This window comes from Chiroxiphia lanceolata, chromosome 2, assembly GCF_009829145.1.
Source record: "Chiroxiphia lanceolata isolate bChiLan1 chromosome 2, bChiLan1.pri, whole genome shotgun sequence".
Classification (NCBI taxonomy): domain Eukaryota; kingdom Metazoa; phylum Chordata; class Aves; order Passeriformes; family Pipridae; genus Chiroxiphia; species Chiroxiphia lanceolata.
In genome coordinates this window covers 42132585-42252962 of record NC_045638.1, presented here as the reverse complement: position 1 = coordinate 42252962, position 120378 = coordinate 42132585, and the positions used below count along the sequence as shown (strand labels likewise).

The window sequence follows — 120378 nt, the reverse complement described above, 5'->3', positions numbered from 1 at the left end:
CCACAATCCTGCCACGCTGCTAACAATGTCATCTGTGCTGGTGGCTTTTCTCCCTGCCGTTCTCAACAGAGGAAAACGGAAAGTAAAAAACTTTAGTGAACTCTGTTCATTTTCCTACCAGGTAACCTTTACAACAGAGTTTAAGAGGATTGGATAAATCACTGTCTTCATACTTTAAAGCTGAGCTCATTTGGAGATTGACTATCCTTTTCATTCTTTAATTGTCCAGCACTGACACAGAGCTTCTACTTCAGGAGCAGAATTCCCAGGAGCTACATTATCACAGAAAAGAATAAGAGTAGTCTGCCAGCTTTTGTTGGACACATTAAACAATGACCCTTTGAATGAGTCATTTAACCTGCCAAATTTTTTAAAGTGTTTTCCTTTAGTAATTTTAGAAGAATGATATTTCCTTATAGGAAGGTCATTCTTTGAAGGAAGAAGGCCCACCCAGGGTAAGACAGCCATGGCATTAGTAATTTCTACATTGGAACATTTGTGAATAGGTGAACTGGGTAAGAGCTCTCCACTCTCTCCTGCAGAGTTTTTGTTCAGCAGGAGTGACTCAGTACACCCAGCTGTTTTCTTGGACATGTCTGCACATAAATTAGACTGACAGTGCCCAAATAGGTAAATAGGAGTAAATAGGACTTTTGGAAATCAAAACAAAACAAGCATCCTACTGAACTCCATGTGGGCTCCAAAGCCTCAGGTAAGTCCAAATATGAGATACGTCCCTAAGCATCCCTGCAGCTTTTCCTTATTCAAAAAGATTTAAGCTGCTGGAAGTCCAGAGATATAAAGTGGTAGATGTTGTCCCTTCTGTGTGAAATAGGTGACATTCTATGTGAATTAGGTGACATTTCAGATAATGTACTTTTCTCTGAAGTTGTGGCAACATAACAAAAGAAACATGGAAGTGAAAACAAGGTTACTCTTTTGGCAGTTAGACAGATGGATGAACCTATGTGAATGATACTTTTTTAATTATTATTTGAGGATAATTTCAGGGTGAAGAAAGCTTTTTATTCAGGCTGAGAGTCTTAACACTTTACGTTTTTTATCTTAAAAGAAATCTAGACTGAACAAGTGATTTCAAATAGAAGAAACAAAACATTTTATTTAACACGAATATTTTTCTTGGCTTTTGCTGTTATTCTCAATTTGGATTTTGTTGGACATGATTCTGTGAATCTAGAACAAATTGTCTTGCCAGAATTACTTTTTTTTCCATAAAAGACTACTGAACATTTTGCATCATAAATCAAGAAACGCTGATCTGAAGAACCTTCAGAATTTTTTTCTTTTTTTACTTTTTCTATTTGTCATTTCTGCATAGCCCCTTTCTTGTCTTTCTTTTCATGCTGACTTGGCAACAGAGATAGTGCTAGTCTAGCTATCCCCTCTAAAAAATTAAGTTTAGAACTTGTTAGACACAAAATTTTTAATTTAGATTTTATTTGGCCTGAAAAAAACCTCTCACTGCATTTTACTTTTCTGGGCCCACATTTAAATTTATTGTCTCTGGATCCACATTTAAATTATCATGAGTTGGCTTTTTATCAACATTCCCTTTCCATGACTACCAGGTATTGGTCTCAGCTACATGTTCGTGTGTTCTTCTTAAACTGACTCCAAACTAGTGTTTCTAAAATTTGTGGAACATGGTGCACATGAGGATTTTGAATTAAAATTGAATGGTGCATGGCAGATATTCCTGCCCTGCCCTGCTGGGCCTGTGACACAGCGGTCCTGCCCCTCAGCTCCGGGTGCCACAAGCTCTTGCCAGGTTCACACCTCTTCTCACGCAAAATGTTCTGCAAGATACTGCCCTAACTAGGACCACAAGCAAACTAGAGCAAACATGAGAAAACAGAAAGTAAAATGTTGAACAGGATGTAATACTTTTTTACTGGGTTAAGGCATGTCTGATTTAAAAGTTTCTATGCTTTTAATCCTATAAAAGAGCATTTTTATCTTCTAGTATCTGTGCATTCATAGGCTGAGGATGCAAGTAGTGAAGACAACTGAAGTAATATATAATGTAACTCAGCCCTCCTGATGTCATTTATGCATCTTATTTGTTGCTGGGATGTGAAGCTTTGATATTTTACAAAGGGTACTCAGAATAGAATTTTTATAATGACTGTGATAGTGACAAGATTGTTTTCATAGTTTTTAATACTTCCTTTTTTTACTCTGCATTCTCAAACTTTTAATTTTTCTTTCCCTTAAGGGTTTCTCTTTTTAAAATTTGGCGCATTAATGGGCTTTTTCCTTTCTTTTGTCTCTTTGAAAGTCAGAGGTCTGCTGTTCATGTTCTTTCACGTAAAAGACATTATCAATAACATCTGCACAGGCACTAGAATAATTAACTTTTTCATTTTTATTATAAAAAAATGTTTATGATTACACAGATGCATTTCTATATTAGACAGAGGATGCAGTCAGGATCAAAAACATACACTGCACATATTCTTACACAGACAGACAGAGCCAGTTCCCTAAATAGCTACAAACAACTATCTCCATCCAGTTGGTCTCCTCTCCTGCCCTGAAACAGATCTGACATGAAATATCACAGGAGGAGACAAAAAAAAAAAAAAAAGGGCAAAACCCAAAAATATTTCTTGCACTTCATGCACAAGTGCTTCAACCATAGTAGGAGAGATGAGCAGCACCAATAACATCTCCAACAATGGTTTCTAAAAATGAAACACTACTCAGTTAAGCAGTTTTCCCAGGGAGAGCACTGTGTGTGATGTAGAGTTCTCACAGGGATGGGGCCCAAAGGTGGAGCATCATACCTGTACCACACTCCCCATCTCTCCCACACAGTACCTGTACCTCATGCTCCCCCTGTGCTCCTTATGCACCCGCTGACCATGTCACGTTACTGCCTCGTGGAGTTATCCATTAGGGGCTAATAGCAAAATAGTAAAAAACAAGAACCAACCCTCCAGGCTAACATCCTTCCGCATTGTCCCCCAAGTGTTTTCTTGGGATATACCTGGCAGCCCTGTTTGGTTCTCTGACCTGAACCCATTCCTGCAGGCCCAGCCTGCCCAAATGCTGCTGTGGGGTAAGACCTTTCTGCTTCCCCATTCTATCCCACAGTGAACCATGTGCCTCCATCCATCCCTGACTTTTGTTAGAATGCCTGGATGCCCCCCTCCTTTTGGTTGCTCCAGATTCAGAAGAGCTCATACTACATGAGAGCTCAGGGCACATCTTTGTTGGGTAATATAGGCAAAGCCAGGAGAAGGGAGTACTTGGGGCAGTATGACCATCTGAAACAAGACATATTTACAACCCAACAACAGCCAGTTACCATTGCTCATATCCAGGATCAGTAATTTTCATTCTGCTCACAAAGACCATGGGCAAATGTAGAACCTTACAACCAGCACTCAAAGAATGGTAATTCCAGGGTCCCTATGGACTTCATAAAGCAGTTGTAACATGTGGACTGTAGCTCTCAGACCTCCATACAAAACTCAGAAATTTGGCATTGGATAGTTGGCCTTGACTGCCAGGAGTCTGAAAGGCTCTACAACCTCAGATGAAACTTTCTTGGCTATACCTTTCTCAGAAGAGTCCTAAATTAAATGTGCATTTTGCCTATAGCTTTTAGCTCCAGCCAGAGCTGGTGATGTGGAACAGCATCATCTCTGACAGAAAACAAACTACTGTCCCCTGTCTGAGAAAAAAATCTTCATGGGTTTCTCCTGGAAGAATACCAGAGCCTGGTTTTGGCAGGGGACTGCACTTGCAGTAGACTGTGAGATTCTTCTGCAGGGAGGGTGAAAAACAGGAATGGGCCTTGAAGCTCTACAGAGAGCCTAGATAACTTGTTTTATCCTTAGGGCTTTCTCATTATATAGTTGTGTGTTGTTCTAATCGTATTAGCTGGCTGAGCTGCCTGGACTAAGTTGGCTGTGTGCATTTCTAAATGTCCTGGAAAGTATTTTTCCCTCCTCCAGAGCAAGCAGGCTAGACTGTGGGGGTGGCTGCATCTCTGCAGAGGAGAAGGAGTATGTCCAGCCAACACTGAAAGCCTTGTTTGCTAAGGCTGTTCTCCTCGGGATGCCTTTGACAGGGCAACACCACTTCTGTACTAGTAAACTGAACACTGTCAGGGGCACAATTTTAGCCTATTTAGGTGACACAGAGTACACTGAATGATGTTTCTTTCTTGTGCGTCCAGTCTAGCCAGAAAGTAGGTAGGAGGAAGACAGATAGTGAGTGGGTCATTTTGTGCCATCTTGTCTCTCTGAAGTGTGTTATCTTGATTATTTGGAGAAGATGAGTGCAGAGTCATGCTTTGAGGCCTCTGAGATGCAGGCTGGTTAGGGGTGGATGGGAAGAGATAGAAAAGATCCATGAAGTATGAGTAATGTTTGACTTTTCTCACTCGTGTTTCTGTGTAACAGCTTTGGAGAATTCTGGTGCCTACTGTGGTACCTCTGCTGAGCCACTTGCTACTGGCTGAAGAAATATGGGAAGGGAGACCATGTCTAGGCAAACACATACCTGGGAATGTAGTTTAGTTGTTGCATTAAAGTGACATCAGCCCAACAGCATCAGCTAATGCGTACCAACTAGGTGGTGAGCAGCATGAGGTCATTGCTCAGCTCTGCTTCATGAATGTGATAATTTTGTTTTGTATTTTATCTGCTATTGTTTTTGACATTAATATGTTTATAATAAGCTTAACTCTTCCTGCTGCATTAGTTTGTACAGGACCTTGGCCTTGAAGACATTCCCAGAAGTGCTGTAATAGAACAGCGGTCCCTGGATTTGAGACTGACAGGGATATGTAGGTGCCTGGGCTCTACATTAATTTGGGTGATGTAATATAAATATCTTCGTTTCTAAGTCTGTGGGCAAGTCTGCAAACATGGTCAATGATACTTGCACATTAAGGCAAGCTACTTGGTATAACAGCAAAACAATTTCAAAAAAATCAATTTGGATTTTAGGATTAGCATTTTAATACCTATCCTTGTGAGTGACTACAGGACACTTTATGAGATGCAATAAACATCTTAAGTGCATTATGTTGCCCTCCACAGGCCCAATCTGTGGCACATTTGTAGCATGCCTGAATTGAGTCTATTAGAGATTTTTCAACAAAATCACCATAACAAAGTTTAAAAGAATAACTGGGCTTTTTAAAGGCATTGTTTTCTTTGCATTTTAAATAGAGAGTGGTACTACTGCCTGTCAGTTTAAAGCATTCTGTCCTTTCGAAGCTGCATGGAAAGCATGAGATAGAGATTTTAAAGTAGACATCATCAACTTTTGAACACCAAGCCTGAGTTTCCAAATACAGGTCAGGTCAAACATCTCAGAAAATATGTTGGGTTTGCTCCATCTGAACCCTGAGGTAATCAAAAGATTTAAGTCTGTCTCCTGAGGAAGGTAAAAGCTCTGCTCTCATTCAAACTATTCAAGAAAAAAGGGGACTGGTAGGCCTGCTGTTCCCTTTTTGCTGCAAAGAATGGAACTTCTGTTACTTTGAAACAGTTGGAATTTAGATTAAAAGATTTTGCAGATGATCATCAGTCATTAGAGATGCAGGAATTTTTAATTTGTAAAACTGACCTAATAACAATGACTCCCTCAAGACCTTGGTAAAAAGAAGCAGTACCAGCATTATGGTCACAGTGCAGGCACCTTTTGGAAGCTGGAGGATACAGAGGCAGTGAAGCATTGCAACAAGAGAAAGAGCCCAAATCTGCATCCAGAAAGTGAAACCTGCACAGATTGCTTCTGCAGGGTATAACAGGAGGTATTGATTCCTCACTCATGTAGAAATTATAAGGATGTTGTGTCATTTCTGCTTTAACATCACCCTGAAGAATCTCAAAAAGTTTTGCACGCTGCAGAAGGAGTGTCCCACCAAGTGCTGATATCAATAATGAGGGGAGAAGAAACCAGACAGAAGCTTTTCTGCTTACTGATTTTGAACAGTAAAGATAATACAAGCATAGACTCTCTATATCAGCCTGTATTTAGATGGTTCCTTACACCAAAATTATTTCAGCTTTTTATCATGTTACGCTGGATAATATAAAATATACAAGAACTGAAAGATGAGATGATGTTAGGTGTATCCCTATCCAAGTCCTTTACTTGCTAGGCCTCAGGGTCAGGTCTGATGTCTTTTCTCAAGTCATAAATTTTGCATTAGCAGCTGTGTGGCTGCCTAGGGCAGAGACTGAAGAGTTTCTCCATCCCACTTGCTCCATAATCCACTGGTCACATAGTCTGCAGGATTTACCTAGGAACTGGAGGTTTGGATTTACGCAAGTCAAGGAACGGGTGTTCCACTTCTTTGCCAACTGCTTTAGTTAATATATTATTCTTCAGAACTGATTGTTGCCTTTTTCCATACATTCCTCTTTACTCAGGAAGCCATGAGCTTCCCAATAATAAGGAAGCCATGTATCCCAATATATGGTGCTTGTACTAAGCACAGAACTGATCCAGGCCTCACTGGGGTACTTCCTGTAGCTCTTAATAGAGTGCTTAAATCCAGGACACAGACAGCATTTTAGACCACCCTTTGGTACTCTCTGTTAAGTCTCACAGATCCCTTAAGTCTACAGCCTTCTGGTGCTACAAATCCCTATCGCTACAAATCCCAATCGTAGTGCTTACATCTCCACAGTCAATGCATAACAAACAACTGCAAGGGCACTCTTGACTGGGTGATGACTATCGCACAATCCACATCTCCTATTGGATCCAGCCCTTCATTTTGGGTTCATACCAGCATAGCATTTATAGGTACCTCCTTTCCATACAAGTTCCATATTCCACATTTTCTTTCTTTGTCCTCTCTGACTTTTGCACATCTCAAGACCTTTTGTTGTTTACTTTGAAATTCACTGTGAGTTTTGAGTCATTTTGATTTTTGGCATTCCTAATGTTGTCTCACTGCATTCTGAACTACAGAGAAGTAGTACATTTCCAATATATATCTGGAAAGTTTGTAAGCACAAGGAGTAGTAAAGCCGCTCAGATAGCTAACATTTTGTGATTACAGCCACCTATGTCTGTCAAAGTTTTACATTTACAGAATGGATATATGGTAAAGGACTGGTCAAGAAACAGGAACAGCTGGCACAACAGGATCAACAAAGAACAGACAGAAAGCAAAAGAAGCTAATCAAGTACAGATAGAAACCACAAAGGAATTTGTTGCCAAAGCACCATGTCCTTTTTGGATTCTGCCACAGTGATTCCAAATTATCAGTGTTATTTGTGTTATTATCTTTTAAATACAATTGCCAACGTTTGTGTTCCTCTGCAAAATTGAGTTAGGTGGGTTTTACCAGCATAAAAATGTCCAAGCAGGACAACTTTTAAGGCACTTGAACCTAGATGGTTTCTTGTCTAGCCACATTTCCTTCCTTATTTTTTTCAATTTTATCACATTAGTGATATGTGAATCACATTAACAATACATCTATCACATTAGTGATATGAACTGCCTTAATAATTTCTTTTTCTAAAGCAGCATATGTACCCTCAAATGAGTATTTCACTTTTAGTTTCTGTTTCATTGCTCATATGTGAAGTCACACCTGTATCTTAGTTTCATCAGAGGAAAGTACTCAATGGCAAAGATGCAAATTCCATGCCTTCATTTAAAGAAGCTAAAAGACACATTTTGTGAGCATGACTTTAAAACATTATCTGTTAAGCTATGTTTAAGAAGGAGTGGTAGTAATCAATCATCTGATGTGGATAGAAAATATGAAAGGAAAATAAAGCACATGAGTAAAATCAGCTTTGTGTAAGGTGTTACCATGAAGGGCAGTTCCACAGCCCTCAGTGCAGCTATGGCCAAATGGGACTGCTCTTGGAGCTGGGATGGAGATTTGTGAAATATGTGCGTATTGCAGCTGTGCATGGTGGGTAGACAAAGAATTCTACACTTTAAAATGTGTTTTGTCTCTCTTCTCTGAATGAGGTTTTGTAAATTTCCAGAGGTGAGGAAATGGCAATTCTGTAGTTTTTCCTCTCTTGTGACTGCCATTCTCAGCAAATATAACACTATCATTTCCATCAAATCCCAGATAGACCACTGATTTAAAGAGATTTTGAATCCTCAACCAGGAGTCAGAAGATGCGTACTACCTGTCGAGAAATGCATTTTCTTGTAAGAATCAGCATGATGGATTTTATCGCATTGGAACAAGAATGAATATGAGGACAGAATGGTAATTCAAAATTTATTTTTTCTTGCAAAGAGCATGTTTTTCACCACTACTGACTGTATTGCTATTCATAGGAAACAAGAGATTATACGAACATCTGATCCAGTGGTCTGAACGAATTCCCTACTTTTTGAGCCCAATGTTGAAAGGCAATAGGGTGAACACTGGAACATTTGGAATATGTGTGTAACATGATAGAGGCTTTGGTATTGTGTCATTCAGAGAACTGTAAATATCTGCTGCAGAAGGTGTTTCCATCAGTCCCTTCCACATCTCTGAGAACCATTTTACTTTTTGAATTTGCCAATTTCAAAGAGCAAATTGATAGCTAAGAAGTTTGGCAGGGTCGGGAGATACAGAACTTTCAGAAAGATTTGTAGTTGCCAGCCCAAATGAAAAATGTTATTTTTTGTTTTATGCTCCCTAAAGTCAATGTGAACAGTCGTATTTGCCTTACATCTGTATTAGTCTTTTTCAGACACTCTTTTAGAGTCCTTCCTGAAAAGTGAAAAAGCTCCAGATTGAATTATCACTTGCTGTGAATAAAGAACTCATATTAAACAGAGACGAAAAGACAATTTATGCATGTAATATGAAAGATGATTGAGACAAGGAGGTGATGTTGACTCAGACAATATGAATATTTACAAAGCCTTCCCCCTGACACTGCTCCATCAGACTCAAAGCTGTAGCACCAATCAGCTAAGTCACCCAGGGTGAGGGATCAAGGAACAGTAAATGAAGCAGTAGGCTTTTGGAACATAACAGAGAAGTTCTTATTCCTTCTATGGTTAAGCATGAGCTTCAGCCCAGACATTGTCCCACTGAGCACATCCATATTCAGGAATGGATCAGTGCTACTCATTGACCATGACTGATTGCAGAGTCATCCCTTCCTCTATCCTCCTCTCTCCTTCCCTCCCTTCCCTTTTCCTTTCCCTTCCCTCTGCTCTTGACCTGTCATCAGCTTATGTTTCAGGAGGAAGGGAACTGGGGAGGGGAAGAGGAAAAGGAAAATTCCCTCAGCCCAGGGCAAAGGACCAAATGGGAGAGAGGCACAGCTCTCACTTCTGCTCTGCTTCTGGACCCCTGAGAAGCCAGCTTCACACAGGAGTATGAAGTGTTCATTCCTGCCAAAATTCAGCCTCTGAACGACAGAACTATCGGTACTCATCTACTCTAGCAAAAACTTCCTGGTAATATTTTTCCCCTTTCCTATCCCATCCTCCCTTCCCAAGCCAAATGAAATAATAACATAATTACAAACATTAGCACAGTGTGTAATCACATATAAATACTGTCACCCTGCTAATGAATTCCTTTAGTCATGAACCTGCAAACCCCACGCTGCTATAAGAAACGGCAGAGTTTTTCTCAGACATCATTGCTTTTGTAACGAAATTGCAGGAGTAATTGCCTTAAGCTTTGTCCTCAAGTATTCCAGATTTTGGCTTTTCAGTCTGAGAACTTCTCAGGCAAATATGCAAGCATTGCTAGGACACAATTAAATACAGATAGAGAGGCATAAAACCCACTGTTTACAAGAATGTACTTATTTTTCTTTGGTTGCCCAAGTAGATAGCACCACAAAACTGAAGTGGGTCAGTCATGTCTTTCCCATCATAATCCCTACCACCATAACAATGGTTTGCCTTCCAGGCACCATGCAACACATTTGGCTACATATGTGGAATTAAGCAGAGCACAGAATGGAAAGATATGTTCAGTAAATCTAAAATGGTACCTCTAGTGTGATTCCATATTTTAAAATCTTTAGGAAGAATATGTTTTAATGTTGAAAGGTCATTGAATTACTTGTTTTCCAGCTAAACTGATTTTAATCTGCCAAAGCAGTTGTTCATGTGCAAGAGCTACTTGTCTAAGATGACTTCATTTCTTAATTTCCAAAGACTATTACTTTTATCAAGACTTTTTTATTATTTTAAAATATTTTATTATTATTTTTTATTTACTACAGTAAATGAGCAACCCTTTCTTTGACACAGGTGGCATCAATTGTTATTTTCTTTTAGCAAAGTAATCTGTAAAATAGCATATGGAGATTACTCAATTCCGAGTTCTGGAAAATAATGCTTTTAGAAAGTGCTCAAAAGTCATAACTGAATATGATTTTCCAATGCTACTGTGGAAAATAAAGTTAATCAGATTATTTTGAATAAAATAATAAATAGGATTGGCACTGAAACAGGCAATACCAGACTATAACTTTCCTTTTTGGTGCCCATAACTTGACAAGAATGTTGAAACATGCAGAAAAAAAAGCCCCAGAAAACAAGAAAGTTCAAGAAAATATTCAGTACAAGAGACTGAAAGAGATTAATGTGTTTAAATTATGAAAACCATAATTTAGGGTCAGTTATACACTGACTCCAGTATAACATTATTTCATAGAACACCCCAGGCTGGAAGGGACCTCAAAAGATCATCTCATCCAGCCTGGTCCGTATTAAATAACTGTTTAATGAAACAAAAGAAGAGACACTGAATGATGAAGACACATTGAAGATATTGAGCAAACTGCCCTTGGAGCAAACTGCTGGGTAACATATTCCTGTCTACACCTTCACCCATTAAATCAGAAGAGAATGCCTTCTCCAACGATAGACTTTAGTCAGACTAAAGTCTAGCCTCACTGAAAAGGGGAAAATGTTGAAATCTAATCCGTCGTGATATACAGAAAGATGGAAACATTTTAAGGGTTCCTTCTTTCCTTAAGGTGTTGCAAAATCAAGACCTAGTAATCCATATGAGAGGCAGATAGTAAGTGATGAACAAGATGCAGTGTTACAATTCCCCTCCTCTTCAATGCTTGCCCTCCTATGGAGAGATGAGAAGTGCTTAAATCCTACTGAACAGCTACCTGGCTACTGTCAAGCTGCATTCTTCTGCTAGTTTTTACAAGACAGATGAAGCTGGGCTCAGCCTACGGAGGGCTGTGATCATGCTTTACCAACTTCTGATAATTTTGGAAGACATTTTTGTGGTTAGTAATTCTCAGGTGTGTGAGTCATGGCTGATGGACTGCTTGGGTGTGTTTTTAATTAGCAGCAATGGTGGATTTAAGAAAAGGGCTGCAGCTGCTGGGCCTAAGTCCAGTTGGGTGGTAAACTAGGAACACCCTAACAAACAAAGAGCTGTACCACACCTTAACTCTTCACATATGCTTTCCACCTGGTCCGTTTGGAGGACAGATCCACGTAGTCACCTCGCTGCTCCTGGCAAGCATCATGGTGTTGGCTTAGTTGGCTAAAGCATTCACAAGGCTATCGGGACATTACTGGCTTTCTCCAGTTTTACAGACTTGGGCTCTCTTTCACTTTTGCATGACGATGAGTTGACACGCTGTCAGTTGCCCTCAATCGCACCTTGGTCTAATCGATTGGTACCCGAAAACTGAAGAGGTGAAGGATTTCTTGAACATTTCAGTAAGTTTCCCTTTGAAAGAAAGGGTAGAAACCAGACAGACCTGAAAGCTAATCCATATGTGTTGTATGAAACACTAGGTTTGGGCTTTCTGGAAGGGTAAGCAGCACTGTTAAGACTCAAAAAGTAAAAGTAGAATATAGAGTCCTTTGCTGCTCTAGAGGAAATTATCTGAGGCAAACACAGTTAGAGCAAGAATGGAGAACCTTACACTGCTCCCAGAAGCAATACAAAGAATTTGCAGGAAGAACTTACCCAAATCCTGGTGTTAGACCTTGGTTAAAGTGATGAAGAGGTGTGTCTGGCATGCCATGGATTTGGGATGTCAGAGGTGACAAGCAAATGTGTTAATGGCTGTATTGAAGATGATTTCTCTGTAACATAAAAATGCTGAAGTCTACCAAATTCTGCTTTCAGGATCATATGAACAGCTCACAGGAGTTGAGGCCTGGATGCATAGACATAGTTCTGTGTTTTGTGCATCAGCTTTAGGGGAGATCACCTAGCCTTTGTTGGTAGACAGGCTGGTACTAAAGAGTTTGTGTGAGGAGGAGAGGTTGTCACTGCACAAAGGAACTTTCATATCATATTCAGTATCCCAGTTGTTTAAGGCAGAAGGAGTACATATGTTTGCTTATGAGCAGATGCATTTCTACTGCCTTTGTGGAAAGAATGATCAGCAGCATAGCAAAAGTCATGAGAGCTGCACATGGGTAGATGCCCAACAAATGTAATAATTAAGCGGAGGGGTCTCTTCCCCACCACGCCAGAATGAGAAGTGGGCTGGGTGAAGGCATCCTCGTGAAGGAGGTGGGGAGGTGAATCAGTGCAGGAGAGAAGCAACACTTTTTCCTTCTTGCCTAAATCCCATGGTGAAGTGATAGCATCCTAGATGGCAGGCTGCTAGAGGCCAAGAGAGATGTGTCTGCCACAGTCCTTAAGGGAGGTTGTAGTCAGGTGGGAGGCAACCTCTTCTCCCAGGCAAGAGGACTTAGCCTCAAGCTGCATCAGGGGAGGTTCAGGCTGGACATCAGAAAGAATTTCTTCACTAAAAGGGTGATCAGGCATTGGAGCAGGCTGCATATAGAAGCAGAGGAGTCACTGTCCCTGGTGGTGTTCAAGGAATAACTAGATGCAACAGTGTCATGGTCTACTTGACAAATGGGATGATCAATCAAAGGTTGGACTCCATGATCTTGGAAGTTGTTTCCAGCCTTTCTGATTCTATGATTATATGACACTCTTATTGAGGGGTTCATGACCAGGGCTCACCCCATCCCATGGAAGCTGCTTGAAGCTGAAACTTTGGTGCTGGATCCTTAGAAGAGGCTCAGGTATTGCTGCAGTGCAGCTCAGCCTGCACCTGGCTGTGGACTCTGCTGATACTCACCCAGACCTTCACCCAGCTTAAAAGCAGATCCCACAGAGCAGAGAGGTCCCTGCTGTGGCACCATGCTGGCTGGGAGTCTCTTCCCAGATCTCCAACAGGAAGGGGCCACCCTCAGCTGCATCGTTTGTAAGAGGGCCCTGAGTCCCAGCAGCCAAACCGCTGGGAAAGGTGGATGTGGATACACTCAGGACACTTACACAGGTTTTCTTCAGGTTGAGTTCACTTGGATGGCAGAATAATGCTTTTTTCAGCATTGTGATGTATTTCTTCAGTGTTTGCCTGTAGCACTTACATCACAATATTTCTGTTACTTCCCTCTTTCCCAGCCTTCTTGCTTCTTAATCTGTGTTGCAATCTTTTCGCTTTGCCTCCCTCATCTTTCAAAGCATTAAACTGTTTTATCCACAGCACCCTGGTGCTTCTTCATGTCTAACACTACAGCTTTAGTAATGCTATCAGTATACTGCAGCATAGGCTAATGCTGATGGTGGCTGGGTTTGATGAATATGTTCTATAAAACACATGATCTCTTCATTGAGCCCATCACTTCATCTGTATCTGTCCACAGGTTCTCAGCAAAGCACAATGACCTTGAATTTCACCCTGGCTTTCAGCATTGGTCAAACATATGATTTGTCCTTCCATTTCAACTTCACTGGGTTTTTGTGTTTTGCATTTCACATTTTTATGTAGATGAAGCCATTTCGGCTTTTTGCCACTTACTGCAAGTCTAGGTTGAGTATGCAGCCGATAACAATACACTTGGAGACAGCAAATGTCTTTAATCCGAATAAGTTTGCTAGTGCCTAATGTCAACAGAGTAACGTAAGGAGCATAATGCTATATCATCCTAAAGTAGCATTTTCAAATCCACATCTTATCTTTAATGTCCAGGTAAGGAACATGATGAGAAAAACAAAGTTAATCCTGTGCATTTTTATTCTCACACCAAACACTGATTTGAATCAGTTGTTCGAAATGCTATCCCTTCTTAGGCAAATATTAAAGAAGTACTCATGTGAATAATGCACAAGTGAGCAGTTTGCCCTTTAAACAACTAACATAAAATTCTTTAAAATGTAATAAAGTATAGTTCATATATATATAGATAGATATTGAATACATGGATATCTATCAGTATATAGTCAAGTATTTTCTTAAACACACAGCTTGTATAAAGTGAGTGTAAATCCTGAACTGGGTTACCATCAGCATCCATATATTATCAAAGCAGTTCTCCTAGTGATGAGTATACAAAGCATCTCTTTCTCTTCTACAGCAATATCAGAGAATCATATAATACTTTGAGTTTGAAGGGTCCTTTTAAAGGTTATCTAATCTAAACCCCTTGCAATGAGCTGGGACATATTCAACTAGAGCAGGTTGCTCAGAGCCCCATTCAACTTGACCTTAAATATTTACAGAGATGGGAATATAAAAAATGTACTATTAATAATAGGATTATATTATAGTGTCTAATATAATATAATACAATAATTGTATTATTGTATTGTGACTGCAATGCTCAACAAAAAGCAATAAATTTGGAATGAGCATAAGACTCATGTCTCCTTCTCTCTTTATGTCACTCAGCACTTCATGACTAACAAGGTGAACAGCAAACACCTTAAACCTCAACTGCTTCATACCACTATAATCTGATGCCCTTTTGCTATAGCAAACTGTGAAATTGTCTTTTCCCTCAACTTTATCAATTCCAATGATTTCATTGCTCCTTAAAATTCCTCTCTAGGTGGTGCTTCAGCCTATTCGTGCTACCCTGTTTACTCAGTTTCTCAGTTGCATGCATCTGGCAGAGACAGCAGCACTTGGCACTCATCTGGAATGCACCCTTCCTTCTTTCAACACCACATCAGACTTTACTGCCAGCTCTCAGTAACTCTTTTTGTGTTTGTGTAATTGGACCATCATATTACCATACAGCATAGCCCTTGCTTGTCTGACTTGAGTAGTGATGCCTCCAGGCATTTGATTTCTTCACCACTTTACACAATGTTTTTACTTCTTTGACTTCTCCAGAAGTTTTGAGTTACTTAACTCTGTCTCTGTAACTTCTGGTTTTGTTGCTTGTCCAACTTCTCCACTGTTGTTTAGGCCTCCCATAACTTCCTGGCAGTGCTCAGAATCAATTTGTATGGTCCACCTACTCTGCAGAGGGATTTCTTTGGCATAACTAATTATTTGTCTCACACTTTGCTGCCTCCATGCTCCCTTAGGTACCTTTGCAGAGCTCTCCTTTCTCTTAGCCAGATAAAATCAGGACTGATTTGCACTTAGATTTTGGTTGTTTTTTTTTTTTAATTTTACCCTAACTTTCCCCACAACTAATTCAGTTCAGCTAAGTGTGTTTGTCTTCATGAGGGAAACATATTGTCCACTGTCAGATATGTATCAGGCTTGGGAACTCATTCAGCTAGTAGGTTACAAGAACAACATAGGCTGAAGTCAAATTCACAATCTGAAAACTACAGTTTACCTTTGTAAACATTCTTGCCCTGCTGCAAAAGTGTCAACTGTGTTTAAAAACTGGCATTGGACCGATTTAAAAAAACAATATTAGTAGCAAAAGAAATATTACATGTTATTGACACAGCGTTCAATTAAACACAGAGAGCAGTATATCATGTGATCAGCTAGTCCATTTGTGACATTTGGGGAAAATGGTTCAACAAAGGCCTATAGCAAAATGTTTTCCCTTTTCCAGACCTGTATTTAAACAGTTCTTATGCTCATGGCTGTTTTCCAGCTTTTGTCTGCTCAGTAACAGAGAAAAGAAGTTTTGAAATAATGGAAAATGCCTTTAACAGGTTAATTTTAAACTTTACCTTGAACTTCTTAAATGACTGATTAACTTATTTCCTGACCGTTTATAGAAGAAATGAGGGTTGTAAACAGGACTGCTTACTTCTTTCTTATCACTTAAGTATCTGTTTAATTTATTCATCACTCACACACTAACTACCTAGAAACAACACAGGGTGAAGTGCTTTTGACCAGGAATTCCACAGAATTCATGCACTAGAAAAGAATCAGGATAAAGGCCAAGAAACCACTAAGTCCTACTTAAACTATGGAAGTGTAGTCTGTGGTTCAAGTGGTGACCACAGGCACTTTCCAGTAAAGTTAATGGCTTTCAGTGTCCCACCAGCATGACATTCAAGACTGAGTGTGTACTGGACGGGACCTTGGTAGACAATCATCTAAGAATGACAAGGCAAAATGACTTAGGAATTTGTATTGCAGTTTATCTAGAAACAGAAATGTGAAAACCCTTCCTAGTATGATCGCAGTTTAAAAGAGCAAGGTCTTACTGAGGACACATCTCTGCCTTAGGGCAAAGTCACTAAGGAGCAGACAAATAGCCCAATCCTGCTGAGCCCAGGTAGCTCCTCACAGGCTATGTTGATAAGGCACACTGCTGTGTATAGCAAAAAAGAAGAGTACGGAGGGATGGGATAATGTTGGCATCCAGTCTTCTTTGCTTTTCCAGTCCAAATAAGCAGCTTCTCAGTTTTAGGGAGATTTTTGGTGGTTTGCTTTGGTTTTCATGGGATTGTTTTGTTTTGGTTTTGGTTTTTATATCAGTGAGAACACTCAAGGAAAGTCCAGAACAAGGCCTGAATTTAGCATCATATATAAAACATGTCTTTGAGCTACTCTGAGCACTCAGCCAACATCATTGTCACTGAGCTGGTTCAAAAAAGTAAAAACGTACCTAATGACGTCTTCTCAGTCTTTCTGTGAGCTAACACAGTCTTTGACAAACAAACAAAAAAACCCGCTCAAAACCCACACCATTTTGTATCACAGATGTAGAAAAAAGAATAATCTTACCTCTCAGAAATCTGCTTCAAAGCAGGACCCATTTCTGTATTCTCCTCTATACCCTTTTCAATTTCATGAAGAAATACATGAAAAATTACATGAAGTTTGACCCTTAGCATAGGAAAAATATGTGACAGGATTATTTGACAGCAATGCAAAATTGCTTCCTGCCTATGTATTATCATCCTCAACATTAAAACAGCCTGCTATATTATAGTGTTGCTCTGTAGCAAAACCGCTTTTCATGTCTTTTAAGCTGGCTGTGTTAATAAAAAATTTTCTGTTCACTCTAGATGTGTGGGATGTGAACATACTAATTACTCTGAAAAGAAATTCATTCCTGTAGTGTAATTCTCTGGTCTGTACAGTCATCCTTTTGGGTCCTTCTTCTCAGTGCTGAGCCAAAGGCTCATTAAAGTAGAAGTATCAGGTGGTGGTTCAACAGGATAGTCTCAGTGAAATTCCTCTTGCTGTTTATGTGGAATGTCAATGATTTTTCAGCATCCTTGATTAACCCTTCCTTGAGCTGTGAAAAGTCCACAGAAAAACTTCAATGCCTAAGTTCAGTGTGGCGTTTATCACAGCTGTAACAGGGACAATCAACACTGGAAGAACCCAAAGGTTAAAAAAAAATAGACCACTTTTACTGTCAAAAGTGATGGGGTACGCTCAGTATTCAGGGTGATCTCATGTCACCAAATGACATATAATAGCACCAAAGAGAAAAGACGTGTTCTTCTTCAGAGAGGAGGACAAAAGGACCATAAAATGAGGAGAGGTTTAAGTACAGCTAGAAGCTGCCATCTTAAAAGAGTGAAGGCCACACACGTTGCAAAACTGTATGTAGGTCCCACACCAGTATTGGATAGTATACTCAGGAACTGGAAGTAGAATGGCTGTTTCACTGTGGTGGTGTCTACTACAAAGATTACATTTTTTTTTAATCAGTTACATTCCTTGAGGATTCTTCATGGCATGAGTTTGCAGAAGTTCAGTCAGTGGTAGGACAGATATTGCTGCGCTACGTACTTCATGCAGAGCGTAAGAAGCAGTAAGTTTTCTACACTGACTAAAGGAAAAGTCTCAGTGGGGGCTGAGACTCAATGAGGTTCATTCTGCTGACTGCTGCAGCTGCATCACCACTCAGGGACCACTTGCTCTTTCTGTTGTTGCTCTAGATTTGCTGTTCTACAAATACACCCACAGACAGTACCTCCAACAGGCTACTGTTTTAGAGCTGCTTGTATGGTGACTAGTTATGCCTGAATTAATTTCACATTTCAATGAGTTATTTTTCAAGTGTTGTGTGATCCTTCTAAAATGTTATGGTAATCCGTTAAATAGCTCTGTACAGTTTGGACTCTGAACCTATTTTGCTAGTTGCAATGGTTGTAAGTTTCCAATTAACTAAAAATTAAGCATTAACTGGAATACCTTAATTGAAAAAAACATGAAAACAACTAATTTTTAGAATTAGAAATTAGCAAGTAAGTACTAGTAATTAGCTCCGATAAAGTTGTACTATGACTCTCTTTCTAAACATTTGTAATGCCTAGGGCCTTTCTTAAATCAGTGAAGCATGACAATTTCTTTCAGCCACATTAACTTTCTGCAGTAAGTGGTACTGAACTTGTTCAAGTATAATTTGCTTATGTTATGCCTTTTTGCTTACTCACATGACTACAGTACTTTTCTCTCTACACAGTGGCATTACTAAGTCCCTGAGTTACAGAGAAACATGCTAGGAATACAGATTATAGCTTTCATATTTTGTTTCTGTGGGCTGGGAGCTGCTATTGCTGCTACTGCATCAAATGAGTGGAAAGTCACTAGTCGAGCATCATCTGTTATCACTGCAACCTGGGTTTTCCAGGGTCTTTGGATGAACTGTGCTGGCAATGCGCTGGGTGCTTTTCACTGCAGACCTCACCTTACTATCTTCAAAGTAGAAGGTAAGTAAGCATAATTTAACTGGAACATATGGAAAGCCATGTGTATTGCAAGATGTGAGCCTGAGGAGAAAAAGATTATTTTGGCTTGTGCAAGAGATTATGTTTAAAGCATTGTGATGAATATAAATAAAGGATCTTGCAGGCAGAAAATCAGAAACAACTTTTTAGGAATGATACGTATACCAAGAAAGACAGTAAGCTCTACTCTCTGGTTGGTAATATGCGATAAATACACTGGACATAGTTTCAGGAATACACTATCAGTATCAAACCACTGTTAGCAGAGAAATGGACTAAACTATCTTGCAGCTCTAATTTCCGTGCAAAAATAAGCATCCTGCTTGCTGGATGGCATGAGGGGGAAAGATAGCAAGGTTTGTGGACAGGTATTGATGCACTTTTTAGTTATCTGCACAAATTAGATAGCACGTCACCGCAGCCATAAATACTATGCAATATTCATATGCTGGGAAATTAGTGTGTGTGTATATACTTGCTGTATTCACAGGCTAGTAATTTAACAGCTTTTCTCAGAGACAGAGACTAACTAAAAGTGTACTATGCAATGTGTTTTTGCTCGTATAAAGCAGTAAATTGAGAGTTTTGTTTCTATTTGCCCTTAAGCCTTAAGACACCTAGGCAAGATGTTTTTTTCAGTGAAACTGTATAAGCACTCATGAGGGCATGGGCAGAGGGACTCGTCTTTCCTGGATGTGGGCAGCACACTAGCAAGATGGAGTCAGACCAGAGTAGAGAAAATGCATTAAGACACTGGTATTTTAGGGAACCAGAAAAGAAATCCAGTCTAGACAGAACCAGTCCTCCAAAGCTTTTGTGAGACCAGAAAAAAGCACAATTCTAAGATATTAACAGCCAGTGGTTGAACGAGATATAAAATGTGTTGTTGCATGGTTGTTACCATATTACAAAGACAGGGTCATAGACTTGCATACATATAGAAGCATTGGAGTTATTACAGATCCTTACTTTTTTTTTGCCTCTCATGCCCCTGACACATCAGACTACATGCTGGAACATACAGATCTACCCTTACGCATACAGACCGGATACTGAGATAAAACCCGGTCTCATTTTGTACACAGTTTACTTCAAACCATCACAAATCACACGAGGGATGGATTGGATAAGAAGAGTTTGTACTTCTTTTAAAGAATGCCATTTATCAAAATTACTTAAAAGGCGTAGAAACTCACACATACTTTTGTAAATGAATATTGTATCCTTGCAAATAACATTTATGAATTATTTCCGTCCAGATTTAAGAAAAAAAAATCCAGCTCTTCTTCTCAGGCATTGTTTTAAAGCAATGTAAGTAACTGAAACTACCATTATTGCTATATAATAGTAGTACAAAAGCTACTTCAGAATAATCAGCTATCAGTAACTATTTGCACTTTGTATTGTTGCTATTATTTTGATCACTTGTTGATTGAAACTTGAATAAACAAAATATGCCTGTTATGTGTGCATCCTTTAAATTATACTTAAGCATCTGAGTAAGATTTTGCTTATTTGTTGTTGAGAGTAACACAGACAAGAAATTCACAATAAATAAAAGTAGCATACTCTTGTTAAGTAAGAGAGTAACAAGCTGCTGTAATGACATTTAGAAAGTCTAATTTAACCTTGCCAGTGCAGGCACCAGGAAAGGTAATGTTACATGTAGCATAAACACTACTGGTAAAGGAGTGAGGTATTTAGTTTGGAAAACCTGCTAAACATAAACTCCTGATAATCCGAGGAAAACAAGACTTCCACAGTGAAAGAGCTTTGCACTCTCACTCTGTCCTACGTTGTAAAACAATAAAATGCTCATATAAGAAGTAATGAACTCTCATCTCTGTCCTTCAGAGCTTCAATGTACCATCATAATTGACATACTGACACCAGGAAGGGCTGGCAATATAACTTTTTCTTCCTGTGCATTTCATCTTTTTATGGAATCTATTTGCAATTTTCCTATAGCCAAAGATAACTTACACAAGTTCCTCATTCCATTCCTATCTATCGGGGTTACCTACAGAAAGTATTATCAGTAACAGTAACATTAGCATTATATTGTATATATATGTTATATCATAAGTCACTTCTTCTCCAAAGCAGATTCATTCACATCATTAAAGGTTGATTGCAATTTTTGTGAGGATTTTGCAGGAGAGGTTTCTGCATAAGCTCTATGAAGCTTTAGATATTTTTTTCTAGTTTTTCACATCAAGCAAACAAACAGGATCCAGAGGTCTTTCTTTGAGCAGTGTTGCCCCATGGTCATAGGCAGTATGTAGGTATTTACCAGAACTGACTTTCTGCTAAAAGACTAGTTGTGCTGATAGGAGCACAGCCAAGGCAATAAGAGCTCAGCTTCTGCAACCCAGCTCACATACAGATCTCGAGGGGTTCGTGTTTCTGGAAATCTATGTTAGCACAGTGTCCAAAGCTATCTGGGCTGTTGCCAAATGTACATGCACATTCACATGGTACAGCCACAGTGTGCTCTGCTGCAGTGACTGAAACATTCCACTGAAAGATCCTGGAGGGAGATCCTGAATAGTAATAGCTTTGTAGTTACTTTTATTTAAGGCACTGTTTGTGGGAAGAAGCAATATCTTTTATTAAATCAACTGCTTTGGGAGAAATATGTAACAAAGTCATTCATCAAATCTGACACAAATACAACAAGCTTCAAGCTAAATATTATCTGGGAACATTGTCTTTTCAGTTAAGTTGGTTATGATTATCAGTGCATCAGAAACACTCATGGAAATTATATGATCAAAACCAAGGGACCATTACTCACAGACATAAACTCACACAGTCAATAAATACCACAAATTAAAATTAGCAGTGAGACAATATTGTTTAACAAAACCAGTAACTTTTGATTCACTGCTCAGTCCTTATCAGTAAGAGACGTCTACAAAGACCCTTCAGGGAGTGAGGCTGGGAACTAAAGCTCTGGATTTGTGGATTCCAAAAAGATACTGAATTTTTATGCCAGAGTTGCCACCCACCCTGCCTCCTGCTAACACCTCAGAACTCCACAGACAGTAGTTAACCTCTCTTCTCATTCCTCTCAATGTGTATAATCCTGAATTCTTACAATCACAGAATTAACCAGATTTAACAAGAACTATCTTTTAGCTGTCTAGCACTGCTTAGATACTTCAGTTATTTTGATTTTGATGATGCTACAGAGAGCTGTTTCATTCACATAAAATACAGAATTGTAACTAGCAAACCGAGTTGTGTCCACATCCCTTTCCTATGACACTTCCTTAGTCTGTCAGGGCTGCTACTAGGCTTCTTTGAACAATTAGTTTGGCATTTGATATGATTTGCCTGTGGCACTGTTTCATGCGCATTCTGGTTTTCCATGCCATGAGTTCAGGGAGGTGTACAAGAAAGCAGAATAAATGTGCTTCCTTGAACCTTTGCTTTTTGAGCCTCAGATCTTCTGCTGACATCTTGTCAGTGCCATCTTTTGATGGTTCCTCATGGGTCAAGTAGTGCTACTGTGATGGTAGCCAACACGGAAAGGACAATGCCCAGGTGTTCTGGGTCCACATCGGCAAGGAGATTCAGAGAGCCTTTTCATGATGTTGATGCTGCAATGAACCTAAAGAGTGGAAGGAAGCTGAAACAAGACAGCTGCTATTGCAGCACCTGTACCCAGAACAGTCTTCTGTAGTCAAACATCATTTGTGTTCATCAGGGTGGGGAGAGCAATTCCAGTCGTGCTTCAGGGTGACACTAGCAGCTTTCCCAGAGAACTCAACCTAGAGCAGGAAAGGACCGGCATGGGAGTGTCCCTTACTAGACAGAAACTTGCGGCCAGGGAAAACACACTATCTGTTTTATTGCTACCAGTCGACGAGCCAGATATATGCACGGCAGCCAAGCCCAGGCTTCTCCTGAGCCTAAGGGGTGAGCACTTGGTGCTAGATCCCGCAGCGGCCAACACCACGGCTTTATACACATCCTAAATCAGGTTGCAGGGGGTCAGGCTGCGTGAGGGTTGTCCTGCTGCTCCTCGTTGCTTGACAGAATCCCACGCCCGTTGTTTCCTGCCCGCTCGCTCCCCTGCTCCCCACTCCCTGCCCTCCGCTGGTGCCGGCGGGCGCGCTCCTCTCTCCATGGTGCTGCATCAGCGGCCCCGGGGAAGCGCCGACCGTGCCCAGGGGTGGTGCAGCCCCGCCCGGGTGGGGACAAGTAGCTCCCTTCCTCATCTCCCTGGAAAGGCGGCGCGCCTCGGTCCCGGCTTCCCCCGGGTGAGAAGCCACAGGAGAGGAGCAGAGCCAAGGCAAAGCAGGAGCTGTGTGCGCTTTTGGGAGGTCACAAGGGGAGAGGGCTGGGCCGTCAGAAAGGGCTGAGTGGCTGCGGCTATCATCAGGGAGGGAGAAATCCACTCGAGAGGCTTTCTTCTGGCTGATGGCCAACGCAGAGGACTCTGCCGAGGGATGCTCCAGGTAGTCACAGGGACAGAGTCACGGAGTCTCGTAGTTTAACCCCAGCTGGTAACCATGCAGCTGCTCACTCACTCCAAACGCCCCCCCGTGGGACAGCAAGGAGAATCAGGAAAAGGTAAAATCCGTAGGTTGAGATAAGAACAATTTAATAATTTTTAAAAATAAAATGTAATAATAATAATAGTAATAGCAGTAACAACAACGATAATAGAAAAGAGAGACAGAGGAATAAAACCCAAGCAAAACAGGTGATGTGCAGTATAATTGCTCACCACCCACTGACTGACCAATGCCCAGCTCATACCTGAGCAGCAATCAGTCCCTTCCAGCCAGCACCCCCCAGTTTACATATTGAACATGATGTTCTGTGGTATGGAATATCCCTTTGGCTATTTTGGATGAGCTGCGCTTCCTCCCAGCTTCTTGTACACCTCCTGACTTGTAGAGCTTGGGAAACTGAAAAGTCCTTGACTTAGGACAAGCACTATTTAGCCACAACCAAAACATCAGTGTGTTATCAACATTATTCTCACACTGAATCCAAAACACAGCACTGTAGCAGCTACTAGGAGGAAAATTAACTCTGTCCCAGCCAAAACCAGGACATGGGGATCCAATGTTAAGGTTAGAGGATAACCATGTCAAAGAATTTCCCTACAGCAAGCAAATCCTTCTAGGAAAAGTGCTAACTGAACGGAGGTATGATTGATTTGTGTCCATTAGGCTGAGCCACCCCTCCAGTAAGTACCTTCCAATGAGTACAGCATCTGTTTGGCAATTTAGAAAATCAAAGTCAACACAGCATTGTCAAAAGGAAATCAATACACTAGAGTCAATAGCTCATATTTGGGAAAGGTAACCGTGAAACACAGAAGGAATTCCTCTTAGATTTTTTTTTTAATGGCTTAATTACAATGTATTCTCCATTCCTCAGCAAGCAGAAAGGTCACCTTTTGGACTGATTGAAACGCTGATTTCAGCATAGGGTCTTTTGTATATGCATGTGTATATGTATAGGATATCAAATCTTGGTAATGAAAGTTTCTTCACTCTCACAGTTTGCCTCTCCATTGTAGCAAGTTTCTTTCCAAGCTCATGGCCTCTGTTTTGGCATCAGATGACTGAGTCTGCACTCTGCTCAAACAAGATAGCCTGATACGTGTTTGGTTCCCAGAGGAGGTTGGTAATGCACTAGAGGTCATGAAAAGTCATGACTATATACAGCAAATATTTTTGAAATCTGTTATATTGCATATCAGTGCCCACTCTCTTCTCCCCCTCACCCCCAAAAATTAAGGAATAAAGTAAATTAAACAGTCAGCCTAGGCAGTAGTTAGTCAGAGAAATAACATGTCTTATTAGACTGGTTTCCAGTAAGAAAAGGAATTGATTCACAAGCAGCAGAGCCATTCACAGAGGAAGAGAGACATGTTTGACTTAGCAGCCCCTGGCAGAACAGATATGAACTGAAGGAGAGGGCTAATTCCCATGTATTCAAGAGATTTTTTTCCCCCAGGGAGCTCCAGCAGCAGCTTTGCAGTAGATACAGAGCAAAATCCAGGGCTTCCATGTCTTGGTCAATTCCAGAGGAAACATCCAGAGCCCTGGAACCCCCCAAGAGGCAGGACAACTCTTGGATCTCATTGCTGACATATAGATTAAAGATTTTGAAGTGGTTCTAAGGGTTCCTGCTGCCAAATTTTGTTTTCTCTTTGAATTCTTTGATTCCAAGATTTTAATCTACATGCTCTGAAAATCCATTAATCTAAACCACAATGAATCACTATTTATTCCTGTTTACTAAGAAGACTGTCTGGCTCTGGCCAATTACTTTAATCAGAATAGTCCAGAGCTGTGGGCAGACTGGAAAGAGATGTGCCTACTGGGAGATCTGCAGCCAGAAAGATACACAGAGGGAGTCCAAGAACTGCAGGACCAGGCTGCACAGGGCCTGATGGAAAATGCCGAGGGTGGAGGCTTTCACAGACCACTGCCAGTTCTGGAGAAATTGATGGCAAAGGACAAACTCTGGCCCTGCTTTAAATCTTCAGGGTTACAGGAAAACACAGGATCTTACAGACCAGTCCTCCTTTTTTGCACATTCCCACCTGGCAGTTTGACAGCATCTCTGCAATCCTCTTTTTGTGCTATGAGTCTTCTGCCTTCTCACCGCACAAGGACAGAGGTTACAGTGCTGAGATTTTTTTCACTTTTGTCTAGACTTGGACAAGAGTAATGTGGCTTGTGTTTCCCTTCAGTCGTCCTTATAGATTTTCTCTACTCAGAGTTGCCTTCATTTCAAGAAAATCACTGAGGAAACCTGAAAGGTGGAAAGTGCTGCTATTTGCTAGTGTGGTTCCTATGCAGCTGGTGCAAGGACAGGAATGCAAAGCTTGTTATTGAGGCATGAATAACAAGCTCTTTCATCTTCTAATACTCACGCCAGGATAGATTGTTATCTCTGCTTTGCTTTTAGCTTTCTTTGATTACTACTACATAGCAGCAGAGAGTGTACTGCAAAATGAATAGGACTCAGCAATAACTGGTATGCAGCCAGTGTCTTAAAATACCTCTGTTCAAACAGGTTTTGTACCCTGGTCTGCTTTGTGAGCACTGAGGTGGGTGTGGGGAGCTTTCCTCTGGCATACCTTGAGCAGCTGACAGCCAATGTACCTCTTCTAATATTTTTAGCAGTCATGCTACAACCAGAGCTTCATTCAAAGATACAATCCACTTCATTTGTACAAGTCCCCATGGAAGGAGAGGAAAAGAGACCTGGCACAACCAGCTGTGATAGGTGGATGGGTAAGAGAAGGAGACTGAAGTACTGAATTTGTGAATCATTAAAGCTGATGATTTTGAAATTCAAACTGCTGAGATTTAAGATTTTAAATCTTTAGTTTTCCATCATGGAGTGAGGCAAGGGGGAGGAGAGAGGCTTAGCAGCAAATACCTTGGGAGTGAGTATAGGGGAATGTAGAGAAAAAATATATGTACATAAAAATCTCTCCTGTGGTTACCACATGGAGTTGGCTAGGCAAGTATGAGTCACAGGCCCACTGGTAGAGAAAACTAATCACTACACAGTCAACAGGGGTATTAAATCCCTGTTAATCCCTTGTTATTCTATCTATCAAAATACTTACATATAGTTTTGCAATGTAAAGCAAGATGCCAGATGAGTGCAGCCATTTTATTAAAGCTGCGCACATGGGATTCCTCTCCATATCCCACAAGTCCTACAGTATCTGATTATCCTTATAAGCCTTCTCTGGAGTAGGTGCCATGGGACTCTTTGGTGTTTTAGAGACTGGTCAATGTATACTCTTTGGTGTTTCATTGACTCAAATTAAATAAAATGCCTGGAGCAGAGGTGTTACCAGGGGTAACTTGGGACTTCAGATCCCAGCTTTTCCAGGGTACTTATTATTTGACTCAGTCCGGGTGCCAGTACTGTGAGGGACCTCTGGCTGTGCTCAGCTGATACCTGCAATATACTCAGTCTTCTCTCTACAGATGACATTGAAGCCTGGGTCTTCTGTACGGCTTTCCTCTTCAGGGATTAATTTCCTAAAACAGGAGATGGCTGTGCCTTACAGGAGGACATTGTTAAGTACCAGAGCACTTTTCAACTGCTGAATTGAAAACATTTATATTTTCAGTTAGGCAAAGTACATGCTGAAATTCAGGTACATGCAAAGTCTCTTAAGAACATATCATTCATTTGGCCCTTTAAATACCTTGTGCTGGTCACCCGGACATGTGCCATTTACATTTCTCAAAAAGAACCTGAAACAGTTAAAAAAACAGAGGCACTGAAGACTTCTAAAGACCATACCCAACAGTCTACTGATGTGTTCATTTAATAGTTATGTTTCTTTTTTGTATAGTTATGTTAACTTTTCTAAAAAAATCGTGTGTTAGTCCAGAGGTGATTACCAAGCTCTAGTAAAATACCTCCTGAGGATTAACCTGCTTAAAGACGGAATTTTTAAACTCCACATCTGAGCTAAGATTTATGTTGTACTTTTGAACAGCTTTCCATAAATCAAGATTTCCATTTTAGATTTTAAAACCATACACCATCAACTGAATATGTCATCAATCTTATTTTATTCTAGTCCCCTGAAAGTTAATTACACAGACTCTATTGGTATTTGAAAGAATACAATTGGATAACCTGACAGTCAAAATGAGAAGCAAAACTGTGTACTTAAAGATTCTCATGAATTTGCTTTCATAATAATACATACTGATTTTCTGCCAGGTCCACTCTACCAATTTTTATAGTTGCTGTTATTTTTGTATCCAGCTAAGATGTGAGGCTACTCTTCTGCAGATACCAGTCAGACATAAAGATGTGTCTAGGGCTTATATTCAGGGCAATGCACGCTGATTCATATTTCCAAAGGAAACAAGAGCTCAGAAGTTCTAAATTTCCACTGCAGATGGAAATCTGCCAAAATCTTGTTATTTGGAGACTGCCTTTTCCTTCTTCACAAATGAATTTCTAAACAATAACACAGAATGTCACATAAAAGCCTTTCTATTGATATTTCATCCTGTAAGCCACAAAAGCAGAAACCAAACCCTAGCCAGGAAGAAACAGTGAAAGTGACTCACTAACCATATCTCAATACGGTGTTTATTGGGTGACCAGGAGAACAGGACTCTCTGCAGGTACAAACAGTTTCTCCACTGCAAGTTTACCATGCACCCAAGCTGCTGCCCCAGGCTGGTATCCCATCCCAGCAAACATCACACCACATACTGGGTGCTGAGTCAGCCACCTTTTGTTAATAACACAAGTAGTTATCTCACAAATTGGGAACAGAGGTACTTTAAGTAAGTAACCATCATTAACGGCATCTAGCTTTTCCATAGCATATCTTTGATGGAAATGTTCCACCTTACAAAACAGATGATACAATTATATTCAAGCAAAACTAATGCAATAGACAATTTTTCTTTAATTTACACCACCTTTCAACATCTTCATGCCACATGTAGTTTTGATTTAGTCAGTGGCTACTACAAAACCTTCAATATCATATTTACTTAATATTGTCCCTAGAAACTCAGTTCTTCACAGAAATTCAGCATTTTCAAGTGTCAGTGACTCTTGTACCTCAAAGCTCAGGCTTCCTTTGAGCAGATCCATTTGCCTGGCTTGGTGCAGGGCTGGCACCCAACAGGGATATCGACCTTCATGAGTGCACCCTGTTCAGATCACAGCTCCCTGCGAAGATGACCTTTCAGTGCAGAAGCCAAAGCTTCTTCAACTTCCCTGATGAGCTGTGTATCATCTTGCTAGGCTACAAACTCTCCACATTGGATGTACCCAGGGGTGGTATTTATTTTCCTTCCTACCAGGATTTTGTGTCAATTCCTGCTAAGTCAGAAAGACTCCCTGCCATCCCACACAGTTGGTGGCAGCCAGGGTTTCTCATCCCACAGTCCCAGAAGCTGAGAAGCACCACAAGCTGTCAATGCTTAGCTCTGCTAAGAAGGTCACTGCCTGCAGCACTGTGAACATGGCATGGTGATCCTACAGATGCCTTGCCAACCCCACGGCCTTCATCTTCTTTTGCTTTTCTCCATCAGCCCTTTTCTGCCAAGGGCATCTCCAGCTGAGACCACCACAGGGCTCTGCTTGTGTTTCTGGCTGACCCCAGAGTCTGAGAGCAGAGCTGCAGAGGGACCATCACATTACCGCTGCGTCTGTGTAGGCATTTGAGATGGGTGCATCCTTCCAGGAGGCACAGGGAGCTGAGCTGGGGCAGAAGGTGGGATAATCAAAAGCAAAGAAATAATCTACAGTTGGAAACGTGTGTCCCTGGGGGAACAGGAGGCCCCATACAGTAAAGTCACCTTCCCCTAAAGCAGATGAGGTTCAGTGCAGGGTTACAGCAGGAAATACAGAGGTTGTGCTTCTTCAGCAGGAACAAAAAGCTTGTGCCTCTTCCATTCTGTGTGTCTTGGGCATTTTCCAGCCTGTGGTCCAGGGCTCCCTCTCAGAGGATCTCTGTTGGGTCTCCGTGGCTAGGACATCCTGTACTGCCATAGCCATACTTTGGCCTGGGCTTCATTGGGGCTGCAGGCATCCCCATCCCATGGCTCAGATAATTTCCTTCTGAGTAGTAAAGCTCCCCTGCCCTGGCTGATGGTGGTGGTCCCTCTCAAGGGGCTGTGTTTGGCAGACTAGGTAGAAAGGCAGGAGGACAGATGGGTAGCTGAAGCCAGCAGGACAGATGGGTAGCTGAAGCCAGCATCCCTCCCTGCAGGCACCAGTTACTGTCTGTGGGCAAACTCCTGCCCAGACATGTCTTAGGAGTGCAGTGAGGGGAATGGCTGCATGGGGTGGTGAGTTCTTCCCCTCTCTCCTCTCGGCATGCATGGAACAGAATACTCTGTGTGTTAACAGGAACAAGCATAAACATTTCCAGCCAAGGTACTTAACACAAGTCTTTTTGCCAAGTGGCTTCACTACCTTCTTTGGTTAAGGTTAAGAGAAATGTTGTTGCTCAAAGGAGAAAACAAGTGGAGGTGTTTTTCCCCCTCACCCTTCCTGTCTGCAAATCCAGGCATCTCTGGTCTGCAGTTCCTTATAAACAAATGAAGGACCTTTTGTGAAGCCTGTTGATAAGAGGTACTCCACACCACCCCACATCCCACTGATTTTTATTATTATTTTTATGTATGCAGTAATATGCAAATGTTCAAGTGCTTCCTAAGGTCACTCACTAGTTGTGCTGCAGGGCAGTGATTGCTCTGGTTACTGCAGAGACCTAAGGGCAAGCCCAGGGCAGAGTAGGACATGACACGTTGTCAGGGCCAGCTGATAAGATTTTCACTTGATCAGCAAGATCTATGCATGCGAGACTCAGATATAACCCAGTGAAAGGAGAGTCAGGAAGATAGGAATGATTTTCTCCTGCCCTCCTCTTTCCTGGGAACAGTTTGGAAGGAGATAAAACACCTGCAGAGAGGAAAGCGAGTCTGGTGTACAACAGCTGGGTCAAGGGGGAGGAAGAGAGCTGAAAAAATACAGGAGGCTGCAGCCATTCAAAATACATAAGATCATTAGGAAAGGAGAAAATGATCTTGAGAGGTGCAAGGCTCTGCCTTGACCTGATGGTGACAATTTGGCCACACTGTCTGTACAAGGGGGACCGGATCCAAGTTCTCCTCAATCTCAGCAAAGGCTAACTGTTCAACTGGGAGAAATTAGATAATTTCCAAAAACTTCCAGCATTTTAATCAAAAGGATGAGTGGGAGCTCTTATCTAAGGACTCTGAGTGATTTCAATCACCCATTCTGTACAATTTTACCACCCTGGATAATCTCAAATAAAAATCTGTGTCTAGCAACAGAGCTTCATGTAGTGCCTGCTTGCTCACACAGCCTCACAGCAGATAGTTATAGTTCTTAATACTGAAGGGAAAGCACTGCTGAACAAGGGACAGGAACTAGGAAGCAAAGAAATGTATTTTAGATAGGCAAGGCTCCTGAGTAGCTCTTTAAAAGAAGAAGGAATGATGAAGAAAAGTCTGTTCCCAAAGAAGACTTGTTTCTCTTATGCATGAGTCATAAAAAGTGATTTTTGGAGCCAGAGATTTTTTCACTGGCATTGCTCACTTTTCTCAGTAAGTAAAAGAGATAACATTACTTCAGGGTCTGAAGTTCACTGGGTTACATCTGCTTTCACTCCATTCTACCAACAGCAATCTTTTATAAATGTATTTATTTCTTTTTATTTTCCTTTTCTCTCAATATCTTTGCAGCCTTACTGTCTCCTTCATGCCACTAACAGAGACAGGATCGTAAATTAGGTCAGTGCTGTGTCTGACCTGGTAGTTGCTCTGGTAATGTTAAGTTTTTATAAGCTATCCTCTCCCTTGCCTCAAAATATCTGCCTTCTCCTTTCTAAATAACTTACTGGAAACTCAACAGAAAAAAAATTCCCTCAAGCTTCTGGTCAGCTATGGGGGCTGTGTGGATGGACCAGCAGAGATCAATCCAATATCCAGGATCCTCTCAGTTGGAATTAGACAGTGCATCACATATAGATTGTAGTATGTTGCAAAATAATAATAAAAAAACCCAAACAACATGTTTGTAAAAAATCGGTTTTCTGTAAGGTATGAGGCAGCTTCTGCTTGGCCCAAGCAAAGCCTCTGCTGCAGTAGTGTGTTCAGTTTGGGTACTACACTTGAAGCAAGATGCTGAACACTTGGAAAGAGCACACAGATAAAAGCAACTAGAATCCCTCAAATTTATGAAACATGACCTATGAGGAAAGACTGGAAGAGTTAAGATTGTTTAGTCTAAAGAAGAGTAGACTAACTACAGGTACAAAATAGCCTTTGAGTACGTAATAAGTGGCTGCAAACAGGAAGAGCATAATCAGTTCCCTATGTCCATGGCTAATACCACAGGAAGTGGTGAGCCTGGAGGACCACAAAGCAGTTTTAGCATTCTGCCCTGAAAGCAACTGCCCTTTTTCATCTGTCTGTGGGTAGCTTACCTCTAACTCTTAGCTTACTTTCGTTACTCTGTGGTTGTTTTACTCTGTGGTTACCTGAATCAGCTCAGCCTTATACTCCGTGGTCAGTTCTAGCTGCCAGAAGTGAAATGTGCCCTCTGAGGTCCTCAACTCTTCTGTCTCCAGGATTTTCCCTTGCAGCCTGTTTAGGTGGAAAGACATAATTGAGAAAATATAATTTATGAAGTATGTAGCCTTTGGTCTACAAACGTCTTTTAGTGGATTTTTGGTCTGCAAAGGTCAGTTGGTATTAAATCCTCTTGTGCTTTTTAATACATATTTCCTACTTGTCTGAATTTGGAGTGGGCGTTTTGCTCTGTGATTGCTGAGCACTGAGCTCTGTGCAACACATTGGATGCCCAGGATTTGGCCTAGATATTGCTGAGAAATCTACAGCCCTAAGCAAAGGCAGCATACTCACATTCATCCTATTTCACTTCTCTGTGCTATTTTTACTGTCAAACAATATTCTCCTAACATATCTGAATCAGCCCAAAATGGAAGGGGTTAGGGAGTGGGTGGGGGGCAGACAATATAGGCCAAAATCCTTGAAGTATTCAACCTTCCTTCTATCACATATACACATTTCGGAAGGTGTGGGCCCCATAGTTCTCCTTTCTTCCTACATAGGAAATGCTGTCCTGCCTCATCAGGTACCTGAAGATGGATACAGATGAGGTGCTAAAATTGCTTCACTGGATCTTAAGCAGAAGTTTAGGATTTATCTCAGACCACTTTAGACATCAGTGGTGTAAAATGCTGTGTGTAAGCGAATCACCCTGCAATCACCTTATGGTCAACAGGAACAGGGAATCCTGTCCCCTTTTAGGACAAGTTCCATCTTATCCCTTGGAAATACCCATATCAGGTCAGAGGAGCAGTCTAGACATGTCAATTGACAGTAAAGCAGATGGATGATTAGTGAAGGTATGGACACACTAGGCAGGATTCAACTGAATCCTAGTCTGACTCAGCAGATACCTGTGGGTGGATCCTACCCTACCTCAGATCAGTTGGATGTAATTCATGTCTAGAACTTTCAATCCAAACAAGAGTTTGTGCTTTTTGCACATGGTAAGTAATTTCCTTCTCTCCTTCTGTGTCCTAGTTAGAGCCCAGCACATTCTGCAACTAATTTTCCTGTATTTCACACCTTTCCTCTCTCCCAGTCTGTGCCAGAAGGAAGCAACACTTTCACCAAAAGCTGTTGCAGGGGACAAAACACTGCAGCCTTTAAAATGTCACTTCAGATCGAGGAGCCCCTCTCCATGCCACATCATTCAGTCTTCATTGATTAGACCTTTATCTGACCAGGACTCACACTGTCCCTGATGTGCAAAGCCTTGTCCCCATCTCTCTCCACACAGCCTAGGTGCCCCAATGAAAGCCATGTTCTTCTTTAGCCATAGAGTGGTGATGGGCATGAAAACAGGTCTCTGATAGGCATTTGCTGAGAGCTGGGATCTCGCACAACAGGTAACACCAACTATTTCAAAACCAGCCTGCTATATATTCCTTTGATCAAGCTCTTACATAAAACAGACTCAATGTGCACACATGTCCGCACAAAGTCAAGCTGTTCCTCATTTTCCTTGTGAAAGATGCTTCATTTCTTGAAAGACGCTCCACTAAGCCCAGACTGGTGGATAGTTACAGTGGGCAAAAAGGCTAATCAAGGGGAAGGGCTGTTTAAGCTCAGTTGTTTAAGGCTTTGTCATTACCGGGCAGCTTTTAGGAATCAATGGACATTTTCATGAAGTGTTTAATAGTTAGAGTTCACTGAGACTATATAAACCCTTTCCAAAGGAGCCCTTTGTTGAGATGTTGGCAATATATCTCTGGCTGCAGTCAAATAAATTAGTCATCAGATAAATCAGTCATGCCAGCTATGAGAGTGATACCAAAATAAACACAATGTTTTAGTCAAATCCATGAAACAAAAGGAACAGCAAATCTTATTTAAAATTCCCCCATGTAATTGATGCATAATTATACTTCTAAACATGAATGCAAGTATGCTGATCCAGAGTATGTGAGTATGAAGATTATATCTTTGAAAGTAAACGGGGATCTCCGGATGCAATTAAAAGTAATTTTTGAGTTGCTGTTTCCAAGTTCCTACTGGCAAAATCCAAGAATTTCAAAGCCTGAGTAATTCCTAAATTACTGCAATTTTGATGCCAGGGAAACTCCACAGATTTTGGTGGAGTTACATCAGATTCAGACTGCATCAGGACAACAGAACTTCTTCCTTTTAAAAATGGATTGTTAAATATTTGAAAAAGAAAATGTCAGAAAAAGTTTATAGAAATCACATTCTACAGGTACAACAACCAAATTTGGGGGAACATCAGTTGGGATAAGGCAACATGAGTGCCTTATCCCAAATGCATTGCCTTAAGTAGTCTACCTTACTAGGTCTCAAATACAATCAGTCTGAACTCTTTTAAATTTTTCTTGTCCTAAAATACAGACAAAGTAATAACAGTGATATCCTTACAATTAGTCTAGTTATCCTTATGTTTGGCTCATATATTAATCATTATTGTCATATAAAATATTTTTAAAAACCTACTTCTTTTACCAGTGTCCTTACACCACTCCTTGGCATGCCTGGTAATCTGGCAAAGGACCCAAGTTCTGGAAGGGAAGAAGCAGGGCATGTGAAAAACAAGCAGTGCAACCAGGCAGCAGCCTGTAGGAGGGAAGAAGCACTGCTTCTGATTGGATTGAGGAAGTTAAAAATGTTGTGAGGAAGCTTTTCTTATCTAGTTAGTCTTTGTTTCCTAATAGCTTCTATCTCAGCCCAAAATATTACACTTTGGGTGCCTACTGTCAGATAAGTAAGCGGATTAACTGGCCTTGTGCATAGAGGGTGCAGTTGTCACGGGCTTTGGTTGCCTGAGCCTCTAAAATCAAGCCTGGAAGGGCTCAGGGGCAGCAGATACACTTAGTTTTGCAGCTTTGACATGAGTCTCCCACTGTCCTTCCATCCTATGCTTCCCTGAGCCAGTGCTGGCATTTGCCTCCTGCATAGCTGTGGCCACCTCTGTTCGATTCCAATCCTCCCCAGGCAAAGGGCAGCTGATGATCATGTCCTTCAGGAAGGAGACCTGCAAAGAAGGGAATGGCTAGTGTAGGCATGACTTGTACCCAAATACTGAAGCAATTAATCCATTTCGGCTCAGGTTGATGATGGGATGCCTAACAGAAGCAGTACAGAGAAGTCTCTCAGAGGTAGGATTTCCACTCCTTTCCATTACTGAGCATTTGTTTCCATGAGATACCACTTGCAAAAGCTAAAAACACTCTTTACTCACCAAATCCCTCAGTAGAACATATCCTAAAATTAACAGCCTTTGTCACATTTATTCACTAATGTTGTATCCAATAAGCGTAAATGAGAAAGGACAGGCCATCACTCCCATGCAAACTCACAAAATTCCACTGAAAAGAGACTAGGAAACAAGCTTCAGAGGTATAGTCTTTGATGGAATATCCTCAAAGCAGAGAAATTTCACGTATCTTCATGGAAGTGTAGTAGCCTTGTTGAGATTTGTCAATGTGGCCAATAGCAGTTCTAAAGTTTGACTTACTTCTCTTTTACAGTTATTTGTATACTATTGAATTCTATATCTATGTGCTAATTCTAGCAATAATGCTGTGTTCTTTCTCTTGAAGGATAAAATTGTATTTGCATTGCAAAGTCTGTGCCACTTTCATTAGCACCATAAACCACACAAATTTTAGAACTAACAAGGACTAGAAGGAAAATATAGCCCCATAGGGTGCTTAGGCCATTTGTGAATCTGATTCTGCTTCCTGCGATATTTTCACTGCTTTGCTGATGGTCAGATATATTCATGTATTTGGGAGAATACATGTCTCTCATGCAATGCTCCACAAAGGAACCAAACACAGGCATTGTGCTCTGTTTGCACTTATCAGGAACCACCGAAACCTGAACAAAAGCTTATGACCTATAATTGGCTTCTAGGAGTACGTTTTGTAATTGGCACTGTGCAAACACAGAACACAAAGCACCTGTGTCCCAGAGTATTTACAATCAGGGAGCAAATTTTAAAGGAAGTGGGTAGGTTTATGCCATAAAGGAGGAGGAAGAAGGACGTGGAAGATCAGGTATTTTTGATCATACTGCTACACAAAAGGCAAAAGAAAAAAATCTTTTGGATTGATGGGGTTTGTAGGGTCTTCGTAAGGCTGTTCCTCCAGAGCACTGGGAGTTACTCACAGAATCACAGAATATGCCAAGTTGGAAAGGACTCACAAGGATCATCAAGTCCAACTCCTGGCCCTGCACAGGATCACCCCCCCAAGAGTCACACCATGTTTCTGCGAGTATCATCCAAATGCTTCTTGAACTCTGTCAGGTTTGGTGCTGGAACCACTTCCCTGGGGAGCCTCTTCCAGCAGCCAACCACCCTCTGAGTGAAGAACCTCTTTCTAATATCCAACCTAAATCTCCCCTGACACAACTTCAGGCCATTCCCTTGGGTCCTGTCACTGGTCACCTCAGAGAAGAGATCAGTGCCTGCCCCTCCTCTTCCACTCACAAGGAAGTTGTAACTGCAATGAGCTCTCCCCTCAGTCTCCTCCAGGCTGAACAGATCAAGTGACCTCAGCCACTCATCACACGGCTTCTCCTCAAGGCCCTTCCCCATCTTCATTGCCCTCCTTTGGACACTCTCTAATAGCTTAATGTCTTTCTTAGGTCATTGCAGTGCCCAAAACTGCACACAATATTCAAGGTGAGGCCATCCCAGTGCAGAGCAGAGTGGGACAATCCCCTCCCTTGTCTGGCTGGCGATGCTTTGCCTGATGCTCCCCAGGACACGGTTGGCCCTCCTGGCTGCCAGGGCACTGCTGACTCAGATTCAACTTGCCATTGACCATGACCCCCAGATCCCTTTCTGAGGCATTGCTCTCCAGCATCTCATTTCCCAGTCTGTACGAACATCCAGGGTTGTCCCATCCCAGGTGCAGAACCTGTCACTTTTCCTTGTTGAACTTCATATGGTTGGTGATTGCCCAGTCCTCTAATTCATTGAGGTCTCTCTGCAGGGCCTCCCTGCCTTCAAGGGAGTCAACAGCTCCTCCCAGTTTTGTGTCATCTGCAAATTTGCTTAGTATCCCTTCCACCAGCCACTGCTGTGTTTCTCAGCTTGGAATAATTTCTGTCAAAATCGAGATGGTACAGTGCCCCGGCTCTCCTCTTGAAATGTTTTATAGCTTATTGTTCTTTGGCATCTTGAAGAAAAAGATGAAAATGTCCAGTCAGACTGCATCCAGGAACGAGACAGAAGTCAGAACTCTTTGTCGCAGCCTGACCACAGGACAAGAAATCACATTCGCGATGGCAGCAACTGGGGGTTCAGTAGACCCATCCGCTCTCCAGTGCCTGCAGGACTTGTCAGTGTATTGTAGTGAGTCCAGAGGAGGACCACTAATTTGATCAGAGGGTTGGAGCACCTATCCTATGAAGACAGGCTGAGAGAGTTGTGGTTGTTCAGCCTAGGGAAGAAAAGGCTCCAGGGGACCTTACAGCAACCTTCCAGTACCTGAAGGGGGCCTATGGGAAAGCTGGAGATGGACTTTTTACAAGGGCATGTAGGGATAGGACAAAGAGCAATGGCTTCAAGCTGAAATGTTGATGTAATCATCTGGGATAAACATCTCTAGAAATTTGATTTGGGGATCCACAAATTACTGTCCACACAGAAAAACAAATCTTTCTCATCTGTGAACAAAAAGGAGAGGGAAGTGTCACTTTACCCAGGCACAGGTGTTTCTTCTTTCTCCTGTTCCTCTCTCTGTTTATGCTGGCATGATCAACTGGACTTTACTTGGAAAGAGAAGAGGTTTTACAGTGGATAATCCTTTTTGTCCTTGAAATGCCTGAGAATGTGAACCTTGTTGTTTATATGTGAGGTTTTTTCTATGGATTTAATTCCTATTTGTAGAGATTCAAAAGTTCATTGGTAAAATCCTAAAATCGTTTTGTTAGGATGTTCAGTCCAATTATCACTAATTCAAGGAAGAGTATACAAACTCAGTAAGGTTTGTAAAATAATGTAAAGTAATGTAAAATATTATCAAATGTTCTTTACACGTTTCATTTGAAATTCTGTCTTGCATAACCCTTGGATGTTAACGTATGTGATTGAACTTTAAACTTACACTCAGCACTTGTTAATCTGCTTATAGCTTCCTGCAGCAATATCAGTGAAAAGGTATACACAAAACCTGATGTAATTAACCTGGGTTTATGTAACTCTGGGAGCTGCATCTTCTGCTGTAAGCCTGGGAACTCTAGAGAGGCTTTAGCTGGGAGCACCATGACCCATGTCACCTGGGGCAGCATCTGCTCTCAGAGAAGGCAGACAGGGACTGCAAAGGCACTAGGTACAAGTCTAAAAATAATCTTACAAATAATGTGATGGAATTTGGAATACTTTAATTTACATGCACATGGTTTCAATAGCTCATGCTGTAGTTCTGCCAGCAATAACAGGGTTCCTATTTGCTAGATGTGCTAACGAAGGACTGAAAATCAGCAGGTTCGGCACAGATCCCTGCAGACTCCTTCTGAGGGCATCATGGCAGGGAAACTACTGATCATTCAGCAAGTGTTTGGTGTCCTGCTTTAGGGTGATTTCAACAAACCTCATATTGGTTTTATTGAGCGTGAAAACTCAAGTTATACAACATTTAAGTGCACCTTCCTACTCAGAGGGCCTTCTACTCTATCAGGAAAGTAAATAGATTGATTTGACATGGCTAATCTGTACTAGATGGTACACATCTCTTTATTGTTTTATAGGTATTTACAAATAGTTCAATTCACTACTTGTTAAAAAAAAATCCAATAATTGATGCTTGGTGTATGAATTTCTAATTCCATGGCATTTCTGCTGCATTTTGGTTTTTGTTTGGTTTTTGTTTGTTTGTTTGTTTTTTGGTGGGGTTTTTTTGTTGTTGTTGTTGGTTTTGTTTTTGTTTTTTTTTAAAGTTTGGCCCTGTTTGGCCTTTTCTATGCTTCTGCCATTTAAAAATCCTCCACATGCCTGTGAAGGCTCCATCTGTGGCGTGAAAGAGAACAGGGCAGACTGGTGATCAGGATTGCTCAGGACATGCTCCAGAACAGGTATATCCTGGGGAGAGACAGTTGGTGGGGCCCAAGCTGAGCCATAAAGTTTTACAACTGGCAACCAAGGTCCAATGCCAGAGCTCATTGCTTAGACCTTCTTTATAGAGAAGTATGCATGTACTGAAAATTGCATTAACTTCCTTAAGGCCGCTTCAAACTCATTCTCTCATTCCAGGCTATATATAGCACATCTGCCTTCTCCTCATAAAATGATAGCTCTGGTCTGCCAGAAGGGCAGCACACAGGCAAGCTGCCTTGGCAGGTTGCCCTCTGTGTAATTCCTGCCCCATCAACATGCCCTAAGACATAAAGAGCAGGTAGCAAGGGCAGAGAACTTTACCCATAGAGATTTTGCTGCCACTTCTGATCTTTAAAGGTCTTTAAAACAATATTCTGTCTTTAAAACACTTCTTAATGTAAAAAGAATGCTTCAAACAGGTAGAATTACAAGGTCACACATATCACAGCCCTTCAAACTTGTAGTATTTAGAAATTACCCTTTAAGATTTTGGCTCTATGTATGTATTTTTCAAAGAACATTTTTGCCTGATCCCTCACAAGAGGGCAGACAGAAGTCAGGAAGCTTTGGGTCACCTATTTACTTCAAAACGTACTTTATAATGTCAGACAGGAAGGTCCCTCTTTCCAAACATGGTGATCATCACTCGCATAGTGCCCTGGATGCTCCCATTGTTCTTTATCATCCCCAAATCCTACTCTCAAGGAAGCTTTTGAAGGCTAAAAGAAGACTCCCCATATAACAAAGCAGCAAGGTCCCCTGACATGAGCAGATTAAGATCATACCTGGTGTCCTTCATTCCCCAAGAGCTTTCAGATTGCAAAAATGTGAGGGGTGTTCAAATTTCACCCAGTACTACACAGGGACATAGAGAATAAGCCAAGTGTCTCAGCTTTGGGTTCTGTTTAACAACATCTAGCAGCCTGTTCTTGCAAAAAGCTTGCCTCTTGATCTCTCCATGGATTCTTTGGATCTGCTTCCCTCTAAAGGCCATTCAGTGAATTATTGTATTATCCTGAATGTCAATCAAGTCTTAACGTGAAATCAATTCTCGGATGTATTTCTTATCTGGAGAGATGTTTGAGCTCTATGAAGGAGAGGAACAAATACTTTAAGGGTTGCTTCTTGTTGTAAGACCGATTAAAAGAAATAATGCTTAAATAAATGCAGAGATTTATATCAGCAAGCAGAGGTTTTCATGATAAAATTTATCTAAAACTGAGTCTCAAGCATACATGCCTTTGTAGTACCTTATTGAACAGAAAAGCTAACTGGTTTGTCCCAGGCAGAAATTGTGATGTGGCCGTCCTTGCCCCCAACCACGTGCTCAGAGGAGTAAGTGATTCTCTTCAGACACAATGAGGCACTCAACCTCTCAGGTATAGCTGTAGTATTGCTGCAGTTTTGTGTGATCCCAAGTAAGGAACTTTCTGGTGTAGTAGAGCTTGGGCAGACTATATCTTATCTCAAAAGGTGAATTGCTCCTTCAGCTGAGAGGCTCAGATATGCCATGAAATTGAGACCTTTAATTGAGGTGTTAGACTTCCACTGAACTCAACAGATAAAGAGAATCCCAAGCTGGAGTGGCATGCTAAGAAATTGGTCATTTTACCTGCTTGGCTAAAGGGGGAAAAAAAGAGAGGCATTTAAAATATATCTGTTTGTTATTTGGGCAGATAGTGAGAAATAGGATAATCTCTAAGTATACTTGTAATCTGAGCAATAATGATTGTCGACCAGCATTTATGCACAGTTTCAGCACTGTATAGGCAGCTCTGGAGGGGAGGGGATCAAATTTTATATGAATGGAGTACATCTCTCCAGTCCTCTCTGCTGAGGGAGCACAGGAAGTTACTATCCTGAATCAAACTGGATGAATGAGGGCCTGAAAGGAAGGTTCATCTAACTTAGAGAGAAGGGAACAATTGAGGTGTTAAACAGAGGCCATCTTAAAAGTCCTTAAAATATCTGAAACTTTCCACAGTCCTGGAAAATATGACAGAGAAGACACAGGTCACTTACTGTGATTTACATTTAAATCTCCTGAAAGGCTGAAATTTAATAATACCTGGAGGCTTGGAAGGTCAAGTAGACGCATTCAACAATTCCAGATAATACAAATAGAGTTTACAACATACCATCAAGGGGATAAAATGAATATATAGGAGAAAATGAGCAGGTGTAACAAATCAAAACCATGTCAGTTCATTTTTCTATAATGGCAGGGGAAAAGTGGCAGAACATCTCCCACATACACAGGTCTCTCACCTGCAAGAGTGAAGGTGTGCTCCCTGCCTGGGAAGCAAAGCACTACTGACTGTTACTGTGAATGAAACTTGCCTTAGAAGTGTGGGTAAGGAACAGCTTTATGGGACCTTGTAAGAGGGAGGCAGATGGCCACTTTATGCTGTTACCAGCATGTTTGTTCCTGTGTTCCTCTCTCTCATCAAAATGAGAATGAATCTCCATATGCAAAAACCTGTTGCAGTCATTTACAGTTGTGGTGCAGTTAAGACATATGAATCCTCAAGAAAGTACCGTTCCTTTAAACAGTTCCTTGAAACAGTTCCTTGAAATATAAAGTACACTATCAAAGGGGACATATCATTTCCCCTCTAACATCTGAAACTTTTCAACACAACACAGAGATAGCTGAGACATCTGAAAGAGAAAAATTAAAGAGTAACTAGGCAGAGTAGAGTTAAATGAGTCAGTACAGAGGGAAGAATGATCCATATTTTTTACTTCAGTGTGTGAAAAGGAATAACAAAAGTGATGACAGAAGAGTAAAATGTAGCAAAGGAGTTTAGGAAATGAAGCAGGTGAAAATCCACCCCCTCCCATACAAAGGTGCCATGAAGTCCAAACAAATATGTGTGAAAACCCATCACATAACTTAGCTGAAGAGCATCATAATGGTTTGACCAACAAATGCTCAGGCCTACTCTCACTGCAAATTTGCAGTAGACCTTACCTGGGGAAAGCAATAGACCTTACCTAGGACAAAACTATTCGCATTGGAGCTTCCCTACTGCCTCACCGAATGCCAAAGAACGGAAGAGAACAGACATTTCCATACAGATCACTTTGGACAGAATACATTTGTCTCGAAAAATTCCCATTAACTCCTCTCAGTCCACACAAAAAAATGCAGCAGTCTCATAACAAGAACAGATTCAGAGCTACTCCCAGTGGGCACCTTAGAGGTATATGTTAATCAGCTCCCAGTTCTGCAAGTGCTGAGTGGTAAAGTCCTTGCTTAGCTCCCTCCCTCACCACCTACTGAGTATCAGAACAACCGAATACCACAGACTGGAGCAGCAGTATCCCACCAGGTCATCCTCCCAGGGGTGGTAAATGATTCAATGAACAAAATCTGCCTGAATAGATATCTGAAGAGACAGCCATAATGCAGCTGAGGGTAGTAAGAGGACATGCCAAGGCAAACACATTCCAGATGACTTGCAACACAGTGTGAAATTTCACCCTATCATAAATAACACAGTAAATGTGAAGTTGTATTTCCCAAGGTACTGGTCAGACATCTTTTCCCTGAAGAGCAGACATGGAGGAAATGTATCATCTCTGCTCCTTAGCCCTGAAGGGCAGATCAGAGGGATTCCTGCTGTGAGGATGACCATGTTATCCAGTGATCCCACCTGCTGCCTGCCTGGGTAAAGAAAGATGCTTCAAAAGCCATGCACTCTAGCTGCCAAGGGAACAGAGTGCATAAATACCTGGGAAGACAATGAACAAAGGTGTATGCCTTCCCCTTTCCTGATGTGACCTTTTCACTATGTTCTACCTGTCTACAGTACAGAAACTCGATTTCACCATAATTTGAGGCCACCACATGTGTGAAAAGCCAACCCACTTGTTATGCTGAAAGCGATTTTTTTAGTTGTGTCTTATTAGTCAACAGCCAGGTTTAACCAACTACAAGTGAAACAGGCATCATCTAAGAGTAGATAAATCCCTCTCAGTTGTGACCAGTGGGGCTGTCCACAGACAGGAGATGATGCAGACAGGTGCCAGGTTGTGGCTACTGTTCATCACTGGTTCAGAAAGCTGTTTTTCCAGAGGTGCACAGTCATTCATTTCAACAGCCTCTTTTCAACTACCTCTTAAGCTGAGCAGTGTTTAGGAGGTGTGGCTCGCCTCACTAACTTCAGCAGTCTAAAGAGGATGTCTAAGGTAATCATCCTAAACTCCTTCCGCAATAAGTGAAAAGAGGCAGGCATCCCCAGAGGCAATGGGTATGAGGTCTATGGGCTACATTCTGGAAGTGTCCTTCCACCAGACTCAGAGCTTAGAGCCAGTGACTTAGGCTAAATCCTAAACTTCAAACAGATAAGTTAAGAGAGAGAGATCCCATCCAAAATGAGTAGGTGGCTCAGGCTCACCCAAACATGGGTGGCTCATACGTGAGACCCATGTTTGTATAACAAATTCCTCATGGAGTCCTCTGTATCCATAGCCCTGTTCCTGGAGAGTAAGTCTTCCTTATAAAATGACCATATATCTCATTTTTCTGTGCCTTCCTACCTTCACGCCAAAACACTCCTAAGTGCTGAGAGGTTCTTCCTCAGGGCTTGTGTTTTGCCTGCCCACAAGCAGGCAACATATTCTGACATTTCCATGTCTCCTGGGTCTACAGGAGACAGGTTTCTTTCTTTTAGGTTTGTTTGAGACAGGTTTGTTTCTCTCTTCTGGTTTCTCACTTTTTCTCACCTTCCACTCTCATTGCAGCCTGTGAATCCCCATGCTTCCATGTTGCTTGCACAGTGTAAAGTGACAACAGACCTATTCCTCTGCCACTGTGCAGAGCTTGCGAACTCACAGGAAATTCAGTTCTGTCGTAGTTTGAGACCCCCAAAATCGAGTCCAAGCCCCCCTTCCACAACTCAACCCTGTGTGAGAGGGGTTTTCCAGACACAACACAAGACTCAATATGGGGGGGAGGGAATTATATCACAATTACGACACAAATAAATATTATAATACATTATATACACAATCTTAACTATCTCTCCTATGATAAAGCAGTATTTACATTGGATCAAATCTCTTCTCCTGCCAATAAAATTTCAGAAGGGAAGAAGGAAAGATCCTTTCCACATTCAGGACAGCAGTGTCTCTTTTCTTCCATGCAGCAGTCATAGGTGAAGTTGTAGTGGATCTCCTTCCATTACACACAAGGGGAGGTCTCCTCTCACCCTTTCTCAGCCCTTCGACTCCAAGCGAAGGTCTCTCTCTCCCATGGACTGTGGTAACCGGGACAAAGGTTCGCTTCACCACGTCATATCACGAAGTGCAGAGGTCTTCATGATGGTCCCTTTCCTCAGGGGGTTTACCTCTGAGTCAGAACGTCTCGGGCAGCTTTCAGTTGAAAGTCTTTGCCTCAAGAGTTCTACCAGAGCTCCTGTGCTCTGTCTCAGGCTGCCAGCCTGGCAGCAGCAGCGGGGGGGCAAGGTCACCCCCTCCACATTCCGTCTGGCCGTCCCGGTCCAGCTTCCAGGACGTCTTGAGCTTCTCAGCTCCCCTCTCTGGTACTGCTGCATTCCAAGACTCCCCTCAAGTAGGGGTCCACCGCCTCCTCCTAGGAGGGGCCTCAAAATGTTTGGGGGATTTGATTCAGTTTTTACCCCCAAAACTGTCTTTGTTGAGCTTAGTCCGCTCTCTCTTCGTCCATTAGACATCTTTGTGTCTTCCTGCTTGGCTGCATGCCGCCTTTGCTGCTTCTTCTTATCTCTTGGCTTTCTGCCATAGTCTCTCCGTTCACTGCTGCTCTACCGCTGCTTTCAGTATCTCCTGCTGCTGCTCACAGTGGAGAAACTTCCCCCAGCTCTCAGCTACAGTACCAGGCCCAGTTTAACACTGTTCCAAGTTCCTGCAGCCCCCCAGCTGGCGGCTGGGGGGGTCTAGGTCCCCCAGCGGGGCTCCTGCCCGTTCTCCTCGTGGCTTCAGAACATGGCCACTTCTTCTTCAGCTACATCATCATCCTTCTTTTCCGGTTTGGTGTGATATGTTTTAATTTTGCAGGTGCGCTGATTGGGTCAACACCAAGAGAGACACCACCCCCTCGGCGGTTACCAATTTTTTAACTCCAGGGGAAGAAAACACTATTTTTCCCACCACAAGTTCCCAAAGAACAGACTTTTTCCATCCTTACAAAACTTAGGTGCCCTGTTGCTGTGAGGTTCTGGTTGCAAAATATGTTCAGTTCCAAGATCAGCTGGAGTGCAGGAAGCCGCCCTGCCATTCAGGTTGGCAGGAGATAGGAGCCACCGCCAATTTGCACAGGCATGGCTGGGAATGGGGAGCAGTCAAGGCTCCCTGGGCATAGAGTGTGGCCAGATCTGCAAGGTCTCCATTTCAGGAGATCAAATGATGCTTCTGGAGATTGTGGGGGCCACTGGGGCTCTGCTAACCCTGCGTGACTCAGCCTGTCAGACAGGGAATGCTGGTGGATGCTGCAATGCCCAGGACTGAGCAGAAGCTACATGGTAGGACTCCTGATGCAAAATATGGGCATATCTACAGCCATTTTTGTGCAGTTGTGGGTAAGAGCAGATTCAGACCCAGGCTGCTTTTTGTGGAATGGCAAAAGGATTGGGCACAAAATTTTTTTATATATTCCAGTGTTAGTCCTTTCCCCCAGAAGAAGTGGTGGGTTGACATCTGTTTGCTGCCCATTGATCCTCCATTTTCAAGGACAGTTAGCAAAGCTAACACCTAACAACTCAGCAAAGAAAGGCTAAGAGTCAGTACCATGTCTGTACTTGATCCTGCCTTATCCAAGCTGGAGAAGAGAATGGACCTGAAGCACAACTCATTTCACAAAATAGATCTTATTTTTTATTCCTGGCAAAGTATCTTTTCTTTCTGAAACTCGAAATGCATGGAGGGAACTGATTATTCTGATGATCCTTGTCACACCATTGGCTAAGAGTGTCAAAGATGTTATGACAAGGGTTAATACCCATTATTGGTCTGTCAGAAGTGCAAAGAGTAGTTTGTGATCTTTGCAATTTTAACACAGAAGATCCATCTGATGATGTAAGTAGTTATTTGCTATTCACTTGCTGATACCTAGCCAGCATCCAGCGAGGTTCTGAGTGATCACACATCTCCAACACGTGACCATGTAGTATCAGCGGATAGCAGATACCCTGCAAACACTTCTGCTGAGAGCATACAGACTTCTTATACCAGTCTCTGGTAACTGCCTTCTCCATTTTAGTTTGTCCTGCTTAAATTAGAAGTTTGGGTGAGGTGTCGATCAGCTGAATTGGATGAAACGACTCAGAGACGGGAATGAGCAGATCCCACTTGGACAGCTGTCGATACTCTTTTCATGCCCCGTTTCACACATTTGAAGTTTCAGACAATGAACCTTTCACATAAGTGGGCAAACTGGCAGCTCTCTCATTTTTGATAGCTGAAATTACCATTCTTCCAAGGTCAAACTCCCCAGGTCCAACCGTTCCTTTTGCTTGCATTATCCGTCTGCCACATTTGCTTGTTCAGGGAGATAAGGAGTGTGATGTATCCCTGAAAAGTCCTTTTTCTTCCTTCAAGGGAAATAATAATTGCTGTTTGCTTTCCTGTGACTGGACATAGGATCTGATTATAAACTCAGAGTTGCAAAAATCTTTACAGTGTAGTCATTAATTAAGCGATGTCGATGTCAATATAAAACTGCCATAATTAAGCTTCTATTCAGACTTTCCAGGTTGTTTTCTGCTCTGGATTTTCCAGGTGAACAGGTACCAATAGAAACTAGGAAAAAACCCCTATATTTGTTTTCCATGAGCTTCAGTATATTCACTTAGAAATCATATTTCACAAGAGGCCACAGTCTGGTTATTAACTTTGGCAGCAGATAAATTCAAAAATCAGGAGCCATATGCACTGGTACTTGTAAGTGATCAGAAATGAAGGATTAGTCAGCCTATAAAAACTCTGCTCTATGACAGTGAGGAGAGGACTTCACTGTACAGACTTTTTTTTCATATTTTATATGTACCAAACACTTTTTCCAGAAGAGGGTACAAAATTTATCTCCAGAAATAAAAAAGCACTATGTTTCTACGAGCCTGTATTTGTGAATGCCAAAACCTTTTCAGACTGTTTCTATCTCCAGTTGTAAATATGGGATTCAACATTAAACACAGTAAAAAGTCCTGTCCCGTGATACTTGTAATACAGATGATTACAAAGAATCTGTCCATCCATCTTGTTTCCTTTTACAGTCAGTAAAGTGAAACACACTTTCATTAATATACTCCAATATTAACAAAGTAAATCCCTCACTGACTTGCCTCTTCTGGTGTTGATCCTTCGCTGCTTCCGGAATAATAATAAAACCCACCAGGACTGGGCTCATAATGAAGAAGAACCACTGGCAGTTAGTTTTGGATGTGAACTACTTAGGGAGTTGGTCATAAGCAGACATCATTTAAATGAGACTGTAAGTGCAGAAATAATTGTGCAAGCGAGTCTCTGGCTGTTCTGAAGGGAGACAGTAGACAGAGCAGGACTACAGCTCATTCACATGAGCTGGAAACTTCATCCTTTTAATAGAAGTGGCAAGCTCTACCAATGAGTACAAATTACTCCAAAAATTACATGCACAAGAGAGTAATTATACAGAGCCACCATCTGTGGTGGCCAAAATTGCAAACATATTGGGACAGTAGAGCTAAGTTACTGAAGGTGATGGAATGCTAAAGTGAAAAACACTGTGTTGCAACAGTAGAACATGCCCATAGAAATGCTAAACACTGTCCTTATTGCCCACCTGAGTATCAGGAAGGGCTTGAGATGGCTTATCCAGCCACAAATGACTGCTACCATAAAAGAAAAAAAGTGAAATCAGCATCAAATGCTGGAAATCATCAGGAAAAGAACCTCAGAAACACCTCACTGTTCAAGGCTACTGCAGCCCTATCAAAAACAAATGGACATGACTCAAGTACCTTACTTCCCCATTGCAAAAATCTCAGCTGTTGCACAAACAAACCAAGCCAGAATGTCATACTTTGTCGTAAATGGCTGTTTGAGTGGAGCTGATGAAAGATAGTGACCTGCAATTCACAACCAGCTCATTTGGGAAATCTATAATGGATTACACACTACAGCTAGTTCTAAACACAAACAGTGTAGAAGGAAAAGAAAAAAAAAAAAGAGATGAAAAGTAAAATCCTAATGAAGTTATTGTCCTGGCAGGCATTTTTAGACCAGAAAAACAAAGCTACAAAAGAAGTACTTCTCTGTTTTGCAAGTAAATCTAGATAATTCCTGATAAGGCTAATGAATTGCTGTAATTATTACACACCCATCTCTCTTCTAGTAATGAAATATCCCAGGGATATACAGGTAGTGGGCAGTAGTATGTAGGAATATCTAATGTAGAAGAAATTCTGTGGACAAAGAGAAGCCCTGTGATCAGGGCTTCTACTTATCCTAAACCTTTATTTCATTCTTGCTATTTTATGTATTGGCTTCATCAGTTTATAGTGGAAACACTTACTTATTGAGAAGTGTACATGTCTAATAATAAGAAAATATGAAACTGTGGTTGGTGGGGTTGTTGCCTAATAATTTTTCTCCTATATCAAGTTTTGACAAGAGCCTGATCTCTTCTGATACATAATATAAGGCAGGGATATATAAAAGTATTTGTAACACATTTGTTTTATATATATTTATATATATATATATATATATTTATATATATATATATATATATATGAGTGTACTTGTTTGCTTCGTTCTGAGACATGAGAGATTTTCATTGTGAAAGATCAGTGCTTGGTATATCAGTCTGAAAACCTGCAGAGCAAATTCTGCTCTCAGGGATGTGTATCAGTCCACAACTCCCTCGTGAGGGGAAGAGGAGGGGCAGGCACTGATCTCTTCTCTGTGGTGACCAGTGACAGGACCCAAGTAAATGGCCTGAAGTTGTGTCAGGGGAGGTTTAGGTTGGATATTAGGAAAGGTTCTAAACCCAGAGGGTGGTTGGGCACTGGAACAGGCTCCCCAGAGAAGTGGTCCCAGCACCAAACCTGACAGAGTTCAAGAAGTGTTTGGACAATACTCTCAGGCACATGGTGTGACTCTTGGGGATGATCCTGTGCAGGGCCAGGAGTTGGACTCAATGATCCTTGTGGGTCCCTTCCTACTCAGAATATTCTGCGATTCTGTGATCCTAGTCTAATGGCTTTATTTTATTTACTTGTGCATATTAATATATTCAGTGATGCCTGTGCCACATAAAGGACTTGGGATAATTTCTCGGCTTGATGAGTATGTGGCATGAATCTTTCCCCTAAGCACAGCTGTGGGCTTTGATGTACACGAGGGAGGGCTTCTTCCACCAAGTTTAAAGTTCAGCAGTTCAAAGGCACTTCTCATTAGATATTAACCAAAATGCTTTACAAACGAGAAGGGAACAACCTATTCTGTGCCTGAAGAATTTGGCAGGGGCCATTCTCACAAGCCAACAGACCACCAGCGTGCCGAGAAACGTCTTGCAGAAGAGAGGTTGGGTTCAGGGGCAGCACAAACAGGAGAGTGACCTCTTACAATTCTGTTTTGGAAAACACAGCCCCTTAGCTTCTCTAAGCCTTGTTTGGAGAGCAAATCTACAACACAAGCTGTTATGGGCATTATTTACAGTTCTCTGTATTGCTCCAGCCACATGGTAGATATCTAGCTGAATATCCACAGGGATGCCCACCCTCAGGGCATCATATCAGTCCAAGGGAGTTCAAGCTAATCTTCAATTTTCCTGTCTTTTTTGGTGTGGCATAGAAACCCCTAAGCTGACAGATGGAGACAGCAGGTTAATCACTGAAATGCATCTGGGCAAAGAGTCTGTCAGCTGCCATGCATCCAAGGATGCCACTGCTCCCTGCCAAAAGCCAAGAAACACAACTGCATCTGCGAGGTTCACAGGGAAATTGGGCTGTTTCTGCTTGCCCGAGACACTTGCTGAGGGAATTGCTGCTGGAGACATGAGAGAGGCAGAGGGATGAGGGCTCAAGACTCAAGGATGCCTGTCTGCTGAACCACTCATGCCATGACTCACTGGGATAAGAGTAGGCAGCCAATGTGTGGAGTCAGGTGGGAAACCTAGAAGAGACCAGATGATATTAGGCTGGTGGAGTGGGTGAGCAGAGGCTGCTCAGTTAGTGCTACAGGTGTGAGGTTTGCTAGAAAAAGAAGAAAATTAACTTTTGTTGAACATGGAAGAGGATTACGCTTTCCCTTTGGTTTAACTGTGGCTTTTCATTTCTATACTTTAAACTCAATCCTCAAAACCCATCATGTCTTTCATTTCTCTGGTCACCCTGTGTAGAGCTGGAGAGTAACACCTGCCTGGGGTTGGAAACCTTTGGCCAGCATCTCTCTAGAAACAGTGGCTTGAAACAGAGAGAAGCTGCAGACGGGAAAGAGGGACTTACGCCTTGGGTCATGCTTAAGCAAACCTCAGCCTGCGGAGGTGTCTGGCACTGGGGTTGTGCTGCCAGAGCTGGAGAACAGTTGTGGCAGAGGTGGGTAAAACCTCCTGCAAAGTACAGGCAGCCAAAGGGCTTGTAGCAACCTCCAGGGCATACACCTGCTTGACGAGGATCCCAGCTTGAACTCAGACCCTGTTTGGGATGGGAGAAAAATTGACACTTGTTGAGGCATGTGATCCCAAAATCAATATTTTCACAGCTCAGAGCATGTGACGTCTCCCTGGAAGGTGCCTGGTGAGGACAATGGCTGGCACAGAACCGCAGCTCCACATGGCTCTAGTGCGCTCCACCACTGACCAGCCCATGCACAGGCATCAGTAAGCTAATGCCTGTGCCTAGAGCCAATGGCTCTAGGTTTCCTTTACAGGCAGGAAAATTCATCCCATAAATCTACACACTTTCCAGAGATGCCCTGTATTTAATGGGACTGGAGGGGGTAAGGTGGGATTTATGAATGGCAATTGAATTTCCTACCTTATTATGTTTTGCATTTCATACTAAAGCACAGAACTTCACATTAACAGTATATCCAGCAATAACACAAAAACTTCCTCCAGCTAAATTTTAACATTTGTGTCAAGTCTTTTACTGAATGCAGCAAACCTGTAGCTTTTGCATGCCACGTCCTAAACCTCTCTTACCAAATCAGGTTTTTCCCGTATGTACATAGAAAAGTTAACACTTCCCAGAATGCCACATAAATAAAATGCTCTGGGCTATCTTTCCAAACAAACCCTTAATCCTCAGATATCATTGAAAGTAATTTTTGTCAATAGTGCACCTGTAGAAAAACAAAGAGCAGTCACTAAAAAAACCAATCTCACTATTTGGCATCTGCTGGCATTTTTATTTCGCTGATATCTATCAAGCAATTCACAATCAAAATCCACCACTTTGTCACCTGGAGACTTCTGAAATATATATATTTGCTGTTGGAAGATTTTCTGACTCCTGCCTACATAAAATAACTACACCAGAAACTGGGAAAGAAAAGGAAACTGAATTTTCCCAGAGCTAGCACCAAGTAAAGAGATTGCTGCATTATCCCATTTTCTCCCACTATACAGCTTTTTTTGGGGAAAAAAACCCCAAAACAAAACAAAACAGTGCAGTGCAATATTTAAATCCACATAAAGCCTTACCACCAAAATCAGAAATATTGACCACGTGCATGAGGCACCATCCAGTGCTGCAAACCAGACTTCGGTCAAAATTGTTTTTCTCCTTTTCTAAAAGTTGAAATGCATTTCTGATATGAAAAAAGAGATTTTACATAGTATTAATGCTAAAGTCTCAAAAGTGATTCTGCGTTTCTTCACATGGCTTGCAGCTCAACTGAATTAAAAAGCTAAAATGAACATCTAAATGAGCCCCTGAAATAAATAGTCAGCTGAGAAAAGACACTTGAACAATGAGGAAAACAGAAAAAAACCACAGTGCATACCTGGATCTCTATATCAGTGGAAAAGGCTTTATTTCTTTGCAAAGGCAATGGCAAGGTAGAGCTACTGCAATGCAATCAAAGAAAAATTCTTTCTGTATAGGACTGGGAAAGCATTAACATAACAGACAAAGCACATTATGTCCTGCCCTTGGCAAATGTGTGGTTGGCTACTCTGGACTGTGACCCAGCAAAAATAAGCAGTCCAAATGAATTTTCTCCTAGGTAATATACTGCTTCATTTACTGCACACAGTAGACACTGGTGGACTGTTTTCTCAAGATTCAGTGTGGACGCACAACATTGCACTGAAGGAAAAGAAAAACCCTGTGCCGCACACAAAATTCACACAAAAATGAGCTGTAGTGCTGCTTGGTACACTAAAAAAACTTCCGAGTACATTTGATCCATTTTTTGACTAGGCTGTGCTCTTGGTGGATGGGAAGACAAGGAAAACTCAATCATATTCCTCAGCACAAAACATGCTGACATTGACAGCTATGTTTTTAAGGTGTTCATTTTCTCCTCAGATCTCATTACTGCCATTTTCAGTTGTGATTCCGTAAGCTCAGCAGATTTAATTTTGATTTTATCCAAGAGTCTCTTCACCTGGAGGCAATCCCCCTTTTTGCTGGAGGGTTTTATCCACTTCTGTCAAACCAGTCTGGCTATCACTTTACTTTCAAATACACACACCACTTCAGAGACCAAATCAAACCAGTAGGATCAAAAGCAGTATTGATGACAGATCAAATGCACATTAACCACAACCTGTTTATTGATTTTTGAATCTGTCACATGTTATTTCCTTATTCCCTTTGTTTCTCAATTGCTTGAGCATGTTGATCTAAGTCAGCTTTTAACTCCACTTTGTCACCATGACCTTTTTTGATCCCAGTCCATTTGCTCTCAAATTAGGTCACACTACAGAAGCTGCTTTGCTCCAGGTTGTGGTTTTCATGCTCTCAGTTAAATTAAATCTTTCTATGCCAATAGACATAGAAAGCTGGGACAATTGGTGCCTGATAATCAGTGGGGCCTGGGACAGTAAACCACAACGCCCTCTTCATAGCACAGCTCTTCCCTGAGTGAATAAGAAACTGCTGCAGGAACTGGGGAGAGGAACTGGAGCAGGGCATATGGAAGAGCTTCCTTGCAGATAGAGATACTGGTGGCAAGGTATAAGCAGATGCTCACCTTCACCTGTTTTTCCTTCCTCCAAATTGGAAACTGGGACAAATTTGCGTTGAGGGCTAGGCTGTACCTAAGCAGGGCTAAGTAAAAAGAGCATGGTAAGTTATCACCCTTCATTCATGCTCTTCTGCACCTTATTTCTGCCTCCTCCAGGACCTTTGCCAGTAATCTCACATTTCCTCGACTGCTGTCTCTGGTTGCTGCCACCCCCCTATCAGCTGAAGCACACACTTAGCAGCTTTGCTCCTGCATCCACTTGGGAAATGAGTCCCTCTTTTCCAGAAGCTTCTCTTCTTCTCATCCCTGCTCTGCTGTCTTGGGAAGGGTATTACACCAGCAGAGCTAAAGGTCTCTGTGTCATGTTCCCTGCTTTGGGTTTTCTTTAGCATATCCAGAGGCACCCTAAAAAAAATAAAAATAGGATAGCCATGGAAAAATTTCCCTATGTGTAATTAGCTGAAAAAGTAGTTAAATGTACTGCTGTTATGATCTGAAATACACATATCTGTGAAAAGAAGATATCAGCATGTGGGCTAAATAACAGGGTAGAAGGGACCACATGGAATTATGTTCTGAGCATAACATATAATCTGTAATCATTAGTGCACGGGGGTGCCACTTAGAGCTATAATAAGCCAAATGAGTCCCAGTGCTACTCTATTTGCTCCAGTGAGGTAACAAAATCACAGGGTAATAGAATAAGTTGGGTTAGGAGGGACCTTCAGAGGTCATCTAGTCCAAAACACATCTAATCAGATGGGCTTGTTCAGGGCCAGTTAAGTCTTGAGCACCTCCAAGGAGGGAGATCCCACAGCCTCTCTGGGCAGCCTGCTCCAGTGCATGACCATCCTTCCAGTAAGAATTTTTTTCTAATATCTAGTGGGAATTTCCCACCTTCCAACTTGTGCCCCTTGCCCTTGCTGTGCTCCCAGCCAGAAGGCTGGCTCCTGCTTCTGTGAGTCCTCCAGCTGGGAGCCATTCTGGTTCCCATAGAAGACAACAGACTCCTCGTGCCCAGAACCACCAGGTGCTCAGGAAACAGCAAAGACCAGCTGTGGCACATGAGGACAGAGGACACACTCAGTGGGAAAGTGCTCCTGCTCCAAGAACACCAAGATCTGAACACTTTCCTGCCATTTAGACACTGGTCAGGACTCAACTTCTTTCTCTTTATGGCTCATTGGCAAGGATTGCTTCTGAACACTAGCTGCTTTAGAAAGAGTTTTGCTTATCTGCCTCCCACCACAATTAAATCCTTTTAAATTCCATTAGCTACAGTATACTTTTATTTTGCAAACACTTTCTAAATTGCACTACATATGGCCACAAGTTCTAAAAATCTGTCCAGAGGTTTCCTTCCTTTACACTATGACCTGCCTGTGTTTAGCAAAACTTAATTTGATGTGGAGGCCACTTCTGAAGGATGAGAGCTGCACCTGTGCTGTTGGCCAGGTGGAATGCACCTCCAGTAAAGTAGGAGATGCACTTCTTCACATTTCCTGCTGAGTTTGTTAAACAGGTTATATCTATTTTTAAAAGCATTGTATTACAAACTTTCAGAGAACAACATAGGCTTTTCTCAACAGAATTAAGGCGAGCTGAAAAGAAAAGAAAGAAACAATGCATTAATGTCAGTGTCAAGAAACAAAGTCTGTAATGTCTGAGGGCACTGAACAGAATGAGAAAGGGGAAAGTTTATTGGCTTGTGGAATGCAATTTTTCACTTCTTTAAAATGCTCTAGATTGTCAGTTCCTATTAAGTTTTTACTTTTTGTTATGTAATATATGAACCACATAGCTTAAAATCATTCTTGTCCTGGCAGTTTACAAGAGACCTGCAGTAATTTAATTTAATTCCATTTCTCACTGCTTAAGAAAAACAAAGTGGCAACCCCAGCAAGGACTGGTGATTATTAACTGATGTTCCCACTCTGAGGGATTTTTTTTTTTAGGTGACACAGAAACATTCCTTTGTTTACTCTCCTTTGGGGAAGAGGATCTAGTTGCTCAATTTTTAGGCAACACTTTTTTCTGCACAATGCAGAACACTGTGCAAGTTCCTCATTTACAGTTGTGTTAATCTCCTCTAATGTACACACCAATTTGAGGTGTATTCCCCAGATCTATGGCTGACAGCAGACTTGACTTTGCCCAGATATGACACACTTACAAGCCTGTGTTCCCCACGTCTGCCTTACCTTTTCAATATTCAGATTCTCAGGGAAACCTTAGCAAACAAGGAAGTTGTCCTTCAGCCTTAGAAAAACAAAGTTGGGTTTTTTTCCTTTTGCACAAGTGCTCTAGGCACCCTGGAAATCATAACATGGCAGAGCCAGGAAAGAGTCTCAAGTTGCCCAACCTATGCATAGTAAAATTACAAGAAAAATTACTCTGGGACAAAGGCATAACGACCCTAGCCTGCTTATCCTGGCTGCAGAACAAATGCTGTTGTCATCCGGTGTTTAACTTACGAGGCAATAACAATTGCTTTGTGATTTTGATCCTGCAAGAGCTAAAATAATATCCTGTATTTCAGATTGCAAGCAAACCCCTTTCTGAAAGGCTCTTCTGTACGTGACAATACAATAAACTTTTGTATATTATAAAAAACCAACTATTTATTAATATTCCATTCTGATTTGTAAAAGGTGTGTAGTTAAAAAATCTGGTGAGTCTGGGGAGGACCCTGCTGATTGAAAGCTCCCAGTGTTACTCCAATCTACAAGAAGGCTGTGAGGGAAGACCCAGGGAACTACAGACCTGTTAGTCTAACTTAAATTCCTGGAAAAGTTACAGAGAAGATCACACTGGATACTGTTGAAAGGTATTTAAAGAACAATGCAATCATCAGGCACAGTCAGTACGGGCTCACAAAAGGAAGGTCCTGTTTAACTCAATTCATATCCTTCTATGATAAGGCCACCCACCCAGTGGATGAAGGGAAGGTGGTGGATGTAGTTTTTCTGTATTTCAGTCAGTTTTTTATACTGTCCATCACAGCACCCTTCTGCACAACTCGTCCAGTGGTGGGATGAATGGGTTGATGGTGTGCTGGGTGAAGAACTGGCTGAGGGGCAGAGCTCAAAGGGTTGTAGTGAGTGGGGCTACTTCTGGCTGGTGATCAGTCACTGGCAGTGCTCCTGGGGGCTCAGTCCTGGGGGCCGGACCTGTTCAATGTATTTATCGACAACCTGGATGCAGGACGTGAACACACCATTAGGAAGTTTGCTGATGATACCAAAATGAGAGTTGCTGTTGACACTCTCGAGGGACAAAAGGTCTTGCAGAGTAATCTGGATAAACCAAAGCACTGAGCTGTGATTAATGGGATGAAATTTAACAAGCTCATATGTTGGATTCTGCACCTGGGACAGAGTAATGCTGGGAACAAGTACAAATCAAGAGAGCAGTGGCTGCAGAGCAGCCCTGCAGAAAGGGATCTGGAGGTGCTGGTTGGCAGCAGGATCAATGTGAGTCAGCTGTGTGTCCTGGCAGCCAGAAGGGCAAATCCCATCCTGGAGTGCATCAAACATAGCATCAGCAGCAAGTGAAAAGAGGTGATTATCCCACTGTTTTAGCACTGGTGTGGCCTCACCCGGAGTGCTGTGAGCAGCGCTGGGCCCCACAATTTCAGAGGGTGTTGAGGTCCTTGAATGTGTCCAGAGGAAGGCAACAGCTGGTGAAAAGGCAGAAGGAATGTCTTATGAGGAGTGGCTGAGGACTCTGGGCTTGTTTGGAGGAAAGGAGGCTGAGGGGCAACCCCATTGCTCTTTGCAGCTTCTTTTGGAGGGGAAGTGCAGAGAGATATGCTGATCTCTTCTCCCTGGGAATGATTCAAAGCTGCACCAGGTAAGGTTTAGACTGGACATTAGGAAACACTTCTTTACTAAGAGAGTGGTCAAACCCTGGAACAAGCTTCCAAGAGAGGTGATTGATGTCCCAAACCTGTCAGTGTTTAAAAGGCATTTGGATATATCCTTAATAATGTGCTTTAACTTTTGGTCAGCTCTGAATTGCTCAGGCAGTTGGACTGGATGATCAGCATAGGTCCCTTCCAACTGAAATAGTCTATTCTAAACACTCACTAATATTTCCCCCCAAAATGCTGTTTCTATGACCAAGAGTCAATGAAACTTGTCACAAAAAATGAACCACAAGGGTTGGTTTTCTTACAAAAAGACATGAGCACTTTTCTCACCCAGTCTAAGGGAATAAAACCCGCACTCAAATTACCCAGCACAAACCCGTGCTATTGCAATGACCTGATCAACTTATGTACAGAAAAGAACAGAAATCAGTCCCACAGTGGTCCGGGGAACTTAAAAAAAAAAAAAAAATCCCAAGTCATACCTTGTCCCAAAACACAGGAACAATAAAAAAACAAAAACAACAACAAAACAAAACCAACAACAAAACAAAAACAACAACAACAAAGAACAAAAAAAGAAAAAAAAAAAACAAACAACAAAACAACAAAAAACCCAAAGCAAAGTCCAAGTCTTTCATTCTAATACATTAGATATAAATAGCTAAGAAAGCCAAGTAAGCAAATCCAAAGCCAGAGCTATGATGGCAGGAAGACAGAGGTTGAAGGGAGATATAGGCATGTCTTCATAGGTATGTTAAGTTCCTACCACAACAACAGGGAGAAAAGGGACCATTGTTCCCTGAAAAACATATGAGTTAAGCTCACAACAGAGGGACTTGCAGTTGTATAAGAGAAAGAAGCTGAACACATGATAAGGGGAGAAACACCGCCTCACAGAAGAATATTTTGCAATGTCTAACCTCTGCAGATCCAGCCAGCACGAACAAAATGCCACCAGGGAAGAGTATCTCTTGCAACTTCCCCTACTTTTCAATCTGGGGTAAATGCTCAGCCCTGCACTATGTCATTTTGGGTTTACATCACCACAAATAAGATCAGAAGCTTTGGTTTTATCTTGCTTTGATTTTAGATGAGAAAGATGGTAACAACTGGACTAGTAACATAAAACACCCTCAAAAGCAACAGTGTCAGGAGTAAAAAGGAGGAGCCTTTCCGTGAAGCAAGTCTGATTCTCATGTACACTGAGGCCACTTTACAACATTCTGGATAAAACAGGGTTTACAAGGGAATGAACATATAAATTAGCCCTGCTTGAAAGGTCCTTGCTGACAGGCAGGGACTGGGGCTGAGGTGGAATTAACTTCATCTGTCCTAAGCCACCTGTAGGAGCTCCCCTTGAAGTTCCTGGCAGCAGACAGGTGGCCATCAGAGACCCATGGATCCATACTGCACATTGCAGCTAGTCCAGCTCTGTTGAAAGCAGCATGGTCTGGGACAGCAGAACTGGTTGTTGGACATCTCGGCCAGAGTCTACAGCAGCTTCAGCAGGGCTACCCACCTTTAGCAGGGTTACTCACCAGCCTGCTGCTTCTATAGCCCCTCTGGGAAGGGATGCCTATGCTTGTCAGGAAACTCCTCTTCCTCCCTGGGGCTCAGACTCAGGCCTAGAAGTATCCTGGCTGTGTTTCTATCCTTCAACACCGACTCCAGCCTTCTGGTTGTGGTGTGGCAGCACGCCAAAAACTTCTGATGGGCCCTGACCAAAATTTGCCCAAACACCACACCCTGTATTCACCAACCAAAGCAGTGTTATCAATAAAAGAACAGGTGAGCTCCCCATGTCAAGAAAGCATGACGACCCAGGCTTGGACTCAAGACTCCTACTGCAGACTCAATTAGATCCCAGTTGATAGCTTGGATTGGCCTAGTTTACCACCACCACCACCAAAATTCCAGTCTGCAAGATCTCAAAGTGCCATGATGGAGGAAAATATTCAAAAATCTTTTTCTTTTCTTTTTCCTTATTGCTGCCATGCCCTACAATAAGTAGATCATAACATCACAGAGATGTGACTTGGATCTATAGTCATGTCCCTGTTCATTGAACTCAGAAGCACTTCCCTGTGTCCCAAAGTGAGCTCTGGCTACTTCTGACACCACAAAAAAGGGTAGCTCACCCACCTCATGACCCTTTCTCTTTCTTTTCCCTCCTGAGGAGAGAAGGCATCTTGGCACACAGGTTGAACAGAGCTGTAGCATATTGCATACCCAATGCTGCTGGGCAAACAAGCCTACTGCCTGCTTTCCCCTCTCCCTTGTCTCTGCCAATGCCTCTGTGCGTCACCTGCAAGTTGGAGGGTACCAAGGAGGCAGAGAGCAGGCAGAGCCACTATGTCAGTAAATGCGTCTGGGGACCCCCTTTTATCCTGCTGGGGCATTAACAGATCAACAAACACCCTGTTCCCATTGAGTTCTGACACACACCCAAGGGTACACCTAACTCTGGGGGTTTTTCCTTTTTTTTTTTTTTTTTTAAATATATGTCTGTAAGTGATTACATCCGGGTTTGTGCCCGGCAGAACCAAAGAGCATTCATCAAAAGAATAATGATGCAAATGTGGCTTCTTATCCTCCAGTGATTGCCCATCTGGCAAAAAGGTTTAGAAAATGTAACAATAGTTTTGAAATAAATAGGAGGAAAGTAAAGACCGGCAGTGTACTTTCCACATCAATAGCAAATATATTACTGATGTGGAAAGTAAACAGCTTCAAACAGAAGGTGAAACCACTGTGGATAACTCTACACCTGTGAGATTTAGGCTCGAATGCCAGTGCATTAAAAGTGAGGCAGAAAATCCCAAGTTCATCACCTCAAATTACAAAAACAGGTATTAAACGCTGTATCGTCTGTAGCCGGGTAATAACAAGAGGGCCAGCTGAAATTCAGAGGATTAAAATACCTCGCTATGCGTTTCAAAAGCTCACCTTCTTGTACGGAGCACTCTAAGTTCAGCACACTTGTATTGTACAAGAATTCCTCAAAACCATTTCCCAGGCAGAGCTGGTTTGTTTTTTTTTTTTTTGGGGGGGGGGGGGGGCAGGGGGGCGTCTGCATGCGGAAAGAGATGCAAACTTGCAGCTACTGAAGAGACGCTGAAGCCGCACCTCTCCCATTTGCTGCCACCCCGTCCCGTCCTCTGCACGCGCACCTGCAGGGGACGGGGAAACTAAACCCAAATTACAGGTCGCGTTGCTGTTTGTTTGTTTTCGGGTCTGCTTTATATCGCCACCCCGGGGAGTGCCCGAGGGTCCGCCGAGGGGCAGCGCTCCGGGCTCGGCCGGAGGGACCCCGGGGCACTGCCGGGGCTCGGGCAGGGCGGGGGCGGCCCCAGGGGCGCCGGGAGCTCCCTGTGCTGATTGGGCTGCGCGGCCCGGGGCGGCCGCGGCCGCCGCCCCCGCCCCGCTCGGCTCCGCTGGCTCCGCTCGGCTCCGCTCCGCCCGCCGCCGCCGGGACTCCGCCGCTGCGGCCCCGCGCCGCCCGCCCGCTCTTGCCCGCCGCCTCTGCCGGGCCCATGGCGAGCACGTCGGCGGAGATCATCGCGTTCCTGCTGACCATCTCGGGCTGGGTGCTCGTCTCCTCCACGCTGCCCACCGACTATTGGAAGGTGTCCACCATCGACGGCACGGTCATCACCACCGCCACCTTTTGGGCCAACCTCTGGAAGACCTGCGTAACCGACTCCACCGGCGTCTCCAACTGCAAGGACTTCCCATCCATGCTGGCGCTGGACGGTCAGGCTCCCGCTGCCCCCCACCCTGACACCTCCCCACCTTCCCCTGTGCTGCTCTGCGGGAGCTGGGGGCCCCGCGGATCCTCCCGGGCCGGTCCCGGAGCCGGCGGGGTGGGCGGACAGCGCGGGGTCGGGGCGCCGAGCGGGGCCGGGGGCGGCGGAGCCCCGGAGGAAGCGGCTCCCACGCGGGCTCGTGGGCAAGTGCCCTCGCGTGCCCTGGCAGGTGGCAGCGTGCTGCTTGAGCACACCTGTGCGAGTGGGTTATTTTTTCCCCCAAAACCCCCTGATTGAAAGTATGTTTGGTGCCTAAGTGGCGGGTTTGGCCTCTTTTGCTGTCCCTACCTGCTTTTTTTCCCCTCCTTCCATCACAAGAGTGTGCGTGTGGATTTGACAGAAGAAGAATGCAGGCAAATTTTTCTTGCCGATTTATTTTCTGACTGTCAAGACATTCTTCTTTTTTATGGTTTTGCCAGCCGTGCAACGGTCAGTGGAGAAGAACAAGCCTTGGCGTCATTTTGTTTTAATTAATGTTCTTTTGCTGGTTATGCTAAGCGGTTATTAACTTGGATGTAATTGCTTCATTGATAAATGACAGTGTAAAAGCTCGGGGCAGTCAGGGATGCAAAGGTATGCAGAAGGGATGCATAGCTCGCCTCAGTTTTAGGGCAGTGTTATTTTGAAGCAAATCTGAGTTTTGCTATAGGGCTTGGAACCAAAGACTTGAGTTGGTGCTACATTTCTTCTCGGTTTAAGGGGGAACATTTTTGCCCTTTAAAGAAGCTGTACTGGGAAATTGGTTCACTGTGGAAAATCTTCGCAACTAAACTTTCAGTTGATAAATCCACACTGATTATGGCTGGTAGAAAAAGGAGATGTGTGAATGGCATCCATTTATAGCCTCAGGAGTGACTATAAAGAGAGGGAGGAAAGGTTTCTAGAATTATGGCACCTTTTCCAAGTTTCTGTAGTTATAAATGAATACAATATAGAGTGTCCCAGTGGCTTTCATACTCACAAAAGATCAGATTCATGGTCTGGCCAGACACTCCCTTTGCACTAGAATCTGAGTGTGAATTTTGGTGTGAAAGTTTTGTTTAGATTAACAGTCCTTCTTTTCCTTTAAATCACTAATTATTATAACAGGGTTTAATGTGATCATGAAATTAATACTAATATCAGAAAACCTTTAACCTCTGTATGTAGAAAGGCCTAAAACAGGTCAAGATACTGGAAAGAGGTAACAGGCAATCCTTAAACATCACTGTTGCAGGATGCTTCCCTTGGATGGAGAAGTACTATTGCTCAGATCTTCTTTACACCTAGCCCCAGGTAGCAGAGGGATTTGCCAGTTCCTCTGAAGGGGTGGGATTGCTGGCTGGCCTCCATTGACATCAATCACTCTACGGCCAAGTGTAGCAGCTGAGGATGTGGTTTCCAGGCTTGGGCAAGGAACTGTGTTCTGTGTGCAGGTGGGCACAGAGTGATTGCTGGTGCGTAACCTTTTGGATCCACCAAATCTGTTGCTTAGCTGTTCTTCTAGGTCTGGGTTAATCTGTCTTCAGGGTAAGAAAAGCATAGTTACAAAGTAAGCAGAATTGGGAACATTTAAAATTTCAAAAAGAAAAAGACTTGATAGCAAAGTCCTTACCCCCCCTTCCTCCAAATGCTTGTACATTGAAACGTTGTGTGTTGAGTAGCATGTTCCACTTGGCCAAGGAATGAGTTTCTGAGGCACCTTCTGCACTGTGAGAGAGTCATCAGTTCATTTTGGACAGGAGTGAATTCCAGATGCACATTGGAAGGGCCCTATCCCATCTTCCCAGCCAGACTGTTTATCAGTAGTAGAAAGTTCTTGGCTTTCAGTGTTTCTCAATAGCATCTCTAAATGCTATGGAGCCAGATCCTGGTACCCAGGCACAATGCAAGTGGAAGACAGGCTGGAGAGAGAGGAATGTACCCCCCTAGCATAGACCAGGCAAGGTGGGTTGGGTCAGAGGGACAAGTACATGCAGGCAGAGGTGCTTTCCACAAGTAGCCTGGCCCAAATTCCCCTCCTTGTGCTTACAGGCTCTGCTGGGAACCCTTTAGCGCCTGACCATGGGTGTGTAGGTCCCCTCTTCACCCTAACCCTTCCCCCATGCAGGAACGTACTTCAGGCTTGCAGTGCGTCACTCATGGCTTAAAGAATTTGTGTGTCAGCGTAAAGCTGAATCTGCCTCAGCCCTTGAGTAGCCTCTCCCTTCTCTCCTCTTCTCTTTGCACAGACTTACATGTCTAAGCTGGATCCCGTTCCCTGTGTTTGTGAATGTGGGAACTTCCTGGCTCCATCCTCAGATGGGGGACTCAGAAGACACAAAAGGGCAGATCTGGTTTTCTGTATTCAGTGAAATGTTTGTGAGCAGAAACAATAACCCTATAAAGATAAATGTAGCGACAAAGTATTCGTCTCATCAAAATGGTAGGGCATGACTGGAAATTACTAGTAATATTTTTGTTGTTCCAGGAAAATGTGGCTTTTCTCCACTCCTTCCTCACACAAATGGGAAGGATTTGCCTCACAGAGCAGTTTCTCTTCTACAGAAATGTTTTTTTGGTCAAATCAGAAACCTCTGAGTGTTGCTGTACTTCTTGTCTGGAGAGACTGCTCAGATCTGCCAGGGGATTAGAGGTAAAACGAGGAGGGAAGAAAACTGGGATATCACTATGCTTTGAGCAACCTGGTCTAGTAGGAGGTGTGCCTGCCTATGGCGGTGGGGGTAGGAACTAGATCTTTAAGGTCCCTTCCAACCCAAGCCATTCTATGATTCTATTATTCTATGCCAGTTGCTGGAGCTCTCCTGTGGAATACAGCAGCTTCTTCAGAAGCATTGTCATAGTTCGGGTCAGGAGTGCTCAGGAGATGGTTCCCCTTCATCCTTGTTTTGGTTTGCATCACAGAGTGGGCTTGGACTGTGCTCCACAGATTGCTGTAGGATAGCACAGCAGCAGGGCTGCCCTGATGGCTTTCAGGCCCTCACTCCACACAAGTGGCTTCCAGAGAAAATTGTATGTGATTCCCTTCCACCTTTATGCAATTTGACCAGCCTTCATTAATTACGCAGCCCCACATTCTGTATACAAGCAAAAATATTGTTCCTCTCGGTGGGGCTTACAGTAATTTTGGGTTTACTTCTTTGTGCCACTGGTCATAGGTGGAAACTTACTGATGAAACCACCTCCCCAAAAGAAGACATATCAGTTTCCATGTTTCCAGCAGTGGATCTGATGACCTTTTGCAAAACAGAGCTGAACAAAAATTTACTTATGAGCTAAAAGAGGGCATTAGAGCTTAGAATGACAGACAAAAGCAGTGGGTGTGTGCTTTTGGAAGGAATCTATGCTGTATCTGTAAGGCAACCTCTTACCCTTCACGTGATGCAGACTGCAAAATGCCACCAGAGGCATTTGTTGTGAAAGTGGCAGTTCCCAGAACTTTGCATATATTTTTTTCCATAGTGTCATATGATATGAATATGTGAATGCCTCCTAACTCTTTGTAAGCCTGAGAGGCAAGTATGAGAGCAGTGAGGCAAGAAAGATGAGGCTCTAACAAGATTAATTTGAATGCAAGACAAAACACATTTGTTTAAGACAAAAAACCCCAACAAACCCACCAACAAAAACAACAAAAAAACCCCTAACAAAAACCACCTTGAAATAGGTTTCTCTTGGAATGCTGCTAAACATGACTTTATGAGTAATGCATGTTTATCTGCTTGTCTGTTTAAAATGCATGGCTTTTTGTCGCTTGAAGCTTCATTTAGGTTGTTTGTAGTTTCCTACAGGAGCTGGTGCAAATACAGAAAATAAACATTTGGAAAAGGGACAGGTTTGTTCTTGAGCAAAGGAGTGTGAAGAAATAGGCAGCTTCCTTTTACACTCTTCTGCATTACCATAGAATCACAGAATAGTTTGGGTTGAAAGGGACATTAAAGACCATCTAGTTCCAACCCCCCTGCTGCGGGCAGGGACACCTCCTACTAGAAGAGGTTGCTCAAAGCCACATCCAGTCTTCAGCACCTCCAGGGATGGGGCATCCGCAGTTTCTCTGGGCAACCTGATCCAGTGCCTCACGACCCTCACAATAAATAATTTCTTCTTGACATTTAATCTAAACCTGCCCTCTTTCAGTCTAAACCCATTTCCCCTTGTCCTGTCACTACCTGCTCTTGTAAAAAGTCCCTCTCTAGCTTTCCTGTAGGCCCCCTTTTGGTACTGGAATGCTGCTATAAGGTCTCCCTGGCTGAACAAGCTCTCCTCTTCTCCAGGCTGAACAAGCTTAAAAGTCTAAGCAAGCAATATAATCTTCTTGCTTTCTTGGAAGCAAAAAAGAGGTTTAGTTCCTCTTACAACCAAATGCTATATGTAGTTTGAACCTAGGGTCTAAGCAATAGGAGGCTGGATTTGGTGAAAAGGTTGATTTCAGCCTTTTATGCTTCCTGATGCTCCGGTCAGCCTAGTGGACCTTCTGCTCTTCCACATTACTGGTGTAAATTGTGATTATTTTTTTTATATATATTATGTTTTAAAAATGTGTGCCAGTTGGCTGATTGCTGCGGTGAAATGAAACAAGCCCTACTGTGGCTGGCCTGCCCAGTTGGGTGAATTATTTAGTGAGGAAGGTTATTCATTCAGCAGAACTGAGCAGTCCTTCAGCTCATGCTGTTTATAATTGAAAATGATTTCTGAGTGAGTGAGTTAATTATTTCTTGCTGTCTCACTACCCTCTACCTATTCTAAAACTGTGTATTGACCTTCAGGAAAAACTGATTTTCAGCCCTGTGGTTACTAGCAAATGCTGGATATTTTGATTGGGGTGAATATTTACTGGTTTTCTTAGGAGGTCCAGACATAAATAAAAGTTTAGAGGACCTCCGGGTAAATATGTTCATGGTTCAGCACTTTAATGTGTCAATTAGCTACGAACAGTGTCAATAAATTGGACCTGTCAAAAATAATAGCTTCCTTCCCAGTCTTCATCTTGTGCTTTACCTGTCTGCTACAAGAAGTATATTAAACACCACCTACTGTAGTAAAAGCCAACTTGTCCATGCCGATAGCAAAAATTAACAAAGCAAGGCTGCTTTCTTCAAACTTGGCTCTTGCACAAATGGCTGACTCTTTCTCTCTTACATTCCGACATGTGAGTCGTGTGACAAATGGAGGAAGTCCATCTGTGTGCCAGCAGATGTAGATAAATGCCAGTAGGTGGACAGCACAGCTCCCAAGTTCGGTAGGCCTGATGAAACGGGTTGTTGAGTGCAACAAATTGCTTTGTTGCACAAACATGTGAATCAGTGCAAGGTTTTAAATGTCGTTCAAGCACGGAGTTGATATCCTGGAGTTGATGTGCCTCCAGCAGTGGCTAAAGGGGGCAGCAGTAAGGGTAGCAGAGGGCAGCCAAGTGTCTGTGGTAACCATCTGCATCTCAAGGACCTGCCAGCCAGACACAGGTTTCTCTGTAGTGAATGTATCCAGTCTCTTTTTGAATTTCTGTAAATCTTTGGCATCCAGATATCCTGTAGAAAGGAGTTCCACAGCTTCCTTATACAAAAAAGCACACTTCTTGTTTTGAATCTGCTGCCTTCTGTTTACATTAGATGTCCTTAATTTTTTGTTTTAATATATTATTTTCTTATTAAAGACTTTTATGCAGGGCCTGGAGTTTGGGGGTTTTTTTGTTTATTTGTTATTATGTAAAATTTGGTGTAATAGGCAATGACAATGTGGTTTAGCTCTCAACATTTCCACCCACTGGAGATCAAAGCAAAAGGAATGAATACCCTAATCGTGGGAGTTCATATTCGTTTTAAATGAGATGTAACAACAGGTTATGAAGAAAAACATCTTGTGATGGTTATTCAGCTGTGTAAGATTGCAGCGTTCCACCCTGTAAGCAGTGATATGAAATTATCACAGTCTTTCAATTACAAGATATTCTCAGAAGGGAGAAGAGGCCAAGCAACCCATTGTCCTGCTGAAGGGCCCTCCCCTGGGAGGTCCCGCTCGGAGCAGCCTCGGGCAGCAAGGCAGAATTGTTTTGTGGCTGAAGCCAGCCACAAGCCATTTGTCCAGGTTTAAATATGGCAGTGATTTGCTTTATCCTGAAGAACTACTGGTGTCCATAGAGCTGAGCATGGTCGACTTCCTTGGGGAATGAAGGCCTTCTTGGTGGATCCAAATCAAATCTGTGGCAAGTCCAGGGAGGACCCCAGCCAGGGTCCCTGCTGCCAACCCACTGACAGTCGTACTGCATCTGCGACACGCACGCACAACAAGACTGACACGTGAGACTGGCTTTGTGTGCATAGAGTGGCCCTGCAACCTGTCACAGCCCCTGAGCAGGCCACGTGAAGTTGCTCTTCAAAGCCTTGTGGGTACAACCTCTTGGAGATACTGTACACAGTGCCATGGGATTATTTTTTGGAGCCTTGAGTGCCATAGTATGTTCCTTAGAAGCTGGGCTGAGGTGATGATGCCCTGTGAATGGCATCACTCAAAAGAATACACTCAGTGGGAAGGTGACATGACTCCAGCTAAGGTCTGATTCCATTTGCAATAATGAATGCCTAATGCTGCACAGAGGGAGAGGAACTATAGTGAAACCCATTGTGGTCCTGGTTCTCACATTAGCCTTTATCTTTCTCCCAACAGGTTACATCCAAGCCTGCAGAGGACTCATGATCTCCGCTGTCTGCCTCGGTTTCTTCGGTGCCGTTTTTGGACTGGTTGGGATGAAGTGTACGAAAGTCGGAGGCTCTGATCAGACTAAAGCAAAAATAGCTTGTTTAGCTGGACTGATTTTCATACTTTCTGGTAAATATATTTTATTTCTCTCAGTTTGTGTATTTGAAGTCATGCCAGAGCTGTTTCTTTTCCACAGAAACCCCCGCACAATTCTCCATGACTTTGTTGACTTCAGGGTCAGGCCCAAAGCTCTTCTGCTGGCTCCACTGAATAGTTTGTCTTATGCTTTTCAGGGTTGTGCTCTATGACTAGTTGTTCCCTGTATGCAAACAGGATTACGTCTGAGTTCTTTGATCCTTCTTTTGTTGCACAAAAGTAAGTACTTTCCTATATCCATAAATCTTTCAAACAAATAAACCTTAAGTTTCTTACTGTGCACCAGAGCCTATTTAGATATAGAGAAGGTGCTTCTCTGGGGCAGAAGAGGAGAGTGAACTGCAGTATTATTTAATCACTTTTCCAGAGTAATCATGTGCTGAAATTGAATGAACAAACACTTTCCTGTACAATGATTGCTCTGTAATATGTGTGCCCAGGCTTACTGTGGCCTGGCAGAGTTCTGCCCTGCTTCCGTAGAGCAGGTGGGGTTAATTGGGAGTGAGTGAAGCCTGCCTTTATGCCAGAGATGCAGCAAAAGGATTGCACAAGACAGAGGTGCTCATTAGGGGCATCATTTGATAGGGAAGGAAAGCACCTTCAGCTTTTGTTTGAAGGTGCTTTCTATGAAGGTGTCAAGCACTGTACAATCTTGATTCCTCTTGAGAAGAGGTTTTTGCGGGCTCTCTGGACTCTTTTCAAGCATATTTTCAAGTCCAGATGACTGAAGTTTGACTAATAAACCGTATCAGAACCCACAGTCTTAAAAGCACTAACATAATGCTTTGACTATACTAGTAATTAAATATAAGGGAGTGAGTGTTCATAGAACTACAGGATCCATACCGGAAATAATGAGCATCCCTAAAGACTGCCTTTAAAGCTGAGCAAGTTCTCAGGACCTACAAAAGCAGCAATTCACAAACCCTTGTGCTTAGATTTTGGATTGACATTTTAACTACCGCATTGGCTGTAAATTACAGCATCATAGACTTTCCTGTTTTGACTTCATATATAATGTAAACTTTTCTTTAAAGGCAAGGATTTCCTTGAGACCCAAGTAAGAGCTTAGTAAGGAACCCGGAGCCTTTATGTTTCCCTTTGACAGAAAAAAAATAGTCTGAATAAATAACACTAAGTGGGTCCATGTTTGCTGTAGGGTCGACACTGCTTCTCCTATCTTGAAAACAGGTTCGTATAAGTTTTCTCCATAATGCCACTCTAGTTTCTGCTTATTTGGTACAGCGAAGACAGGATTGAAAGGTCTCCAAAAGAAAGAAGGATGTGAGGTTCTGTGAAGAAAATGGAGCCTGGCTATATAGACAGAAGTTAATTATTCATTTGGCTTACTGTTCCTAGTGAACAATACCATGGTTGTTGCCAGAAGTGCCCTTCCTACACTGTATTCCTGTGCTTCTCTGCTGCAAAAAAGCAGGCAGACCTCATGGCGGAGTTCTACTGTGAGGGAATGAGAAATCCAGTTTAAGTATTAAAGTAAAGGTAGTAAAATGTTCTCTGCAGAAATTACCTTTTTCCTGAACAACAGGGCACACACAATGACAACTGCAAAGATAAAGGCAGAAAGGAAGGCCAGAAGTTGTAATTTGAGTTCCTCGTGGTGCATGTAGCTCATGCAGCAACCTTGTGTCAGATGAAGCTAATGGTGGCATTCAGCTCTTTTCTCTCTCAACCAGTGTAAAATATGTTGTAATAATGCATTTTGTTGCTGTCTGTGCACTCCTACTTTAATAAGCATTGCAGAAGCATTTAATATGCCCTGCTCGTATATTGTGGAAATTTGGCATTGGCTCTTCACTGAGAGAGTTTCAGCCTTTTGCCTTTTACTGCACATTTCTCTCCTGAAGTTATTCTGGCAGTGTGAAAGACAGGCTTGAGATACTGTTAGTGGAAAACAAATGACACAAGATATTTAGCATCATGTCAGCTGTCAGAATTTCCCTCCAGCCTTATGCATTTGGAAAAGGCACCCTGACTATGTATGGGTGCAGGAGGAATCAAAGACCTGCCTAAGGCTGATTCCTGAGAGATTTTGGGTTTGAATTATGTACCTAACTTAGGTAGGACAGGCACCACAGGGACACTCCAAACCTCACCTTACTTAGAAAGAAACCTTTGGCTGGACTTGATGTCCTGATATGGTAGTTTTCATTGCCAGTTTAAAATGGCTCCAAAGGATTTGCTTGATCATTCATAATGACATGCCTAGAGTCTTGAGGATAGTATGGGATACCTTTGTGCTTACAGCCAAGATGTATTTAAATTTTCTTCAAACACCTCTAATTGGGAAAAATCTGTGCTTTTGTTTTGCTGTCTTGCTGGTGTTGCTCCTACAGATTCTCTTAGAAAACTATTTTGTCACTTCACTACTTTGAATTAAAAAAAACCCCCATAACTCTTATACCCTTTTTGTCCTTTACCAAATTATGTGACTAACTTCCCATTCTCTCATATAGAGAACTATTTCACTTCAGCTTTCTTGTCTCTGAATGGATTGTGCATAGTTCACAAAGTCCCCCTTGTGATAGATTTGAATAATTTTCCAAGAATCGTAAGAATGAGACATTCATGGTGTGTATTTCTCTTGGGTAATTGTACTAATTCGGTAGGTAGCTATGCCATTTACGTATACCACCTTCCTGGCAGCTAATGAAACTTCCACTGGTTTGCTTTGAAGTTTACTTTGTGTTCTTAATGTATATAACAACTAGAATATTTTTCTTCTGTACTGATATTGTACTTTGGTTCTTTCACTGAATTCTATCTCCCTGGATTACTGAAAAAAACCCCTTCTTTTAGCCTGCCTGGTCAGTGTAGTTGAAGGTGGCTTTCAGTTCTCTGCAGGTGAATTCTCGTGGTCCTCAGCAGTCACCGCATCTAAACCTCTTCATCAATTTCACGCCCTCCCCCCTGAGCTGCCAGTGATCTCTAATCAGATTGATTTCACTGTTAGTGGGACGTGATTCACGGATATGCAGCCACAGACTTCAGAGAGTGACTACTTTGGTTCTTGAAACATAGAATTTTAAGAATAGAAGAGTGCATTTCCTGCAAAGATTTTAATAATAAAGAGGGAAGGGGAAAACAGCAAGTGCAGAAATTTATTCTAAAAAAGCCTATCTCCTTTTTTTCTTTGTCTGGCAGTACCAGTGTTTGTAAGGTTTTTTTCATATGGTAAGATTTTTTTAAATACTGGATTTTGATGGGATGTTAGGGTTAGCTTCTTAAGTGCTGCAAATACCATAGAATTACAGAATGCCAGGTTAGAAGAGACCTCAAGGAGCATCTGGTCCAGTCTTTCTCAGAAGCAGTGTGGTCTAGACAAGATGGCCCAGCACCCTGTACAGGCAAATCTTGAAAAAGTCTGATGTTGGGGAATCCACCACTTCCATGGAGTGATTATTTCAATGGCTAATTGTTCTTACTGTGAAAAATTGTCCTCAGGTCCAATCGAAATCTCCAGGGGTTATTTGTACCCACTTATCCCACATCTTTTCCATGTGACTACTTGTAAAAAGGGAGTCTCCATCTCTTTTTGTAACCATCGTTCAAATACTGGAATGTGGTGATAAGGTCTTCCTTAAGCGTTCCTTTCTCAAGGTTGAACAAACCCAGTTCTCTCAGCCTTTCCCCATGTGACAAGCTTCCCAGTCCAGTGATCATCTTTGCGGCCCCTCTCTGGACCCTTTCCATCTTGTCCACATCTTTTCTTGCATAGCAGGGACCAAAGCTGAGCACAGTATTCCAAAAGTGGCCCGACAAGCACTGAGTACAGTGGGATGATGGCTTCTTGATCTCTGGTGATGATACCCTTGTTGATACAGTGCAGCATCCCGTTGGCTTTCTTTGCTGCAGCAGCAGCACACTGCCCTCTCAATATTGAGCTTGCTGTCCACCAGGGCCTTCAGGTTCCTTTCCACAGAGCTACTTCTCAGACATGCAGATCCCAGCCTGTGCTGTGTTCCTTGACTATATTTTCTCAGGTGCAAGACCTTACTCATGTCCTTTTTGAACTTCATAAGGTTCTTGTTCGCTCACTCTTCCAGCCTATCCAGGTCTTTCTGCAGGGTGGCTCTCCCTTCTGAAGTGCCCACTTCCCCACTCAGTGTGGTATCACTGGCAAACTCAGTCAGGGTACACTTGATCCCATCACCCAGATCTCTTATAAAGATGTTGAACAGCATTGGGCCCAATATTGATCTCTGGCGGGCTGCACTTTTGATGTTGTCAGTTTGAATGGGAGCTAAAAGACAAATTGTATAATATCCAGGGAGCCATACAGAGATTTTATGTGCAACTGAAAATTTGAAGTTTTCCTCGTAAGTACCAGTATAAATCAGAAAGATTGCTTTATCTGTTTAAAGATGTGGAGGAAAGACCAATTAGGTCAGCTCTGCAACTCATTAACCTAGTGGTGTGGCAGTCATCCAAGAAGGGGCCATATACGCAACCTGTTTATATATGGTTTAGTAACAAATGTTGCTTAAAAAGTACAAAAAGATTCCAAGAACAAAGGCCGAACCCCATGTCTGCTTTACCAACTAGTAGGCAACAGTCAGGTAACCCTTTTCTACTCAATTAAATCCAATATGGTCTTGGTTATTTTTCTGTACAACTGAAGAGCTTCGGGAGGCGAGATGGTGATTTGTCTCCTTAACTTCCTCATATCAGCCTCTGGCCAACCATTTAATGTTGTGAGATAAAAATGTGGAAACGAACTTGTGTTTCCCACTTTCTAGGCAAATGGTCTTGGCAAGTAAGTTCCTACTGCAACAGCCTTCCTCAACCTTGGTCCAGTGGTGTTCTCCAGCACCGCCGTGGTCTGCACCAACTTCTGTGGGAAGTGTAATCCTGATCCACATACCTTAGGTGTGGTCTGGCAGTACTAGCAGGGACGGAGGGATCCCCAGGAAGGGGCTTACGTCACATCCAAGTTAGTCCCTTCGATCTGCTATTACAGCTTGATAAAAGAGGTGCCTTGAGGGTGTTTTAGAACTGTACTTTGTATGTATTTCTTGCATGTTGATTATAATGGGATTCTAGGTGATAAGCTCTAATGTAGATCTCTGCTTCTAATAAGAGAATCCCCAGTCCTTGAACAGACAGAAATCTCCTTGAGTCATGTGAAAAACGTAGCACGTGGTTGAAAATGTGAGCATAGATAGAATTAAATCTTTGCAGGTTTGGCAGACTTTGAAGTCAAACAGGACTAGGTGCAGAGTTTTCCAGGGTGAAAGTCAGCTGAGCTATGGTTTCCAGCAGCTTAATTTGGGGGTTGGGTGCCTAAGCCCCACACTGGTGTTAAGGAAAGTTTCTGACCCTGGGTTCTGAGGCAGAGTCAGTTTATTGCACCTTGAGCTGGGTGTCTCCAGAGAGGGACCCCAGACAAAGTAATCGCTGGGCCTTTATCCTCTCACAGTCTATGCACCTGATTTCACTCACTCCTCACGTGCCCTGCATACACCTCCTGGTCCAATGGCAATTTATGGTCTGAAGTCTTCTAACGCCTCATTGGATTCTTTCTCCCTGTCCATGTGGGCAGGCCATTAATTGTTCTTCCAGCTTGGGCCAGCCTTGGGGCCCTCCAGGGTCTTAAGCCTTATCTGAAGATAACCAGGCTTTCTCTGTTTACTCCCCTGCTTGGCCTTTCCTGCTAACAAACAGAGTTCATTTAAAATTCATCTATATTAAGTTTTGAGCAGGGCCCACTTATGCTAAGCTGTACACAAATTACAATTAAACCTACACAGGTTATTTCTAATATTTTATAAATTAAACTTAATTTAATCCCCATCATTGGGTATGGAGAACATTTGGGGGAATCTGATACTTTTTTTAACAAAGGATGATAAATAAAGCTCTACTTCGATGATGTAAACAGAAAATGAAAAAGGAGCCTAAAAGCTGAAGCACTAGTGGGGCCATGAAGGGTGCAAGCCCTCATGAAGTGTTCTACATCTGAGCTCCAGAGTCTCTATTGCTTTTTGGCACTAAGCCCCTGAATCAGAAGTTACTCAAACCTGGGTATCCAGGGCATCTAGCACAGATGTCCTAAGTGTAGCTTTTTGTCCTTGTGTATTTTGTTGTTGTTGTTAAAAAGTGTGTGCTTTACCTCTGGTTAGACTCTTGAGAAAACATGGAAAAGTGATTTTTTTGTTTCTCACAGGCAATTTTTGAGTGTTTCTGCAGTGCCATCTTTGTAAAGATAGAAGTTTTGTAGGACAACTGACAGATATTTTCAGTTAAATATTCCAGTAATGTAAAATTAGGGTCCGTGCACTAGTTCAGAACTAGCTGAAAAGTGCAACTACACAGTCTTTCAGATGTACAGGTAGACTGTCAAGCAGAGGCTTTTATTCGGCTGCCTCACCACAACTCAATAAATAAAAAAAATTTAGTAACAAAGGCCTGAACAGCACAAGCACCTGGCCAATAACCACGGCTCGATGGGGAACAGGGGCCTGTGTTTTCAGTGTGGGATCCCAGGAATCAGGAGGAGATAAAGTCTCCTCAAGGGACAATGGGAGCAGAGAGGGAGCAAGAGACACACAGTCTGTTCTAATAGTGAGGAATAGGAGACTCTGAAGGCTGTCGGGCCTGCAGCCTAATGCAGGTCATCCTAAAAGTGTTTTAAAGAGTGGTACCTCAGGCAAAGAACTGGGGAATGGAGAAGACGAGGTGGCAGCCATGGGTTGCTGCTCGTCTTGAAGCTCCAGAGCTGAGGGGGAAGACAAGAATCTTATCCCCATGCCCTTCTTTTCCTTCATTTACTACTGCTGTTTTAGAAATGTGGACTCCTAAAGCACCAGCATCTCCTCTCGGAGTCAAACTAAGCAGTTTCTGGCTGCAAACAGGTTGTGGCTGGCCCGGGCAGCAGAGGGGACCATTGCTGGTCACCCAGAGCTCTGTCCATGGGTTTGGGGGGAAGCAGTGTCTTCCAGACAGAATCCAGCCACAGTGATGAGAGAAGTAGAAGGTTTCTGGAACATGCACCCACGTATCCATATGCGCATGTTATCATATGCTTACATCTGCATGTGCATATATTGCAGATATGTAGATGTATATTGCATATGCATATAATATATATGTACAACCCCCTTCGTTTTTTAAGCAGGAAGGACAGGGAGGGAGGGAGACAGATCCTGAGAGACAGAAGGGAAGCTTAGGGAGAGTTGTAGGCAGAAGTTCTAGTCTCTGACTCAGCAGAAGCCAGTTTGGGACCCAACAGGAACCAAATGCTCCAAGGGGACAGGAGCTGCTGTAAACAGGCCAAAGAATGATGAAACCCCACAGCAAAGCAATCCAGGAGGAGATGCAGAAAGGCCAGGCTCCCCAGCTGGCTGTACAGGGAGATAAGCATTGCTCAAGTGTACTGCAGGGACAGAGTTTGCCTCCCGAGTCAGAGAGAAATAATGAAAAGAACACGGGGGAATGGCAGAGCTGCTGATTTTGTGATGAATAATGTATGTATCAATGGAAAGTTATTGAAGAAAAATATAAAATTCAGTTATCCTGAAAAAAATCTGTTAAATCCATGCTCTCTTTTGTTAAACGCATTTATTGACTTCCTGTAGGTATGAATTAGGAGCAGCTTTGTTCATTGGATGGGCTGGAGCTTCACTCTGCATAATTGGTGGCAGTATATTCTGCTTCTCAATAGCTGAAAACAGTAATTCTCCAAGGTAAAACACAAGTTGTACATACTGAAAGAAATCAATACCTGTGCATTTGTACCCCCTGTATGTATGCGGTTTGATTACTGTTCCAAAACATTTTATAGTGAGATTCAGAAAGAGATTGTGTGGATAAAAGAAAATAAGGGGATTGGTGGATAATTTAATTAAGAAAAGTTACTGACTCAGAGCAAATACTCATGTTATATATTCTGCATAAATTTACTACAGCTGGAAAACAATGCATTCACTGATGTAGGAAAAGTGGTTAGGTCACTTTACAGGTGTGAATAGACAAGTTTCTTTAATCCCAAATCATCAGATCAAAAGTGAAAGAGGTGAAGGACAGCAGTGTGGTGGCAGTGGGACCTCCAGCAGCAGCAAAGGAGTAATAATGAAGAGGCACAGCTGGAGGGAGGAACTGTTCACCCAGGATCTGCCACAGCCCAAGTATTTCACGATTCTGCCCTAATTTACGTAGCTGCAAACAAGGGATATGTGTTTATATAAAAGTGAATTGCAGTGTCAAACTAGAATGGAACCACACAGAGAAGGAATGTGCCCCCTCCCCTGAAATTTGTAGGTAGTTTCCTCTAAATTTCTTCTAGCTTTATTGCTATAATGCCTGGATGCAAAGACCTTACCTGTCTGTGGGATGAGCTGTGAATAGCTGTATTTTCTTTTCAGGAGAGGATATGCGTATAATGGAGCCACATCTGTGATGTCTTCTCGTACAAAGGTCCACAACAGTGTCCCAGACAAAACCCCACCAAAGCACTTTGACAAGAACGCTTATGTTTAGTTGCACTGTTGGAAGACTCAAAGCGTTTTAAAAATGATTTTGTACGTTTCATTCAGAGTGATTCCCCCCCATTCCCAACTTCGATGTACTTACCACTAAGACAATGACTTTTAAAAATATTAACTTGCAGCTTTTTACAACTGATGTAAATTTTATTATGTAATATTTTAAGATTGATGTTGGTATTGTAAATTTTATACCTGGAAATCATGAGCTGATGTTGCATTCTTGAAAAAAAATAAATGAGGTATTTACTAATTCAGTTTGTCATGTCAGTTGCCTATGGGAATGGCATCACACATATCATATTGAGATATCGCAATAATCTCTGACTTGGGTTCACTGCTGGACAAAACAACCCTAATCTGTACATCTGTACTGGTTAATAGGCAGAATATTTCACCACTTAGTTGTGACAGAATTGCAGAGTGCATTGTAACTGCAGCATCAAGACAGGTGGGAGTGGAAAAGTTCATCTCTGTATTCACAGGGTGGAAGAGCGTGCAGCTTGGCCACAGGAATAAGAAGGAATGGGTTGCAAATAAGTGTGGGATTTGGGTAAGCCAGAGTAGGTACTGATAGTAGTCTGGGCCAGTTGTTAACAAAACCCATTGCTGGTGAGGGTCTTACCCGGCCTACGCAGAACTTGCCCACGTGTGACCACCAGCCTTCTGTGCACAGGGCAGGAGAGCAGAGGTTGGGTGAGGCTGCAGCCTGCAGGGAGTGTGGGGGGGGGGGTGTGGGCACAGCAAGGCTCAGAGACAGCTCCTTTGTTCTGCATTTGCTTGTACCACTGGACTCCTGCCCTACTTCAGCACTCAGCCCTGCTCATGACAAGACACTTCCAGGGGGTTGTCTTCATTCCCTCCTGCTTGACACCTTTGGCTCTAGAATGGCTTGAAGCCACTGGGTTACAAAAGAGAAGGAAAACCCCAGGCAATGCCAGGTGTCTGCTCTGCCAGTGGCATGCCTGAAGGCATGACCAAATAAAAGCAGGCAGTACCAAACAGCACAATTTTAGATAATCTCGACTGAGTTACAACAATTCAAAAATTCAGCTAGTATTTTTTTTGTCTGTCCACAGAAATGTGATGACTTTTGAAGGAATATTTGCACAAGTCAATAAATGAAAAGAGAGATTAACCACAGAATGCTTTCTAGACTCAATCCCTAAAATCAGACACAAACTCAGGTTTGCTATGAGGTTTGAACAGATAGACCTTTAGAGTTTCAGTAAAAATTGGTTATTTTGGGACAACGGTGTAAATATAAAAAAAATGAACAGTCCTAACTAATAATGACACTATGACAGAAAAGGTTTTGTATTTTTTTAGACACCATGTAAATTACATCAGAACCGCAAAGTCATTCAAGGTTCTTTTTACTTTATCTTTGTACTTTGTTTAAGTTGAAACACTACTGTGTTTTTTTAAGAAGGCAGCCAGTATGGACAAAACAGAAATATCAAAGTACTTCTGCAATGGGAGGTCAGTGATTTTCTCACTGCATCTTGACATTTTAATTTTTTTTCCAATTTCTGTGCTTTTATGTTCACAAAGACTCAACTGCAATACAAAAAAACCCAAGTAAACCAACTTCCCAAATAGAAGGCATTTAATAATAATTAGCTTTATAGCTGAGGCTTTTTTCTTTTCATTTGGTGTTTATTGTAAACCATGGTAGAAACTTAAATGTTTAATACATGGACACATTTTCTTTAAAATGTTCACAATTTTATATAAAGTTTATGATAAAATACATGAAAATATGCATTAAAAATTGTATAAAGTAATATTCTGCAGTATATTCTGTTCATTGGCTAACAGGCTTTCTAGCAAGACAAGTTTCAATCTTTAATGTAAACATTAGAGGCAAAATCTTCACCTCAGTGAAATGAAAGAGACTTCCACCACTGAATTCATGAGTGTGCTGGTTTTGGCTTGGGTAGAGTTAATTTTCCTCACTGTGGCTAGTATGGGACTTTGTCTTGGATTTGTGCTGGACACAGTGTTGATAATACAGAGATGTTTTTGTTATTGCTGAGCAGAGCTCACACAGAGCTGAGGCCTTTTCTGTTTCTCATACTGCCACGCTGGCAAGGAAGTTGGGGGTGCATGGGAGGCTGGGAGGAAACATGGCTGGGACAGGTGACCCCAACTGACCAAAGGAATATTCCATACCATATGACATCACACTCAGTATATAAAGTGGGGGGAAGGAGGAGGAAGAGGGAGGACATTTGGAGTGATGGCATTTGTGTTCCCAAGTCACCACTATGTGTGATGGGGCCCTGCCCTCCTGGAGATGGCTGAACACCTGCCTGTCCATGGGAAGATGTGAATTAATTCCTTGTTTTGCTTTGCTTGTGTGCATAGCTTTTGCTTTTCCTGTTAAATTGTCTTTATCTCAACCCATGAGTTCTCTCAGTTTTACTCTTCCAGTTCTCTCCCTGATCCCACTGGTGGGAGAGCAAGCGAGTGGCTGCTAGAGCTTGGCCGCTGGCTGGGGTTGAACCACCACAATGAGAAAGAAGAATTACTCTCAATTTCCAAATAGACATGGCCAGTATATTTCAATATTCTTTTTCAGATTCAGACTGAAAGACAGGAGAGCTCTGTAAACAGTATTCCTTGTTATTACATGACCCATAAGAGAAATTAATAAGAAACACTTGATGTTTTCAACTGCATTTTCAACCCCAGCAGAACCCAAAAGTAGGGCCTCCCATCAGGAATGGAACACTTATATATCTGAAGAATCACTCCAGTCTGTTACAGTCACTAAGCTGCTTTTTAACGTGCTTGTATTATCAGCTTCATGAAGGCCTGTTAAAACAAACAGACAAAAAAATTAACAATTATTAATAATTATTAATACTCTTTTGGGGGTATTTTTACTTTGTATTTATCTGAGAGATAAAATGACATGCTATGTGAGCAAACACCCATGGACTTCAGGAAGTCCCAAATTTCAACCAGTGAGGAAATGACAAATGTTGATAAAATGAAGGCTGTTTCGGTCAAAGAATACAATGCACAGTACAAGCAGGTAGTGTCAACATTACTTTCCCTTCAAAAATAACCCTAAGTCTCTTTATGTAACTGACACAGCTTTAACCTTTACATATATTGAAATGTTAGAGTTAGAAACTACTATATAAGTTCTTTGTAAGATTCAGGCTTTTACTTTAGCAGTAGTTCAAATATTAATCTCAGCCTGGTAGGTCACTTAGACATCTTGAACAAACCTGAAATTTTGTTATTATTATTCTCAAGACAAAATAAGAAAGTTGCCCTCCTCCCTTAAATTTGTGAAGAACAAAAAAATCCTGGATTATTAATTTTTAATATAAGGTTGAAGTCTGATAATACTATATGCTTTAAAATCTCAAATTCAAGTTTCTTGGCATCTCCGTATATTCGTATGTGTGTGGTTTACATATAACTAAGTATCATAACTATATGACATTTAGATGTCATAAAACCAAGCACACAGTTTTTCTTGTTCATTTCTTACAAAACACCATCTACTGAATTACCATGTGTAATACACTGTACTTAAATTCTCCTCTAGGTGTGTCAATCACTTAAGGCTCAGTATGAATATGTTACCTTCCTCCTTTGGTACACTTTTCTTCGGAAGACCCCACGCATGTACCACTGATGCAGCACTGGGCTCATTTTTCTGAACTGTCAGTGCCTTCTGACCTCTATCATCTTTCATCAATAAAATGTCTTCCTCTATTGATGATATATCCCAATCATCTTCATCAGCTTCTGTGAACTAACAGGGAAAAGAAAAAACATGCCTTTTTCCTTTGTCTGTTCAACTTGTCCTGAGATCTTCCGTAAACTCAACAAGGTGAAAATGCTAAAGAAAATGTACTGGCACATGGCCTTTATGACATCTATCACAACAGCTTTAAAATCCACGTTGATTCAATTACCTAAATGATACTAATTCACTGTTACAGTTCCAAAGTTAGAACCGGTTTGTTTTTTTTAAAGTCAGGAACTGCAACACTAAAAGTTTTTCCAGTTTTATAGCTGGCAGAAACCTCTGTTTTCAGGTATTACATGCGTAACTTGAAAAAGGATTATCTTTTCTGGAATATTAGCTATTCCAATGGGATGAAAGTCCTTTAAGCATTAGAATGTATATTACTTATAGGATAATAAAGATACGACATGTTACCATGCAAGGTGGCATTTTATAAGCATTCTGTAGTCACGCCAGGAAAAAATATTGCAAAAAAGGCTGTTTCAATTTGAAACCAATTTATTTAAAGAGAAAATTAAATAATGAAAATTAAAAAAACACACAATCCTCAAATGTAAAATATACATTCCTCTGAAGACTCACTGTCAGCATGTACAAGCATATTTTAATTAAGTGGTGGATTTGCATAATGAGTTCAGAAAATGAGAGTCAGTCAAACAGATGAACTTGAAGGCAGTGAGTCCACGGTCCTTCTTACCTCATATGCCTGAGAACTAAGTATCTTCATTCAGATTTAGAAAGAAGAGCTACAGCATTTCCCTATCTGTCAATCAGATGTAGTTCAATGGATTTGAGCCATTATTAGAGAGCTTAACTGTGGAAAGTGAATAATGCTTTCTCACAAAGCTAAAACGAGTTCACTGGAATCTCCCAATGTTATAGAAAGGACACAGAAGGTGCTTCTATTGCACAGAAGGAAGGTTCAGATGCTATTAGAAAACAATGTAAGGTATGTACATGCTAGAGAAAAATCAACAAATATGAACGTGTCGTATGTCTCGAAAGAAGGGAAGAGACTGCAGTAATGCTTTATCTTGCAACATATTTCCATTTTAACATTGCAAACTGTTTTTCAAAAACTGACAGATCTGTTCAGTGTGCTGTATTATTAACATACCAAGATTCAACACTGTGCTGTTTCAAATAATCTGCATTTGGAGGGTGTGGTAATGGGAAAGTCAGAGTCACACATTGAAAAAAGCTGAACAAAGTTTCCTCAAACATTCACAAAGTACAAAACCCAGAGAAAAATGTCAACTTCAAATAGAATTCAGTTTTGATTGAGTGTAAATACAGCACCAATCAAAACTGCTAAGCAGTTTTATTAACTCAAGGAGTTATTCCATAGAAATACCATAATCCATATGATGTCTGGTACAAGTGAACTCAGGTAATACAGCTTCATGTAAGCACAAAATTAATTTTCTCTACAATGTTTCTGAATTAACTTCTGTGAAACATGACCTTTATAAAACATAAGATAATGGGATGCCTGACAAAGGTTTTATTGTATTGTGGGGTTTGAGAATGACCATTAGCAGCTGTAAGCATTTGAGCTATTAGTACTGAAGCTAATAAAGCATTCTGGATTTTCAGAGAGAACATCATTCCAATGGCTTCTTGTGCTTATGTCTTTTGGCACCTTTGAAAACCCCAGCTAAGATTTAAAGAATTGACTTGAACTATACATTACATTTAAACATATCAATATGGACATGAATATATGCCTGTTCATATATAATTACCAAAGAATACAAGATGGTGTGTTCTTCTGTAAAGATTCCAGAAACGAAGTAGCAATGCCTGCCCTAGGTCCATAAACTCATTTGAACTCATCATGTCCATACAGGAAAACACACCACTGTGTTAATACATCAGGGACACAATGTATTTTAAATGTATTACAGCAAAAATATTTTTCATAAAATCATGGAATGATTTGGGTTGGAAGGGACCTCAAAGATCACCAAGTCGAATGATGGGCAGGGAGACCTTCCACTAGACCAGGTTGCTCAAAGCCCCATCCAACCTGCTCTTGAACATTTCCAGGGATGGGGCATCCACAGCTTCTCTGGGGAACTTGTTCCAGTGTTTCATCACCCTCACAGTAAAGAATTTATTCCTAATACCTAATCTAAACCTACCCTTTTTTCATTACAGTGTAATTTTCTGTCCAGGAGGATCTGTTCTGTGATCTTTCTGAGCACAGAAATGAATCTGACTGGTCAATTGTTCCCAGGGTCCTCCTTTTTGCTCTTTTTAAAAATGGGTCTGACATTGTCCTTTTTTTCTGTCAGGGACTTCACCCAACTGCCATGACTTTTCAATCATCATAGAGAGTGGCCTGGTGACTACATCAGCCAATTTCCTTAGGACCCTGGGAAGCATCTCATCAAGTCCCATGGATTTATATAAGTTCAGTCTCCTCTGGTGGTCTCAAACCTATTTTCTATCACAATGGGAGGAACTTCATTCCCTGAGTCCTTACCTTGAGATTCAGGGGATTGATAGATGTGGGAAGAGAGCTTATCAAGGAAAACTACAACATCTTTAAAACATAGATTTTAAGGCTTATTTTGCTCTTGAAGCCCAAATTCCTTAACACAGTGGGCCACTGTTGACAGATCTTTAAAAACTGTAACATCCATCAAAACAACATACTAGGAAAGCAAGTAAAGAAGGTCTCCCTGTGCTGTTAGAGTAGAAGATAAGAGTGATACCAATTGCACCCAAACTTTAGGCTAGTTGTAGTAATTCAAACCAGTCATGGTATAAGCTAAATAAGTAGTGTGGATGAAGTCACTTGCCACAGATCCCTTGCTAGCACTTTCCTATATACCAGTGCAGATGTACCCAAAAAGACTACTTAGCTGTAATTCCAAAACTGTCTTTGAGAATTAAGTTCTTTGCTGCATCAAGATGATTTCAGCATGAAAAAAAAGAGTAACATATACATACATAGTTCAATTACTTAATGTAATAATAATTAATATTAAAAGTGATACCTTCGGTTCTTTCACTTCTTCTTTCTTAATAAATGCCTGTGCAACATTAATTCCTCCAGCTGGTTTGTTCTTATTTCCATGGTTAGAAAGACTCTCTCCAACTTGTTTGGTCAGTTTTTGAATAACTGTTTCTAAAGTTCAGAAAAAATTATATAGATGGTTTCCATTCACAAGGAAAGGACTTTACTGTACACCCTCCAGAAATCTTCCACAAAGTAAAAATAAGCAAAACAAGTCACTCTGAGACAGGGATTGTCTCTTTTTCTGCATTTATATAGGAGAGCATAATACACATCTCTAAGTCCTACATTAACAGAAACGCATTAGCAAAAACATGAAGTGTACACCTATATATACATACAATCGAGACTAGATAGTCTGCCTTCATTATGTTTTCTAATACAGAAATATTATCATGAAATGCAAAATCATGCACAGCTGTTACAATATCCATACACAAAAGTAGTGAAAAACCTTTTAAAGTTTTGGAAGGTGTTCCAGTTTCTCCAGTTTCATTTTTCTCCATCCCATCCATATCACTTTTGCCAGAAACCTTCTGAAAAGCATGGGCTTTGCTGCTTGTTGGCTTGGACTGCTTTTGCAACATTTTTGGTGATATGTAAGACTGTTTAATGTCATCTTCATCGGCTTCTTCCTCTGAACTGAATGGTGGTGTTCTAAGCAAAAACACATGCAACATGAGGACTTACTAGGTTTCAGTGACTGCACCACTACATACGTATTTACCTTCCTTGTATTTTCCTTTCCAATAACATGTGCATTATTTTTAATGCAAAAAAACCAAGAATCTCCCCTAAATTCTAACTACAAAAAAACCCACCCTATTTAAAAGAAATCACACTGCTAAGTAAATTCAGGAAGTTATCACAAAACCATCTCTCATACAGACACGACTCTTTCCATTTATGCAACCATCTTTACAAAACAAGAGACCAGTATATATAACAAATCTTGCCAGGCAAACACAAATAGGCCTTCATGGATCAGCAGGTAAAGCAAATTTCAGGGTCAAGGAATCTGCACCACAGAAAGTCTGTTCTGACATCAGTTAGATGAAAATAATATAGGAATTTTTCAGTGCAGGAAATTGCAAAGTAATGTATCCGATGTGAAAGAAATATGGAATATTGTGTTTAATTTTGGTTGTAGTATGAAAACATCAATAAACTGAAAAAATTAGCTTAACAAAGCTTCTAAATACCTTTAACTGGGTCGAAAAAGCAACTAAGAAAGAAACCAAAGGAAGTTTTTTTGATCTTACTGAGTGTCTCTTTCTCTGGATCACAACAAAGACCACAGTTGCTGAAAGGAAAACATGCTACCTTTCAGGGATTATAATAAAACATTCAAATGGAGTAATACTTTAAACCAAAATATGAAATATGCGGCCCAGAAAGTGTTCATGATTTAGCTTAATATTAGGTTTTGTGTGGCAAATGTGAATATTCAGTCATCAAAAAAGTCTTCTTCAAAAAAACAAGGGAACAAAACATACGTGATGCTAGATGTCTTTGTGGAAACTCCACTTCCAAGAATCTTCCTGGATCTAAAAGTAACAAGACAAGTTATTTCAAGACTGACAGTCAACTAAGCAAGCATAAAGTTTATACAGAAGTTATCTGAACTCTTTGCTCAATTCTTATAGCTGGGGAAACGTTCGCACCAGCCACAAAACCCCAAACCTATAGGACTGTTACCTAAGGTAACAGGACCTGAGTACTCTTAGAATGGCATCTCTTACTTTGGTGTAGATGTGTACTCAGTGATGACCGCTCTTTGTCCAGGTGTGCGGACAGCTGGTGAAGACCGTTTTACTGTTTTTTGTGGTGTGGCAGGTGAGGAAGTTCCCAATTGACTGAATTTCTGTTTATCTACAAGGAAAATTATCTATCTCATTCTTAGAAACAACGTCCAGTATCTTTTATATTTAATTTCTACAATTAAAGATGTCTGCTGCAGACTACAGTTTTACAAAAATAAAAAGAAAAAAAGTAATTCTCTTCTTCAAAGCAGTCCTGAGTTACCATATGCTGAGTTAAAGAGTGCAGCAATTTGGCAGAAAATAAACCCCCTTGCTCTCCAGCTGGTCCTCAGAGATCAGATGCCTCTTGGTAAGAATCACATGCACCAGGTGTTTTGACCTAGGAAATGAAGCTTGTGATTGCAGGTGTATTGTCAGTGCTATAAAACAGCAACTCTGCAGTTAATGTATATATATCACTGGCCATCCAAAGGAACTGCATATGTTGCATTTAATAAACTGTTCTATTCGTGAACTCAAATGGCTCTTTTGAATGTGACCAGCCCTATACTTAACAGATTGTTCCTGCACTCAGCCTCGGGCCTATAGTTACGCTTTTGCAACAAGATGATGCAGTAGCAGGTGCTGAAGACCCCACAGAGGTTATGTATGCACCAGAAAATCTGAGGAATAGGTTAATAGCCTTAGGCTTAAACATTCCTATACCCAAATGTCAATGGCCCGAAGGAGGTTAAGTTCCTCAGAGTCTGGTGGGTTAAAGGAACTGCTTCTGACACTCTGGAACAAAAACAGATCATGGACAGAATCTGTCTAGTGTGAAAGAATTACAATAGTTAATGGGAACTTTGGGATATTGGTGCAAACATATTCCTGTTTTTTTTATTATTGCCTGTCCCTTATACAATTTGCTCAAAAAGGGAGAATCATGGGAGTGGACTGAGCAACACATGAGGCTGTTCCAACAGCTCAGTCCTACACACCCCCGTGACCCTACTATAGCAGAATGGGGTTCTGTTGAGAACATGGTACTTACTGCAACCTGTTTCAAACTGGCCCTGACGAACCGAAGAGATTCAGCTTGACTACATTTAAAGAGACAGAAGAGAGATATTCTGAGTTTGAAAATGGACTTATTAGTTCAAGCAGTTAAATAAGTCGAGTCACTAATGGGTAACACGTCCGGACAAACCGTGATGAGACTTGTATTGTTTTCCCTTTCCAGGATGATACCGGGAATGATGCCAGCACACCTTCACTGAACATCACATCTAAGGACTGCTTATCCTTCTTGTAGGAGCAATTATTACCATCATGAATCAAATCTGGTCCACATATCAGCAAGCTTGACATGCAGGGTGGAGACCCTCACTTCTTTTATCTATGCTAATCAATATGGTAACTACAGTACATTCTGCACCACACATGCTTCTAACTTGTGAAATTTACTGTGGCAGCAAATATAAGGGAAGGAGATGAGGGCACTTTGCCCACTGAAATTAGAAAAGTAGCCTGAAATAAAGTCACTGAATTTGAAAGGGAATTTCAATTCTAGTGGCATCTAATCAATTTTACTTACGATCTCGTTAAGAAGACAGCCACAGCTTTTGTCTTAACAATAGATGATGCTTCAGTATATAGTATATATGAAATCATTGTATTAGGGTTAAATCACAACAGCACTGTAGTCTATGCATTGGAACACAGAGTAGGGGCCTGAGAGATCACAAATAAATGGCAAACCACTGATGTCAATGCGTGAGTTGTATGGAAATAACAAGGACTTACTTGTGAAAGTAACACCATCAAAGCCCAAGACATTGTCTTGACACAGAGCAGAATGTCTGTCATTTTGAGATACATCCCAATGATATTTCCAAGACAATAGCTGTATATATTGTGGGGGGAGAGGTACAAGCAATTGCCCTACAGAGACACACCAAAAATCATTATATACAGGTGTGACAGGGGCACCAAATTGAAGGCGTGAGTGTAGTCAAGTGGTGGATAATGTAGGAATGAGCCCTACAGCCATGAGATATATGATGAAGGGACTTGCATGAGATATGCCATGAGATGTGTGGCTAAGGGATTACCGTGGACATGATGGCATGCTGAGATGATAGCTTATCAGGCAGAGCTGGACGACCCTTAGTGCTGCAATCAGCCAGGTGGCAGAGGGATTGATGCTAAGGTGTCACAGTTGGGGCATCTGTGGTTGCAAGATGAGACCAGACTTACAGTGTGTGACTTACAGTGCACCACACTGTTGGTGCATCTGGGAACACAGCCAGACCTTAAGTGCTGAATTGGCTATAATCAGAAATTAAGCCCAGACATACCCAGTCCTTCTGATCTCTGAGGACCAGCTGGAAATCAAGGGGGCTTATTTTCTGCCAAACTGCTACACTCTTAACACACCACCATTTATCCTGCCAACACAGGAGCTAAGATATTTGCAGTTAAACACAATGTCAAGAACCCTTTAAAGAAAACAGTTTAGTTGGTCATAACTATATAGAATATTTATATGAAAAAGCAGGAAAACAGCTATACACAAATGTTGCTAAGTAAAAGCTTAAACAGCAGTTCTAAAATGTAAGATAATGAATAAAAACCAAAAAACATCGTAACCTTCCCAAGGAGACTGAAGACACAAAACAGGTCTATTAGAAGATGATGATTTCTCTTCAAGCCTAAAGCTAACTTGACGCTCAAGATGCTCTCGAATTCGGTGCATGGCAGGCTGTTGCTTCTCTTTGCATTCTCTAGCATATTCAATAGCACGCAACACTTTATTTAAGCGATCATTTGGTATGCCACGAACACCCTAAGGAAACAAATGGTACTGTAAACAGGGGCTATTATTTCTGGGATTTATATTCTACAACCATATACACTCTATTACACTTCAGATATGACAAAGCTTGTAGAAAAATCACAGAAGTTGTTAATGCTCTTCACAAGTGCAGCCATATCCTCTGCAGTTGTAATTTGATGGCCATCCTCTCAGGTTAGTGGTTAAGGAATTACACTTATATAAAACATGGAAATTTAGCTTTGGATTTTATAGGTTGAGGACTGTGATACAAGAATAAAAGAGAATAGGAAAAAAAAGTGGGACAAAGATTACCCTTCTTTTAAATAATTCAAAATGATCTTACTGCTTTAATTCCCAAGGATTCCAGCTTCTCCTCCAGGGCTTGCTCCAAAACAACTCGTAATTCTTTAGTTAAAGAAGGATCAGTCTTCAGAGCATTTATCAAATAGTAGTTACTTCTATGTGGTTTGCAATCACTTTTCTCAGTTTCTGAAACAAGAATGGAAGAGATGTTTAAGAGACGTTTGAAAAATCCACAGTACGTGACACAATTAAAAATTGCACTGAAGCATGCACTCTTTAGAAACACCATATGTGCACTTTTTATCTTCATGGAGTTGTATTTTTTTTAATATCTTGGGCTAGCTTCCAAAAGTCAGCTCACTTGCCATCTATACCTCAGCACCTTGTTCTCACCATTACCAGTATCTTTTATTGTTCTTCTTACAGAATCATTGTAAAGATATATACCTGAATATTTAGCAACAAAGATCTTTACTTTTAGCACTGTACTTGAAAACTTCTGATTAAGACTGTCGTCCAATAATTAAGTTCTCTAAAAGTGGTATTTCAAATAAAAGCTAGCAGCAATAAGAACAGGAATACAACAAACTTTTTCTCAAGAAAAGCTTTGAGCAACTTTATGTTCTCTGATAAAAATCACCTACTGAAATCAAGTATTTTTAAGGTTGTAACACTTGTAAAACTCTTGGTAAAGACAAAACCTTAGTCTGGGGCAGACCTTTTCACAGAAAATACATGATGGATAATAATCGAGGACCAAGTTCAGTGTCGTGTTTTCTTCCACGCAAGTCTCTGACATCATACATACTTAAAAGCAGACAAAGTTTCTCTCTCTTCCCCTTGCTTTAAGTGTCAATAATGACGTGAGCTCTTATGCAACAAATAAAGAATCATATAGACAGATTCTTCCACCTAAATTAAAGACTGACATTTAATTTAGGCCAAAGTATTACAGGGTCACACAGGGGAGTAAAGAAGCAAAACACACCCATTTGAAACCTGTCTATAAAAGTGTCTCTGGCAAAACAAAATTTTACTGAATGCCACTTAAATAAATGAAACAATCATCTGTGGAACCATGATGGCTGCTGCTGTCTGGCAAAGGGTATAAGCACCCCACGAAAGCGTGCCATAAACCACACTCCCAATTCCCCTGAAATAAAGGGTAAATCTTGGACAGGAGTTTGTCTCTTTCCAGTCTCTTTACCTTACAGGGTAGCAGAGTGATCTGCCAGCCAACAGCCAAGGACATAAATGAAGGAATAATTCCATATTGTGACTTTCAAATGTTTTATTTCAGAAAAAATGTGCCACTTTTCCTATTTTTAAACAATGAGAGCTTAAAAAGCAGTTCCATTTACTTTTTTTTTTTTTTTTAAAGGAAAGATAAGCACCCTGAAGAAGACACAAAAAAGCCTCAAGATACACAAATGATATTTAGGCAGTTTTGAGGAACTGGCTTCTGATGGATCCTGGAAAGAACTGTACGTTATGAAAACTGAAAGAGAGGCCAGCTACCATACTAATAGATCTGTGTCAAAGAGGACATAATCAGGCTGAAATCTCATCTGGTTAGGAACTGTGTGGACAACGCAGTCCCTGATAGAGATGAGATTAGAAGTGATTTGTCTGGAGAGCTGAGTCCCAGAAGAGGCTAACCACTGGTCTTGAGGAAACACAGGGCTATCAGACTATCCCCAGTCAGGACAAGATGCATTATGCAGTACAAAATCCTCCCAGAAAGCCATACATGAGACATTTTAAACTGGAAGGCTCCCAGGAGCCTTTTGAAAATCCCATCCCTTTCAGATGTTAATCCTTACAATAAAATAGACACATCTAAAATAATTTTTAAATTCCTAATTACTACATACTATTATGGGTAACAAGACTATCCAGCATTATCCTAATTAAGGACAATATTAATTCTTGCTAATTAACTCAAGCCAAATCTTCTTTGCCAGAGAAATTACTTAAGGAACTGTTTTCTTATTCGTTTTTGAACACCTAAATACTAGATTCAACAACTTTGAAGACAAGGGACCTTAAGTCTGGTCCATGTCTCAGCTCCTACATAATCCTAGAAAATAATGTCCTGAGTCAAGAGTTTTCACACTCCCCCTTACAAATGACTGTCATCAAAACCAAAAAAATCCTGGTCTATCTTTTCAGACTGCATTCTTTCTTTCTCTTTCCTGCACTGCAGGCCATGCCTTTAGGCACAGCAGAAGAATCAAAGACAATCCATCAAGAGAGAAGATGTCAAGCAAGAGAAATAGCAGAAAGCACGGCAAAAATGTAAGTAGTCTTTATTTCAGGTTGTTCAGAGCCACTGGATTTTCCCTGGGGAAACCTCTCTATGCACAGATCTATTCAAGCAACAATCTTGTTTTCAAAACAGCATTGTTCCTTCAAAATTTAAGCTCACTGGCTGTAAGGTTCAAGATTGATTTTGATTTTTGCACACAGAATAGGATTTTATGTTATTCGGCTATTTGGTGTTTCACATAAAGTACTGTTAGCTGCCTTCAAAAGAATACCATGCAGGATGAACCAGTGCTTTCTGTTCTGTCGTTGTAAATGGGGCCTTCTCCAAGTTCTCCTCAGATGAGGAAGAACAGCTGCGAGTGCTGGGCTATGTAATTTCATCACAACCCTGGCTGAAGCTGTGGCTGCTTATGAGTAGGTGCAACTTAGATTACTTGGAAAAGTATCTGTGGTACATTTATGAAAGCTGGCAGCTTCAACCTCCACCACCAACTTCCTTTTACCTGAACTCTTTATCCTCTTATGCCGAGTTTAAAAAGGAAGTGAGCACACATGGCAATAGTGTCATCACCAAACATTTCCTAGTGAGAGGCTATTCCCCATCAAACATTTTTGCTCTGCTTAGTTGAAGTGCCTTTAGACATATGGAATGTGCCTGCTCTAAAGAAGTTAGCCAGATTTTCATAAAAACATTGAACTTGGATAAGGATTGTAATATTTATGAGCACCAACAGCAAACAGGAGACTGACACAAACAATGTTCCCACCCAAATCACTCAAACATATTGAAATACAATGAAAAATACTGTAGATATCAAATGATATTTTTTATTTCAAGAAACACATGCCACTATATTTTGAGCTGAATCAATCATTACCTTTTTCCTCTTCTGAAAGCTCCTCTATGGGTTCCAGCATATGCACCAAGTGTGCCTGCTCTAATAACAAGGAAGAACAGGAACACCAGACAAAAACGACAGAAGAAGGTCAAGGTCTGGAGTGGGAAAGTCAGGCAAAAACTTTCTTGATTGCTGACAACCTGCTTAACAATCACAAACCCAATGCAACGTGACTCTTCGCTGCCTTGGGGGTACATTTTTGCAGAGGAGACCCTAATACAGCAGTTGTCCAAACACAGGTGTATCGTGTCATCTCAGATGTATCAGAGCTTTACACCATTGGTGCAGTGACTGATACATCACAAAACCATAGAAAAACCCATACCTGTCTGGAATGGCACCCAGAGGCCAGGTGGGATATTTTTAGACATCTACAATGACAGGGCCACCCAGGATTACATAAATCAATATTGTTGTTCATTTCTCATAAGAAAGAATTTTTTTTAATTTATTTTAAAACATTGTATGTAATTTGATACTAGAAGTTTAAAAAAGATAAGTGAAATGGACACAGAAATCCTCAAAAATATATGGAAAAACATATTAGCTCATTATTCCAGAGAAATATAAAGTACTGTCTTGTCCATATGTGCAAGACAGAGATTTTTTTAATATATATATATGATGATTTGCAGTAAAACCAATTTAAAAAAATCTTCAATTACTCCAATTTAGTAAGATTCAGTAGTATTACATGCTTTAAAGAAATCTTGAAATGTCCTCTGCTGAAAACAGCTTCCTAAACACACTGAAATTATCATTCTATGGGCTGTCAGGTAAAATTTGCTTTACAAAAATGAAGTTTATTACAGTTTATTTACAACTTTATAAACTTCAGATATAAGACATTTGAAAATTATTATATGTAGACCAATAAATATTCGGGCTTTTAAAATGTTAATATTCACTTTCTATAAATTAATTTATATCGACAGAAACTAGAACTTGAATGTCTTCTAGGGTTTACAATAAAAACAGATACGCAAACTGTACTTTCAGCATTCAACTACAGACATTATAGGAGAAAACAATTTATTATTCAATATTTTGAGCCAACATGCATTTGCCCCATCTTTCACAAGAAACCTCTTGCACTATAAATCATAGTTATGCTGTATGGGTAGAAGGGGAGGGAGGAAGTGATGTTGCAGTGAAGATGCTCTTCAGCACTTCTTGTACAATCAGGTACAAACATGGATGTACTGCAATAGGTAATCACAATGAAACGACGAGCACTTGGAGCTAAGTGACACTCACTGCCACATCTCCAATGTTTGCCATGTAAAGGCGACTAAAACTGGTGGTATAAATTCTTGGGTATGGTAAGCACTCTCTCCACGCTTTCCATACCTGTGGTGATATTCAGCCTCTCACCTGCTTTTCCAAGCCAGTTATCAAACTCCCACAGAACTTAAACTAAACAAGAAGTTCTAAGGAAATGCTTCTTATATCATCACAAGATGTTAACAAGACGCAAATACCAATATATATTAGGGAAACACTTAAAAGCAAAACTCTGAGAGACAAATAGGCTTTGGGAGTCTTTCAGTCTCTAAGGCTGTAAAATATACCAGTGACCAGAGCATTCCTGGGCACTGGAACATGATCTTCCACACTACTGCTCCTGGCACTGCTGCCCTGCACCAACTAAGATTCTCCAAAACAACATTCAGACACAGTTTGGGATCATTTCCAACAGCTTTAAGTGCATCTGCTTTGGAAGACAAAGCCTGAAGTACAGATGAAATGTTCTGGGGGGATTTAATTTAGCTGCATGGGCACCAAGGCCTCTGAGTTTCTTGGCTGGACCTACCAGTCAATAAGACAGTTGCTGTGTAATCGGATTTAATCTATACTTGTTTTACCTTTACTTTACTCAAATGAAATCTACTTAAAGGGGCTGACTCATCTCCACACGAGGCCTTGCCAAGTAACTTAATGTAACAGGAAAAGCCCAGTGCCCAGAACTCAGACCTGAAAAGAGTCTACTGATCTGGCATAAAGGTACACACTTTTCTTTCTCAGTGTATCAGAAACAAAAGAAATTAAAAATCAGTATAAGAACAGTTACAAGAGCAAACCCAAAATACGTTACTGTTACGTGTATTGTTGTTCATTGCATGATAACAGAGGAGATCAAAGGCTAAGACATGAGGGAGTGGAATGTCTGAAAACATCAACTTCCCTGACATAAGCAGGCCTTTTCTTTCTCTTTACTAAGAAATATTTATTAAACATCATGTTGGAATCAAATGTGAGAAAAAGCAGCTTGGTTCACCGTTACTCTGGTTTATAGACAGGTGTGGAGATGACCGCCCTAAGGAGCCTTCTCCTTATTTTACCAGAGATGTGCTTCTTCTAGCCATCTGATCAGAACTGTCAGCTCTTAGTGCACATCCTTGAAATCAGCAGCATCCAAATATTACCAAGCTTATTTTTAGGAATCACTGAAGTCTGACTACTCAACTAGACTTCAAATCTGTACAAAGCTGTTTTTGCAAACTTCAAACTGAAACACTGTTGATGCAGACTACAGTCCTAAATACTCAGAATTATTTTAACTTCCTCTAATTCATCTGACTTTTTTGCCCAAAATCTCACCAAGCCCCAATCCAATGTTAGCCCTAAGCAAGTAATCACTACAGCTTCTGATTTAAGCAGAGCCAGTTGCCTTCCTGTCAATTATCAGCCCTAAACCTAGTTCACCTAACCCTACCATTTACTCTACATCAACAACCTCACTGTCAGACCTCACTGGCCAGGATCTAACTCCTGGCTTTCATCCAAGCCTGAGTGTTGAACCTAGACTGCTTAACTTCCTTTTGGACTCACACCTAGAAATAAATTACTTTCTCCTAGTCCCTTCTCAATTCCTCACTCCAGCTGAACACCCAAACTGTCCTTGCCTTACTGAAAGTGGATCCCAGGAGGTTGAAGCCAGGCAGGAGGCATGTTACCTGGTTTGGACTACAGAGCTACTGGTAGAACTGGGGATTACATCAGTCTTGCAGTTCAAATGCAACCTTATTTATACTTTGTTCACTGACACAATTTGAATCCTGTCTCTCATCTCCACCCGTTCTTGGCTATAAAATAAATTTAAACTTTATATTTAAAACCTATTCTTGTCAGGCTCTGCCACTGCTATCTGGCTTAATTGATCCTTCTTAACTTGACCATGTCTGTCTAAGACTAATGCTAACCCTAACCCAAGCTCAGTGGCAAAAACTTGGTTCAGCAACAACCAGATATCTCTGAGTGATAAAACCCTTTTGCAGATCCTGACATAAATAAACTTATTCTGCTGGGATCGACCTGCAAACCTAATTCATCTGGTCCTCCCCAACAGTCCCACACCTGACCCTAACCAAAGACCATTACTGCTAAACCCTATACCCGGCTCAGTGGCAAACTCTAAACACATCCTCTCTGTATGTCATCAGCCAGACCAAGTCCCAAATCAAACCCTACCTTTATCCTCAGAAGAACAATTCCTGTCAGCCTCCGGCTTGAACCTAACTCAAAGCCAGCTTCCAACACCAGTCTTAGTGCCGGCTGGCCACACTCATCTCACTGGCCTGAATCCAGCCATATTAATACTAGTCATCATTAAGGCCAGCAGCCTTAAGATGAACTCCACAATGATGTGTCTGTCGTCCCACGTCTCCCAGACCATCTCTTCTGCCAGTATATGTGTGGAGACAAAGATGAGATGTATCAAAACAATAGGATGCCTTCATTTCTTCAGTGGCTAACTGCACTACTGAAAAATTATGTGCCCAAGGTACCTTGAAAAATAATTAAATAGCTGTCTTAAAGAATATTTGAAGACAATTTCTATGCATGTAGAATAGGAAAATATATTCAACAATAATGAAGAATTCAGGTTGTGTATATTTCATGCATATCATACATTATGCATCTGTTCTTATCTACTAGTTTAAAAAAACCCCAATATTCTGGCACTACTATTGGAAAAGCAGTCTTCTGGCCAACATTTAAAGGAGAAATCCCATCTATTTATGCTGACATATGAAATGCTGAAGAACTTATAGTCTCAACAGAAGTATTACAATTATCTATGGTGTAGTGTCATCTACAGTAAGCACTTTGCACTTGCAATATGAAATCCCTGGATATAATGTAAAATTTGTTATAAATTACTTCTCTTTTTAAAGATGTAAGGAATGTAAGCCATGGCTATACTCATTGTATACTCCTTTAATTTATACTCAAATTTCGCATCCAAAGAGCCGCCAGACTTAATCTGTGAGATCTGTAATTTGGACTGTCATTTCTAATTAGTGCACTTCATGTATTTTTCTCCTAACTAATCAATGGGAAACCGTATACTGCATATAAGCAGCATAAATACTAATTTTAAATCAATATTCTGAAATATAATAAATTTCTTACACTTACCTGAGGCCTCTAAGTTAGGAGCCTAGTCATCTCAGACTCCTTCTACAGACATCGAAGAGACACAGGCAACTTCAAAGAGCAATTCAGATACTAGTTCAGCTGAACCAAACTCTGAAGGTGCTCCTTTTCTCTGTTTACTGTCTAGGAAGAGTAAGTACTTTGACTAAATTTTCCTCAGATGCTTCAGCTATGTCCCTGGTGATAGCTAGGCCTCGGTCCACACCATGTTTGAAGACTAAGACATAGGTTTTAATGGACAATCTCATTAGTAGCTTTGCTTTTTAACTACTGTCTTCGATTCCACCTAATATTGACCTAACAAAGATTACATGTTGAACAAGTACCAATATTTCAAGAGTAATATAGGAGCCAAAGCCTAATTTAAAAATATTATTTTAAAAAATTAATCATTATTAATCTGTTGACTTTTTGTGAGACTGAAGTAATCTTTGAAAATAAGACCAAAGTTACATTTGCACAAAACCTACAACTAGCTCAGAAATGGACAGAAGAATGGTCTGCCAGGATGGCATTCAAGGCACTCTACTAGCTCTCACAAGAAATCAGGAACGTTAACACAAAAACACCAGGCTAGCACAGCTATTCTACTACTTTACACCTAAGATATCTCATCTAGGTATCTTTTCATACCACAGGTTGAAGATGTGCAGAACAAATATTAGGATGCAAAAAGCTTTGGAGCAGCTTTGAAAAGTGTACTGAAGTTCATCACAGAGCCTTTTCCAGAATTTATTTTCTTTCAAACAGAAAAAAAAAGAAGGAAGATATTCCATATGAAGGCAATTGTTTGGTAGGAAAAGTACAGCTCTTGTGATTTCCAAGATGACCTGTGCTAAAGAAATTTATCTATAGAAGTTTCCAGGAAATAGTTTCATTTGCATGAGAGCATGAAATGTAGCAATCTTAATTCAGTATGTAAGTCAATCTCAATTCCTTGAGGTGCCCTGAAAATTTTGGGAAAGACACTATAACTTCTGCTAACCTTTACATCCAGAAATTAGGTAAGGCAAGTTTAAGGAAAATCCAGAAGGGGAGAAAAGAGACAGAGAGAGAAACCTGCAGAGATAAATAAAATAATAATCAGCAAAGGAATCTGAAAGGAACACCTTCTTTGAGGTTTCATAATAAACTGATATTGAATCTTTTGCATATCAATGGCAGGAACAGCATTTTCTATCTTGAGAAGTTTCACAAGATGTCACAAACTTCATATTTGGAGCAGCAAGAAATCATGAAAGATTTGAATGAGCTGATTTAAATTGTCAGAGTACAGAAAATATTAATGTTCACAGGACTGTTTTTGTCCTCAGTACAAATGAAAGTAAATGCACTAAGAAAGTAATGCTTGATAAGCTTGGTGGGTAAATTCTCAGCAGTAACCATCTTCATAAAACTTGTTTCTTAAATTCAGGGCAATAGCTAAGCTACATGCTGTGAGATCTCTTAATGAGAATCAGCACTACTATGTTGCTGCAATGAGGCTGCTTTGAATGACAAAGAATTAGATTGTTTAAAATGCTTTTACTAATTCTCTATACTTAATATATCATTACTTTTCTCCACACATTTCATCCATATAGTTTAACTTAAAAAGCTTCAAGCAATGAACTACTAACCTTGCATAGCTTAAAAAGGAATCTCTGTATTATTCAAATAATGTTACCATATAATTATTAGCAATAATATAATCTATTTTCCTTTGCTTAGTAATTCTTGTCACAACAAGTATTTTGAAATCAGCACTACATCAATTTTTCATTCCTCATCAAGTTATTGAAAGTTTGGTGTATACTGCCCCTTCTCCCCATATGCCTTTTCAGAACTTTTTGTATTTGTCGAAAACCAAAAATTCTCTACATTTTTCACAGACAAATTTCATTTAGTCTCCCTTTGACATTGGTTTTAAAACTAAGAGAAATAATAAGAAAAACCTGTTATTTAATTATAATTCAAATTACTGAACTGTTTTTAAACATTTTATTTGCCCAAGATTCTCCATTACTTTTCTACTTAAAATGAAAATAAAGAATTAACTGATTGCAGAATATTGATATGCTAACAATACTCTCCATTACTTTGCATTTTGATTAAAAAAAGAAAACTATTTTCACAAAGTACAAAACAATGTAAATGTAAATCCCTTCTCCCCCTTCTAAATGATACTACAGTGTCACAAGCATAACAAGCATGACAAAATACATAAATAATGACCTACATGTAAGCACAGATATACTCTGGAAGAACTCGGACAGGATAACTGTCTGGTTTTATTATTTGTTCTGTATTTTTACTCCTTGTCAATTGAAATTACATGGAAAATACAGTATTTCAAGACTTCTAAACAAACGTCTCCACACTTCCCTACGCAAATTCCAGTAGATGCATATACCTATCCAGTATATGTATATATCAGATAAGCATATTTTCCATAAGAAAACATTTTTTTTTGGTCAGTAAGTTTTGTATATTTTAATGTGCTTCAATATTACATGCATGCTAGGAAATATTCTCAAATTATTTTCATTTGGTTTTCATTTATTCTTTTCAATAGTGCGTCCTTTTAATTACTTCATAGGAATTCTCAACACGGACATACTGCAAAGCAATTCAAATTATTTTCTTTCAATATAACTACTGTTAGAGCTATGATTTGACAAGCAACACACCTGAGAAGAGAGTGTTAGATTTGAAAGTACTGGATCTGGACCTATCAAAAAAACTTACCATGCATGTTAACTGGTAGACTTGGTTTAGGTTCTTCAGGACGCTCTACAGTAGTGTTCACTAAAATAGCATAATAGTAAAAAATAATGGGTTTCTATTATAGTAAACGGTAACAGACAAATATAGATTCTTAAATGTAGCAATATTCAATCATATTTATAAATTAGATAATTTTTGGCTTTAATGGGGGAAAAAAAACCCAAATAATTTACAAGTAAAAACCAGTCCTTCACAACATTTAAGTACATCTCTATATATGCTTAACATTTTTAACACTTCTAGAATCAGGAAAAGAAACTAGTAACTAAATCGTCACTGAACTAGAACGTGATCGTCTCTTTGGTCACATCCATATGCTGTCTTTGCATCACAGGGAAGAAGCCTTGGCCTAAACCTACTTAGTCAAGACCAGCCTGACTGAGGCTTGTATTTCCCAAAGGGGATCTGTGGCATCCACACTTCACATCAGCAAATGCAAGCCCTACCTGTATCATGTACAGAGTGTAGCCTCGTAGTGAATGATCACTTCAATCCTACATTCCTCAGATCACCTTTGGGCCTAGGAGCAAATTCACTTGTGTGCCATGGATTTATACTCATCTGTTCTTCAGCGTGGCTGAATACGACCAGGTCCAGAGGAGAAGCCACACGGCCATACCATTACTATGCTCTCCTCAAATTAAAACTACTCCCTGCTGTGTGACTCAGTTCAAGCCAATGCCTTGCTAATACAGCAAGACGGTTTCCAAACTGGGATTAGAATTAATTCAGCTGCCATTATCTATTGCAATAAACTTACTTAAGTCACTGCAACTGCAGCAGCAACTATATGAGTGTTTGTGGTGCAGGACAACATCCTAAAACACTATTATCAGGTTTAGCTATTTGTAGTGGACTTCAGATGTTAAACCATTGCACAGACAAAAATATCAGAGTTCTTAACATTCTTGGAACATCTGTGTCTTAACTGACAAGTTATTCAGTTTTGTCTAGTCTTTCAGTATTTTCCCTTTTCTGAGTTCTGCAACCTAAGGACAGTCAAGCATGGAAAAAAAAAAACCAATTAAAATTACACTTCATAATGCAAAGCCGAAAGTTTTTACACAATAAAAATAAAGTTGCCCTACTTTACATTTCTTCACTACTCAAGCGATCAACTTTGTACATTAGAAGTCCTTACAGCTAGAAAACATGATCTTTGCAAGTCATGGCATGGAAACAGGTAGGTACCCTGTAAAACAGTGTTGATGTCTCTATTTTTTAATGAATTGTGACATTTGTTTCAGCCAAGTTGCAGAAATCAGAAACAAACTTTGTTTTTTCTTACAGTATGTACTTACCATCGTATGTTTTAATGCCTGGAGTTGACCTTGTGGACAATTCTTTTATCTAAAAGAGAAAACACAGATACACAAATAGCTATGAATGTCAAGGATCAACACCTAGAATGAACATGTAGCATAAAATACCTAATTTGAGTACTATTCCATAACAGAAATTATTGGTTATGATTCGAGGAGAGAAATACTACTTCCGTGGAACTCTCTTCTACTGCCCAACATGTATTTCACTCGTGCTTAATGAATGGAGTGTTTAATTACACATTGATTTAAAATGCATGAACAGTTCTCCTTTCTGCTCTACAGTTTTGTCTATTTGACACCCCAAGACAAGCACTGAACTGAGAGCACAGGGGAAACATGCTGGCTGTAATTCCATCTACGGAATACAGGAAACTTGTGAATCCTGCATCATTAAAATAATATTCTGCACTCCAATTCCCCAAACAGAAGCAAACCCCAAAGCATACACACACATAGTCAATATCAGCTAGAGCTGGCACAAGATATTGGACCCCGGTCCTCTTCTATTTATCAATTTGGTTATAGCCAGTAGTGCCTCAATTCATTGCCCATTCAGTTTGGATTCTACAAAAGCATTAGCTAATTCTCAAGCCCATCCAGTTTCCAGGAATTAAAATACATGCCTTCACAGCTGTACTTCACAAACACTGAACCTGGACCTCTCTCAACCCATTATACATTTGTGGTCACACTGCTATCTTTTAAAAGATACTTTACTTCAAGAAATTCATCCAGGATTAAGTCCTCTGTTGCTCCAGCTATCAAATTTTTAAGGTGGAGATGTAAAAGCTATTATTTGTTTTTCCATCCCTTAAGCACTTACATATAGGTTTAACATTAAACTCAAGAAAAAGGTGTAAAATCAGATGTTGATCTGTAAAGAATGCACCATCTAACAGAAGAATAGTTGTAAAGGCCACATAATCATGCCAAAGTCTACACTCCAGACCATCCAGATCTTCACCCATCAGTCACCCCAAAAAATCTATAGTTATGTTTCAACAAGAGCTTATTTGAAGAAAAAATAATTCATTTCCAAACATAAAATCATAGACTATCTCAGGCTGGATGGGACCCATAAGGAACAAGTCCAATTCCCTGCTCCTTCCAGGACTATCTAAAACTTAGACAATATGCCTAATAGCGTCACCCAGATGCTCCTTGAACTCTGATAGGCTTAGTGCTGTAATCACTTCCTTGGGCAGCCTGTGACAGTGACCAACGACCCTACTGGTGAAGAACCTTTTCCTAAGGGCCAGTCTGAACTTCCCTGGACACAGCTTCATTCCATTTCTTCATATCCTATCACCAGTCATCAGAAAGAACAGCACCTGCCTCTCCACGGCCCCCCTTGAGGAAACTGTACTGTGATGAGGTCACCTCTCAGCCTTCTCTATTTGGTTTATTAAACATGTTTTAACTCCTCGTTTGCATTCCTGTGTCCCTTTTCCAGATCTATTCTTACTCATCAACAATACACTTCCAAAATTTATCAACATAATTTCCAAAACACTACAGCAGTACTATTACAAACTGTGAATATTAAATATGCAACCAGAGATACATCAAAGACCAAGCGATAGTAAAATGTTTCTCTGTATCCTGAGCTCTCTGAAAAATAGAGTGCTTCACAAAACAGACCTGCTTCTTCTGAGTAATAACAAGATCATTCTGCTGCTGAAGCCTCTGCTCCAATTCTTCTATCTTCCTCTTGTAAAAGGTGTTATTTTTATTCAGGTCTTCTCTCGCTGATGATTTAAGCGTTTCAATCTGTGACAGTAGCTAGAAAGCAATTAGAAGAAAAGTGAGTTCCTCTTAATATTACAGAAAATATTTTAATGCTATAAAGTTTAAACAGGAAAGTGTCATGCTTAGATATTTTTAACATTTTTTTCAGCAAAAACTTAATGTCTCCTGTGATTTCACTGGGACTTGCATGTATTACAAAAAAGTTGTCTGGGTCACTTTTTATTTACATAAGGAAGACTACCTAAATCTCAATACAAAGAAAAGGACATACACATAGCTGAGATTGCTTCAAAGTAAGATTGCAGGAAAAAGTACACAATTCTATAAAAATGTTTTAGTTGTAAATCGTGTCAAACAGTGATATTTTAAGGAGCTGAGATGTGAATGGGCATAATAAACCTAATATATTAACTCTGAATGTGAAAGAACGGAATCAGTATTTAGGTGCACCATCCCAAAAGTAATACTTACATTACTCCTCCCTTATTCTATTCTTGCATTGTATGTGGGTGTATCATTAACTACATCCTTTTTGGGGAATGTTCCATGGTTCCTCCCCACTGTTTTCTTGCCAGAGGAGGAGAAGCATTGGCCAGACTACTATGATCTGCTCAGTTCTTATATGGTCACGTAGATGAAAGGAAAATGAAAGGAAAAGAAGCAAGAGAAACAAAGCAGCAAAGAGATTAAAAATAAATGCAGACATTAAAAAAAAATCTGAGGAATAAAGCTTTGTATAGTCAAATATATAAACCGAAGCAAAATAAAATGCCATGGTGTTTTTTCCTGGAAAAGCTGAACAGATTCTATGTTAGAAAGCTCCAACAGAAAAAGCAGTAGAGAAGTGACAGAAACAAGAAAAAAAAGACTGAGACATATGCCATAGGTCCGTGGCAGCAGCAGGTACAGGGTGGATGAAAGCTACGCGTTGGTAAGTCATATGTCAACTATCCTGCCTATCCACTTAACACTGAAAACACTGTATAATACAGTGCTCACAGCTGTAAGCTCTTCAAAAGAGAGATACAGTTTCAGATTTCTGTCAGATTCCGAAATGATAAATTCCATTTCAACCCTGGCCTTAACTGAAAGATCAAGATCCTACCATAACAGAAACACAGAGATAATAAATACCCTCTTATGAACTCTTGATATCTAACAGATGTACTATAGTATATCAAGAACTACTGAAAGGGTAAGAAAATAAGAAAAATATCTCCTTTTAGTGTAAGTGGTTTGTTGTGCCTCTTACTAGGGATTTTTCTGTCTCGTGGTCATGATGAAGGGCTTGCATTCTAGACGTCCACTTTCTTTCCTGCACAGAGAAAAACAATATTAATTACTATTAAGAACACATTAACATTTTGTTTGATATGCAGCTTTATTTCTTGTTAATAACACATTACCATTTAGTTCAATATAAGCAGCTTTTTTCCTAAATAAAGCATAAATACCAAAAAGATTATTACTGATGATCTGAAATTTGAGCAGTCTAGTATTTAAGGCCTGGAACAGTCATCAGCAGGTTTTATACATCTGAGTGTGGTTTTCTTACCAAGCACTTTAAAAACTATGTATTTTCTGATTGATTTCTATATGCAGTCACCGTGAGAAATACACAAACATTTTGATACAACTCTGTGTATTAAGAGTATTAAGAGTTAAGTGTATTAACAGTAAGAGGGGGACTTTCCCCCCCAAATAATGTCATTTCAAGCACTCATTAAAAACGTATTTTGTGTAATAATGGCAAAAAATCAATATTAATATATGAGTTTTAGAGTGAAACAAATCTTCTTTGAGGAAAAAAAAAAAGTAAAACTAAGTTTTCCACATCTTTGAGCAGAAGTGATTAAACTTACGGATGATACCAGCTGTATACAAAGACCTTCACATCCCAGAAGCCATGAAATATAAAATGCATGTGTCAAAAAAAACCAAAACCAAAAAACCCCTAGGTTGATAAATCCTGTCAGAAAGTTTCTTAACTTTTTTTTCATCTTGGGAAATGGAATATTACTATTTTTCAGTAAGAAGCCTCACAGACCAGCAGATGTAAATGCTTTATTAAAGCCTTCTGGAACTGAAGTGCAACCATACTTTGCAAAACTAGATATAGATAATCATAAAGAATAAGAGAATATCAATAAATAAATAAATAACAATTACTTTATTTATAAAGGATAAGGAAAATAAATCCTTAATTGACGTTATAGTATTAAATAGTATTACATCTTTAGAACCAGCTATTTTTGCCACTGAGAAGAATGAAAATTTTACTTATGGATTTCAAATCCTACTCAACAGATGTACAAAAAATAAAAAGAACACAAGTAGTCTGTCAAAAGCACATTAAGTTACAATGTTACCTGTTCATCCAGAAGTTTAACCACTTTGTGATGATCCTGGGGACTCTGAGGTTTCTCCTCTGCAAAATCATGGCTGTCTTTCAGTGTTCCTAAATTGGATTTTTGTTGCATATTGGACTTTTGTAATTCTAACAGTTGCTAAAAGGAGGGCAGAAGAATACAAAATTTACTTTAAACAGATTGCATCGGATACTTTTCCCATTTCTCATGAGTTCAGCATTTACCAAATTTCATGTAATTATTAATATCTACATCTCAGATAAATATGACTTGTAAAAGTACACTGGACCCAACAGCTACAAAATATAAGCTGCTCTGGTAATGCTGTGTGTATTTGTTTTCTGACTCACCCATACTTTCATGATTCTCTTTCTAGTGAGCATTTCCTAAGCATATATTGAAAACACATGAATTCTATTGTTGGGACTACAATGTAGAGGTTAGTCTCCTCTATGCCAGTTATAAGAACATTAATATAAAGATACCTAACAGACAGCAATCATAACAATATCTACTAATCTATCTACTAATCTAGAAAGAGGCATTCAAAGGTTGAGGAGTAAGGAAAAACTGCCTTAGTTGCTGAAGGCATCATTCATTTGTCAAAACTAAGCTATTAAAAAAAAAAAAGAAGAACTGAAATTACGTTAATAAAGTACCAGTATACAAAGATACCACTATGGCTATCATTCGACCATTATTTTAGAGTTTTGTAGAACTTTACAATGACCACATCGCATTTCAAATCTGTGAAGTTCACTGCCATCTATTGTAAGCCTTAAAATGTCAAAAAATTTAAATCGCTTACATTTTCTAAGGTTGAATTTTTTGAATATAACTCCTTAAGCTCTTTCATAAACATCTCTTTCATTTTTTCTATTTCATGAGCCAATCTCTCTCTTTCCTCCTCTTTCCATTTATGAAATGACTGTAGAATTTCTTCTTCTTTTGATTTTTGCTGTTCACATTCCTGAAATTTTTTAAAAAACATTATTTGTTATTTTTCCTCACATGTAACATGAATTCAAGCACCCAAACTACGTGTGGGAAGAAGTCACTTTCGATGGCCAATACTGTGACATCAAAAAACATAAAAAAACCCAGTTTCTGAAGAATTCTAAGGTTGCAAACTATGCATTTTGCTAGCAAAACAAGTATGCTTCAAGAAAGTTTTGGTAGTTTATTTTCCACTGAATAAAACACAAATGACCTTACTTGGTCATATCAAAGATCCACCTTGTTCAGCATCCTGTTTCTCACAGAGGCCTTAAGTGCATAGGTAGGAAAGGTTAATATTGGGGCAAGCAAACATGTAGGTTCTCCTTCACAGTCTCCGAGCTGGCAACTGTTTTCAGCTCAGAGGACTTATTCGGTCTGATACAGTTTTGTAAACTTCAATAACTTAGTAACCTTCGATACATTTCTCTCATAAACTTTCGCAGTCCTCCCTTGTGGCTGTATCAGCTTTTAGCAACTGCAACATCTTTTGCCAATGAGCTCCACAAGCTGCATGAAGAGCCAAGTACTTTTCATATTGTTGTTTGAATCTGGCTCCTGCTAGGTTCATTTCATTAAGTCCTGAACTGGAAAACAGAGTGAATGATGGACTGTTATTCACCCTATGTAACTCATGACATAGAGGTATCAGTATCTCACCCTCCATCTTCATCAAGCTGCTGTCTCTTTTTCAGACTGACAACTCTCAGCATGCTCAGTCATTTTAATTACTGAATGATCTTCTTTGTAGCCCATCTCCATAACTTTTATAGTTCTATCCTATCCTTTTTTGAGATGAAGGGACTAGACTTGCACACTGTATTTAGGCTGTGGCTTGCACGGTGATTTTCCAGAATAATTGGTAATATTTGATTTTCCTTGCTGGCTGCTACTAACTGCTGGGCTAACATTTCCATAGGACTGTGTATCACAACCTTAATATTTTGCCCTTCAGCAAGAGCGCTCAGCTGAGAACCCATCATTTTGTAGATGAAGTTAGAATTATTTTTTCCCATGCACATTGACCCCACTTTATCTGTCAAATTACTTCAACATTCCATTACCTAGTGACGCATTTTTATACAGTTCTCAACTTGTTTAAAGTCCTGCATTTCGCTGCCCAGGATATATACAGTTTTTAGGAAACACCTACATCTCTCCATCACAGTATTCACTCTGAATTTGTTCTCCAACTATAACATGCAATCACTGAATGGGATCTTCTGTATCCTTTCACCTTAAAGGAGTAGAAGGAACCAAAAATAAAAAGCATGGCAATTTTTATACAAATTCTCCTCCAGTACTAGTTGTCCTAAAGAAACCCACACGGGAAAGATTTTCTGCTCTTTCAATCAAAAGACAGTAACATGACACTTGAATTGATAGTGGATGTCAGTCATGGCAGACAAACTGTAACCAGTCACACCTCACATTTCTATCTTCCCTGACATCCTAGAAAAACAGAGAAGTTTTGAAAGCTTCTTCTTGTGTAACAGTGCAGACTGTAGCTTCAGGACATTTCACGTAGTCCTTTTGCAGTTAGGAGTCTCAGCTAAGACAACTGACTTCGAAACAGGCCCCTAAGGCACCAAAAAATTGACAATGCACTGTTATGAATACTCCAAGTTCCCTCTCATAAACAAAACAATGCTTCAGGGGCAGTAGAAATATGTTATGGATGTACTTCTCAAAAGTTAGGCACAGAATGAATGAGTATAATACCTTGCCCATGTCCACACAGGACCATGACCCATTAATCTAACAGTACTTGTACTGTATTGCAAAGTGAAATTCTACCAGCTTTTGATTTGTTCCTTCAGTACTTTTGAAAATGGAAAAAAACCAACACAAAAAAGGAAGCTGAACAGTCCCAAGAAAGAGGGTAGAGGAGAACTGAAGAAAGAAGAATCTGAAGCTATGTTCAGGGAAAGAAACACTGCATGTTTTACAGAAGATCAGTCCCTTTCCAGCTTTCCTGTAGACAGACCTCCTTTAGGTACTGGAAGGCTGCTTTTAGGTCTCTCCTTCTATTCTCCAGGATAAACAACCCTAACTCTCTCAGCCTGCCTTCACATGAGAGGTGCTCCAGCCCTCTGATTGTTTCTTTCAAAATGTAATGGTTGGTTTCATGCTTGAAGGTCCTCAAACTCCATTAGAAAAGCCATTCAGAAATTTTGAGGATCTCACAGGTTATGCTAACAACCACAAAACACTGCTTTTGAACACGATAGAGGGCAAACTGAAATGCAAAGATGAGCATTTAACTCAATCATGAGATGTATCTTGTCTCTTATGATAAGAACTTGCTTCTCAAACTGAAGTACAAAGCCTCTTTCTCAAAAAAATTTCACTGCTAGCTATTTCTATGGCAAATTATCTGATTGTGTTTACTTAAACAGAAATGAAAACTGTGAGATGATCTGAAATTATCAAGCTTTAAAAGAGTCTTTAAGTTACCTGTTTATTTTTTTCTCTTTAGGAGCCAATAAGCATACCCACAAGATTCAGTACCATCCAAAACAAAGTGTTGTATGTGACAACAAACAGATAATTACCGCTTTCAAATCATTCTGTTTTATTCACAATAGCAAGACTACTATAGCTAAGAAAGCTAAGACTACTTTCTGCTTTTGCTTTCTGGTCAGCCAAATCCTAAGGATTTAAAGACCAACATGCAAGTTCTAGATTGCTTTGTTTTTTCTGAGTCTCTCTTCCTTGAGCTGCTTTACATCTCTGTTGGACAGTAAAGTTCTTCACAGCAAAGAATAAATTCTACTCAGTTTATAAAGTCACATGTAAAATCACAGTAATTTCTAAGAAACATGTAATAATCACAAAATATTGTCAAGTCAAAACTTTCACCATAGTAAGGCAATTTTATCTGCTTCAATAACAGGTCACACATGTTATGAACTGGCAAGTGCTAATGGAAGTGCTGTCTAAAGTATTAATTTAAAATATGTTTAAAACAAAAGTAAGGAGGAAGTCAATGGTCAAAATTGTGGGAGGCAAGGGAGGACAACAGTTCAATGTCCAAATATCATCATTGCTTGACGGGCAAGATACATTTTTGTTCCAGTCCAGCTACAAAATGAGCGAACATAGTCCAACACACTAATTCTTTTGTGCCATTCACATATGTTAGTACACATTACCTTAGACAACCTGACAATATCAGCCTGTTGTTCAGATTCTAATTGGGACCTGGTGAGCTTCAACTGCTCCTTCAGTTTTTCAATCTCATCCTGCAATTTTTCAGTGTTCGCTTTCCTCTTCTGTTCTGTTTGAAAGAAACACAGATTTTAAAAAGCTTTGTTGCCATTTCTGGAACTGTGATAATTACTGCAAATATATTTCTAGTGTTTCAGTAATATCTTCATGATGTGTAACTTTACTGGACCATTTTTCCTCCCACTAGCATCATTCTCCAAAGATGCTTTTAACTACTTATGTTCTCTGGACTGCTAACTTATCCTCAAATACTTGTACTACTGACATGTGAAATAGTTTATGAAACATTGACATGAAAAAGTACTCTATAATCTAATTTCAAAGGAATCTAAGCAACACAGGCTCAATAAAAAGGATGTACGAAGGACAAAGCGAATCTCAGTTATTCAATTCTGTTAGGTTTAATTTATTCTAAATAACTTTTGTAAGGAGTCCACTTGGAATACAACTAATTATTTATGTGGAAAGAGTTGGGGGAATATCACTGGAACAAAAGATGTTAAAATATGCAAAAATCATAACAATCTTCAAACTTATCAATTTACCAAGGATTTACTAGCCCATCATCTGAGAATCTGAGCCCAATGCAGAATATTATTTCAGAAATAACTGCATTGGATATTTCCCTCATAGAGCCATTTCAAGGCTAATCCTTTTATATGACAATTACTTCAGCTGTTTCTGCAGCATTTTCCACTAGTGTTTTTATCAAGTGTAAGGTGCACAAGAGCCGCTTTCTTCTTCCAATATATTCACACTTCCTCAGGTGCTTACTCAGACCTCTCTCCTGTTGCTGCTGTTTTATTTGCCTGACAAGCTACAGTTCAGACCTCTCTAGGTTCTTCACACTTTTTCTCCTCCCAAATGCTTCCTAGTTGATTTCTAATCACTGCCATTGTTAGTCCTTACAATAAATCACAAGCATGCAGCCTAAAGAATTTAGAGACAAATGAAAAAAACTTTGAGAACATTGTTTTCAAATTAAATTATTTTCCAGAGACCAAAACATGTTGCCCAGTACAATTTGTCCATCAATGTTGCTTGCATTCATACAAACTGTGAGCTGCCACCTAAAAATGAAAACTGAAAATTATTCTTCCAAGTTACAAAAAATCATGGACTGCACATCCTCACTATATTTATACTTTTCTGAACTACTTCTCTTAATTTTTTTGGCAACATTAAAGTACATACCAATTTCAGACTCTCCCGGATGACGCCTTTGAATGTGACTTTGTAAAAAGGAGTAGGTCATAAAAGCCTTTTCACAAAACTGACACTAAAAAAAAAAAAGCGTTAAAAACATATTAGTAACATAGTAAAATATAGTGGTTAAGGTTTCTAACACATTATTACATTGTCCATATGTCAAAAGGAGGTAACTTTAATAAATTCCATATCATAAGAACAAGGACAAAACTCCCATGGTGCCCAATTTCTGTAAAGTTATCAGTATATTAAGTGCTATCTGAAGTCTTATAGTGATGGTCATGAGCAAGAATCTCATTGTGCTAGGCACTGTACAAGCTCTGAACAAAAAAGACTCCGGCTAAGCAAGTTCAAATTCAGATATAAACCCTATAAACTATAAGGAAAAAGTAAGACAACACTATTCAGCAATATACGCAGACGCCAGCCAACTAGCAGCTCAGGTGTTCTTAAGATTCCTGTAATACAACAAAGCAGACCACCATCTAGCTGGAAAAAACTCAGTAAAGATGGGTTTGAGTATACATAAATGAGTTGTAGAATGGCAATACTCAGAGGACCATAGATATGTAAAAAACTCAGACATTTCGATGAAGGGAAGGTAACAGTACACAATTTTGTAAGAAAAGGTACGTAGCTACATTAGTATGCTACCTAGCATCCTTCTGAAGCACAAAGCTGTTTCAATTATTGTTTCTATAATTTACGTCCTAGTTTTGAAATTAAATTCTAAGTCAAATTTGCATCCTACCCTTTTTAAAATATCTTTTTTGTTCACCTTCAAAATGCTTTCTACTAATGTTCTGAATATTAAAAATAGATGGGTAGTATAAGGACAGAAGATACATCTATAAACTTTGTAACATACTTGTTAAGAATATGAATGAGGGCTCCTCATCCCTTTAGGTAAGTTTGTTCATTACCTCTATTTCATACCTTTTTTCAAATAAATATATTTTAACAAACCATAGATACTCAGGTGAGTCCTTTTCCTTATCAGTGTGACATGACTGTAGAGACTAACTTAACAGATTCAAGATCTTGTCACCATTATCAATGCTGGAAGAAGGATCCGGGGAACCATAAGCCTGTTATCTGACCACAGTGCCTGGTAAGGTTGTGGCACAGATCATCCTGAGTACAATCACACGACACAAATGACCAAGGGATCAGGCCCACACAGCATGGGTTTAGGAAAGGTAGGCCCTGCCTGACCAACCTGATCTCTTTTTATGACCAGGATGACATCCGCTCACTACCGGTGTTCCCCAGTGCTCAGTATTGGGGCCAGTCCTGTTTATTACCTTTACTATTGATTTGGATGAGGGGATCGAGTGCACTCTCAGTAAATTCACAGACAACACCAAATTTGGAGACAATGTTGATCTGATGGAGGGTAGGATCCCTGCAGAGGCATCTGGATAGGATGGATCAATGAGCCGAGGCCAACTGCATGAGGTTCAACAAGACAAAGTGTTGGGTCCTGCACTTGGGTCACAACAACCTCACAGAGCGCTACAGACTGGGGGAAGAGTGGCTGGAAAACTACTCAGCAGAGAATGACCTGGAAGTGCTGGCTGACAGCTGCTGAACATGAGCCTGCAGTGTGCCCAGGTGGCCAAGAAGGCCAATGGCATCCTGGCTTGTAGCAGAAACAGTGTAGCCAGCAGGACCAGGGCAGCGATTATCCCCTTGTACCTGGCACTGGTGAGGCCACACTTTGAATCCTGTGTTCAGTTCTGGGTCCCTCACTACAAGAAAGACATTGAGGTGTTGGAGTGAGTCCAGAGAAGGGCAATGGAACTGGTGAAGGGTCTGAGGGGAAGTCCTATGAGAAGCAGATGAGAGAGCTGGTGTTGTTTAGCCTGGAGAAAAAGAGGCTCAGGGGAGACCTTACCACTCTACACAACTACCTGAAAGGAGGTTGTAGCCGGGGGGGGGTCAACCTCTTCTCCCAGGCAATTAGAGACAGGACAAGAGAGAGGATTTATACTCAGGCTGTGCCAGGAGAGGTTTAGGTTGGACATTAGAAAGGGTTGTTAAATATTGGAATGGACTGCCCAGGGAGGTGGTGAACACCATCCCTGTAGGTGTTCAAGAAATGAGTGGACATCACACTCTGTGCTTTGGTCTAGTTGACAAGTGTTGATCAGACAAAGACTGGACTTGAAGATCTCAGAGGTCTTTTCCAAACTAAGCAATTTTGTGATTCTGTGAAATTCTCAGATTTCACATAATATTTAAATTGCTTCTACTGGTAATCAGGTATCCTATAAAATACACCCTTCAGCAAACGCTAAAGCCATGAATAATTAAGGCAAATTTTGTTGGACAAATGCAAACAAGTCCTAATGTAAAACCCAAGTGAAGTGATATAGTATGGCAGCCTTACTGCCAACCAAGAGGGAGCTTACAGTGTAACAGATTGCACATGATTTATGGAATGAAATTGACTGTGAAATAATGTTATCCATTCAACCAAAAACTTATGTCAGTTTGACTTGCTGGCAGTGAAAGAAAGCTTTTACTGCAGGAATAGGATTAACACAGGGAATATTTAAGTTTTGAATAATGCAACACTTTTCTTGTAACTACTTTTTACAGTGTTAGCCACAATGTGCACTTTATGCCTACGTTGCACATGTGAATATAAGATTTCTTAGCAAAATATCAAAAAAGTGAAAAATGTTATTTAAAATTAAATTTGTATTACTCAGATCAAGGTATTGACCAACAAGTCTTAAATTTATGACTTGTAGGTACTGGTACCATTTTATAGTAGTATTTCATGGTTAAACTTATATTGGTGGTAGATTAAAGGCATTACATCTGAATTCCAAAGCACGGTTACATTAGCTATGAAATATACCTCAACTAAAAAAGGAAAGTAACTATTTACAGGCTTATTTGCAAAACATCCAAGACTTTGAGGGGATGGAATCTGAACTACCCTCTCAGGAACACCAGTAAAATCCCTATTAGCTGGCACTGCAGATCGGCCAAGATCAAGGCACAGATAAATATTACACAACTACTGTTTACTGATCACACTGTTACCCCGCGTTTACGAACACCAGGAACAATTTAGTTTAGGTCTGGCATTCACACTCAGAATCCTGAAAACACTGTAGGAACTTCAAGTATTCAATCACTCCCTAAACTCACTTTTCCTAAGTGAACCTAAATAACTTCTAGAGACAAGAAATTACTAGCAGAGGGGAAAGAAAGTGTGTGTGGGGGGGAGAGCGGGGCAGAAGTTTACTTTATATGAAATTAAATTACAAATGGGAAACAGGTTTCCATCTCTGCTTTACTGCAAACTCACTGAACAGAAGATAAGTGATGAGACAAGTTCACTACCATGTTTTTCAGCTTCCACAGAGACATACTACAAATATTTCAGGAAAACTTGATGATATTTGGCAATCACGGTATGAGAATTATTTCAGTTTACATATACAATGATGCATGCAATCAGTTTTGTTTTGCAACACAGGACAAACTGCTCTGTAAGTTGCATAAAGGTTTTTTAAAATAATACCACATCAGCAGCTTGTCCTTAAGACTAACACTCGAATGCATGGAGACAAGGTTCCCATGAACCTTGCCATATGTATAGTTCTACTCTTGGGGCATAAGGTATCTTTTTCCCTTAGAGAAACACTTGATCCAACTTAGCTGATGTCTTACAAAATTAAACTTTGCCTATAACTTTAAACAGACAGACACAAAGAGCTAGCCTGAAATCTTGTCAAGTCTGTGTCCAGTGTACTCTTTAGACTTCAGACTACATTTGAAGCTGTAATTTGCTTTCCTGAAATCTGCTGGAAAATGCTAAAGCTGAAAAATATTTAAATCGAACTATTACACCCACAAGACCAAAATCCCTCCCAAAAAACCAAAGTGCCATGACACTGACAGAACAGCAATGTACTGTTGTGTCTCTTAGGGGAGACACTTAAGGAAGATTGTTGTGGAATCAGGGATGAGCTATGTCACTGGAGCTCTTTACCATCATGCCTAAGTCACCTCTGAGTCACACACAAGCAAAAATTTTGTGCCTGGAGAACATCAGTGCAGGAAAGTGACTGCTCACAGACAATACCTTACTGCTTAGCATCAGTTCTGATGTACTTGCCCTGTGTGTTTTCTGACCATGCAGCTGACAGACAAGGAAAAACAGCAAGAGATGTCAGTAACACGTTTATCACAGGTTTTGCATGTGTGTGTATCTGATGCTTGAGATGTACTAAAAGTGAATCTAAGAATAAAGAGCACTTCTTAGTAAAAAGAGTATTTGCTAAAGATGATCTATTGCAAATGTCTGTGATACCAGCCAAACACCTGTGAAACACGGATGGGAAACAAGTGCAAGTCATTTATTTCCTTTTGTAAGGTCATTGGTCCTGGAAGCTCCAGTCTTTCACCCAGCAAGTGACTGAACCCCAGCAGAGCAGGACCACTCTGCCACTCGTCCCAGTAGGCTCAGAGTTGGCAAGGTGCGGGTGACTGGGCCACCAGGACCTCTCCTCTCACCTGGTGGTAGTTGGCTCGGGCCTCCAGCATCATCTGCTGGGTGGTGATCATCTTCTTCCTCCGCCGGCACTCCTCCTTGAGCCCCTGGATCTCCTGCAAGCGCTGGGCCACTTCCTTGCCCAGCTGGTCGCGCTGGGCTTGTGCCTCTCGCAGGGCCTCCTCCAGGCTGCCGAGCTGGGCGCTGAGGTATTCCTGGGAGTGCAGCAGGTACTCGGTGCAGAGCTGCGCCAGGCGCAGCAGTTTCAGTAGCAGCGGGTCGGCGGGGCCCTGGCAGTGCGGGCAGCGCTCCCGCTCGGCGCTGCAGAAGGTGACGTGCTCCAGGTGCACCTGCAGGGCCGCCACGTCCCCCTCCCGCGACACCCGCTCCACGTCCACGGCGCTGAGCCGCCGCCAGTCCGGGGCCTCGTGCCGCGCGCGGAACTGGAACGCGGGGAACGCCGCCGGCGCCGCGCCGGCCCCCGCGGCCGGAGGGTGGTATGTGCGCTGGGAGAAGGGCTGCGGAGAGAGACACGGATCAGCCCGGGCCGGTACCCCCGCCCCGCCGCCCGCCCCGGCGCTCACCATGTCCGCGCTCCGTCCCTCGGGCTCCGCTCGGCGCCGGCGTCCTCCGTGTCGCTATGGCAGCCCCGGCCTGCGGGAGAAGCCGCAGTGACGCCGAGATGTGTCGCCGCTCCCTCCCCCACGGCCCTTCGGCTCCGTGCTCCGCACAAATCTCGTCCCCTTCCCTCTCCCGGCATCCTCCTCCCCCGGCCCCTCCCCAGCCTCCTGGCAGTGCCCCCGCTCAGCAGCCACCTCCTCTCTCCCGCGGCTCCCAGTGCTCGTCCTGCACCGCGCACCGTACGCTCGCACCAGTGCATCCTTGACCATCTTCACACACTACTCGCACCAACAAACATCCTCGGCTACGCTGTTACCCATGTGCACCCTTAACACAGCTACACAGCGTATGCTTTCTCTCTCCACATTCCCTTCACTTCTGTGAAATCTACACATATCACCCTACAGACACATTTCATTGCATTAAGGTGCCTCCCCACCCAACACCCTGTGCCTCCTCCATGCTGTTCCTGACTCAAACCTTTCTCACTCCACTATAACGTTACAGTCCCCTAACCCTCTGCTGTCCTATGCCCTTCTCCAGCCTTGTCTAGTCCTCTATCTCCCAGATGTGATGATACCCATCGCTTCTGCACCATCAGCATACGTACGTATACCATTTCTCTATTCATCTGCTTCATGCTGCTGCACCCTCACATGCCTCAGCTGGTAGCTCCATGCAATCTCTCCAGTGCAACTCCCTACCCCTCCCAATGCCCACACACCAACCTCCTGCCAAGTTCTTTCAAACACCTTCCTCACTTAATACAGTCACACCCCCTTTGCATGCCACTTCCACATGCTTTCCTTACTCATCACACCAACATTGCCTCTCTCTGCCTGGTATCACCACATACCAGACCACCTTTACAACCATATAACCCTACAGCCTGCCATTCCTGCCTCACTCTACTGATTCCAAACACTTCAGCCCCATGAAGCACCTCATGGCTCGCATACATCACCTACTTCACCGTTTACGCCCAAATACTTTCCTTCAAGGCAACCAACAACCGCTGCTTATATCCCTGTCCCACCACAATTCCCAGTACTCCCCAGTTCAGTATTCCCATTGCTCCTGCTTAGTTGCTTCAGTGTTCCCAAGCAGAACAATCCTTCTTCTCTATTATACAAAATTACCCTGTCCCCTCACTCATCCTCACCACTCATCTCCAAAAGTCTGCTCTTCCTGTTACCATTTCTTAATATTTCAGTCACCTATGCTACCTCTGCCATACCACCATGTTCCACATTTATACCTCCCTAACTTTTCAGTCCCTTCCACACACACTTTAGTTTTTCATCCTCCTGGTTATTCCTAGATAAATACCTCTCAAAGAACATTCACACAATATATATCTGATCATACCATCATGCCATAGGTTCCTCTACATCATGCATCATAGACTCACAGAGATGTTCTCAAGGGACTTCTAGTGATCATCATCCAGTCCAAATTTCTGCCAGACACTAGTTCACATCACCTGTGGCATTTAAGATGAACAAACAGTCTATGATCTTTCCAGACAACCTGTTGCATGGCTGTGCTCTCCTGACGAAAACAATGTTGTTATAGGTACTAATACAAGGACCCTCACAACTTTACCAGCTCTTAGTTTTATGCAGGTTTTCATGTTGGTTTTTGTGCCAAAAAGCTTTTCCCATATAAATGAATTGATGCAACAAAATACACCTGGCCTCATTTAATTCCCCCATCTTAGCAGACAAACAATAGGAAAAGGAAAAGTTATTTCAGTTGGAAGGGACCTATGATCACCGTCTAGTCCAACTGCCTGACACTTCAGGGCAGACCAAAAGTTAAAGCATGTTCTTCAAGGACATTTGTTACGACCCGCCCCAGAAAAGGGAGGGATAACCCAGGTTCTTATTAATAAATCCCTTGGGGTGGATTAGAGTGAAATGACACTGAATAATCGGTGTTTGAAAACATATATAGGTAGGGTTTATTTTAGAATAATTTTGTTTCAAAGACAAACAGGTATGTTAGCATTTTGGGTGTTATCATCTATATCTATCACCTATAGTAATATGGCATAAAGATAACCTTTGGTAAAAATACATAAAGGTGAGAAAGAGAAAGACAGGATAATGGTAAAGGAGAGTAAGGAAAAAGGAAAGATGAGAGTGGAAAAATGCATATAGTCACCACCCACTGGATCCAGCAATGGAACTTGATAGTCCTAAAAGTGACGGTCTTGATTTGCTGGCGGTAGGGGAGAAGAAAAAAGCCAAACCCCCAAAGAAGTTACCAGTTGATATATACTTCCAGAATGCTTTTGCACCTCTCCTGGGGCGAGGAGTTTTCCATGAAATAGTGTCATGGGCCATGCCATGAACCCCAATATTTTTTCCCACCTTTCAAGATTGGCAGAGGGGGGGATGGGCATGCCATGAACCCTCAACATCTCCTGGGCCCTAGTGTCCATTCTCAACCTCCCCGGCACATCTCTGAACCATTCCCGCACATCCTATCACTGGATCCCAGGGAGAATTGATCACTCTTCACTCTCCTCCAAAGGAAGCTGTAAAGAGCAATGAGGTCACTCCTCAGCCTCCTTTTCTCAAAACTGGACAAGCCCAGAGTCCTCAGCCACTCCTCACAGGACTGGCTTCCAGCCCTTAAACCAGCTTTCCTGCCCTGTCCTGGACACATTCAAGGACCTCGCAATGGTGGGGCCTAGAACTGCACACAGCACTCCAGCTGAGGCTGCACTAATGCTAAAAACAGAAGGATAATCACCTTTTTTGACTGTCTGGTTATGCTGTGTTGGATGCACACAAGTATATACAGCCAACCCACAGTTAGGGCAACCCCTGGGACTGTGGTGCTCCCCATGAGCTCTGCTCTCTCTCTATACACACTGACTACATTCTGGCTCCGTGTCAAGAGGTGAGCAGGCTGTGCATACCTATTCCTCCTGAAGGAAACTGCCACATAGCAGACTCATGCTCTGACAGGGAGGAATGGGGCTCTATTACTGAACACACGCAGCAGAAGTGTCTTCCTTGCTGTCAGCACACCCAGTTGTGCATCCCAAAACCACAACCACAGGACACCTTCTGGTTCACAGCACAGACCCAAGCATTTCCTTCAGCGTTCAGCTACCAAAACCCTGCCCCAGCCAGTACCAAAAGACTGAGATCAGTCTCAGGGAGAGTCCGACACTCAGGGTCCAACTTTTATCAGTCTCCCCCATTCTTCACACCCACATCCACCCCCCACACAAAAGAAAATATGGAGGAGATTCCTTTCTTTCCATATCCACAGAGAACCACAAAGACCTCTCTTCTGTTATATTTGCATATTGAAAACTTACACCCTTCCGTTTTCCCCACTTTTATAAAAAGTTTGAAATCAACCTTTCCAATAATGCATCTAGGCCCAGCACAAGGTTACATTAATCTACAAAATGAATTTCAATGTATCAGAAATATGAACAGAGAAGTTAATAACATGAACTCAGGACAGCAAACCCTCCTGCTTGTTGGCTTGTTGGCTCAAGACACCCGCTCCAAAATACTGCGGCACTACAACTTGTTTTTGGACCTTTAACCTTAAGGTTACTGGCCATACTTTACTGCAATATCTGAAGTCCAGTTCCATTCATTGTTTTAAATTTAGAAAGCTACTGTGTGGTGTTTGCAACATTAAGTCTTCTCCTGCAAGGATGACATTTTTGTCACCTCCTTTTTCATGAGAAGGGTCTGCAGCAAATTTCTACCTTCAAAGAAATCTATTTAACATTTTTTATATGTATCAAATATGGATCTGAACTTCGCACTGCTCTAAGTCCTTAAGTAAGAAAATACACTGTTAATCTTCTTCAGAGCTATTCCTAATATACCACATACTTCCATTTACTGTAGAAATACATTTCTGTTTCTAAGAAGCTACATTTAAAAAAAAAGCTCAAATACTGACTACTGTCCAAAATGTGCATGCCTCAAATTCATTAAAACACTCTGAAAATATGTATTTGAATATTTTCCAGTCAAGGGAACTGTTAAGTTGCACATAATGAAACCTAACTCCTAAAGATCTGAGTCTAAGATATGCTCCACCTATTTGACATAGGAGAAATTTCTTTACATAGAAGATGTGAATTTTGCAAACTACCAATTTGCGTGTCAAGCAGAAGGAGCCTGAATAAGCACACATGCAATAAGGGCCTTTAATTGACAGATGTATGGATTTAATACGAAAAAAACCCCAAAACCAACCAAACCCAAACACCCCAAACACTATTTAAAGCCAGCAAAGTAAACCAAGCCTGTGAATACGCTTATTTTCCTCGACCGATGTATTTAGTGGGGAATATCCACACAGAGTTCCATGCTGCTCCAACTAAACCTGCTTGTGACTTCGCAGCGGTGCATCACGAAACTGAGGAAAGGCACAGGCCGCCCAGGTATCTCAATGGAGGTAGAAAGAGTACGTACGGACTCACGCAGCCCTTTTCGATTTCCTTTCTCCCTTTCTTTCTGCCGGATTTACTCCATCCTCGGAGCTGTGCCCATGCGGGGTCCCCTCGATCAGGGGTGGCACCGTCCCCCGGCCACCCCTCTCCGCCGGGGCGGGCGGCACCGAGGTGAAGCAGCGCCTTCCCCCGGCGGTGCCCGCGGGCCAGGCCTGGGCCTGGTGCTTTGGGAGGCGGCCGAGCAGGGCCAGGCCTGCGGGAGGCCCTGATCCGGGCTCCATCTTCCTGCCAAAACCTCCCGCTCCGCTCCGGAGCGCGGCCGCCTCCCCGCCCCCTCCCTCCTGCCCCCGGGGAGAGGCCCCGCGGGGCGCTGCCCTCCCGTCACCCTACAGCGTCCGGGATGGGGGGAGAAGGGGAGACCCCTCCGCTCACCTCGGGCTGCTGCTCCGCGGGGCTCGGCACCCCGGTGCGGGGCTCGGAGCCGGCGGGGCTGCGGCCGCTCCCCGCCCCGGCCGTTACCGGTGGTGCCGCGGCGGGCGAGGGCTGCGCCCCGCCGGCCCCGTCCCGCGCCGCTCCCGCTGCCCCAAGGCCGCGGGCGGCGGCTGCGGAGGGACCGGCGGCCGAGGCAGGCGAGCGCTCCCCCGCTGCTCGCCGACTCTTGCTCCTTGAAGCCTGCCCGGCAGATGTTGGTGTCCGGGAGGGATGTCCTTTGTCTCGGTCCCGTCCCGAGCCTCTCCGACCAAGAAGCAGCCTTTCTTCTTCCTTTTCGTAAAATACAAGGGAAGTTACTACAGGCTTTGGAAAGGCTGCCTTTAGAAATTAAAGGCACGCAGTCACCGAGGACGACACGTTTAAACCTGTGGAGCAGCGAACTCTTCAGCGGGATGGGGAGTCCCCCGGCGGCGCGGCAGGGCAGCGGTGGGCCGGGAGGATCCCGCCTGCCCGCCGAGCCGGACGGGGAGCTGGAGGGCTGCAGGATCCCGCCTTTCTGCCGAGCCAGACGGGGCGCCTGAGGGGCTGAGAGCATAGGGCTAACTCCAACGGGAGAAGGTGTGGGTTTTCCATGAGTGTTTTCCTGACTGTGTGCAGGAGGACACCATGTTCCAGTGCGAGGGTAAGGCCGAGAGTGTGCTTAACCAAAGTAATGTCAGGTAAAGTTGTAATTTTCAGTGAATATATGTATTGTATCGTGCAGGTAGAATAATTCCAACAGCTACAGATTACATCAGATCCTACTAATTTTTTTCCTGTAAGGGTTTCAAATTGTATTTTTCCATGATAAATGGTGTGCAGCCTTTGTGGCCACAGGGAAAATTTCAAACAGTTTGTATTTAATATAAATTATGTTGGGAAATTCAGCAGAGGAGGTAATCACTGCACATTTACAACACCTCATCTTTATTGAGTAGTTCCATTTGGCCAGGGAGACACCACTGTGTTTTCCAAAGTACACAGATTTACTGAGACACCAACTTTCCTTCCTGAACCATGAAATTCTGTTGCGCCAGAGTTGATGTGGGCACATATGCTGCAAACACCAGCTTTAAGAAAAGAAGTAATAATTTGGGTGCTTCAGCTTTTTGTGTCCTAAGAGTACCTCGGCATGCTCCAGTCAGTAATGGGC

At 41.3% G+C, this 120378-nt stretch overlaps 2 protein-coding genes and 1 long non-coding RNA gene across 7 annotated transcripts; 1 reads left to right on the top strand and 2 right to left on the bottom strand.

The window, feature by feature from the left end:
* Positions 1–18588: 18588 nt before the first annotated feature.
* Positions 18589–76499, top strand: CLDN10 (claudin 10). 3 transcript variants are annotated; one of them, XM_032680520.1, is made up of 5 exons: positions 18589–18863; positions 67557–67718; positions 67883–67964; positions 75341–75448; positions 76127–76499. In XM_032680520.1, exons 1-5 carry the CDS (start codon positions 18650–18652, stop codon positions 76239–76241), a joined length of 681 nt encoding a protein of 226 aa, XP_032536411.1. In that variant the 5' UTR covers positions 18589–18649; the 3' UTR covers positions 76242–76499. The 3 variants fall into 3 exon arrangements, with proteins under 3 accessions (XP_032536411.1, XP_032536412.1, XP_032536410.1); XM_032680519.1 differs by lacking the exon at positions 18589–18863 and adding an exon at positions 60598–60864; XM_032680521.1 differs by lacking the exons at positions 18589–18863; positions 75341–75448 and adding an exon at positions 60594–60864.
* On the bottom strand, positions 52804–60259 carry LOC116783182. Its single transcript, XR_004355517.1, has 3 exons — positions 60058–60259; positions 54680–54841; positions 52804–53645 (listed from the first exon to the last, which is right to left on the bottom strand). It is a non-coding gene; the product is annotated as an uncharacterized LOC116783182 (long non-coding RNA).
* Positions 76500–78786: 2287 nt separating the features above from the next.
* On the bottom strand, positions 78787–119288 carry DZIP1 (DAZ interacting zinc finger protein 1). Of its 3 annotated transcripts, none has more exons than XM_032679632.1 (21): positions 119187–119288; positions 115685–115799; positions 114280–114349; positions 113719–114213; positions 109168–109252; positions 107898–108022; positions 104555–104716; positions 103747–103884; positions 102630–102692; positions 101270–101410; positions 99605–99653; positions 98265–98324; positions 91077–91136; positions 87971–88116; positions 87441–87636; positions 84789–84918; positions 84543–84593; positions 83501–83703; positions 83027–83157; positions 79853–80024; positions 78787–79066 (listed from the first exon to the last, which is right to left on the bottom strand). In XM_032679632.1, the coding sequence occupies exons 3-21, from the start codon at positions 114280–114282 to the stop codon at positions 78984–78986; spliced, it is 2493 nt and encodes an 830-aa protein (XP_032535523.1). In that variant the 5' UTR covers positions 114283–114349; positions 115685–115799; positions 119187–119288; the 3' UTR covers positions 78787–78983. The 3 variants fall into 3 exon arrangements, with proteins under 3 accessions (XP_032535523.1, XP_032535522.1, XP_032535525.1); XM_032679631.1 differs by having other exon boundaries at positions 115728–115799; XM_032679634.1 differs by lacking the exon at positions 91077–91136 and having other exon boundaries at positions 115728–115799.
* Positions 119289–120378: the final 1090 nt, after the last annotated feature.

Excerpts from the sequence above, each read along its gene's own strand:
- CLDN10 (XM_032680519.1), top strand. The coding sequence starts at position 60,645 with ATGGCGAGCACGTCGGCGGAGATCATCGCGTTCCTGCTGACCATCTCG. Across the intron at positions 67,719-67,882 it reads ACTGATTTTCATACTTTCTG|GGTTGTGCTCTATGACTAGT; the intron begins GTAAATATATTT and ends TATGCTTTTCAG. Across the intron at positions 75,449-76,126 it reads GAAAACAGTAATTCTCCAAG|GAGAGGATATGCGTATAATG; the intron begins GTAAAACACAAG and ends TTTTCTTTTCAG.
- DZIP1 (XM_032679632.1), bottom strand. Across the intron at positions 109,253-113,718 it reads CCCGAGCCAACTACCACCAG|TGTCAGTTTTGTGAAAAGGC; the intron begins GTGAGAGGAGAG and ends TTTTTTTTTTAG. Across the intron at positions 108,023-109,167 it reads TCCGGGAGAGTCTGAAATTG|AACAGAAGAGGAAAGCGAAC; the intron begins GTATGTACTTTA and ends TCTTTCAAACAG.